This window comes from Cajanus cajan, chromosome 8, assembly GCF_000230855.2.
Source record: "Cajanus cajan strain Asha chromosome 8, NIPB_CcT2T_4, whole genome shotgun sequence".
Lineage (NCBI taxonomy): Eukaryota > Viridiplantae > Streptophyta > Magnoliopsida > Fabales > Fabaceae > Cajanus > Cajanus cajan.
Window position 1 is genome coordinate 15,395,941 of NC_138524.1, and position 134,543 is coordinate 15,530,483.

The window sequence follows — 134,543 nt, forward strand, 5'->3', positions numbered from 1 at the left end:
ATAATAATATAAGTTTGTTTGGTTCATTTACATCATATATTTTTTTGTCTGCCGGCACAAGATGGAAACATATCGTTGTCACATTCAAAGGCAATACATCAATACATTTCTGAGGATTTAATTAAAATCATCAAAACTAATATGATATGAACGTGCAATGTAATGTTAGAATTATTTTATTGTATTTGTTTGAGAGAATAAGATAATTAGGACTTTATTATTTTTACGAGGTTATTTTACTGACAACTTCATAATGACGTGTGATCTTATTTGTCTATTTTGAATATAAGCCCTCACAATTTTACTTTTAATTATCATTTTAAAGGTCTCTCAATTATTAGATTATATATGTGTTTTATAATTTTTTTTTTATCAATGTAAAACCTTATTTATATTCCAACATATAAAACTTAAATGAAATCAAGGGACTATCAGACCTAGGAAAAATGAAATTCATTATAGATCTACCACCTTTGTTGTCGACATCATGGATCTTTGATATTTAGCAAGTTCCTCACTGCTTCTGATACTCAAGTTTAAGTTAAGAGTGAAATAAAAATAAATTAAAAAAAGTAGAGTAGAAAAATGGTATTGAGATGAATAAAAAATCTCTACTTATTATTTAAATGATTAAAAAGATAAAGTACATATAAAAATATTTTAATATTAATTAAAATGTAATTGTTTAATCTATTTTTTAAAACTTAGAATTTTTTTTCTAAAAATATTTATATCATAAACATTAAAACAAGAAAAAGAGAAAAATCCTTTCTCTCGTATTCTATTACAAATTAAAAAAAAAAGTGGTTTTTTTTTTTTTTTTGTATATCCTTGTTGAGCTTACTCGAAGGTTTGGGTTGACTCGAAGAGCAAACAACTCGAAAAGCACACTCATGAGGTATACTCATGAGGTTCAAGGAAAGCGTCAGACTTAAGTTATCTGGACTCGAGGTATACTCGAATCAAGGAACTAAGTCGAATCGAAAAGTGCTCGAAAAGGTAGGAGTTGCTGAAGTTACATACGGAGGAGTTACACAAGTCATACCCATGTCAACCATAATGGACAGCGGTTACATATAACACTCAAAATTAGATTTTAACCACTATCGAGCCAGTCTATAAATAAGAGAATCAACCTCATACGCAGGGTCGGAAAAACTCATACTTGAATAGAGCTCTGAAGCACTATCTGCCTGCGCATATGACTTTCGTGCATGGAATCGTGTTTGGATATGGTTGCTTCTGGACCAATTTTCTTTTTCCTTTCTAGATTAGGATTAGTTTAGTCTTAGTCGTTTCTCGTAGTCACCTGACTTTCATTCATGTAATCTGATAATGTCATAATGCTAGAAGATTATGAATCATGATTTGTCTAAGAATTATATCTGTTGTTCATTCTGTTTATTTAAGCGTCTACGTGCATGAACACTGTTTTGTGATAATCGTTGATGAATATCTGGAAATCAGTAATTATTGAAGTTAGTTACTCCATTCCCTATTCTTAAATCAAAAAGCCTAAATTGAAACGCTTTCGTGCTAGTCTAAATAAAAAGAATCCATAAAACGAATTCCACCGTAAACAATCCTAAAGAAATATTTTCCTTAAACTTTATTTCTATGCAAAGAATGGTTGTTATTCTTAAGAATGGTTGTTATTCTTAATTTTCATGGCTCTCCGAAAGCACATTATTGACACAGTTCTTTTAAGTAGTCAACAGAAAAGAAGACAATTGTAATTCAATTATTCTACTACATACACGTCATTCATTCGAGTGTTCATATTATATATGAGTTGGATCGAAAACACTTCAAATAAGGAGTTGAAGACGTTCACCGCACTTTCTTTTGAGACATCTATGGAAACACCACACTCGCAGTTGCACATATCTTCATCATATCTTCACTTAGCCAACAAATTAGCAGAAAGAAGAAACAAAATCTCCTTTTTCATACCCAAACGAAGAAAGGCCAAGGTGAAACATTAGGACCTCTACCCACTTTTAATAAATTAAAAAAAAAACATATATAATATGACACCCTTAATAGTTTGCTATTACTCTTTTTTTTTATATGTAATCCAACAAAGTATAGTGATTATTTACTACCTATTTATATAATACTATATGATATTATTTTTTCAATATCGATATAAATAAATAGCAACAAATCAAAAAAAATTGACAATGAAACCTCACTTACTAAATTTTATGATCCTATTAATTATCAATTTTGATATTATTAAATTTTATAATATATTTTATAGTATTGTATAAATAGACAGTAAATAATCATTCTACACTTTGTTGGACTATACATAAAAGGGAGAGCAATCCAAGACTCGAGAGTGTCATTTTATATACATTCATTTTTCATCCTGATTACCATTCCCATTCCCCACGTTGATGGCCTCCTCCAGAGGCTGAGATCACTTTTGATGTTCCCCTTTCTTCAAGCTCAATTCTATATTGAGAAGGACTTTGAACTGCTTTTACTTAAGTTCAAACCCCACATTGTTTTCTTTGATTTGGCATCTTGGATATTAGGCATCAGGTCTTTCAGTATAATATCAAGAGCTTATGTTGAATCCATGGAGAAACAGTGTCAAGAAAATAACTTAGAGAGATGCTGAATTTTGATGCATGCATCAGATGCGTTCCAATTCAATCAAGCTTCATGAATGGGAGTTATATGTTTAATTCAATCCGACAAAATCCATTTGTAAAGTAAATTGCTCTCAATTTATATATTTTTTAATTATATTATTTTTAATTTGTGTAGAATTTAAATTTTTTTCAATATACTTTTTTACATCTAACACTATTGAATTTAATTCGTGAACAAATAGTAGTGATATTTGTTTCATGGGTTGAATCAGCACAAGTGCCACATTGTCAGATGTAGTCGGATTTAAAGATTGTAGAGAAATTGAGGGACAATGTGCTTACTTTTAGGGCTATCCTAGCATAGCCACCTACCTAACTCTCCACTTTGGAAGAAAAATGGGCTTAATGGCTTTCACGATTCAAGCCTGATTTAGTCATAAATGAATGGAGGCTACACTAGAATCAGTTCAAGGAGTTGTTGTTAGGTCTTGAGTTAACAGGTCTTCCGTTTCATGCAAGTACTTAAAGTGTTTAATTCACATATTATACATTTTATAGAAATTTGAGAGAATAGAGTGAATAGTATATTAGTTATGATGGATTTGAAATCTCTTTATTTTTGTGATTTTATTAGTCATGAATGACTAATTCACTTATTGTTAGGATTTGATGTTGTTGAATCTACTTATGTATTTCTTTCTATTCTTATTCAATTGAGTTTTTATTCAACTAATTGTTGGAGTTAAGTATGAATGATTGTACTTAAATATACAAAATTAGTTTGAATTTGTTAAGAATATGTAAGATAGGAATATTAAAGAAATAAAAAAAATATTATAATTCCACCATGAATTTTAAATAATATATTTTAATATAATAGTTAAAAAAAGGCAAAACATAATTCACATATACAAGAGATCATACATATATCTGACTCACACTTCACACTGGACAAGAGAGTGGATTGATGAGATGAGATGAGAGTGGATTAAAGCAGTGAAGTAATTAATAGGGGCTGAGGAAGTGAGAAAAATGCAAAGGAAAGACATCACAACATTTTTTTTCTCTCGCTTCCCTGAAAGTTATAACCAGGCTGACCTCTGGAAAGTGTTTCAACGATGGGGCAAGGTGTGGGACGTGTTTATTGCAGCAAGAAGAAACAGACATGGACAACGTTATGGATTTGTGAGATTCTTAGAGGTTGAGAATGTTAAAAGGCTGGAAAAACAACTGGATGAGATATATATTGGAGGAACCAAATTGTACGCCAACATCCCTCGATACAGAAGAAATGAAGACGTGATGGTAGAAAGCCAACATACAAAAAAACGAACAGAAGGTCAGTACAAAGGAGCAAAGGAGAATAAACAAAATCAAGAAGGATACTGGAGGGTGAGAGGGCAAGGACAAATGAATAGAAACCAGCAACAAGAGTCACACCGTCAGACATATGCACAAATTCTGAAAGGAAAACAAGTATGGAAACCAAAGTCACGGAAATGGAGGATAAAGACATATGAACATAAACAAGGATGGAATGGGATAAGTTTTACCATGCCGGAGGTGAACAGAGCATGGCTAGAAGGCAGCTGGATTGGCTATCTAAAAGATGTCACGATGTTCAACAAAATGAAAGAAGCCATGCTACTCAATGAACCAGAAGAAGTAAAATTGAGATATTTAGGTGATGACATGGTATTAATAACAGGATTGGAAGAGTGTAAAATGCAACAGAAGATCAAAGATGAAGAAGACATGTTTTCGACGTGGTTCCACTCAGTTCAAAAGTGGAATACAAATCTGCGACCAGGTAACAAATTAGTTTGGGTGAAGATTATAGGGATACCTTTACAAGTGTGGAATGATGAATGCTTTGCAAAGGCAGTGGCGGTATTGGGAGAGCATGTCGCAACAGCAAAAGAAACAAGTAGTTTTAGTAAACTGGATGCAGCAAAAGTGTTTATACGTACAGGATTAAATGAACATGTAAACTAGTGTAAGGATATAAGAATCAATGGACAAATTTGTCGAATCAGGATTATGGAAGATGTCGACAACCAACCATATCATTGTAGCTGCTGGAGATGGAAGCCAAGCACACCATGGGGATCAACATCGGAGAGTAACATTGGAATGGAGGTTAATTCTTCATGGTCTGAGTGTACTGAGAAGGACGACTGGTTGGATATAGTAGTGGAGAAGAATCAATCCAAGGGAAGAATCAAGAACACTGTCGAGATACGGTGGTCGGCGAAACACAAGATACAACACACTGTTAAGGTGTGAAGATTGCATAATAGAAGACTTAGGAAGAAAGCAATAACAAATTGAGGAGTGTACTCCATGCAAGGGAGTCTTGCAAGTTTGGAGATGCCAAAACCTAGTGTAGACTCAAAGCAATCCCAATGGGGTTGAACAAGTTTGGGACATTGGCTTGGCTATATATACCATTGTAGGCAAACCTCATTTTGTGTGCAGAAATTCCAAGTGAGAAATAAGAAAGGAGTTGAGTTGAGAGAGTGAGTGTTTCATACAAGTGTGTGAGTTGTACTCCTCGGTTTATCCTCCTCTTTTGAGTGATTTCTCCTGGCTTGGTATCGCCCCCAGACATAGGATTTTTATCCGAACTGGGTTAACAAATTCGTGTCTTTTATTGCTTTATCGCTTTCACATTCGTTATTGTGTTGTTGTTGGCCATCTTGACTTGATCCATTTCATAACAACTGGTATCAGAGCCAGGTCATAGTATCAAGATGGAGGGCAAAATTCCAGTCGAACGATTCAATGGTTCCGACTTTGGATTCTGGCGCATGCAGATGGAGGCCTACCTGTATGGGAAGGACCTGCACGCACCACTTGCAGAGAAGCCCGAGAGGATGAGTGATGAAGAATGGAAGGTGCTCGATCGGAAGGCGATGAGCGCTATAATTCTATCGCTCTCTCGGAATGTCGCCTACCATGTGAAGGGAGCGAAAAGCACGAAGGAAGTCCTGCAGACACTTGCCGATATGTACGAGAAACCCTCAGCAATGAACAAGGTTATGCTGATGAAGAAGCTGTTCAAGTTGCAGATGGAGGAGAGGAAGTCGGTGGCCGATCATCTCAACGACTTCAACCAACTCACGACGCAGCTGGCGTCTGTGAACATTGAGTTTGATGATGAGGTAAAGGCCTTAATCCTGCTCTCATCGTTGCCCGACAGCTGGGATGTGGTTGTTACTTCGGTGAGCACTTCGTCTGGCAAGGAGAAGATGAAGTTCGACAACATCAGGGACATGATGTTGAACGAAGAGACCCGCAGAAATCAGGCGGGAGGGTCGTCTGGATCTGTACTACATACAGAGTCTAGAGGGAGACCCGACACACGGGGTAAATTCCGTGGAAGGTCAAAATCCAAGGGGAGAAACAAAGGCAAGAAGGAGATGGTGTGCTGGAACTGTGAGAAGCCCGGGCACATGAAAAGTGAATGACGGGCGTCAAAGAAGGAGAAGGAGGGCCGGACAGCAAATGCCGCAATAGAGGAAACGGTGGATGCACTCTTGTTGAGTGTGAGCAGCTCGTCCGATGACTGGGTCATGGACTCAGGGGCCTCATTCCACTCATGCAGTAGAAGAGACATCATGGAGCCATACACTACAGGTGATTTTGGCATGGTATATCTTGCAGACAACAAACCCCTGAAGATTGTAGGGAAGGGTGATGTACGGATCAAGTATGCAAATGGGTCATGCTGGACCTTACGAGATGTAAGGCACATACCAGGACTGAAGAGGAATTTGATTTCAGTCGGACAACTGGATAGTGACGGCTTCCACATAATGTTCGGAGACGGTAAGTGGAAGGTCAGCAAAGGAGCTATGACATTGGCACGAGGGCTGAAGTCAGGAACGCTCTACATGGCAGGAGGATCCAACCCAAACATCCCCTTTGCAGGAGCAGTCTCGCAGGCTGATTTGTGGCACAATCGCTTGGGCCACATGAGCGAGAAAGGCATGAGCGTGCTGAAGTCAATCGGACGGTTGCCCGAATTAAAGTCGGTGGACGTAGGTCTATGTGAGCATTGTGTGCTTGGAAAGCAGAAGCGGGTGAGCTTTATGACCACGGGGAGAACTCCAAAGATGAAAAAACTAGAGCTCGTACACACTGACTTATGGGGGCCAGCACCGGTGATATCTCTTGGAGGATCGACATACTACATGACGTTCGTCGATGACTGCACAAGAAAGGTATGGGTGTACTTCCTGAAAAGAAAATCCGATGCCTTTGATACCTTCAGGAGATGGAGAGCACTTGTGGAGAATGAAACTGGTCTACAAGTGAAGTGTCTGAGATCAGACAACGGTGGTGAGTACAACAGTGAAGCCATCAAGGAATATTGTGCCGACCGTGGGATCCGGATGCAGAAGACAATCCCGGGCACACCTCAGCAGAATGGCATTGCTGAGAGGATGAACAGAACACTGAACGAGCGTGCGAGATGCATGCGATTGAAGAGCGGACTGCCCAATATGTTCTGGGCAGAAGCAGTCAGCACGGCTGCTTTCTTGATCAATCGTGGGCCTTCTGTCCCGCTGAACAACAGGATTCCAGAGGAAGTCTGGAGTGGTAAGGAAGTTGATCTCTCTTTCTTACGCACCTTTGGTTGTTTAGCCTATGTTTTGAACGATGATCGGACTAAGCTGGATGCTAAGTCGATTAAGTGTACATTCATTGGATATGGGACTGACGAATTTGGGTATAAGTTCTGGGATGATCTTAACCGGAAGATAATTCGTAGTCGTAATGTGGTGTTCGATGAAGGCATGATGTACAAGGACAAGAAGGAGAGCCTGAACGATGGCAAGATGGAAAAGGAAGTGGTTGGTCTTGACATATCAAACACCAGGATCCCGAGACCAGCAGACAATGATTCAGTGGGAGTTCAGATGGAGGAAACCGATCAAACAGAGGAGGAGTCAGAGCCCGAACCACTGCCGCCCTTTGAATTCCGGGCGACAAGGGAAACAGAAAGCAGGACACCCCTGGCACTGGGCCGAGTTACAAGGAAGAGAAGGGCCCCGGAGCGGTATTCACCCTCCCTCTACTATTTGCTTTTGACTGATTGTGGGGAACCCGAATGCTATGCAGAGGCGGTCAATGATGACCACAAGAGCAAGTGGGAGCTTGCGATGGACGACGAAATGTGCTCGTTGAAGAAGAATGACACATGGGAATTGTGTCAACTCCCACAAGGAAAGAAGGCTCTTCAGAACAGATGGGTCTATCGAGTCAAAGAAGAATCAGACGGAAAAAAGCGATACAAGGCCAGACTTGTAGTGAAGGGATTCCAGCAGAGATACGGTATTGATTTTACCGATGTTTTTACACCTGTTGTTAAGATAACCACTATTCGCCTAGTGTTAAGCATGGTAGCGGCGGAGAACTTGGAGTTACAGCAGATGGATGTGAAGACGGCCTTTCTGCACGGGGATCTCGAAGAGGAAATCTACATGGTACAGCCGGAGGGGTACAAGGGAGATGATCAGCAGGTCTGTCGCCTGAAGAAGAGCTTGTATGGATTGAAACAGGCTCCGCGACAGTGGTACCGGAAGTTCGATAACTTCATGCTGGAGATAGGGTACTCCAGGTGTAGTGCTGATCATTGCTGTTATGTGAAGAGGTTCGGTGACTCTTTCATTATTCTACTCCTGTATGTGGATGACATGTTGATAGCAGGATCAAATGTCATGGAGATCAACAGGCTCAAGGATCAGTTGTCAAGGAGATTTGACATGAAGGATCTAGGCGAAGCAAGGCAGATATTGGGCATGAAAATCACGAGGGACAGGAATACTGGTAAATTATGGCTTTCTCAATCTGAGTATATTGAGAAGGTGTTGTGCAGATTCAAGATGGAAGCTGCAAAGCCGGTTGGAGTGCCACTGGGAAGCCAGTTTAAGTTGTCCAACAAAGATTCGCCCAAGGATGACTCTGAATGAGAAAGGATGAGGGGTACGCCGTATGCTTCGGCCATTGGGAGCTTGATGTACGCTATGGTCTGCACCCGGCCAGACATAGCACATGCAGTGGGAGTTGTCAGCCGATTCATGAGCAATCCTGGAGTAATGCACTGGGAGGCAGTAAAGTGGATCCTTAGGTACCTGAGGGGTACTAAGGACCGGGTATTGATGTTTGGCAGGGGTAACCTTACCCTGTCTGGGTTTGTCGATGCTGATTTTGCAGGAAGTGACCTCGATAAGAGGAGGAGCACTACTGGGTACGTGTTTACTTACGGCGGAACAGCCATATCCTGGATATCAAAGTTGCAGAAGATTGTTGCACTGTCAACGACGGAAGCTGAGTACGTGGCAGTGACGGAGGCAGCCAAGGAGCTCGTTTGGCTGCAGAATTTCCTGAATGAACTTGGGAGACCTCGGGAGTATGTGGCTCTATATAGTGATAGCCAGAGTGCGATCCATCTGGCAAAGAACCCCGCGTTTCACTCACGAACGAAGCACATCGAGGTCAAGTATCATTTCATCAGGCATCTTCTGGAGAAGAAGGCACTGCAGCTCGAGAAGATCCAGGGGGACAAGAACCCTGCAGACATGCTGACCAAGGCGGTGACTTTGGAGAAGTTGAAGCTGTGTGCAGCTTCGACCGGCCTTGACAACTAAGCAGACAGACCCGGTAGTACCAAGAAGGAAGAGGAGAAAAGCTGATCAATCTTCAAGTGGGAGATTGTTAAGGTGTGAAGATTGCATAATAGAAGACTTAGGAAGAAAGCAATAACAAATTGAGGAGTGTACTCCATGCAAGGGAGTCTTGCAAGTTTGGAGATGCCAAAACCTAGTGTAGACTCAAAGCAATCCCAATGGGGTTGAACAAGTTTGGGACATTGGCTTGGCTATATATACCATTGTAGGCAAACCTCATTTTGTGTGCAGAAATTCCAAGTGAGAAATAAGAAAGGAGTTGAGTTGAGAGAGTGAGTGTTTCATACAAGTGTGTGTGAGTTGTACTCCTCGGTTTATCCTCCTCTTTTGAGTGATTTCTCCTGGCTTGGTATCGCCCCCAGACATAGGATTTTTATCCGAACTGGGTTAACAAATTCGTGTCTTTTATTGCTTTATCGCTTTCACATTCGTTATTGTGTTGTTGTTGGCCATCTTGACTTGATCCATTTCATAACACACACCACGACAAAAATGATGGCACAAAACCCAATGACGAGATAATAAATGTGGCAGAAGATGAAGCAGGGAAATCCCATACAAACCGGGATCGCATGGATGCTGAGATGGGAACAATACAGGAAAAAGTCCAATCCTAGGCCAATGGATAGCTACAACCTCATATAAGAGAGGAAATGGGCAATTCCCAAATTCAAAAAGGAGTCTGAATTAGAATCAGGAGGGGGGCGAGGAGATCATTGTTACAAATGAGGAAGAACGATCTAGAATAGGGGTTAATGGGGAATCTAATACTAATGATGTGACGCTACATACCTGTAACAGTGGGGTCAATAACACAAAACAAGGACTAAATGAGCTAGCAAACATTGGGCCTGTTGGACCTACTAGCCCAATAAAAGATAGTGGTAATTTACAAGTAAGCCTTGTTGGGCCAGCACAAGAAAACTCTCAACCTAATTAGAAGAATAGGGAGGGCAATGGGAGGCAACAAATACGGGCTAAAAAAAAGGTCATTACGGAAATCTTGCAGCAGAAACCGAATGAAGAAAATCAAAAGCAACAAAGGGAAGTAACTGGACCAAAGATGGAGTTAACACAACAAAGGAAAAACAAAATGAAAGTGCAGAAGAGGAAACCGGTAAGGATCCATCTCAAGTCTCTTAGCAATTCGTTGTCTGATGGTAACATAAAGAAATGTAACAACACCTTTTGGCTACGAAACAACAAAATAGAGGCTAGAAAGATTTGGGAACTGGGGTTGGCTTTGGGTGTAACATGTGAAGAAAAACAAGAGGAGATTATACAAAGATTAAAAAAAATGGAAGACAGAGATCAAAAAGGAATTGAACAAGGGGAAGGGGAACATGTGGTGAACAGATGATAATAGCATCGTATAACGTGAGGGGTTTGGGGCAGAGGTTCAAATGGAGGGTAATAAAGAATTTTATTAACAAAGAAGAAATCCAATTCTTGTGTGTTCAGGAAATGAAGTTAGAGGAATTTACTGACATCCAAAGCCAACAATTATGGGGAAACTCGGAGGTCGCTTTTGCAGTTCAGCACGCACAAAATTCAGCAGGAGGATTACTAAGTCTATGGGATACCAACAAATTTGAGATTACAAACCAGTTCACAGGAGTAGGATTCTTGGGGGTAAAAGGTCTATGGAGGGAGGGAGGCATACAGGTGATAATTGTCAACATATATTCCCCATGCAATTTGGCAGAAAAGAGAAGACTATGGGATGATTTTGTTGTGCCCAAAGAGTGGGTATCCTCCAAAGTCCCACATTGGGTAGTTTTGAAGGGAGGAATGTTGTGCCCAAAGTGTGTGGGTATCCTCCAAAGTCCCACATCGGATAGTTTGTGTTGTGCCAAAGTGTGTGGGTATCTTCCAAAGTCCCACATTGGGTAGTTTGAAGAAGGGTAGTGGTAGATTACTACTATAAATAAAGGGTGAGGGTTTGTGTTTACTCACCACAACAACATAGGTTCCAATGGGTGTATTGGGGACTTGGGTAGTTGTGTGTCATGAGAGGGTTTTCAAGTTTTTCCAGAAAACTTGTGTATGAAGGTTTCCAAGTTTTTCCAGAAAACTTGTGAGTGAGAGGGTTTGCAATTTTGTCCTTGTAAAAATTGTAAGTAGAGAGAAATAAAATGAGTTTGTTTTTGTTTCTCTATTTTTGTGTGTATGCTTCCGCTGTCGCTGTTTGAAGGCTGCTTCTTTTCCCAACAGTGGTATCAGAGCCGCTGGTTTGATCGGGTGACCGGCTCGATGATGGAGCAGTGTACCAGGGAGGAAGAGAAGCAGTGTACCGAGGAGGTCATATGGAGGAGGGTTTCCAAGTTTAGCCAGAAAACTTGTGGGAAGGGGTTTTCAAGTTTTACCCATAAAACTTGTGAAGAGAAAGAGGGTTTCCAAGTTTCGCCGGAAAACTTGTGGGAAGGGGTTTTCAAGTTTTACCCATAAAACTTATGAAGAGAAAGTGGGTTTCCAAGTTTCGCCAGAAAAAACTTGTGAAGGAGGGGTTTTCAAGTTTCGCCAGAAAAACTTGTGAAGGAGGGTTTCCAAGCTTTGTCAGAAAACTTGTGAATGATGATGGGTTAATGTGAGACTTTGGATGAAGGGAGGAATGTTGTGCCCAAAGAGTGGGTATCCTCCAAAGTCCCACATTGGGTAGTTTTGAAGGGAGGAATGTTGTGCCCAAAGTGTGTGGGTATCCTCCAAAGTCCCACATCGGATAGTTTGTGTTGTGCCAAAGTGTGTGGGTATCTTCCAAAGTCCCACATTGGGTAGTTTGAAGAAGGGTAGTGGTAGATTACTACTATAAATAAAGGGTGAGGGTTTGTGTTTACTCACCACAACAACATAGGTTCCAATGGGTGTATTGGGGACTTGGGTAGTTGTGTGTCATGAGAGGGTTTTCAAGTTTTTCCAGAAAACTTGTGTATGAAGGTTTCCAGGTTTTTCCAGAAAACTTGTGAGTGAGAGGGTTTGCAATTTTGTCCTTGTAAAAATTGTAAGTAGAGAGAAATAAAATGAGTTTGTTTTTGTTTCTCTATTTTTGTGTGTATGCTTCCGCTGTCGCTGTTTGAAGGCTGCTTCTTTTCCCAACAGATTTGAGAGCAATCAAGGCATCAACTCAAGGAAATTTTTGGTGTCTAGTTGGGAATTTCAATTCTGTCTGAAGCAGAAGTGAGCGACAAGGAGCAGGTACGAATATTGCCGCAACAGGGGACATGGACAAATTTAATCAATTTATCCTAGACATGGACTGAATGATACTGCTGTAGCAGGGAGAGCTTATACATGGTTTAGACCAAATGGATCAGCATGTAGCAGGTTGGATAGATTTTTGTTATCAACAGATTGGTTGCTTAAGTGGCCAGAGAGTATTCAATTCATTAGGGATAGAAATATCTCTGATCATTGCCCGATAGTGCTAAAGAATAACAACAGTGATTGGGGACCTAAACCCTTTAGATCACTGGACTGTTGGCTCGAAGATAGAAGACTTGATAGTATAGTGCAGGAATCATGGACAGAATCAGGGATGGTTGGATGGGGAGCGTTTGTCGTAAAAGAAAAGCTAAAGAGGTTAAAAGGTGTATTAAAGAAATGGAATGCAGAACAATTTGGTGAAGTCAAACGAAGGCTTAAAGAAGCGGAAGAAAATTTAAACAGTTTGGATAAAAAGGCAGAGCAGTTGGGGCTGGATGACATCGAGCAAGAAATAAGGAGGAAAAATCAACAAGACTTTAGGGACTTGGCCAAAATAAATGAATCTATTCTCAAGCAGCGGTCTAGAATTAGATGGCTTAAGGAGGGCGATTCAAATACTAAATATTTTCATACGATACTAAATTGGAGAAGGAGAAAAAACTATATAACAGGTGTTAGAATATCAGGAGAGTGGGTTCAAGAGCCAGAAAGGGTGAAGCAGGAAATAAATGTATTTTTTAAAGGGAAATTCCAAGAGGAAATATGGTCAAGACCAAGACTTGATGGGGTAGAGTTCAAACAAATCACTACTAGAAAAATTAAAATTAGAGAGGGAAAAAATCCGTCACTAAACTTCAAAAAATACGTCACAAATCAGTTAGTGACGGAATTTGTGACAGAAATGATTCCGTCACAAAATTTGGCGTCACAAAATATTTAGTGACGGATTATTTTCTCCGTCACAATTAGTGACGGGATTAAGGCGTCACAAACAATATAATTTCCGTCACTAATTTGTAACAATAAATGTTTAGAAATTAATAAAAATCCGTCGCAATTTGTGAGGGATTAAATCCCTCGCAATTTGTGAGGGATTAAATCCGTCACAAACTGTGATGACTCTAATTAAGTAGAATCCGTCACAATTTGCGAGGGATTAAATCCCTCGCAATTTGTGAGGGATTAAATCCGTCACAAACTGTGATGACTTTAATTAAGTAGAATCCGTCACAATTTGCGAGGGATTAAATCCCTCGCAATTTGTGAGGGATTAAATCCGTCACAAACTGGGATGAATCCCTCACTAACTGTTGATGCCTAAATCTGAGGAAACCATTGTTTTTAAGAGTCTGGTAATCGATTACCTATACATGTAATCGATTACCAGACATCATATGTTCGAAATTTACTTATTAAAAGGTTCTCTGGTAATCGATTACCCATTTCTTGTAATCGATTACCAGAGCCTATTATTGAAAAAATTTCAATCAAAACAAAAATATGAAGTCTTTTTTATGAAAATGCATGATATCATTTAAAATGAAGATAAAAGAACAATACAGACATCAAGAAGAGTTCCCAAGATTAATGATGTGCTTAATCGGCAAGACAACACATGAAAAATAATGAATGACCTCTATCAGTGTAACTATGACAATAAAGCTTCATTGGAGTATATCCATAGCCATGATACTTTTCATCATTTAGAGATCAAAATCCACAAGGCACACATTTAGGCAAAGAAACCCCTTCAAACAATACACATGAAACAACCTAATTTTACTAATCTAGATTGCTTATATAGTGATGACCTTATACCTATCTACCAAACATACAATTAATGCACAGTTTGATCCTAACAGGGACTATTTGATCCTAACAGGTGGATGGGGTCTTTTTTTTTTATCAATAAATTCTAATTATATAGGTAATGAGAATCAAAATGAAATAAAAGTTGAACAAATTTTAGTGAAACAGGCCAAATTTCAGACTGATTTGATCTGAAATCTATACAATACACAATCCTCAAATTTAGAGCAAGGTGCAAGAGGATGTATGTTCTACTAGGCAGTAGACAATAAAAAATAAATGTAGAGATAGTGCTGCATGAATGTTAAAAATAATGATATAATGCACAGTTTAAACCTGTCGCCACCGGCCCGAAACGGGCTTTCGGCAATCGCGAAGGATGGTTGGACTCTTTTATTTGTTTAAAAATATGGATTGCTAGAATGACTTATTCTCGAACTGAGACCTTGTCAAACGAGCAATTTTATTAAAAGGCTCACCAATCCATGTTTTTCCCAAGCGGGACCCTCCATGGATTATCGGTTTTCATAAAAAAGAAGGGTTCATGGAGTCGCCACCAATGTTTTACTCAAAACATTAGAAAAAGAAGTTTAAGGCAATCGATTCAAAAATCGACTTCGGCCATGACAACCAGAGTCGGGTAAGGGAGTCGGTTACGCGTGGGGAAGGTGTTAGCACCCCACAGCGCCCCTTTCGGGTTCCCTATGACAGATTATTTCTAAAAATAATAGTGCGAAATTACTAAATTACCCCTATTTATTCTAAACAATTATAACTTAACTATCTACATGATGACAGTTAAATATACACACAGAAAGCAGTAAAAGGAAGGACTTAAGAAGAAACCTTTGAAGCGTGCTTTTATATTCAAGTAAAACTGGGAAGCTTTTTGGCGTTCCCTCGCTCTACAAGCCTGCTCGCTTCCTCCTAGAAAATTTTAACTATGGAAATCCGGAGGATTTCCCTTCTACTAAGTTCGAATCTCCAAGCTAAATGCTCGGAATTCCAGAACTTCGTCGGATCGACTCCCAGAGAGATTTCTAGGGCAGAACACTGCTCAAAAACCCCAGAATACTCAAGGAGGGAGTCAAAACCGTGTGTAGAAGTGTGGAAGGACATCCAAATGACCTCCTATTTATAGGAATGGGGCTCAATACGGCCCCTGGGTTCAATACGGCCCGTATTGCATTTTTGCACTTCAATACGGCCGTATTGAATTCAGTACGGCCATATTGAAGCACCGACACTTCAATACGGCCGTATTGATTCAATACGGCCCGTATTGTAGTGCAAAACATGCAATACGGCCGTATTGAACTCAAGGGAGGCCGTATTGAGCTTCAATACGGCCGTATTGGTTTCAGTACGGCCGTATTGTAGTACAAAATGTGCAGTACGGCCGTACTGAACTCCAAGGAGGCCGTATTGAGCTCTAGACCTCCCACTTTCTTATTTTTTGCTACTCTAAGACCTCTAAACCTACAGATAGTCATCCTATGGTCTTCTGGGAGTCCTTCTGGCTGACTTTCCTTTGATCTTCGAGAGTCTTCGAGTCTTATTTCCGTCCCGGACAATTTTAGGGGTCTACAGCTGCCCCCCCTTTACTTAGTCGGATGGCCTTTTGGTGTACCGGCTGACAAGTAAAGGAGTTGACCCAATTGTCCGGGTGATGTGCCGACCTTCTGACTTGTAATGTCTTCCGGTGGAAAATTGTTGAGTAGCCTCTCCAGGTGAGTGCATACCTCGGCGCTTCTGACATCCTCGGTAGCTGAGTTTACCCTCTCCAGGGTCAACTTCACTCGACGCCCGAGCCGGAAGTTGAACACCGACGTGCCTCTGGCGATGCTGGTGATTGAGTACCGTCTCTCCAGACCTAGCCTCACTCGACGCCCGAGCCGGAAGCTAGACACCAATGTGTTAACATCACACTGATGATTAAGTATTGCCTCTCCAGGCCTAACCTCACTCGCCGCCCGAGCCGGAAGTTGGACACCAACGCACCTCTGATGACGCTGATGGTTGAGTACCGTCTCTCCAGACCTAGCCTCACTCGACGCCCGAGCCGGAAGCTAGACACCAGTGTGTTAACATCACCCTGATGATTGAGTACCGCCTCTCCAAGCTCTGCCGCTTAACATTTGGCAGTTGAGTTTGCCCTCTCCAGGGTCTGCGTCTTAACATCGGCAGGTGAGTTTACCCTCTCCAGGGTCTGCGTCTTAACATCGGCAGGTGAGTTTACCCTCTCTAGGGACTGCGTCTTAACATCGGCAGGTGAGTTTACCCTCTCCAGGGTCTGCGTCTTAACATCAGCAGGTGAGTTTATCCTCTCCAGGGACTGCGTCTTAACATCGGCAGCTGAGTTTGTCCTCTTCAGGGTCTGCGTCTTAACATCAGCAGGTGAGTTTACCCTCTCCAGGGTCTTGAGATGATTTTTGTCTCCACAGTCCACTATACTGCTTCGACAGTTTTTTCTGATTTTGTGCCGCTGAGGGCTGGATAACGCAGGGATCCGTCTAGGGGATGTGCAGTCATTCATAGGTTCATGTGCCCCAACTTGCATTGCATTGTTGGTACCCATGGGGAATTTCTGAATCCTTGGGGTGTGGACACAGATGCTCTCTCTTTGAGTTGAGCGATGCCTTATGTTTGGCTGACGTCCTTTGACGTTGGTGGAGTATCCCGGTTGTCCTTATTCGGGTATCTCTTTTTGATTTTCTGATTTTTGCTGCCTCTGTGTAGGCTGTTATCCGCTGGGGATTCTGGATGTTGATTTTGTCTCCACAGTCCACGATGCTGCTTCGACGATTGTTTTTGATTTTTGTGCCACTGAGGGCTGGATAACGCAGGGATCCGTCTAGGGGATGTGCAGTTACTCATAGGTTCTTGTGTCCCAACTTTCCATTGAGTAGTTGGCGCCCATTGAGGAATTTCTGTTTCCTTGGGATGTAGACACGAAGATGCTCTTTCTGAGATGAGCAGTGCCTTATGATTGGCTGACGTCCTTTGGACGTTGGTGGAGTATCCCGGTTATCCTTATTCGGGTGACTCTTTTCAATTTTATGATTTTGTAGCCTCTGTGTAGGCTGTTATCCACTAGGGAATTCTGTCATTCATTTCTTGACTGGCCTCTTCTGTTAGGCAGATAATCTTGATGTTCAGTGCTTGGCTGGATGCCGCATTCCGCTTGGGGAATATTTATTGAGATTTTATTTTTTATTTTTTTATTTTTTTTTTTATTTTTTCTCCTTTTGTAGGGATGCCTCTTGAGTAGGCGATTGGGGATTTGGGGATCTTATGTATCCCAGAGTATTATTTAGGAAGCCTCTACAGGCTTAGTCTCACTCAACGCTTGAGTCGGAGAGTTATCTTCCACTGAAGAAGTTTTAAAGTCCTTTGACTTGAATATACTGCTTGGATGATCATACTTCCATTGGAGATTTTGACGATCTTGCTTGGTAGCTCTTGCTGGGGATTTTGAATCCAAGAGCATGAGTTGAGGTTCCCTCTGGGGAGTATTATTTCTGCGAGCCTCTCCAGGCTCAATTATTCTGTTGAGAGTATTATTTCGGCAAGCCTCTCCAGGCTCAGTTATTCTGAGAGAGTATTATTTCGGCGAGCCTCTCCAGGCTCAATTATTCTGTGGGAGTATTATTTCAGCAAGCCTCTCCAGGCTCAATTATTCTGAGAGAGTATTATTTCGGCGAGCCTCTCCAGGCTCAATTATTCTGAGAGAGTATTATTTCGGCGAGCCTCTCCAGGCTCAATTATTCTGTACGAGGCGATTGATTTTTCTAAATCTTTTGCCTTTTTGTCATTTTTTTGGCTTTTTCTGTATTTTTTTGCCTTTTTTGTCATTTTTTGGCTTTTCTGTTGATTTGCGGCTTTTTCTGTTGACCGCTGCCATATACAAGCAATTTTTCCTATTTTTGTATTTTATGCAATTGCCTCATGAAGAGGTCTTTGAAAATTTCTTTATGGCCAATACGGCCGTATCCATTTCAGTATGCCCGTATTGAATTGAAAATTTGTTCATAACCCTAATTTTGGTACGGGCGTACTGAACATGATACGGGCGTATTGTTTTTCTGAAGTTTATATTTTTTGTTTTTTTCAATAAATAGAGAATAAGTGATCTTCCATTACACCTATCATCTGTATGCATGTATGCAGTATGATGCACCTAATTCTATTTGATTCACTTTTCAAAAGAATTAACCGATGCGTTTCTCTGTTTGGATTTTGCCATTCCTCTAGACGGGCTGTGTGCTGCTGATTTCTGTAACCGAGGAATGATGCATGTTATATTGAGATTTGGTGTCATCATCCAAATGATTTTCCTTTCCTTTAGAAGATGTGTCAACCCTCCTATTGACTACTATATCTCCATGTTTCCACTAGATTATTCAAAAATCGTTGGGACAAGAGAGAAAAGAAGGAAAGGGTATATTTTTCAAAAGTTTGTGTTTTAGAGGGGATTATTTTATTTTTTGAAAAATGGATTTTGTAAGAATGGCTGGCCAATGGTAGGCTTAAATGTTTAGGTTTGTTCGATTAAACACTTATGAGGTTAAGCACATCTTTGTTATTAATGATTGTGCTTTGACAACTTGGATAACTTTTCTTGAGCCCCTTGTTGAATTCAATTGATGGTACCATCATGGATTTATTTTGTTTTTTCTTTTTTTGACAGCCCTAACTTTTGCCTAAAACACCCATTTGTGATGTCTTAGCGGGCTTTTGTCTTTGTTCATTTTTTTCAACCCTAACTTTTGCCTAGGTCACCCTTTTCGTGGGATTCCTAGCGGGTTTTTGTCTTCATTTTGTAACCCTAACTTTTGCCTAGGTCACCCTTTTGTGGGATTCCTAGCGGGTCTTTTGCTCTTATTTTTGCGCAGTCCCCTTTTTGGGTTTCCTGCCGAGCTTATTATCTTTAGGATTTCTTTATCCATGATGGCACTTATTGAGGCCAAGAAAAGGTGCTCCAAGCTGTCATGCACATTTCCACATAAAAAATGATGCGGGTTTATTGATTATTAAGACGATTTTAACCTCACTTATGTTCATTCAAACAGGGTTAAATAATGTGGTTTAGAATTTTATTGCAAGCAAGAAAAGAAGCAATAAGAAATGATGAAGAATGATTTTATTATAATCGTAGCGGAAACATGTGCCCTATCGAGGCTCGGGGGTCGGGCTGTCCCCGAGGAGTAATCTTTAATAGTCATCGGGTCTATACATCCCTATCAGAAGGAGAAGAACATTTGATGACGACGACCGGCCTTGATGCTTGTGAACCGGCCTTTCTAAAGATCTGGCTTAAAGAACGTCGAGAAGAATCTTGATTCCTCTTCGTTCTTTGATCTTTAACAGGGTTGTATCCTAACCCTTGTTTCCCCGGATTATCCTTGATGATGGATAGCTCGGGAATTCCTTGGGAATCCTTGCCAAGTCCTTGTCCAGGAAAGTATCCGTGCTTCGTGAGCATGTAAGCTACCTTCTTCGTTTCTCGGGGAAATGTTTCAACATTGGCAATTTCCAATGCTTGGAAGGCGGTTTCTAAAGCTTCCTCTGCTGCATCCACGTAAGGTATAGCAGCTGGCTTGCTGATGAGTATGTCATCTTCAGCTTGTACAGTCACCAGTTTGTCACCCACTATGAACTTGACTTTCTGGTGGAGCGTAGAGGGTACAGCTTTTGCATCATGAATCCAAGGTCGGCCAAGGAGACAGCTGTATGCCGGAGTAATGTCCATCACTTGGAATTCGACATTAAAGATAGTGGGTCCAATTTGGATTGGAAGATTGATCTCTCCAACCACTCCTCTTTTAGAACCGTCGAAGGCTCGAACGATCATGTTGCTCGGGCGCATTTGGACTCCCTTGATTGCCACTTGATCGAGAGTTCTTTTAGGCATCACATTCAAGGAAGATCCATTATCCACCAAGACTTTTGCGATGTGATATTCCTTGCACTTTACAGAGATGTGCAAGGGTTTGTTGTGATTTGGTCCCTCAGCGGGGATCTCTTCATCGGTGAAAGTGAGGTGATCATTAGCCGTGATGTGACTAACAATCCCCTCAAACTTGTCTTGGGAGATAGTGTGCGACACATATGCCTCGTTCAAGACTTTCAACATAGCTTGCCGATGCGGTTCGGAGCTTAGGATCAACGACAACAACGTAATCTTTGCTGGTGTCCTATGAAGTTGATCCACGATGGAGTACTCGCTCTGTCGGATATACTTTAACAGCTCATCAGTCTCCTCCTCGGATTCTTTTTCCTCGGTTTTCTTTTCTTCTTTTTCTTTATTCTTGGGGGTTTTATCATGAAGATCTTTGGGAGTGTAGATCCTGCCACTCCTAGTCATGCCCCCAAGTCCAGCGATGTTGGAAATATCGCTGTCGGCAGAAGAATGGATGTCGTATATCCATGGCACAGCCTTATTTGATTCGTAGGGAAAAGGCCTTGGAACGATGATCCTTAACGGCGTTGGACCTTCCCCTTTGTTTGTCTTGATTACCAACAACGGAGTTGACATGTGCTCGCTTGGCGCGGTTGTTGGTTTGCATTTAATTACCAATGGCGTGCGATCCATTCTGAACATACGCATTGATTAATTCTTTTTTTTTTTTAATGTTTATTAATAAATTACTTGGAGAGATGTATGCGAATGAATGACTATGAAATGCAAGGGCAATTGAGAGATTTCATAAATCAAAGCTCGATTTTATTGATCATAGAAAGTGTACAACTTATCATACAACGCTTTGAAGCAATCTTTTACAATATGAGAAAAGCCGATAAAAACCCACAGGCGGGTTCATATGTCTTTGCCATTCATTTTCGGCTTCCTCCACATGGCGGCCCCTTGCTTCAATCTGAGTATGGACCGCTTGGCTCATATTATTACTTATTTTCTGAGCATCTTTCGCTTTTTGTATATGATAGTTGATCATGGCCTGGAGCTCATTAAGCTCATCTTCGGTCCGATCCTTCTCCTCTTGGAGTTTGGCCATTTGTGCCAACCCTTCCCTTTCCTTTTTGCGGAAGTCGGAAAGGTTTGCGGCTTGTCGTTGAACAACTTCCCGCCATTGTTGCGCATCGGATCGAGTCAAAAGCAGATCGTCTTGCATATCCTTGATCAACTGTGCCTGCCTTGAATACTCGGCCTCAAGATGTGTTATCTTCATGTTGACTTCTAGGAGTTGACTACTCGGTTCAATCTTTGGCATTTTGGATGCCCGAGTAGCCTCCTCATTGAGGTTAGCACACTCATCCTTGAGCCGCTCTATCTCGTGGTCTTTCTTCTTGCATTGCCTTTGTAGACCATCGATGACGAAACTGGATTCTTCATTTTTCTCTTCAAGAACTCTCATTTGAGCTCCCATAATTTCCAGCTTCTTGGTCAAGACGTCGACTTGTTCTTGCATTAACCTCCTTGTGGTTGCGGTTGCGCAAGAGGTGGATGGTTGAGACACTCCCCTCTCGCTCCTCCATATCTCGTAATCGGTGGAGGCGGATACCCGAGGCTTTCCAAGCTCTCGATCTCCCTCATAGATTGGTTTCTACCACGCTCTGATGACAGCGTGCATATCCCTCTGATGCTCGGAATCAAAGGAGAAACACAACCCTCCAAGCTCCTCTTTAGTAGGAACAATCTGAGTCCTCATAAGTTGTCTCATAACCAATCTAGGTGAGTAGGCTATGCAACCTCTGAGGCCCATCAATGGTATGCTTGGATAACTACCGCATCTTGTCAATACATTGTTCGGACGGAACCAAGGGCAAACCCTCGTGAAGTGCTCAATACTCCACTGTTCCATCTCCTCCTTCCATTCGGAAGCATATCGGCGGCATACGGGGATCTTTGAAAAACTCCTTAATGGATCGGGCAAGGCCCCCATGTGACTAGAGGCATAGAAGTGTGTGATGCCCCACACATACAACAAGGAGGTGCAGCATCAGATAGTTTTCCCTTGCTTCTGCTGAGATAGGTTGACAGAAAACAAGGTATCGGCAAGAATGGCAGGCACGGGACTCTTCATATGTACGTCCCAAGCGAAGAAGGCGTCCATAGCAGCATGGTCCACTGTGTTAGCGTGAAAGGGAAATAAGATTGTCCCAAACACGGCTAACGCTAGAGTCTTGTTGAAAGCTAACCAATCTCCCTCATCAGCCAAGGAAGAAAGGTGGTCTTCAATCATAGCAAGCTTCCAACCCCTGATACTGCCGTTCCCCACTAAAGCAGATAATCGTGATGGCAGTTTGACTTGAGTTGCGACCCTCTCTACGGCCACATGATTTTCATGGAAGATATAGACCCCTGCTGATTTGGGCCATCGTAGCATGAGCTCATACTCCTCGAGAGTAGGAACTAAGTCAAACTGGGGGAACTCGAAACAATGCAGATCGAGACTCCAAAAATGGACCAAGGCTCTCAGAAAAGCTGGATCCACACAAATCTTCATCAAATCGAGAACTCGTCCATAAGATTTTTCAAATTCCAAACGAGCCTCTCGTGGCATCAAGGAACATAGGTGATCCAACCTCTCAGCACGGTACAATAAGAAGTTCACTTTCTTCAATTGCCCTTGTATTCCCCTAGATCCCTCCATAATCTACAATAAAATGCATGATATGAGATGGTGATGTTGAATATGCATGCATAGTGTTTAACTAAGCATTATCATGTTTTCGGGATATTCCTAAAATGATGCATGATATTGCTTGGTTTGGATAAATAACCCCTTTTTTTTTTTTGAATATATATTTTTTTTTGTATTTTTGGGTGAAAAGGGAAACTACCTATATGAATGTGATGAAGGTAGATGTTAACACCATGCAAAGGAAGATTCTTATTCCTATTTATTTTTTATTTTTTTAAAAAGGAATGTTGTATGTTTAAAGAATGCAATGTATGCTCATACAATGTCACATAAACAATGCACACACAATTCACTCATCCACGAACAGTCACGAGCGAATCACGAGGTAGGGGTATCCTGCAGAAAAGTGCATATTCAAGGTGGTTCTAACTGTTCTCACCAGTCTGAGGCCCCCAAGGTGCCCCCATTATAGGGACCCAATTCCTCTCGTCGTAAGTCGATGGAAAATTCCACCGCACTATCGGACTTAAGTTCATGGTTATCACCTTGAGTGACGTTTTAAGACAACGGTCTGCGGGCACCTATAGACCCATTCGACAACCGGCCGTACTAACATCCACTCCCTATGGCTTACCACTCATGCCCCCGGATATAGAGGGAACTGTTGTGTGCAAAGGTTTGTGTGCAGTTTGTATTTCAAACAATTGCGAAAATTTAAACATACAACAGTTATTAAAGCCGAATAAATAAAGCATGTTATCATACAAACAAGGGGTAATAGAGTAATTTTAACTATTATTTGTTAAAAATAATCTGTCACTAAATGGGACTGACTCTCGAGGCTTCCCCAGTGGAGTCGCCATCTGTCGCCACCGGCCCGAAACGGGCTTTCGGCAATCGCGAAGGATGGTTGGACTCTTTTATTTGTTTAAAAATATGGATTGCTAGAATGACTTATTCTCGAACTGAGACCTTGTCAAACGAGCAATTTTATTAAAAGGCTCACCAATCCATGTGTTTCCCAAGCGGGACCCTCCATGGATTAGCGATTTTCATAAAAAAGAAGGGTTCATGGAGTCGCCACCAATGTTTTACTCAAAACATTAGAAAAAGAAGTTTAAGGCAATCGATTCAAAAATCGACTTCGGCCATGACAACCAGAGTCGGGTAAGGGAGTCGGTTACGCGTGGGGAAGGTGTTAGCACCCCACAGCGCCCCTTTCGGGTTCCCTATGACAGATTATTTCTAAAAATAATAGTGCGAAATTACTAAATTAAGCCTATTTATTCTAAACAATTATAACTTAACTATCTACATGATGACAGTTAAATATACACACAGAAAGCAGTAAAAGGAAGGACTTAAGAAGAAACCTTTGAAGCGTGCTTTTATATTCAAGTAAAACTGGGAAGCTTTTTGGCGTTCCCTCGCTCTACAAGCCTGCTCGCTCCCTCCTAGAAAATTTTAACTATGGAAATCCGGAGGATTTCCCTTCTACTAAGTTCGAATCTCCAAGCTAAATGCTCGGAATTCCAGAACTTCGTCGGATCGACTCCCAGAGAGATTTCTAGGGCAGAACACTGCTCAAAAACCCCAGAATACTCAAGGAGGGAGTCAAAACCGTGTGTAGAAGTGTGGAAGGACGTCCAAATGACCTCCTATTTATATGAATGGGGCTCAATACGGCCCCTGGGTTCAATACGGCCCATATTGCATTTTTGCACTTCAATACGGCCGTATTGAATTCAGTACGGCCGTATTGAAGCACCGACACTTCAATACGGCCGTATTGATTCAATACGGCCCGTATTGTAGTGCAAAACATGCAATACGGCCGTATTGAACTCAAGGGAGGCCGTATTGAGCTTCAATACGGCCGTATTGGTTTCAGTACGGCCGTATTGTAGTACAAAATGTGCAGTACGGCCGTACTGAACTCCAAGGAGGCCGTATTGAGCTCTAGACCTCCCACTTTCTTATTTTTTGCTACTCTAAGACCTCTAAACCTATAGATAGTCATCCTATGGTCTTCTGGGAGTCCTTCTGGCTGACTTTCCTTTGATCTTCGAGAGTCTTCGAGTCTTATTTCCGTCCCGGACAATTTTAGGGGTCTACAAAACCAAAAAATGACATGTACTGAAATAATAAAAGGTTTACAAAGTATGCAGCTTGGATGAGACTGAGAAGCAAACGAGTTTCATTTATATTTTGGTAACCCATGCAAGCTGTCAATACAAGCTGACTGCTATCAAATGTGGACCCAGCCAATGACTGAAGTAAAGTAACTGCATCTCCAGCATCCTTTGTTGTTACCAATGCTGGACCTACAAGACACAGTGAAGTGAAATTAAGTTCTGTGAAGATATGTAAGGCTAAAGCATTGCTAGTTTACTTTTTCAAGAACTACTATATATAGTTTGAAACAAAAAATAGTTTTAGCCAGTACCATATAGCTCCATTAAAGCAATTGCAGTTCTAAAGAGCATGACTCGGTTTCCTTCAAAAAGGAGCACATCCCACACTTGAAGAACTGAAATCCAAATAATTACAATAGATCAGAAGAAAGCTCCAACAATAGTGTACAGATGCACATTTGACATTGGCTGTAATATTCAAAATTTTATTAAATAAAACAGGTTATTTTGATTTTAAATATTTATTGAGATTATTAGAAAGTTTATCATATTTTTATACGTATTTTTACTATTCATGTATACGTATTTTTACTATTCACATATACATATTTTTACTATTCATGTATACGTATTTTTACTATTCACATATACGTATTTTACTATTCACGTATACGTATACGTGAATAGTAAATGGCTGTTAAGGGTGGCACGAGGGAAGAAAGGTTCAATTTTATAATTAATTTGAATATTTTAATGAATAGTGCATAGTAACTTATAATATTATTTTAATGAATAGTGCATAGTGCATAGTAACTTCAAAATTTCTATAAATAGGGGCCTAAGGTTTTGAAAATTCAGAATTCTAGAGAGAAGGAAATTCTGGAGAAATAGAGAGAGAAAGTAAGAGAGAGAGAAGGAGAAAGAAAAGGAGGTTCTGCTCTAGTGCCTTGTTTAAGGAGAAAGAGGAAGAGATTCTGCCCAAGTTTTTAGAGAGATATTGCACTAGTTTCAACTCCTACTTATCTAGGTAAGGGGGAGGAGAACCTTATCTTTTTAAAATGTTATATACTATTATGTATAATTATTTATGCATTTATTTGATTATATTTATTTAGTGGGGTGCCCCTAACCTCACTATATTTATATATTTATTCAGTAAGGTGTTTCTAACTGCACTATATTTATATATTTATTCAGTGAAGTGTTTTTAACCTCATCTAACTACTTAACTTTTATTTACTATGTTATTGTTATATTTATTCAGTGAGGTGTTCCTAACCTCATCTAACTACTTAACTTTTAATTACTATGTTATTGTTATATTTATTCAGTGAGGTGTTCCTAACCTCATCTAACTACTTAACTTTTAATTACTATGTTATTGTTATATTTATTCAGTGAGGTGTTCTTAACCTCATTTAACTACTTAACTTTTAATTACAATGTTTATTTATGTTATTGTTATATTTATTCAGTGAGGTGTTCCTAACCTCATCTAACTACTTAACTTTTATTTACTATGTTATTGTTATATTTATTCAGTGAGGTGTTCCTAACCTCATCTAACTATTTAACTTTTAATTATTATGTTTATTTATTTACGTTATTATTTAGTGGGGTGTTTCTAACCTCATATATTTGTTTAACCTTTAATTACTATTACTTATTCTATGATTATTCTTAAAATCTATTTTGAGTAATTTTTTTTTATGATTAATATAATTTGTTAAAATGTCTTTTACTCATTTTAAAGATAATTAATACTCTATGGCCATAGACGATAAAGTTTGAATTATTTGTAGCTGGAGGTTTAACCTTGGGGATTTAAATGAGTAAGAAATGGAGGTGGAATAATTTTTGGTTGGTATTATAATGATGCTCATTTATCCTGACTAGTCACTACAAGTATAATTCAAATTTTATTGTATCAAGAAAATCTAATATTTAATCTGTATAAATATATATTTATATATATATATATGTTAAAATTTTATACATAAATAATTATGTTTATTCGTTCGAATTATTGTATTTATTGGATATTGTTCTTACTCCTTTCTTTTCTTTGTTTTTTTTTAATTAAATATATTATAAATAGATGGATCAACTTGAGATTCCAGATCATTTTGCTGTTATTGTTACTGCTATCCTACATGGAAGGAAATTGGAATACGGAGGCTATTTGATGGATCTGTTATAACTTTACTTGTCAATCATATTATTTTAATTGTAATTTTCTTTCCGTTATGAATATATATATATTGTATTAATAGAGTAAGGAAAAGGAATAATGTGTAAAATAATACGTTATTCTAAATATTTTAGAACGATATGTTATGTATTAAATTCACAAGATATTCTTTTCTTTACTTTTATTTTTATTAAATAAATATATAGATATTGTTAATGATATAATTATAAAATATTATAAAATTTTATAATTTTATATTGTATAATTTGGGTATTAGAATTAGGCGTTACATTTAATGGTATCAGAGCAACGTTCCATGTGTAACTTGGGGAAATGTGCTAACCATGTTTCTATTATAAGCTAATCTATAAAATTACAGATGGCAGGAAGAAGGAATACCGAACTAACAGAGGCTGTACAAGCTATTAGGGACATGGCTGCCGCCTTGTTAAGGAATCAACCACCAGGAAGAACAGGAGAGTCACAAGGACTTGTAGAATTCAGAAGCAATAACCCTTCCCAATTTGATGGAGGATACAATCCTGAAAAAGCTGAATTATGGATTAAAGAAATAGAAAAAATATTTCGAGCTATGAACTGTCCTGACAACCAAAAAGTAAATTATGCAGTATTTATGTTAGTAGGAGAAGCAGAATATTGGTGGGATAGTACCAGGAGATTATTAGAAGGAGGGGGAATAATCATTACATGGGAAGTATTTAAAACCAAATTTTTTGAAAAATATTTTCCTAATGATGTTAGGAGGGCTAAAGAAATAGAATTTATGCAGTTAAAACAAGGGAATATGACAGTGGGAGAATATGCTTCTAAGTTTGAGGAATTGGGAAAATACTCTACTTTCTTTTATCACCCTGATGAGAGGATGAAGTGTATTAAATTCGAGGATGGACTTAGATCAGAATTAAGAAAGGCAGTAGGGATATTGGAAATCTCTGATTTTCCCACATTAATACACAAGTGTCGATTTTTGGAAGGTTTTGATCATAATAAGGATAATAGACCAAAATCTTTTGGCCCTCAATTTAGTAAGAAAAGGGATAATGAAAGAAAACCTTATGTTCGACCACAATAGAAACCCCAATCTTCTCAATTTGCAGGAAATTCCAGTAGGTCCATTAATAATCAAGCCAAGTGTTTTAAGTGTGGACAGGGTCATTATACTAAAGATTGTCATCTCAAAGGACCTGTTTGTTTCAAGTGTGGAAAGCCTGGTCATGTATTTTCTGAGTGTGGACAACCAAAGACGCACGTGAATATTTCCGGATCCAAACCAAGACCTTCTACAACTGGAAGAGTTTACACCATGACCGGAACTGAAGCTGCTCAAAACAATGATCTAATACAAGGTAAATGTTTCATTAAAGGCAAAACTTTAAATGTACTGTATGATTCAGGCGCAACTCATTCTTTTATCTCCAATAATTGTGTTCAATACCTCCAATTACCAATTTCTTCTTTAGAGAATAATTTGATTGTTTCAACCCCTACAAACAAATCTGTAATTGCCAATAAGGTTTGTTCAGACTGTCCTATTTTTATTGGTGTAACGACCCACCTTAGGTCATCACATCAATAACCAACCAAAATAAAAGAGCATTTATAATAAAAAAAATAGAGCAAAAGCCAGCTACGCTAGAGTGTAAAAATTGTTTTCATAATAGCAAACATAAGTATATTAGTCATTCTCAGTAAAATCATACAGTCATCCAAAATATATTAACATTAACCATTAACAGAAACACCCTAGGTGCTGGTCAAGCTCTAAGCCTAGCCACTTCTCAAAGCAGCTACCCAGAAGACTCCTTGTTATCCTATGGCTTCACACCTGATCTGCTCCCCCACATAGTGAGATCATCACAGTTCCACCACATGGAAACATAAGGGTTAGCACGTATAAAACCAACCATAGTATAAATATCATTTAACAATTATTTGTTCAAACCAACATGTATTTCCAAGATAGATATAAACCAATAGCATACATATTAATTAAAGAAATCCATAACCCTAGTATACAATCCATACCATATGTATACATAATCCACATCCAAAGCAAAGTCACACCACCGTATAATCCATGATGTAACCAACACATCCAAACCAAATGTTGGCCTCAACACCTATCCAAACCAAGTGTTGATACGGTGAAACATGTCAGCAACCCATGTCTCACGCCTAACCTCTCATGGAAAGTATACAGTTGGATTACGTCGTCACGTAACCCTGGTGGGGTCACCTCATCCATCGGTATGACTCGACCCAGACCCATACCGGTAGCAAATAGATACTTAGAGGAGTACTTCAGAATCCACCTAACATCTGAAGTGGTTTACTATATAATCCTTGGAAAAATTCCAAATTGGAAATCCTCACAATGGGATTCCGAAATTCCATATTTTCTCCAAAGATTATATCCCTGATCTCACCAAGAGATCTCCCATCCATAACCTTACTCCTCTCAGTCCTATTTACTTTTCCAAACCACATACACATAACATACTTCATAATTATATATATATAAATATAATCATAACCATGCCAAATTAAATATCCAAAACAACCACCAACTTGAATAAATAACAACCATCAACTTAAATAAATAACAACCTTCATACAAACAAAATAGCATATTAAAAGTTATACTACTCCTATCATGCTCATGTATACTAGATTAAGTCTTATAAGTACTACCCTTACTTAGCATACTAGATTAATTTTATAAATGCCACCCTTACTTGGATAAACTTGAATTGAAACTCGGGCAGAAACTGAGACTATAGCACAGCTGCCTCCCCAAGGCTCCTTCCGTCTAAAACAGGGACCGGAGCTAAAATTAGGACAGAACCTCTTCCTCTGGATTTCCCTTGGTCTTCAAAGAGAAGAAGAGGGAAAGAAGAGAGTATAAGAGAAGATAATGAGAAGTGTTTCTTGGGATGGTTTGCAATGGAGAAGTGAAGGCCTATTTATAGCCTTCATGACACATTAAAATAATGGAAAATAATGAAAAAATCTTAGACAAAACGAAATGGGATGAGTTGGATGCCATATTCTTTTCCGCACCGATTTTTGACCACCGAATTTGAATTTCTAGAAGGCCGAATGTGTGAATGGTTACTTCATGAAAGTTGTAGAGGTTTCTCTTATCTTTCCATAGACACCGACTTTACATCATTTGGACAATCACAGCCCAAGTTATGCTCCAAAAACCGAGACTTGCCAATCAGCCCAGCGAGAAACAATTGTATCAAAAAAATTCCAATTTTGTCCTTCTATACGACCAAATTTGAAAATGGCTATTTCTGTAAAAGTTGTGCGTTTTTCTCTTAGATTTCTATTGAGACCAATGTTTCATCATTTGGACTACTACAACCCAAGTTATGCCCCAAAAACCGAGACTTGTCAGTCAGTCCAGCGAGAAATGATTCTTAAAAAAATTTCACAGCTATCTAATTAGATCCAACAACACACATATCTTTCTAAGCATAAATGGAGTGTGAATTATCTATATTTAAAGTAAAATATAACCACCAAATTATGACCAGATACCACATAATAATAATGACAATAATAATAATAATAGTAATAATCATGTTGGAAACTGAGATGTTACAATTCTCCCCAACAACAAAAATTTTCGTCCCCGAAAATTCACTTACTCAAAAGAGATATGGGTATTGATCCTTCATATTGTCTTCCAACTCCCAAGTGGCTTCATTAGTGTCTGCATCCCAAATAACCTTCACCAAATTGATAGATTTACCTCGCAACTTCTTAACTCTCTTGTCTGCCACTGAAACTGGTTGTTTCTCAAAAGTTAAATTCTCCTTCACTTGCACTGCCTCTGATTCCAAGACATGACTCGGATCGTGAATATACTTCCTCAGTTGTGACACATGGAATACATCATGCAGATTAGATAGAAATGGAGGTAATGCAATCTGATATGCCACTGGTCCAATCCTCTTGAGAATTTGATACGGTCCAATAAACTTAGGATTCAACTTCTTCGCTTTGATAGCTCTTCCCACACCTGTGGTAGGAGTTACCTTCAAAAATACATGTTCTCCCTCTGAAAATTCCAAAGGTTTCCTCCTCTTGTCCGCATAAGACTTTTGTCGACTCTGAGTAGCTCTCATTCTTCCCTGAATTTGTTTCACCTTTTCAGTAGTTTGCAAGATAATCTCTGGTCCCACCATCATTGATTCTCCTTCTTTAAACCAACACAAAGGTGTTCGACACTTCCTCCCATACAGAGCCTCAAATGGTGCCATTTCTATACTTGCGTGAAAACTGTTATTATAAGTGAACTCAACCAAAGGCAACATCTCTTCCCAACTCCCTAGATGATCCAAAATACAAGCCCTCAACAAGTCCTCCAAAGATTGAATAGTCCTCTCAGACTGCCCATCAGTTTGTGGGTGATAAGCAGAACTGAGTCTTAACTTAGTTCCTAACGCCTGATGCAAACTCTGCCAAAATCGGGATGTAAAACGAGGATCCCTATCAGAGATGATACTAGAGGGCACACCATGTAATCTAACAATCTCCTTAATATACAATTGAGTTAACCTTTCTAAGGACCACTTTATATTCACCGGAAGAAAATGAGCACACTTAGTTAATCTATCCACGATCACCCAAATAGAATTACAATTCTTAGCAGACCTTGGTAATCCAACAACAAAATCCATGGTTATACTATCCCATTTCCATTCAGGGATCTCCATCATTTGTAACAAACCTCCTGGTTTTTGATGTTCCACTTTAGCTTTTTGACACACAATGCAAGATGCAACATACTCAGCTATCTCCCTTTTCATCCCATTCCACCAAAACATTTTCTTCAAATCTTGATACATTTTTGTCATACCTGGATGTACACTCAATTTGCTTTTATGAGCTTCCTCAAATATCAATTTCTTCAACTCCTCATCCTGTGGAATACAAATTCTACTCTTGTACCTCAAAATTCCATCTGTACCTTGTTCAAATCCTTCAGCTTTCCCAGAACTCATCAACTCCTTAACCTTGTTCAAACTCGCATCCTGAACTTGTTTTTGTTTCACCATCTCTAAGAAATCACTAGTAATGGTAGTCATACCACAACTAATGAAATTTGGGGCAACCACCACGTTAAGATTCATATCCCTGAATTTCTCTACCAACTCCATCTCTTTAACCATCATGTAAGACATATGGAGAGATTTTCTACTCAAAGCATCTGCCACCACATTTGCTTTACCTGGATGGTACATTAACTGAAAATCATAATCTTTCAAAAATTCAATCCACCTCCTTTGCCTCATATTTAACTCTTTCTGATCAAACAAATATTTCAGACTCTTATGATCACTGAACACATCAAACTTTGCCCCATAGAGATAATGCCTCCAAATCTTCAAAGCAAAAACTACCGCCGCCAACTCTAGATCATGCGTAGGATAATTCCGTTCATGAGTCTTTAACTGCCTAGATGCATAGGCCACAACCTGCCTATCTTGCATAAGAACACATCCTAAACCTTGATGAGATGCATCACAATAAACCTCAAAAGATTTATTAGGATCTGGCAAAATCAACACTGGAGACGACGTCAGCTTTTCCTTTAACTCTTGAAAACTCCTTTCACACTCCTCCGTCCATACAAAGGGATGATCCTTCCTGGTTAGCTGTGTTAAAGGCATAACTATTTTAGAAAATCCTTCTATGAATCTTCTATAATAGCCAGCCAATCCCACAAAACCTCTAACTTCAGTAACTGATTTCGGACGCTCCCACCTCAAAACTGCTTCCACCTTAGTAGGATCAACTGCGATTCCTTGTCCAGATATTACATGGCCCAAGAACTTAACTTCAGATAGCCAAAACTCACATTTTGATAATTTTGCAAATAATTGTTTCTCCTTCAATACTTGCAAAACTATCCTCAAATGTTCTCTATGTTCTTCTACAGATCTAGAGTAAACTAGAATATCATCAATGAATACTACAACAAACTTATCCAAAAAAGGTCTGAAAATCCTATTCATATAATCCATGAAAATAGCTGGAGCATTCGTCACTCCAAAAGGCATGACAATATACTCATAATGACCATACCGAGTCCTGAAAGCAGTCTTTGGTATGTCCTCCTCCTTTACCCGTATCTGGTGATACCCAGACCTCAAATCAATCTTGGAGAAAACAGAAGCTCCTTTTAACTGATCCATCAAATCATCGATCCTTGGCAATGGGTACTTATTCTTGATTGTCAGTTTATTTAACTGCCTATAATCTACACATAACCTCATACTACCATCCTTCTTCTTTACTAATAACACGGGTGCTCCCCACGGAGAGACACTAGGTCTGATCATCTGCTTCTCCAAAAGTTCTTCAATCTGCTTTTTCAATTCTGACAACTCTGCTGGTGCCATTCTATAAGGAGAAATGGATACTGGTCCCGCCCCTGGTATAAGATCAATACTAAACTCCAACTCTCGCTTTGGTGGTAATCCAGGAATATCATCTGGAAAAACTTCTGGAAACTCTCTAACAACCTCAATACTATTCAACAATTTTTCATTCTCTACACTAATAAAGGATAGGATCATAAACCCTAGAGCTCCATCCTTCAACAACCCATCCACCTGTCTATTAGAAATAAACCTTTCCTGTTTAACAGCAGGAAAGATTAATCTCTTCTCTGAACAATCTATCAAAATCTTATTGATAGAAAGCCAGTCCATCCCTAAAATCACATCCAAATCCGATAAAGGTAAACAAAACAAGTTCACCTTATAACAACGCCCTTCTACTTCTATTGTACATCCTAAACAAACCTCAGAAGTCAAAACAGACCCTGAAGCTGGGGTAGAAACAACTAGATCCACACTCAAGGAATTCACAACTAATTTTAATCTCCTCACACATTCGTAAGAAATAAAAGAATGTGATGCACCAGAATCAAATAGAATAGAAATATCATTACCATCAATTTTGCCCTTCCCCTTTACTAGCTCAGATGATGTTTCAGCTTCAACACTTGTTAAGGCAAAAACACGTCCTGCTGCAGTAGGTCGATCCACCTTTTGGTTCTCTCTAGCTGGAGCATTTCTGATATTGCAATCTTTAGCCATGTGACCCACCTTGCCACATTTAAAACACGCATAATTCTTTGTAGGACAGTCCCTCATCATATGTGGGCCTCCACACGTATAACATCTAACAGCTCCTGTAGTAGTAGTCCCCATGGGTTTCTTATTAGCATTCCCAATCTGAAATTGGGATGGTCTCTTTTGAGATTGTTTCCCTCTTCCAGATGATCCTTCTGGTCCTTTCACCATTTTATTCCCTCCCTCAAATCTTTCAACCGTTTTTGCCTTTTCAACCAGCATTGGGAATTCCATAATTCCCATAGGAACAATGGTTTTCTTCAGCTCAAATCTTAGACCTTCACTGAACTTCCTGCATCTCCATGCTTCAGTGATAGCTTGAGAATAGTATCTAGCCAAGTGTTCAAACTTGACCACGTACTCCTGTACTGACATGTTCCCTTGTTGCAGTCTCAAAAACTCGGCTTCCTTAGCATATCTGGCGCTATCTGGAAAATATTTCTCCAGAAATACCTTTTTAAAATTCTCCCAATTCACCGCCTCCCCTCTGGCCTTCATCATAACCTGAGCACCTTTCCACCAGCAGCTAGCCTCACCCACCAACATATAAGTAGCATAAACAAGCTTCCTCTCCTCGGGGCATTGCATCACCATGAAAATTTTCTCTATTTCTTCAATCCATTGGTCAGCAACTTCTGGTCCATCAACACCTGTGAATTGAGGAGGATTCCCTTTTCTAAACTCTGACAAGCCTCTATACTCATCAGGTACGTTAGTCCTAGCTGTCTCAGCTGCAGCCCGATTGGCCTCCATCTGAGCCAACAAAGTATTCTGTTGTCCAATAGCAGCAGCAATTAACTCCATAGCTTGAGCAATTTGCCGCTCATCCATGCTTGAAGAAGAATTAGAATGATTTCCCCTACCAACCATCCTAAAAAAAATCAAGGAATTTTATGAGTTTAAACTAAAACTCATAAGAAATTCCTAATCAAGATCAAGAAACTCATGAAGTTCCTTTCATTTCCACACAACGGAAATGCAACAAGACCATTTCCCACAAACCCTAAAGAGACTTGACCAGCTCTGATACCAAAATTGTAACGACCCACCTTAGGTCATCACATCAATAACCAACCAAAATAAAAGAGCATTTATAATAAAAAAAATAGAGCAAAAGCCAGCTACGCTAGAGTGTAAAAATTGTTTTCATAATAGCAAACATAAGTATATTAGTCATTCTCAGTAAAATCATACAGTCATCCAAAATATATTAACATTAACCATTAACAGAAACACCCTAGGTGCTGGTCAAGCTCTAAGCCTAGCCACTTCTCAAAGCAGCTACCCAGAAGACTCCTTGTTATCCTATGGCTTCACACCTGATCTGCTCCCCCACATAGTGAGATCATCACAGTTCCACCACATGGAAACATAAGGGTTAGCACGTATAAAACCAACCATAGTATAAATATCATTTAACAATTATTTGTTCAAACCAACATGTATTTCCAAGATAGATATAAACCAATAGCATACATATTAATTAAAGAAATCCATAACCCTAGTATACAATCCATACCATATGTATACATAATCCACATCCAAAGCAAAGTCACACCACCGTATAATCCATGATGTAACCAACACATCCAAACCAAATGTTGGCCTCAACACCTATCCAAACCAAGTGTTGATACGGTGAAACATGTCAGCAACCCATGTCTCACGCCTAACCTCTCATGGAAAGTATACAGTTGGATTACGTCGTCACGTAACCCTGGTGGGGTCACCTCATCCATCGGTATGACTCGACCCAGACCCATACCGGTAGCAAATAGATACTTAGAGGAGTACTTCAGAATCCACCTAACATCTGAAGTGGTTTACTATATAATCCTTGGAAAAATTCCAAATTGGAAATCCTCACAATGGGATTCCGAAATTCCATATTTTCTCCAAAGATTATATCCCTGATCTCACCAAGAGATCTCCCATCCATAACCTTACTCCTCTCAGTCCTATTTACTTTTCCAAACCACATACACATAACATACTTCATAATTATATATATATAAATATAATCATAACCATGCCAAATTAAATATCCAAAACAACCACCAACTTGAATAAATAACAACCATCAACTTAAATAAATAACAACCTTCATACAAACAAAATAGCATATTAAAAGTTATACTACTCCTATCATGCTCATGTATACTAGATTAAGTCTTATAAGTACTACCCTTACTTAGCATACTAGATTAATTTTATAAATGCCACCCTTACTTGGATAAACTTGAATTGAAACTCGGGCAGAAACTGAGACTATAGCACAGCTGCCTCCCCAAGGCTCCTTCCGTCTAAAACAGGGACCGGAGCTAAAATTAGGACAGAACCTCTTCCTCTGGATTTCCCTTGGTCTTCAAAGAGAAGAAGAGGGAAAGAAGAGAGTATAAGAGAAGATAATGAGAAGTGTTTCTTGGGATGGTTTGCAATGGAGAAGTGAAGGCCTATTTATAGCCTTCATGACACATTAAAATAATGGAAAATAATGAAAAAATCTTAGACAAAACGAAATGGGATGAGTTGGATGCCATATTCTTTTCCGCACCGATTTTTGACCACCGAATTTGAATTTCTAGAAGGCCGAATGTGTGAATGGTTACTTCATGAAAGTTGTAGAGGTTTCTCTTATCTTTCCATAGACACCGACTTTACATCATTTGGACAATCACAGCCCAAGTTATGCTCCAAAAACCGAGACTTGCCAATCAGCCCAGCGAGAAACAATTGTATCAAAAAAATTCCAATTTTGTCCTTCTATACGACCAAATTTGAAAATGGCTATTTCTGTAAAAGTTGTGCGTTTTTCTCTTAGATTTCTATTGAGACCAATGTTTCATCATTTGGACCACTACAACCCAAGTTATGCCCCAAAAACCGAGACTTGTCAGTCAGTCCAGCGAGAAATGATTCTTAAAAAAATTTCACAGCTATCTAATTAGATCCAACAACACACATATCTTTCTAAGCATAAATGGAGTGTGAATTATCTATATTTAAAGTAAAATATAACCACCAAATTATGACCAGATACCACATAATAATAATGACAATAATAATAATAATAGTAATAATCATGTTGGAAACTGAGATGTTACAATTGGCGATAAAAAATTTCTTGTAAATTTGATCTGCTTACCTTTATCACAATTAGATGTGATTTTAGGTATGAACTGGTTATCTTCCAACCACGTTCTTCTTAATTGTGCAGAAAAGTCTATAATATTTTCTGATCCTAAGGACCTATCGATTTCATTATCTAAACCAATAAACAAGTTTCCTTGGGGTAAAGTTCAAGGATATTTAATCTTATCCTCTATGGAAGCTAAAGAGGAAGTCAACTTGAAAGATATAGCTGTCGTTCAAAATTTTCCTGAAGTCTTTCCTAATGATATTCCTGGTTTGCCACCTGACAGAGAGATTGAATTTTCGATTGATTTAATACCTGGAACTGGACCAATTTCAATGGCACCCTATAGGATGTCACCTTCTGAATTAGCTAAGTTGAAGAAACAATTAGAGGAGTTACTTGAAAAATAATTCATACGCCCTAGTGTATCACCTTGGGGGGCTCCTATTTTGTTAGTCAAAAAGAAAGATGGAAGCTTTAGACTGTGTGTGGACTATCGGCAATTAAATAAGTTTACCATAAAGAATAAATACCCTCTTCCTAGGATAGATGATTTGATGGATCAATTAAAAGGAGCCACTGTATTTTCTAAGATAGATCTAAGATCAGGATACCATCAAATCAAAGTGAAAGCTGAAGACATACAGAAAACTGCATTTAGAACAAGGTATGGTCATTATGAATATCAAGTAATGCCTTTTGGAGTAACCAATGCACCTGCAGTGTTCATGGATTATATGAATAGGATTTTTCGTCCGTATTTAGACCATTTTGTGGTGGTCTTTATAGATGATATCCTCATATATTCTCGAACTCATGAAGAGCATGAAGAACACCTTCAAACTGTTCTCCAAATCCTGAAAGACAAACAACTGTATGCCAAACTTTCTAAGTGTGAATTTTGGTTAGAGGAGGTTAAGTTTTTAGGACATGTGATTTCCAAAGATGGAGTGTCTGTGGATCCATCTAAGGTAGAAGCAGTTCTACTATGGGAACCTCCAAAGACGGTAACAGAAATCCGTAGTTTTTTGGGTTTGGCAGGATATTACAGGAGATTCATTGAGGGATTTTCTAAAATAGCTATGCCTTTAACTCAACTCACCAAGAAAGGACAACCCTTTGAGTGGACCGAAAAATGTGAGAATAGTTTTCAGGAGCTTAAGAAAAGATTAACTACTGCACCAGTCTTAGCCTTACCCAATCCTAATGGACAATTTGTCATATTTTGTGATGCCTCAAAAATGGGATTAGGGTGTGTTCTTATGCAAGATAGAAGGGTAGTAGCATATGCTTCTAGACAGTTAAGAGCTCATGAAAGGAATTACCCAACCCATGATCTAGAACTAGCTGCCATTGTTTTTGCACTCAAAATATGGAGACATTATGTGTATGGTGGTAAGTTTGATGTTTTTAGTGATCATAAGAGTTTGAAATATTTGTTTGATCAAAAGGAACTGAATATGAGACAAAGAAGGTGGATGGAATTTTTGAAAGATTATGATTTTGAATTACATTACCATCCAGGGAAAGCCAATGTTGTGGCTGATGCACTGAGTAGAAAATCCTTACATGTCTCCTCATTAATGATTCAAAAGATGAATTTGATAGAAAAATTTAGAGACATGAGTTTATCAACTACGGTAAGTCAAGATAAAATACAATTGCATGCGGTTCAAATTACTAGTGACTTACATGAACAAATTGGTGAGGCTCAGGTAGTTGATAAATTCATTCAGAAGAAAAAGAGGTTGATAGGTCAAAAGGATGGTGAAAAGTTCGATTTAGATCAAAGAGGAGTTTTGAGATTTAATAATAGGATATGTGTACCAAATGATTCAGAAATTAAGAAAATAATTTTAGGTGAGGCACATAAGAGCAAGTTGAGCATACACCCTGGGGCAACAAAGATGTATCAAGATCTCAAAAGGATGTTTTGGTGGCCCAAAATGAAAAAGGAAATAGCACAATATGTGGCTACATGTTTGATTTGTCAAAAAGCTAAGATAGAACACCAAAAGCCAGCAGGAATGTTACAACCCTTAGATATACCTGAATGGAAATGGGACAGTATAGCAATGGATTTTGTAGTTGGTTTACCACGAACAATTCATAAGTTTGATTCCATATGGGTTATTGTGGATAGACTAACAAAATCTGCTCATTTCTTACCCATCAACATTAGGTATTCTCTAGAAAAATTGACTGAACTGTATATAAGAGAGATTGTAAGATTGCATGGGGTACCATCTAGCATAATATCTGATAGGGATCCTAGATTCACTTCTAGATTTTGGGGAAGTTTACATCAAGCATTAGGAACTAAGCTTCGTCTTAGCTCTGCATATCATCCTCAAACAGATGGACAATCAGAAAGAACCATACAATCCCTAGAAGATTTATTGAGAGCTTGTGTGCTAGAGAATTCTGGTAGTTGGGACAAATACTTGCCTCTGATTGAATTCACTTATAACAACAGTTTCCATTCTAGCATAGGTATGGCACCCTATGAAGCTTTATATGGAAGAAGGTGTAGAACTCCTTTGTGCTGGTTTGAGACAGGAGAGAATTTAATCTTGGGTCCTGAATTGGTGCAACAAACCACGGAAAAGATCAAAATGATTCAAGAAAAATTGAGAATGACTCAAAGCAGACAAAAAAGTTATGCTGATAAAAGAAGACGACCTCTTGAATTCCAGGAAGGTGATCATGTATTTTTGAAAGTTACACCAACAGCTGGTATTGGTAGGGTAATGAAATCAAAGAAACTCACTCCTCGATTTATTGGTCCTTATCAAATCCTTAGAAAAATAGGTCCTGTTGCTTACCAAATTTCTCTACCACCTTTTCTTTCTAATCTCCATAATGTCTTCCATGTGTCTCAGTTAAGAAAATATATTTCTGACCCTTCTCATATAATAATGCCTGATACAGTACAATTAAAGGATAACCTTACATTTGAAACAATGCATGTACAGATCGCAGACAGGAGGATCAAGCAGTTGAGAGGCAAACTGATTACACTGGTAAAGGTAATCTGGAATGATGTTACTGGAGATGCTACTTGGGAACTCGAAGAAGAAGTTAAGAAAAATTATCCTTACTTATTCTAAACAATTATAACTTAACTATCTACATGATGACAGTTAAATATACACACAGAAAGCAGTAAAAGGAAGGACTTAAGAAGAAACCTTTGAAGCGTGCTTTTATATTCAAGTAAAACTGGGAAGCTTTTTGGCGTTCCCTCGCTCTACAAGCCTGCTCGCTCCCTCCTAGAAAATTTTAACTATGGAAATCCGGAGGATTTCCCTTCTACTAAGTTCGAATCTCCAAGCTAAATGCTCGGAATTCCAGAACTTCGTCGGATCGACTCCCAGAGAGATTTCTAGGGCAGAACACTGCTCAAAAACCCCAGAATACTCAAGGAGGGAGTCAAAACCGTGTGTAGAAGTGTAGAAGGACGTCCAAATGACCTCCTATTTATAGGAATGGGGCTCAATACGGCCCCTGGGTTCAATACGGCCCGTATTGCATTTTTGCACTTCAATACGGCCGTATTGAATTCAGTACGGCCGTATTGAAGCACCGACACTTCAATACGGCCGTATTGATTCAATACGGCCCGTATTGTAGTGCAAAACATGCAATACGGCCGTATTGAACTCAAGGGAGGCCGTATTGAGCTTCAATACGGCCGTATTGGTTTCAGTACGGCCGTATTGTAGTACAAAATGTGCAGTACGGCCGTACTGAACTCCAAGGAGGCCGTATTGAGCTCTAGACCTCCCACTTTCTTATTTTTTGCTACTCTAAGACCTCTAAACCTACAGATAGTCATCCTATGGTCTTCTGGGAGTCCTTCTGGCTGACTTTCCTTTGATCTTCGAGAGTCTTCGAGTCTTATTTCCGTCCCGGACAATTTTAGGGGTCTACAAAACCAAAAAATGACATGTACTGAAATAATAAAAGGTTTACAAAGTATGCAGCTTGGATGAGACTGAGAAGCAAACGAGTTTCATTTATATTTTGGTAACCCATGCAAGCTGTCAATACAAGCTGACTGCTATCAAATGTGGACCCAGCCAATGACTGAAGTAAAGTAACTGCATCTCCAGCATCCTTTGTTGTTACCAATGCTGGACCTACAAGACACAGTGAAGTGAAATTAAGTTCTGTGAAGATATGTAAGGCTAAAGCATTGCTAGTTTACTTTTTCAAGAACTACTATATATAGTTTGAAACAAAAAATAGTTTTAGCCAGTACCATATAGCTCCATTAAAGCAATTGCAGTTCTAAAGAGCATGACTCGGTTTCCTTCAAAAAGGAGCACATCCCACACTTGAAGAACTGAAATCCAAATAATTACAATAGATCAGAAGAAAGCTCCAACAATAGTGTACAGATGCACATTTGACATTGGCTGTAATATTCAAAATTTTATTAAATAAAACAGGTTATTTTGATTTTAAATATTTATTGAGATTATTAGAAAGTTTATCATATTTTTATACGTATTTTTACTATTCATGTATACGTATTTTTACTATTCACATATACATATTTTTACTATTCATGTATACGTATTTTTACTATTCACATATACGTATTTTACTATTCACATATACGTATACGTGAATAGTAAATGGCTGCTAAGGGTGGCACGAGGGAAGAAAGGTTCAATTTTATAATTAATTTGAATATTTTAATGAATAGTGCATAGTAACTTATAATATTATTTTAATGAATAGTGCATAGTGCATAGTAACTTCAAAATTTCTATAAATAGGGGCCTAAGGTTTTGAAAATTCAGAATTCTAGAGAGAAGGAAATTCTGGAGAAATAGAGAGAGAAAGTAAGAGAGAGAGAAGGAGAAAGAAAAGGAGGTTCTGCTCTAGTGCCTTGTTTAAGGAGAAAGAGGAAGAGATTCTGCCCAAGTTTTTAGAGAGATATTGCACTAGTTTCAACTCCTACTTATCTAGGTAAGGGGGAGGAGAACCTTATCTTTTTAAAATGTTATATACTATTATGTATAATTATTTATGCATTTATTTGATTATATTTATTTAGTGGGGTGCCCCTAACCTCACTATATTTATATATTTATTCAGTAAGGTGTTTCTAACTGCACTATATTTATATATTTATTCAGTGAAGTGTTTTTAACCTCATCTAACTACTTAACTTTTATTTACTATGTTATTGTTATATTTATTCAGTGAGGTGTTCCTAACCTCATCTAACTACTTAACTTTTAATTACTATGTTATTGTTATATTTATTCAGTGAGGTGTTCCTAACCTCATCTAACTACTTAACTTTTAATTACTATGTTATTGTTATATTTATTCAGTGAGGTGTTCTTAACCTCATTTAACTACTTAACTTTTAATTACAATGTTTATTTATGTTATTGTTATATTTATTCAGTGAGGTGTTCCTAACCTCATCTAACTACTTAACTTTTATTTACTATGTTATTGTTATATTTATTCAGTGAGGTGTTCCTAACCTCATCTAACTATTTAACTTTTAATTATTATGTTTATTTATTTACGTTATTATTTAGTGGGGTGTTTCTAACCTCATATATTTGTTTAACCTTTAATTACTATTACTTATTCTATGATTATTCTTAAAATCTATTTTGAGTAATTTTTTTTTATGATTAATATAATTTGTTAAAATGTCTTTTACTCATTTTAAAGATAATTAATACTCTATGGCCATAGACGATAAAGTTTGAATTATTTGTAGCTGGAGGTTTAACCTTGGGGATTTAAATGAGTAAGAAATGGAGGTAGAATAATTTTTGGTTGGTATTATAATGATGCTCATTTATCCTGACTAGTCACTACAAGTATAATTCAAATTTTATTGTATCAAGAAAATCTAATATTTAATCTGTATAAATATATATTTATATATATATATATATGTTAAAATTTTATACATAAATAATTATGTTTATTCGTTCGAATTATTGTATTTATTGGATATTGTTCTTACTCCTTTCTTTTCTTTGTTTTTTTTTTTAATTAAATATATTATAAATAGATGGATCAACTTGAGATTCCAGATCATTTTGCTGTTATTGTTACTGCTGTCCTACATGGAAGGAAATTGGAATACGGAGGCTATTTGATGGATCTGTTATAACTTTACTTGTCAATCATATTATTTTAATTGTAATTTTCTTTCCGTTATGAATATATATATATTGTATTAATAGAGTAAGGAAAAGGAATAATGTGTAAAATAATACGTTATTCTAAATATTTTAGAACGATATGTTATGTATTAAATTCACAAGATATTCTTTTCTTTACTTTTATTTTTATTAAATAAATATATAGATATTGTTAATGATATAATTATAAAATATTATAAAATTTTATAATTTTATATTGTATAATTTGGGTATTAGAATTAGGCGTTACATTGGCACTTTTGTGAAATAAGTCTAAGCTATTCAACTCAATAGATAGAACATTAAACCTGACCACTTTCCCAAGGAAGCATGTTCACAAAAATGGACAGGAACCATGGTCCAGTAACCCATGCTACCTGCACTCCCAGATAATCAAGATGATTGGCTGCAAAAGAAGTACACACAAGAATATAGCAAGAAATGGAACATTAGAAACAAAATTCACTTGGTGAGTTCAAAGGCAAAAATGAATTAAAATAGTTTACAAACCCAATTTGGGAAACCTCTCCCTCACCAGCTCCTCAAAAACAAGTTGATCCACCTGATACAATGAAAATGTATTTGAATGAATATGAATACAGGTCAAAATGTCTATAATATGTACATTGTTTAATTTAATCAAGAATATAGAGTAAAGAAACAATACCTGGGATTCTATCATTTCCTCTGAATAATAGCCATCAAAATAATCATCTAAAATGCCCATCAAGGTCCTGGGGAAAACCATAGTTAATGATGAAACAAAAAATTAGTTCACATTTGTAATGTAAAGCAGCTAAAGATGGTGCATAAGCATAAAGCAAGCAGTGAGGCATTCCTTCAGCGCAACAGTGCTCATCAAACACCGCACCAGTATAATAATGATGCTATATTCATAATTTATTTTGAAAAGTGCACATTCTGTGCATATATATACTCTAGAAATCTACTCATGTAGTTATCTAAGGACATACCAAAAGACATTTTCTTCAGGCATCAAAAGTAGCAATAAGCCAACAAAAAAATTCATGGCCTGCAATATAAATTATTTCAACAAGCTAAATCAGTGGGTTATAGATGCCATCAACAAATATCATGTCATGTGAGAAGGCATATAATAAATGACAGACATAAATTATTTAGTTATCCATTTTATAGGACAGATTAATACTATTCATGAATCATACACATCACACGTGTGAAGGGTGCCTGTGTGGCATTAGAGCCCTTTGTTGCTTCAGTTGAGCATGCTATCTTAAAACAGCTCTTGCCTGGTTGAGGTAAGCCACAATGTAGTTCCTAATTCTTCTAATCAATTACAACTTCAACAAAATGTTTGAGAGGATGTGCATACACAAACCTTCTATTAGACTTGGTACGCATTTCAAGCCCAAAGGTCTTTCACAATAGAAGGTCTGTTTTGGATATCAAGTATACTATTTCTATACCACAATGACGCAGATCATCTTCAATTCATTCTCGTTTGCATTAGAGAAACAATCACTGCCACAATAATGAAAAATAAAATCAAACATGGTGCCAAGAAAAGCCATCTGGAGAACTAAGATAAACATAAATTTATTTTCACCAAACTAAACAGTTAACCAAGAAGAATTTAAACTCACCTAAACCCCACTGTCTTAAGCAACATCTTGAGAAGCTCAATGGCCGAGCACTGTTTCTTATAACTATCAGCAAGCACTCTCAGATTCGTTCCTATTTTACAAATGCGTTCTCTCAGCACCTCAGAGAAGTCCTCAACAGAAGCTTCTATGGCACCTTCAAACCCCACGCCCAACAAGATTCGCGCCACCGCCTTCTGTGCCAGCTTCGCCGCTTGCTCAGGCCCAACCACTCTCCCACTCCCCTCACTTCCAAGTTTCCCACGGCCCAAGCTTATCAATAACCTGATTGTACCAGGTTTCAGGGAGTTTAGATTCGACGTACCTGGATTCGGTGGCTTTGGATTGATTCTGCGTGAAATTAGAAGAAAAAGAAAAGAATGTAAGTGAAATAGGAAGAAACAAATTAACGGCGAAAGCGAAAGTGAAAGCGAAGAGGTAGGGTTTTTGTTTGGAGGACCTTAGAGTCATGTTGCGCGTTGTCGAGGGTGAAGTAGACGTCGTCGGCGTGCAATTGAAGGTAGGTAGGGTTGAGGAGGTGGAAGGAGGGGTTAGGGTTGAGGGAGAGAGAGGCGAAGGCTTTGTCGAAGAGGAGGGCGCGGACACGGAATTGGAGAGGGATGTGAGTGGTGGAGCTGATGAAGGAGTCCCAGGCGGAGGGGGAAGAGAGGAAGGGGGCGAAGTTCGCGTTGGTGGAGTCGCCCAGCCATGTTCGCCACACGTCGCACGGAGTTTGGGTGATTGTTGATGATGAGTCTTTGGACCAGTTGGGGTTGGGGTCGTTGAGGGAGGAGGTGGTGGCGCGTGTGGAGAGGGCGCGGAGGGAGGGGGTGGCGGGGAGGAGGAGGCAGCGGAGGGAGGGGGAGTCCGCGAGGGAGATGCGGCGGAGGAACGAGAGGGCGGAGAGGGAGGGGGTGGCGGGGAGGAGGAGGCAGTGGAGGGAGGGGGAGGCCGCGAGGGAGATTTGGCGGAGGAACGAGAGGGCTGAGAGGGAGTGAGGAGCAGTGGCTGAGAGGGAGAGGGAGCGGGAGAGGAAGGGGGTTAGGGTTCGGGTTTTGGGGAAGACTGAGTGGCGGAGAGGGAGAGGGAGAGGGATAATGGAAATGCAAAAATATATTTTTAGGGAGAGGGAGCGGGAAAAGTAAAAGAGGGAAAATGATTAAAAAAATTTCAAGAAAGAGTGGTGCCTCTCTTTAGGGTTTAAACCCGTTCCTCTCCTCTCTGTGCGTTTTAAAAATATATTTTTTATTTTGAAAAAAAAACTACCATTTTAACTCCTATAAATAATATGAAATAAATATCTTTAAAATACAATTTTTTTTAAAATTACTACCTTATATTTTTATTAATTAAATTAATATATAAATAATATTTTGAATTTAAACTTGAAAATAATGATTAATATAATTTAATTTAAATGCAAAATCGTAGTATTTCAAATTTAAAATAATAATATATTTATAATAACAATAATAATAGTTCAATTTTGAAATTTTAACAAAATTTTAAAGTTTTATGTACAACACTTTTTCTTTGGATATAAAAAAATGATATTCTCTCTAAATAACTACATAAAATCTTCTAACAAAAACAGAAGATCGAGTAATACCTGTCATATTAATATTCTCTCTAAATGATTTAACACAGCTGGAGGTGTGGTGGCCGGGGAGAGACTGTTGGAACGGTTTAACACAAAAAAAGGTGTGGTGGCCGGGTGAGGGACTGTTAGAATGGTTAAAATTAATTAAATATTTTTATCAAACAAACTCATTCAGATTTTAAATTTATTTACTATCTTTCATAATCAAAAGAAATCCAATATTAATTCAAGAGATAATAAAAATTATAACTAAAATCTTTATAAATTTTCTAATATTACATTTAGTATATATTTAAATTAATTAATTAAATATTTGTATTTAAGAAATTGTTAAAGATTTTAGATTTTTATTTTAAAGTTTTTATTTTATTAAATTAATTAAATTTTATCACTTTTTAATAAAGTGAGTGAATGATAATGAATTAACTAAAATTCAAAAATATATTTTAATTAAAATATTTTTTTGGTTAATACAGTAACTAAAAAGTATTATAATAAATAATTAAACTAAAAAAATAAATTTTATAATGGTTATTTTTTTAATGATGTTAAATTAAATATTTTAATTATTTTACAATAAATTAAATTATAATAATAATAAAATATGTTAATTGATATTTTAAATAAAATATATTAAAATATCATAACCAAAAGAAATCAAGTATTATATCGAAAGATGAATAATTGATTTAGTATGTATATACCTAATTTTATTTAAATTATATATTGAATTTAATTTTTATGTATGAATTTTTTATTACCGAAACAATTAAATTCTTTGTTTAAATATATTTATATTATAAAAAATATAAATTGTTAAGATAATTCTATAAGATACAGTTTAGATATACTAGTTTATACTCTCTTAATTTATTATTTAGTTTCCTTAGTCAGTTTTATCTAAATTCCTAAACTTTAGGGATTGATTATGTTTTATGTCTATTTATTTTATTGTATCCATCAATTCAATAACATGAAAATCATTCAGATTCAAGTACTAAGGAAACTAAACTAGAAATTAGGAGAGGATAAACTAGTATATCTAAACTATATCTTATAGAATTATCTTAACATAAATATATAACAAAAAACACAATATTTTTTTAAAAATAATGTAATTTACTCTACTCACATACAAAAATTAATAAACGTACAAAGTAATCAAATATAAAGATAATAAAATAATTTAATTATTTTACTATAAATTAAATATAAAGATAATAAAATAATTAATATTATAATTACTAGCAAGAAAAAGACACTTCGTGTCCGCATTGTATTAAAAACAATTAAAAGAAAAAAAAATAAAAAATTACTCATAAAAAAGTAGTTATTAAAAAATAAATAAAGGATAAAATAATTCATGTAAAAATAAAAAGTAAAAGTAATTATTGTAAAAATGATTTATTAGTTTCAAATTCTTAAATTTGATTAAAAAAAAATTTCTAACTTTTTAACATAAAAGGGTATAATGGTCCAAAAAAAATGGAGACCAAAGTAGTTACTGAAAATTATATTCCCTTTATATATTAGTATAGATATTAAATTTACAATAATATATTGAAATTATATATACTTTTATTTATCTTTTTAAATATTAAACTTGTTGATTTATATAATAAAGTGAAATTTATAAGTCTAAAAATTTGTATACTTTTATTTATCTTTTAATCAATATTAAACTTGTTCCAGACATAGCTGTTGTACCTTAAAATGTGATTCCAGAACGGGCCGTTCTGGATATACATGCTTCTTTTGTTATTTTTCTTATATTTAAATATAAATGTATAATTTTAATATCTCTATGGTTCCTATGAGAAACCTAAGAGAATGCATTTGTAATTGTAAGAGACAATTATATGAGTCAGATGTTTATTGTATGGATTAAAGTGCTCTGTGGGTTCTTAAGAGAACCATGAGAGAAACAAACAAACTATACAAGTTTATATTTTGCTTTTTGATTGTTCTGTTGTATTCTTTGTTGCATGAGATGTATGAATATCTATTTAATTTCACAAATAGATGAGTTTTGATTTGAATTAAACATGTTTGATCTCTTATTTCATTTCAACTTTTGAAATATATATATATTATTTATTTTATATTTTTCAATAAATAAGTAAATTAATACTTTTGAAATATATAAAATTAAAAATTATGAAATTAGAAAGATATTTTTTAATAAATAAATAAATTAGTTAATTATTATTTATTTTATATGAATTAACTGAAATTTTGAAATATATTTTTTAAAAAATTAATTTTTTAGTCAATACGGTAATTAAAAAGTATTATAATAAATAATTTTAATTATATTTTCTCATGTTTTAATCAAGTGAGTGAATGATAATAAATCAACTAAAATTCTAAAATATATTTTAATTAAAAATAATTTTTTGGTAAATACGGTAAGTAAAAAGTATTATCATAAATAATTAAATTAAAAAAGAATACATTTTATAATGATTATTTTTTAATGATATTAAATTAAATATTCTAATTATTTCATAATAAATTAAAATAAAAATATAATAAAATATGTTAACTGATATTTTAAATAAAATATATTAAAATATTATAATGAAAAGAAATTTAATATTAAATGAAAATATTATATAAATCATAACTAAAATTATAATAAATATTTTGATATTAAAGAAATATGTTTTAAAGTTTTATAATAATTATTAGTATTTTAATAATGAATATTTATGAAAATTAATTTTTGTAATATTTTGATTTTTAAGTAGCTAGAACGGGTCGTTCTCAAACTGTAACGGGTCGTTCTAGACTACTAAAATAGCCTATTAAAACTAAAGCAGAACAGGTCGTTCTAACACATAAATTTATGATCAATACGCAAATACAGAATGGCCCGTTCCCATAGTGGAACGGGCCGTTCTAATCTAAACTACTAAAATAGTCAGATGTTTATTGTATGGATTATGATGGGTCAAAAAATGTGACCCGGCCCACTTTTGACCCGGCCCACCCGGGTTGAACCCGTGGTGGGCCGGGTGACCCACTTGACCCACTTACCAACCCATCCCCTAAACCCACTAACAACTCACTTAACTATTTATTATTATATATGCATTATTTTAATAAGATATCATTTTTTTTATCGATAAAGATATATAAAATCAATGTTAAATAATATGACATTACTATAAATTTATCTATCCAAACCTCTAATAAAATTTAATATTCATGAATAATCACTCTTATGAAAGATTTTTTATTTTTTATTTTTTTAATTTTTTAAAGTTGCACACTTATTAATTTAATTTTAATGTTGTACCCATGATACTTAGTTTAAAAATTTTTACTTTACATTAAATATTATTTTATATTAGAATTTATTTTAAATTATAATTTTTTTAAATAAATAAGGCGGGTTGGTGGGCTGCCCGTTTAGGCCACCAACCCGTCGTGGACCGGGCCGGGCTACAAAATTTTAGATAATAAACTTGGTGGGCTGGGCCGGGTTGCCCCATTTAAAACATGGGTTGAGGTGGGCTGGGCCAAACGGGCCGGGCTAGCCCGTTTTGACAGCTCTTGTTCAGGTATATAAAATTAGAAACATATTTTGCAATAAATAACTAAATTAGTTAATTATTATTTATTTTATATTTGTGGATATTATCTTCTTATAGTTATTTTAATGACTTTTATAGAATGTTTTAAAGTATCAGTTATTGGTCATGTAATCGATTACCAGTGCATGTTTGCTAGTCCTGATATATGTAATCGATTACGGAGAAGTGTAATCGATTACCAGTGCTTATCCACTTATCTGGGCATAGTGTAATCGATTATCGGCTACTGTAATCGATTACCAGTGCCAAAATGCAAAAGAACTCAAAAGGGTGTAATCGATTACCATAGTTATGTAATCGATTACCAGTGCCAAAAATGTAAAGGATCTGAAAAGGGTGTAATCGATTACCATAGTCAGGTAATCGATTACGCGACTCCTCTGCACTTAAAAAAGTGCAGTTCGTCTTCTTCCTCATGAAAGAAAAAGATTATGTTATTCAATTTTTGTTATTTGTGTTATGGTATGTGGGGTAGAGGGTGTCACACAAATGATATATATTTATTATTAATAAATACATAAAATATATATATATATATATATATATATATTTATAATATTATTCATAAATTAATATCAATAATATTCTTAGTATATTTGTATATAAACTAATAATTTGATAAATATAACTTATTATATATTAATATAGTTTTACAAAAATATAAATATACATATCTTATCTACTATATTTATATTTTTGTAAAAGTATATTAATATATACTAAGTTATATTTATCAAATTATCAATTTATCTATAAATATACTAAAAATATTATTGATATTAATTTATTAGCAATATTAAATTATTAATAATATATAAGTTTTATTTATTTAGTAATAATAAATATATATCATTTGTTACATTAATAAAAATTATAGTATATGTTAACTTAAATAAGCAAATAATGGTATAATTTTAAATTATTATTATTATATATATATATATATATATATATATATATATATATTAAAATTTTAAATTTTTAATGAGAGAGATTCAAATTGCACAATTATGATTTTTGAGAGACTAAAATTGTTCAATTAAAAATTAAAGGACTAAAATTGGACAATTACAATTCTTTAGGGACTAAAATTATCCAATTAAAATCTTAGGGATCAAAATTGCACAATTACAATACTTGAGGGATCAAAAATGTAATTAAGGAAAACTTAAATTAATATATTTTTTTATTATTTTCACAAGTTTTTTTTTAAAAATATTTTTAATGAATGTCTTAGTTTCTTATGTTCAAAATTGACAATTTTTTATTTAATTAAATGAATTTCATAATTTTTTCAGTCCTTTAATGAAATAAAATATTTTTAATTTTATTATTTTTAAAAAAAAAATTAACATATTTTCTTTAATTATGCATAATTCTTAAATATAAAAGTTTCATAAATAAAATTTAATATTTTGAGAGGGAATAATTTGTCACAAATTTTTTCACAAAATATTTTAACCTATTTGTGACGGAATTTTGAGAGGGAAAAATCCGTCACTAAATTTTTTCATTTTAGTGACGAAATCTGTGACGGATTTTTTAGACACGAAGCTCATTCCGTCACAAAATCCGTCACAAACATTTTTTTTTAATTTAGTGATGAAATTTGTGACGGATTTTTAGAGACGGAAATTTTTCCGTCACAAAATCCGTCACAAATCTTTTTTTTTTTGATTCAGTGAAGTAATTTGTGACGGATTTTTAGAGACGGGATATATTCCGTCACAAAATCCGTCACAAAAGTCATTAAATTCTTGTCCGTCACAAAACTTAAAAATCCCTCACAAAATCCGTCACTATTTGCGATGCTATTTTTTCTGTCACAAAATTCGTCACAAATATTAATTTTTCTAGTAGTGAATCACGGCTGAACAAGATGCCTACTTGTCCTCACCATTTGATGAGAAGGAAGTCAAGGAAGCATTAAGGGATTGTGAAGGATCAAAAAGTCCAGGGCCAGAAGGGTTTAATTTTAATTTTGTGAAGAAGTATTAGAGTATAATGAAAGAGGACATAATGAAGTTCTTGGAGGAATTTCACCTCAATGGAAGACTACCTAGAGGCACAAACTCCTCCTTTATTACACTCATACCAAAGGTGAATAACCCACAGGAGTTGGGAGAGTTTCGACCAATATCTTTGGTGGGATGCCTGTACAAGATTTTAGCAAAAGTCCTGTCAAGAAGGCTAAAGATCGTGTTACCAGATGTAATAGATATAATCCAGAGTGCATTTTTGGAGGGTAGAAATATGCTACACAGCACCTTATGTGCTAATGAGGTGTTAGACGAAGCAAGGAGGAAAAAGAAAGGATGTGTGTTTTTCAAGGCCGATTTTGAGAAAGCTTATGATACAGTAAATTGGGATTTCATACTGTACATGCTGTGAAGTCCCACATCGGTTAGGAAGGAGAACGAAGCATGCCATATATATGGGTGTGGATACCTTCCTTGTGTGGAGGCCCTTAGGGATGCCATGAGGGCATTGCCTAGGACAAAACCCTGAGGCCTGAGGGCAAAGGGGACAATATCTGGCCATGTGGGGTCGCTGCGCTACTCTGATGGGGAAGGCAGGACTTGCCTTGGTGGAGGCCTTTTGGGGTGGTATGCGTGCCATTGCCAGAAGCAAAACCGTGAGGGCTGCGGCCAAAGCGGACAATATCCACATGCGGGTTGCTGGGCTGTTACATTTGGTATCAGAGCCGGGACCCGGGCCGGTGTGCCAGCGAGGGCGCTGGACTCCCTTGAGGGGGGGTGGATTGTGAAGTCCCACATCGGTTAGGAAGGAGAACGAAGCATGCCATATATATGGGTGTGGATACCTTCCTTGTGTGGAGGCCCTTAGGGATGCCATGAGGGCATTGCCTAGGACAAAACCCTGAGGCCTGAGGGCAAAGGGGACAATATCTGGCCATGTGGGGTCGCTGCGCTACTCTGATGGGGAAGGCAGGACTTGCCTTGGTGGAGGCCTTTTGGGGTGGTATGCGTGCCATTGCCAGAAGCAAAACCGTGAGGGCTGCGGCCAAAGCGGACAATATCCACATGCGGGTTGCTGGGCTGTTACATTTGGTATCAGAGCCGGGACCCGGGCCGGTGTGCCAGCGAGGGCGCTGGACTCCCTTGAGGGGGGGTGGATTGTGAAGTCCCACATCGGTTAGGAAGGAGAACGAAGCATGCCATATATATGGGTGTGGATACCTTCCTTGTGTGGAGGCCTTTTGGGGTGGCATGCGTGCCATTGCCAGAAGCAAAACCGTGAGGGCTGCGGCCAAAGCGGACAATATCCACATGCGGGTTGCTGGGCTGTTACATTTGGTATCAGAGCCGGGACCCGGGCCGGTGTGCCAGCGAGGGCGCTGGACTCCCTTGAGGGGGGGTGGATTGTGAAGTCCCACATCGGTTAGGAAGGAGAACGAAGCATGCCATATATATGGGTGTGGATACCTTCCTTGTGTGGAGGCCTTTTGGGGTGGCATGCGTGCCATTGCCAGAAGCAAAACCGTGAGGCCGTGGGCCAAAGCGGACAATATCCACATGCGGGTTGCTTGGGCTGTTACATGTAACATTCCAAAATTTTATTTTTTTTATGTATTGGAATTAATAGAAGAGTTACCATATTTTTATACGTATTTTACTATTTACATATACGTATTTTACTATTTACGTATATGTATTTTACTATTCATGTATACGTATGTATGAATAGTATTCTACTATGCATGCATTGTGACACCCTTACTACCCCAACACATATATCGAAATATAATAAAAAAAAATTAAGGAAAATAAACTTTTTAAGTTGGTAAAAGGGTTCACATAATACTTCATAACTGTTCTGACTGAAAAATAAAACTTGAAAGATAAAATTCAAGAGTTTACACATTTTTCAAAGAAAATAACATTTATTACAATACCAAATATTCTATCCTAGAGATCCTCTTGCCCCGATGTCACACTATCAGAGCATTTCCCAAATTAACGGATGGCATTCTATATACCACTTGCAGTTGGATCCTCTCCACCTAAAATATCAACAATTTATACGGTGAGAAAAGAAAAATTATCTATATGCAAAATACATTCAATCATATCACAGTATAATTTCATCATAACTCATTATATAGTGTATATATATATATATATATCAATTACTCATCATATTCACATACAACATTCGTGCCAATCAAACAATTAACACTATGCCAAGGCCTCGCCACATCTGACACAAGTGATACAGGTTAATTGCCTCACTCAACCCACACCAGACCAGGGTCACGCCCTCCCTGTAGCATCACTTACCCAGGGGTCGTGCCGTCCCTCGCCATTTTGGTGTGAGGAAACACAATCACATTACAATCAATACAATCTCTTGCAATTAACCCTATGCCAGGGCTGCCATAAGCGACATAAGTGGTGGTGTTAACTGTCCTACTCATCCCACATCATACTAGGGTCACGCCTTCCCTATAGCACCACTTACCCAGGGGTCGTGCCATCCTAGTCATCAATGTGAGACATCACAATCATAATCATACAATATCTCAACTCATAATTCAAATTCACATCCATATCATCCATCAAATAACGTAACAATAACTAATATAATAATCAATAGAATAATTAGTATAAACTATAAACAGCGTATCAGGGGTTATACTACTCCTACCATGCTCATCCTTATTTCATATGAAAGATAAGAAAATGTCCTATAACTCTCATGAAGACATCAAGTCCTAATTCCATCATCTACTTTGTGAAAAAATGATAAAAACCGCAACAGCTATAGATAAAGCTGACAGCTTGATCCCTCTTCACTAAAACATCCATATCTGGAGTTCTAGACCTCCTTTTTGGGTGATTCCAACGCCATTGGAAAGCTAAAATCCAAGGCTACAACTTTCATTAAGACCTCAAAATCAAAATATTCACGCTCAGCGCCCAGACTTGCACTCAGCGCGCCCAGCGCATTCTGCAACCAGCAACCCGTACTACCCTTACAATATAGTAAAAAAATAGGAATACATATATATATAGATAATAATAAAGAAAATATAAATTAACTCCAGTAAAGGTGGCAGTGCCTCCTAGTTAGGAATCCATTTATATTTTCCAAATCATAAAAATATAACAAAGATGTAAATTTTAGTCTTTTATCAAGAACATTTAAATTACAAAATAATAGGAGGCTCAGCCTTCCATTCAGATAAATTCCAAATTATAAATTAATAGGAGGCTCGGCCTTCCATTCAGATAAATTAAACGTGATTTTAAGAAATTATTCCTCTACCCAATTCCCTCATGTACTCTACATATAAATAATCCCCTTTTCCCCCGTACCTGGATGAATAGGAACTTGGGCAGAACCTCCTCCTCTTTTTCTTAAATCGGGACCGGAATTAGAGCAGAACCTCCTCTCTTATTCTCTCTTTTTATTTCTCTAGAATTTCTTCTCTCTAGAATTCTAAATTTTCAAAACCTTAGGCCCCTATTTATAGAAATTTTGAAGTTACTATGCACTATGCACTATTCATTAAAATAATATTATAAGTTACTATGCACTATTCATAATTAATTAAAAAATTGAAACTTGCTTCCCTCGTGGTTTCCTTAGCAGCCATTTACTATTCACGTATACGTATACGTGAATAGTAAAATACGTATATGTAAATAGTAAAAATACGTATACATAAATAGTAAAATACGTATACGTAAATAGTAAAATACGTATAAAAATATGATAATCCTTCTAATAATCCCAATACATAAGAATAAAATTTTTGGGATGTTACATTACTCCCCTCCTTTTAGAAATTTCGTCCTCGAAATTTTTGCAATGATAAACTCTTCGCTTCTTACTTCTAATTCTTATGCAACCTCATTACCTTACTTATACAACTCTATCAATTTCATCAAATGATTTCTAAGGGTAAGACAAATAACCTTGACAAGCCTATCCATATAAACAAAATCAATCTCTTAAGTGTCTCAGACAAATCTATCACTAAAGTCTTATCCATTCACCATTTTACTTCCAACATGGAGCGTCCAAGTGCTACAAAATTCTTAAAGACTTATAGTATGCTAATCACAAGTATACAATTGCTTCACTCCTCTCTTCATCATAGGTCACAATACTTCCGCTGCGCTACTCTGATACATCGTAGTAGTTCTTAAATAAAAGAGTACTCTTATATTCTTCCTCTAAAAATCATTTTTCTTAATTCAAAATTACTAAGCGCCCAAATTTATTCTTGCATCTCAAAACAACATCAATTTCTATTTAGAAAAGTTTAATCATATTCCTACTAATATTTTCCACTTGGTTCACTAGGAAAGGCTCTAACCCCTGAGCTTCTATAATCTTATTCACTAATTCACTAGTTATTTTCAATCATACTCAATTCAATATTCCTAGAGGTAATCTCACACATCAATCATAAGTCTCTAAATTCTTCAATCAAATCCAATTCTTAAATAATCAAAAATAATATATTAGTGATCATCGTAATCAAGGGATCTATCACAATATTGATATTACTTCTATAATCATCTATAAAGATCAAACACCTAAGCATGTTAACTAGATACACATATCAAATCACTAATTTTACTATTCCATCTACAACCAAGTCAAACCTCTATCCATCACCTTATTCTATATCCTCATATCTTGTTACCAATATGAATCAACTAATTGTATTTCTCCAATTTCTCTCAATGATCCACTTGTTATTCGAGTCATACCTAATTTTTCACCACTAGGAGTAATCTCACAAGTCAGACTTAAATTCTTAAAAAGATCCATCTTTCTAATCATAAGGAAAATATAAAGGTTTTCTAATCAAAACATCAATTACCACAATGGCTTTGGCCAAATAACTAATAAGATCAAAATCTTATTTCTTAAGAAGTTTCTAACTATCTCTTTTGGTCAATAGATATTTAAAACTGAATACCTCAAGCTTAGAATCATATAGGTAATGTCTCCAATTCAAGGTCATGGGTAAGGTAATTCCTCTCATGAATTCTCAATTTTCTAGAAGTATAAGCTATTATTTGATCCATTTTGCATTCACATTCTATCCAAACCTACCTTAGGAATATAAATATATACCACAAAAGACTTACTAAAATCTAGTAGTATTAACATTAGTCAATCTTGCCTTAAGAGTTGGAACTACTCTCATACCTACTATCCCACATAAAGACAATACCCCTCTTAGTGAATATAGTTAAGGGCAATGCTATCTTAAAAATTCCTTTAATAAATCTCCAATAATAATAAACTAATATCATAAAACTCTTATCTTCACTAACTGGATTAGATATCTCCCCACTTAAACACAACTTCTACAAGAGTCATATCCATGTTTACCTCAACTGGAACTTATAGGGACAAGAAAACTTATCTCATACAATAAAAATAAATTAATCAATTAAACAAGCAATCACTCAATCAATAAAAATAAAATAAAATAAAATAATAATACTTTGATAACTCAACATACATCCGTCTTGAATATATCTCCACCCTTAACTACAATATGATCATATCATACCCTAAGATCACTTTTACTAACCACACTACATTCACCAATTGATCCCTAAGGTCATCTATCCACATATCAACCTACCTGCATATTAAATCATATTCGAATACCTACTTTAAACCTTCATATATACCATCCATATGAACAACCTTTACCACATAGCATCATACAACCTTAAACAACCTCTTAATCCATATGATAACGCACCGAAATATTTTAACAAAGTCAATTCTTATCCTTGCATTGCCTACTAACCCAAAAACATTATTATACAGCCTAACTTCTCTTTTAAACAACTACCAAAGAAAACAACACATCCCACGTGATCTCAACCTATCACCAAAGAAAGCTAAGTGATTAAACTACAACTCTTATGAAGACATCAGAATTTAAAAGGATCATCTTCTTAGCTAAAAATTCAAAAATCACCACAGATATATTCAATGCTTACAACTAGACCTTTGCTCATCAAAGTAACTATAACGGGAGTGCAAACATCCCCTACACACTAATGCATCAACATCTAAGCCACAAAATACCTCAATCCTTCCAAACTTACTTCTTACCACCTCAAATTTAAATCAAATTTTCTCTCCACAAATTTAAACCAAACGATTCACATATTCGTATAAAAAGACTTAGAAAATATGCGGCTATCAAATTCTAGAAATCATCAATTCTTCAATTTCTCCTTAAAAAAAAAAATACCAAAACCCCATTTCTCGACATATGTCATCCTTGAATTCAATCGCTACAACTATAGCTTTCAAAAATTTCACTAATCGTAAACTCTTAGTACACTTAAAATAAATCCATGTCTTATTCAAATCTAAGGCCTCAATAATTCCTATAATATTAGCACAGTATCTCGTCTATTATTCACACATATGCTTTCAACACAAGCGATATCACTAAACCACTACCTCTTACGTAAGCAAGAAATATCAAACAAATAAGCGATTATCAAAGAAGCAATCAAAAATAGCATTCATCAAAATCTATCATACAAATCCTGAGAACACATTGCACACAAATAACAACATAATCAATCATCACATTAGCACATCAATCAACTCATCGCATTATTAATCTACCAAACAAGCATAGTAGACTCATAACTCACGGCCGATTGGATCGGCCTGCTCTGATACCACTAAATGTGACACCCTTACTACCCCAACACATATATCGAAATATAATAAAAAAAAATTAAGGAAAATAAACTTTTTAAGTTGGTAAAAGGGTTCACATAATACTTCATAACTGTTCTGACTGAAAAATAAAACTTGAAAGATAAAATTCAAGAGTTTACACATTTTTCAAAGAAAATAACATTTATTACAATACCAAATATTCTATCCTAGAGATCCTCTTGCCCCGATGTCACACTATCAGAGCATTTCCCAAATTAACGGATGGCATTCTATATACCACTTGCAGTTGGATCCTCTCCACCTAAAATATCAACAATTTATACGGTGAGAAAAGAAAAATTATCTATATGCAAAATACATTCAATCATATCACAGTATAATTTCATCATAACTCATTATATAGTGTATATATATATATATATATCAATTACTCATCATATTCACATACAACATTCGTGCCAATCAAACAATTAACACTATGCCAAGGCCTCGCCACATCTGACACAAGTGATACAGGTTAATTGCCTCACTCAACCCACACCAGACCAGGGTCACGCCCTCCCTGTAGCATCACTTACCCAGGGGTCGTGCCGTCCCTCGCCATTTTGGTGTGAGGAAACACAATCACATTACAATCAATACAATCTCTTGCAATTAACCCTATGCCAGGGCTGCCATAAGCGACATAAGTGGTGGTGTTAACTGTCCTACTCATCCCACATCATACTAGGGTCACGCCTTCCCTATAGCACCACTTACCCAGGGGTCGTGCCATCCTAGTCATCAATGTGAGACATCACAATCATAATCATACAATATCTCAACTCATAATTCAAATTCACATCCATATCATCCATCAAATAACGTAACAATAACTAATATAATAATCAATAGAATAATTAGTATAAACTATAAACAGCGTATCAGGGGTTATACTACTCCTACCATGCTCATCCTTATTTCATATGAAAGATAAGAAAATTTCCTATAACTCTCATGAAGACATCAAGTCCTAATTCCATCATCTACTTTGTGAAAAAATGATAAAAACCGCAACAGCTATAGATAAAGCTGACAGCTTGATCCCTCTTCACTAAAACATCCATATCTGGAGTTCTAGACCTCCTTTTTGGGTGATTCCAACGCCATTGGAAAGCTAAAATCCAAGGCTACAACTTTCATTAAGACCTCAAAATCAAAATATTCACGCTCAGCGCCCAGACTTGCACTCAGCGCGCCCAGCGCATTCTGCAACCAGCAACCCGTACTACCCTTACAATATAGTAAAAAAATAGGAATACATATATATATAGATAATAATAAAGAAAATATAAATTAACTCCAGTAAAGGTGGCAGTGCCTCCTAGTTAGGAATCCATTTATATTTTCCAAATCATAAAAATATAACAAAGATGTAAATTTTAGTCTTTTATCAAGAACATTTAAATTACAAAATAATAGGAGGCTCAGCCTTCCATTCAGATAAATTCCAAATTATAAATTAATAGGAGGCTCGGCCTTCCATTCAGATAAATTAAACGTGATTTTAAGAAATTATTCCTCTACCCAATTCCCTCATGTACTCTACATATAAATAATCCCCTTTTCCCCCGTACCTGGATGAATAGGAACTTGGGCAGAACCTCCTCCTCTTTTTCTTAAATCGGGACCGGAATTAGAGCAGAACCTCCTCTCTTATTCTCTCTTTTTATTTCTCTAGAATTTCTTCTCTCTAGAATTCTAAATTTTCAAAACCTTAGGCCCCTATTTATAGAAATTTTGAAGTTACTATGCACTATGCACTATTCATTAAAATAATATTATAAGTTACTATGCACTATTCATAATTAATTAAAAAATTGAAACTTGCTTCCCTCGTGGTTTCCTTAGCAGCCATTTACTATTCACGTATACGTATACGTGAATAGTAAAATACGTATATGTAAATAGTAAAAATACGTATACATAAATAGTAAAATACGTATACGTAAATAGTAAAATACGTATAAAAATATGATAATCCTTCTAATAATCCCAATACATAAGAATAAAATTTTTGGGATGTTACATGCATAGTGAATGGCTGCGCATGAGGGGCGGCTACGAGGGGCTGCGGAATTCAGAATTCTAAAAATTTAATTAATTCTAATATTTTAATGAATAGTGCATAGTAACTTTAATATTATAATAATGAAATAATATTATTTTAATGAATAGTGCATAGTGCATAGTAATTTCAAAATTTCTATAAATAGGGGCCTAGGGTTTTGAAAATTCATAATTCTAGAGAGAAGGAAATTCTAGAGAGATAGAAAGGGAGAAAGAAAGAGAGGAGATTCTGCCCTAGTTCCGGTTCCGATTTAAGAGGAGGAGGTTCTGCCCAAGTTACTATTTATCCAGGTACGGGAGAAAAGAGGGTTATTTATATGTAGAGTACATGAGGGTATTGGGTAGAATTTCTCAGAAGCATGTTTAATTTATCTGAATGGAAGGCTGAGCCTCCTATTAATTTATAATTTAAACGTTTTTGATAAAAGACTAAAATGTACATCTTTGTTATATTTTTATTACATGATTTGGAAAATATAAATGGATTCCTAACTAGGAGGCACTGCCACCTTTACTGGAATTAATTTATATTTCTTTATTATTATCTGTATATATATAATTTATAATTTAGAATAATTATTCTATTGAAGATATAAATTGATTCCTAACCAGGAGGCACTGCCACCTTTACTGGAGTTAATTTATATTTTCTCTATTATCATCTGTATATATATTATAATTAAGCGACCCATGAACGGTTGGACCATTGAAATATTAAACATTGAATTATTGACCCTTGGAATATTGAACTTTTGGATTATTGGACTAATGAACTGCATTAATGGACAATTTAGATTATAATTAAGGGAATATAATGTGATGTATTAAGTATGTAATAAGTCGAGTGTTGAATCAATAAATATATGACATGTATCATTAATAATCTTGCTATATTTTGTTGGAATTATTAAGAATGATTGAGGAGTATGTAAACTCTATTTTGTTGTCTTAATTGTTATGCATATGAAATTGCATATGTGATAGAAATTGAATTATGAGTTGAAATGTTGTATGGTTGTGATATAGATGTGATTGTGATGTTTCACATCAATGACTAGGATGGCACGGTCCTGTATAAGTGGTGCTACAGGGAAGGCGTGACCTAGCATGGTGTGTGATGAGTAAGACAGTTAACACCACCACTTATGTCATTTATGGCTGCCCTGACATAGGGTTAATTGCAAGAGATTGTATTGATTGTAATGTGATTGTGGATACTCACACTAAAGGATTAAGGATGATACGAACCCTGGGTGGTGGATACTTTAGGGATGAGCGTATTCCTCGTAAGATCAGGGATGATACGAACCTTGGGTAGGTGATGCTTCAGGGACGAGCGTACCCCTGGTATGGTGTGAGTTGAGTGAGGCAATTAACCCGTATCACTTGTGTCAGATATGGCGAGATCTGGGCATAATGTTAACTGTGATATTGACGTGTTTGATGGATTATGAAAATGTTGAATAATTGATATTTAAACTCTATATATGCTTGTAGATATTATACTGTGATGTGTTTGTATGTACTTTGCATATAGATATTTTCTTTTCTCACCGTATAAATTGTGGATATTTTAGGTGGAGAGGATCCAGCTGCAAGTGGCATATAAGATGCTAGCATTTTATTTTGGGAAATGCTCTGATATTGTGACATCGGGGCAGAGGATTTTTAGGACGAAATATTTATATGCATTTGGTATTGTAATATTATTTTGAAAACAATTTGTAAAACTCTTAAGTTTTATGTTTTATATTTATATTATTGTGATGTGAACCCTGTTACCATAATTGAAATATTTATTACAATATAAGTTGGGGTAGTAAGGGTGTCACATTACACATGCTACAAAGAATGGGATTTAGCAACAAGTGGAGGCTATGGATCAAGGAATGTTTGTCATCAACCAAAATCTCGGTGCTTGTTAATGGAAGTGCTACAAAGGAATTTGACAGTCAAAGGGGGCTGAGACAGGGAGACCCGCTAGCCCCGTTTCTGTTTCTTATTGTAGCAGAGGGGTTAAGTGTAGGGATGGCAAAACGGGCCAGCCCGGCCCGTTTTAGCCTGGCCCGCCATTGGCCCGCCAAAAACGGGGCGGGCCGGCCCGGCCCGCCAATGTAAAACGGGCTGGAGATGCTGGCCTGCCCCGCCTAAGGGTGGGCTGGCGCCAGCCCGCTTACAAAAATAAAAAATAAAAAAAATGGAAAAAAAATTATTTTATGGTTAAATAAAATTTTTTTTGCTACAAATAAATAAATATAATCATATGAAAAAATGCATACATATTGTACTTAATATATGTTCAACAAAAATAAATTACAAACTTAAAACAAAATCAAATAGAAATTAGTCCATTTACACCAAAATCAAAACTAAATTATAAACTTACAAATTATTTATACACTAAATTTTTTGATAGTCCACAAACAAGTTTAAATACAATTAATTAACTTTAAATTTTTATTTTAAGAATATTAGAAGCTCTTTTGAAAGAAGATGTCTCTACTTTTTTTCTTAATCATCTTCATCCTCATCTTCTACATCAAAATAAAATAAACATAAAAATAATTAAATTAAAAAATATATATATATGTGGGCCGGCGGGTTGTGGCGGGCCGGCCCGCTATTTGGCCCGGCGGGTTGGCGGGCTTGGCGGGGACGGGCTTGGCGGGTTGGCGGGTTGAAATGCTTGGCCCGGCCCGCCAATTTTTGACGGGCCAACGGGCCGGCCCGCGGGCCATGGCCCACTTTGCCATCTCTAGTTAAGTGGTTTGATGAGGGAGGCAGTCAAAAAAGGATTTTTCACTAGTTACAAAGTGGGACACCAACAAATACAGGTCAACATATTCCAGTTTGCTGATGACACCCTATTCATTGGTGAGGCAACTAACAGTAACATTTTCACCATAAAATGTATCTTAAGATGCTTTGAACTGGTGTCGGGATTGAAGGTAAATTTTAATAAAAGCTCTTTTGGAGCTGTTGGGATACAACAGGTGGAGGTGGAAAGATTTGCATACACATTGAATTGTCATAGTACGACACTTCCATTTCTATATTTAGGAATACCTATAGGGGCTAATCCTAGAAAGACAGAGATGTGGAAGCCAATAATACTCAAATTCTCCAAGAAGTTAGCAATATAGAAATCAAGATTCTTATCAATGGCAGCACGGGTATGTTTAATAAACTCAGTCTTATCTTCATTACCTCTTTATTACATGTCATTTTACAAGATGCCCAATCAAGTAGTTGCAAAATTGAAAAGTATACAGAGAAATTTCCTTTGGGGTTCAAAGAATGGTGAGCAAAAAATTTCATGGGTGAGTTGGGAGAAAATATGCAAACAAAAGAATCAAGGTGGATTGGGAATCAAGGACCTACACAAATTTAATGATGCTTTGCTAGGCAAGTTGTAACATCCCAATTTTCAAAATGGTAATTACTATTATTATTATTATTATTACATAGTATTTGGTCATAATTTGAGGATTATCTTTTACTTCAATTGTAGCTAATTCACATTTCATTTATGCTTAATTGTAGGCTTTAGAAATATATGTATATTGTTGGGCTTAATTAGATAGTTGTAAACTTTCTTTTCAATAAAATCGTTTTCGCTGGGCTGACTGGCAAACCTCGGTGTTTAGGGCATAACTTGGGCTGTGATGGTCCAAATGATGCAAAATTGGTGTCAATGGAAATCTAAGAGAAAAACGCACAACTTTTACAGAAATAGCCATTTGCAAACTCGGTCGTTTAGGAGGTCAAAATTGGAATTTGATTGATACAATTGGTTCTCGCTGGACTGATTGGCAAGCCTCGGTTTGTGGGGTATAACTTGGTCGGTGGTTGTTCAAATGATACAAACGTGGTGGATATGGAAAGATAAGAGAAAATAGTATAACTGTTATGAAGAAACCATTTTCAAATTCCTTCATCTACCATGTTAAATATTCTAAACACCGCAACAGCTTTGACTCACTCTGGCAGCCTGACTCCTATTCACTAAAACGGTCATATCTGGAGTTATAAACCTCCTTTTTAGGTGATTCCAAAACGACTGCAAAGATAACAGCCACGTCTAAAACTTTCATGAAGACCACCTGACCAAAGTCGGCCATCTAGAAGGTCTAAATCATCGTGCTTAAGAACGTGTCCACTAAATCATCCACCAGCACCACTAACTCATCCAATAACTCCACTAATTCTTCTACCAACTCCACCAACTCCACTAATTCATTTCATATTACTCCACTAAGCCCATTTTACTTATATTTTAATGTGTTATGAAGGCTATAAATAGCCCTTCACTTCTCCATTGCAAACCATCCCTCAATTCTCATTCTCTCTTCTCTTCTACTCTCTCTCATTTCCTCTTCTTCTCTTTGAAGACCAAGAGGAATCCATAGGAGGAAGCTCTGGTCTATTTACAGTTCTGGTCCCTATCTAAGAAGAGGAGGTTCTAGCCTAATTTCTAGTTAACCAGGTACGGGGGAAAAGGGGATTATTTATATGTAGAGTACATGAGGGAATTGGGTAAAGGAAGAATTTCTTAGGATTATGATTTTATAATTATTTTATTTAAAGAATCATTAGTTCTATTGAAATTATGTGTTGAGGTCTATAGATATGCCAAATTGTAGGAATAATGATCTGGGAAGAAAGAAGAAATCATAAATGCTGTGAACTAGAATTTGGAATAATTATGAGTTTCACTGTTATATTAAATTGATTATCTTATTGATTATTATAATTTATGAATATTATTGCTATATTACTCGTTAAGAATGGATGATCTTGATGTGAATTGCTTGAGGGGTGTGTAAACCCTCATTTTGTTGGGCTTATCTGTTGTGTATGTGATGTATATGTGATGTGGAATTATGTACGTGATGTGAATTTGAGTTATGAAATGAGAAGTGTGGAATGTGATTGAGATGTGAATGAGATGTGATTATGGTACTGATGACCAGGGGTGAGCACGACCCTAAGCTGATGGGTAGCGTGACCTTGGCACAGTATTATGTCAGGGGTGAGCACGACCCTAGGCTACTAAAAAGGGTAGCGTGACCTTGGCACAGTGTTATGTCAGGGGTGAGCACGGCCCTAGGTTGGAAAAAGGGTAGCGTGACCTTGACATAGTGAAATTTGTGTGGATTATGAATGAATTGTAATGTTCAAGTGGATTGTGATGGATTGATGTAATTGTGAATTGAGTTGTGAATATGATGAATGATTGATAAATTATGATACACACACACATATATATATATATATATATAGATAAATGCTTATGAATATTTTATTAAATAATGAGTTATTATGAGATTATATTGTGATGTGTTTGTATGTACTTTGCATATAGATATTTTCTTTTCTCACCGTATAAACTGTGGATATTTTAGGAGAAGAAGATCCAGCTACGAGTGGCTTCTAGGATGCCAACAGTTAAAATTCTGGGAATGCTCTGATAGTGTGACATCGGGGCAGAGGATTTCTAGGATGAAATATTTATGTGTATTTGGCACTGTAATATTGTTTTGAAAACAATTTGTAAAACTCTTGTGTTTTATGTTTTATATCTCTATTAATGTGATTGTCGAATTTTTATGTGAACCCTTTTACCAACTTAGAAAATTTAACCTTCTTAAATGTATTATAATTTTTTTTATATATGTGTTGGGGTAGTAAGGGTGTCACATTTAGTGGTATCAGAGCAGGCCGATCCAATCGGCCGTGAGTTATGAGTCTACTATGCTTGTTTGGTAGATTAATAATGTGATGAGATGATTGATGTGCTAATGTGATGATTAATTATGTTCTTATTTATTTATTTGTATTGTATTCTCAGGATTTGTCTGATAGACATGATATAAATTGATGATGCTATTTTTGATTGATCTTTTCATAATTGCTTATTTGTTTGATACTTTTTGCTTACGTAAGAAGTAGTGATTGAGTAGTATCACTCGTATGGTGAGCTTATGTACCAATAGTACGGACAAAGCCTTGATAATCAACTAGAAATTATTGAGACCTTAGATTTGGATGATTTTTCAATAGTTTACGGTTAATGGAAGTTAGGAATCTATAGTAGTAGTGGTTGAATCCAAGGAGGTTGTATTTGAGAATTGGAGTTTTGATATTTTGATGAGAGATTGGTACGTTCCTTGAGTGTTGGTGCTTGCATGTTAACTTTTATGGTTAAGGTAGTATGTGAATTTTATTCTCTAAGTCCTTTGTGAGCTGTTTTGGTCTAGGATTTGTAATGAAAAACTTGAATATGAGTTAAGGTGGGAAGGAGTGAATTTGAAATGGTTGAGGTATTTTGTGAAATGTTAGTACACTACTGCTTTATGATATGGGGATTATTTTCGTTGAAATTCTGTTGTGCTAGTATGAGTATCATATGACAGACTCAGATTTTGTGGTCTTCATGAGAATTGTGGCTTGGGATATTATTTTTCCAATGGAACTAGAATAAGATAAAACAGAGGTCTAGAACCTTAGTTATGACTACTTTGGTGATCAGAAGTTTAGTTATAAGAGCTGAATATACTTGAAATGATTTCTGAATTTTTAGTTAGGAAGGTGATCTTTTTGAAATCTTATGCCTTCATAAGAATTGTAGCTTATTCATTTACCTTTCGTTTGAGATAGGTTTGAGATCATTTGGATGAGTATAACTCTGTGTGTCAGGTAGATATATGCTATCATGATATTTTTGAGATTTTAGGCATAACAAGGATAAAAATGGATTTGATGATGTTTTAAGGTCTGGTCACTGAAAGGTTGATTCAAATGATATGATTGGTTCATGGTGATAAATTCATACATATTTAGGGATGATATATGTGAAAGAGGTATTCTAATATGAATTGATATGCAAGTATGTGACCTTATGGATCAATTAGTGGATATTTGTGTGTTAATGAGAGGTTTTGACCTTAGGATGTGATACCATCATATTAGAGTTAAGTGTGAAGATATATCTAAGATAAACTTAGCTAGATTATGATTTTGATTGTATGAGGTGAGTGTTCTAGGCTATGTAATTTCTTGCGAAGGTATAACATAGAGCTATCTAAGGTAGAAGTTGTTCTTAAGTGAGAGATACCTAATTCAATTAGTAAAATTAAGAATTTTCTTAGGATAATTTATAGGAGATTTATTAAGTAAATGTCTAAGGTAGCAGTTAGAGGTTTAGGCTACTCTCATTTCACTCGCCTCTACTACAGGAATCGCTTTTGCTTTCTTTTCCTCTAGCTACTAAGACGTTTCAGTTCACTAAGTTGTCGTTTGCCTACCCATGAATTCAACAGTAGTTTGAAAGGCTAACCCATATTAGGAATTTCTGGACCTATGTTTATTTTAAGTACCTAAAACATTTTATCGCTTACTTCTCTAGGTCGCTTAGTATTACCTTTGACTGGATTGACTAAGAAAAAGTTGCCTTTGTGTGCATAACAAAGGAGAAGGTAGTTTTCAAACTATTAAGGAAGAATTGGCTAGTGTTAATACTACTAGATGTTAACAAAGACTTTTGTGGTATATAGTTATGCTTCTAAAGATAGGATCAGGAAGAGTGTTGTGGCAAGAAGAAAGGTAGAAGCTTATGATTCTAGGCAACTGAAAATTCATGAGAGGAATTACTTTACCCATAACTTTGAGTTAGCAGTTTTAATATGAATACTAAGATTTGAAAACACTACGTATATGATTCTAAGCTTGAGGTATTTAGCGATCATAATAGCTTTAAATATCTATTAACCAAAAGAAATAGTTAGAATTCGTTGAGAAATAAGATTTTGATCTTATTGATTATTCGGCCAAGCCATTATGGCAACCGATGTTTTGAGTAGTAAACCTTTATATTTATCTTCCTTTATGATTAGAGAAATGGATTTTTTTAGATTACTCCTAGTAGTGTGAAACTAGGTATGACTTGAGTAACAAGTGAATTCTTGAAAGAAATTGGAAAAGCATAATTAGTTGATTCATTTGGTGATAAGATATGAGGCTATAAGATAAAGTGATGAATAAGAGTTTAACTTGGGTGTAAATGGAGTGGTGAAATTAGAGATCTGATATGTACATGTAGTGAACTTACGCTTAGGTGGTTAATCTTTAGAAATAATCTTAATATTGTGACAGACGCCTTAATTATGTTGATCTTTGATATATCACTTTTGATGATTTAAGGGTTGGATTTGATTGAAGAATTTAAGACTTATGATTGGTGTTTGAGATTATCCTTAGGAGCATTGAATTGATTATATTTAAAGTGACTAGTAAATTAATGGATAAGATTAGAGAAGCCTAGGAGTCAGATCCTTTCTTAGGGAATCAAATAGAGAAGATTGGTAGTAGTACGTATAATCATTTCTGAGTAGAATCAATATTGTTTTAAGGAGCAAATTTGAATGCTAAGTAAACTTGAAAGGACATAAGAACTCTTCACATTTATTTAGGAGTTACTAAAATGTATCAGAGTGGCGCAGCAGAAGCGTGATGGTCTAAGATGAGAATAGAAGTAGAGAAGTTGAATTAAGGTATGGAGAGTGAGTTTAAATTTGGAGTGGATGGAATTTTAAGATTTAAGGATAGGTTGTACATTCATAGTGTGCTAGAGTTTAATAAAGCAATCCTAGAAGAAGGACATAAGAGTATTCTTAGTATCCATCCAGAAATCACTAAGATGTACCAAAATCTTAAAAAGATATTTTGGTGGCCTTAAGTGTAGAGAGGAATAGAGGATGGTGTGTACTCATATTTAGTATAGTATAAGTCTGAGACAAAACATCAGAAGCCTTTAGGACTTTTGTAGCCTTTAGATGTTCCTATTTGGAAATGAGATAATGTGTCTAGACCTTGTTGTGGGTTTTCCTAGGAAGTTTAGAAAGAATCTTGAACAAGTCATAGTCAAACCTCTTCGTTGCGGAAATTCGAGGACGAATTTCTTAAAAGGGGGGAAGTATTGTAACATCCCAATTTTCAAAATGGTAATTACTATTATTATTATTATTATTACATAGTATTTGGTCATAATTTGAGGATTATCTTTTACTTCAATTGTAGCTAATTCACATTTCATTTATGCTTAATTGTAGGCTTTAGAAATATATGTATATTGTTGGGCTTAATTAGATAGTTGTAAACTTTCTTTTCAATAAAATCGTTTTCGCTGGGCTGACTGGCAAACCTCGGTGTTTAGGGCATAACTTGGGCTGTGATGGTCCAAATGATGCAAAATTGGTGTCAATGGAAATCTAAGAGAAAAACGCACAACTTTTACAGAAATAGCCATTTGCAAAATCGGTCGTTTAGGAGGTCAAAATTGGAATTTGATTGATACAATTGGTTCTCGCTGGACTGATTGGCAAGCCTCGGTTTATGGGGTATAACTTGGTCGGTGGTTGTTCAAATGATACAAACTTGGTGGCTTTGGAAAGATAAGAGAAAATCCTACAACTTTCATGAAGGAAATATTTTCAGATTCGGCTGTCTATAAGGTCCAAATCAGTAGCTAAAGTCGATGAGGAAAAGAACATGGCACCAACTCCATTAATTCATCCCACCAACTTTAATAATTCATCTCACTAATTCATTCCACTTAGTTTTGTCTAAGATTTTTTCATTATTTTCCATTTTTTTAATGTGTCTTGAAGGCTATAAATAGCCCTTCACTTCTCCATTGCAAACCATCCCTCAATTCTCATTCTCTCTTCTCTTATACTCTCTTCTTCTCCTCTTCTTCTCTTTGAAGACCTAGAGGAATCCATAGGAGGTGGTTCTATCCTAGTAGAAGGATCCTAGAGGAGGAAGCTCTTCTTTAGTTTCAGCGCTTGTCATCCAGGTAAGGGGGGGAGTGAGAAATCTCGCTCTGGGTGTGGGATTGTATGCTGGGTAGTGGGATTGGCCCCCAATCCTGTGTTTGTTGTATGTTATATTGTTTGTATGTTCTAATTGCTTGGTTAATATGTGTGTATGAATAGAAATTCTGTTGAGATTATGATTGTGAAAGTTATGAATATGATATGATAATGTGAATGTGATGTTTCTAATGATATGATGTGATGATGAAATATGATGTGAAATGACCATGAGATATGATTGACCATGAGATAGATAATGTGATAATGTGACAATGAGATATGAAATGTGATAAAGAGAAATGACCATGGAAAGTGATAAAGTGATATGAGAATGCATAGAGTCTTGTTTGACATGCATCATTTGCATAAAGTGATAAGGGTACGATATGGAATACGCCGCCAGAGAAGGCCCCCTAGTGTAAAAGCTGTGGGGATCAGTCCTTGGGGATGGCTCGGTTTGGAAGTCCCAGTCTCGCCCATTGTGTGCATGGGATGTATCTTGCGCGGCTTAGCTATCCCGACGAGACTCTGGTAGTATGTCCTTCTAGTGAGAGTGCGCAGAGGTTGTGTCCCGGCATGTACTCCTAGACTACTCTTTGTGTATTGCTAGCGGCAATATACTACGTGATAAGTGACTGGCGCCACATGCATGATAAAATGTAGTCCGTGTCCATACATGTGTCTTTTGATGTTATATGACAAATGAATATGCCTTGAATGAGTAAGATGTGATATTGTTATTAATCTATGATATATATATGTTTTGTTTGTGTTTGGCTATCTAGTATATATATTCCTACACTGTGAGCCGAGTGAGATGTTTTCTCACTCCCTTTTTCTTTGTGTTGTTTTTCTTTAACCGTTATACAGGTGATTATCAGCATGAGGCTGAGGATGTTGGTGGTGAAGCTTAGGCTTCTTTATGGGCTATGCTCTGATAGGACATGTGACATCGGGGTATAGATAAGATTAGATTAGGTTGTTAATGTTATTTTAAATTACTTTGAAAACTTTGAGATTTATTTCTTTGTAATTTCTGCTGATTATGTTTGTTAAAAATGTGATACTCTTTAAACATGTTTGATTATTAAAGTTATATTATTTAAATTTATTGATTTATGATATGCGGGGTAGAGGGTGTCACACAAGTGGAGATGAAGATTATTTCACCAAACAGATTCTATGTGGTGTAAAGTTTTGACATCAAGATATGAAGGATGGAAAGATTTACAAGAAGAAAGGATCCTATCAACATCGTCCGTATGGTGGAAGGATTTAAAAAAGGCATGTGGAGGACCTAATCAAAATCACTGGTTCAATTCAGGATATCAATGGTTCATCGGCCAAGGGGATAAGGGTCGTTTCTGGATGGATAAGTGGATAGGGGATCAATCATTGATGGAAAGATTTCCAAGGCTATACTTAAACTCGGAACAAAAAAATGGGAGGTTAGAAAAAATGGGAAGATGGATAGATAATAAATGGCATTGGGAACTCAAATGGAGAAGAGCATGGATTGGTAGAGAATCATATCAGTGGGAAACACTACAAACATTGTTACAAGGACAAAGTTTAAGACACGTACAAACAGATACATGGAAGTGGTTGTATGAAACTCATGGTAGTTATTATGTCAAATCAGCATATGAAGCAATCCAAGCAATAACAACAATCCAAAGTAACAATGTTAGTCCATTTATCAATGTTCTGTGGAAGCTGAAAATCCCATCGAAAGTGGCAATATTCTGTTGGAAGATGCAACACAATAGCTTGGCAACTATGGACAACCTAAGGAGAAGAAACATACAAGTACAAGAAATAAATGCAACATGTATTTTTTGTGGGTAAGTAGAAGAAACTACAAAGCATATAATGTTCTCATGTGTAGTCACAGACAGAATCTGGAAGGATATATACGGTTGGGTAGCTGAAGCAATAGTTTTGCCACAAGATTTGGTTCAACATTTTCTTCAACAACCTTATCAAGTGAATTCAAGCAAAGAAAGGAACAGATGGCAGGTGATATGGTGTGCAGTTACTTGGAATATATGGAAGGCAAGAAACAATTCTAGATTTAGAGGAGTACAATTCTTAAAGGAAAAGACATATCAAGACATAATTTATTTTTCTTGGCTATGGTTATCAATGGACAGCTCATTCCAATATAGCTATCAGCAGTGGATTGTTAATCCAGGAGCTTGTCTATATACTTAGATGTAAAAGAATGAGGGTGTGCGAGGAAGTTCAATTATTTTTCTAAACCAATGAGATTATATGTAAACTATACCCACCAAGAATAGGGAATTAAGAACATATTATTTTAATAAGCCAAAACTCTCTTGTAAATATGGGTGGCACCCTTAGTGTCCAAATATTAATATATTTTATTTGCTGTTTCAAAAAAAAAAATTCACATATACAAAATATATATTTTGTTAACATATCACTAATTATTTGTTCCAACGTATGATTTTTCAAAAATTAAATATAATTAAAATATATGAAATAATTGATTTTTAGGTTAAATAGTACAGTTTTTTTTTGTTACATAGAATAAAAAAAGAAGGAAAAGGAAATAGGAACAGAAAAAACTAAGTGCGGAAAAACACGATCCTCATAGCATCAGCATGAAGCGCAAAACTGAGGCTAAGAGCAAGAGCAAGGTTAAATAGTACAACGATATAATTTAATTTAGGTTAAAATCTTTATTTGGTCTCTTATAATATTTTTTTTATTTTAATTTATTTTCACTTTAATTTTTTGTTTCAATTTAATCTCTAATAATTTAAATTATTGTAATTTGGGACTTCCGTCAAATGATTTAAACAGAATTAACTATTTACCACGTGGATGTCAGGTAGATGTCATATAGATGCGTAGGTGGATGCCAAATTTAATTTTTTTTTTGTCTCATCTTTTTTGTTTCTCTCTTTTTTCACATCTTCTCTTTTTCTTTGTGTCTCTTTCCTATCTTATCTTTTTTTTTTCTCTCTCCTTTCTCATATATATTTTTTTTATCTCATATTCTTTTTTCTTTCATCTCTCATTTATTTATTTATTTGCTTCTTGTTCTCTATTTTTTTTTTCTTATCTTTCTTTTTTATCTATCAACATTTTTTTTGTTATATTTTAATCCTATCTTATATGTTACAGGATCTTTTATTTTATTCTCCCGCCATATTTTTTACAACAATTTCTATATGTATAGAAATTATATTATTTTTTAAAAAATTTATATTGTCCTTTGAAATATAATAAAATCATTTCAAATCTTATAAATTCTTAAACTACAAATTCATTAAAATTCATATTACGAAATCTTGATTAAATTTTTTTTTAAAAAAATCTTAAAAATAATTACATTCCTACAAAGTATTTAGAAAAAAAATCTTTAAAATAATTAAATTTTCACAAAAAATTTTATAATTCCCAATACTAAAAAAGTCTTATATAAAATCTTAATTCAATACACCCCTAAACTCTCAACTGTGCTTATAAATTGGTACATGCAAGAAGGAACTGCACAACACATTTGTATAGTTTGGTTCTTTGGAAATACTAAAATTAAAGAATGGCCCATGTTAGGCTTGCTCCTTTGGTCGTCTTCTTGCTTGCCACTTCTTGTATGTAGCTTACATTATTTTTTATTTCTTCTTGATTTCAATTATATATTTCAGGACTATGAGATATTAGAATATGTATATATATACAAACGTGTGCATTTGTTGTAATTTTTGATATATGTATGTTGTCAGTAATGTTTTCCATGAAGAAGATAGAAGCAGTTGTTTGTTGAGGTTATTGTTGGCTGCATGAATCATGCGACAATGATGGTAATTGTATTTGTCACCCTACGCGTGTGGGAGGTATATCGTTGTTGGTACCTGCATTATAAAAACCATATTCCAACTCTTGCAAGGATCATCAACAAACTTCCCAACTTATGCAGATCTAAGGATGAGTGCATGAACAAAGCAAGTGGAAACTTTAATTTGCACTCCTTACCATAATCCTCATATCAAGCATATATCATTCAGAATCTCCAAAAGCCTTCTCCAAGATGCCTTCAACAACATAACAGTTTATTTCATGTTAATTTAAATCATTATACATAAATGAATAAAATTAATGTCAAATAATAAATACAATAAATTATGCATAAAATTATTTAAATTATAAATCAAATCATAAAAACTTATTTGATCTTCTGTTTTAGAAAATATTAGGCATAATAAAAATTGATATAAAAAAGAATAATTTTTGTCAACGCTAAAAATATTTTTTTTATATATAATATGCTTATTTGATTGTATTCTAACTTTATTATTTAAATTAAGTTTCTCTACAATTAGACTAATTTCTACAAAATTTAATAAAAAAAAACATACTACAACATAATTAATCTAATTATTTATGTAGGTATCATACATTAAAGCTCAGACGAAAATAAAATTAAAGTTTGTAATAACTATTTAATTAATAAAATTAATTTAGACAATAATATATATTGAGTGACTGCTATTAAAATAATTGACTTACAATTAACAGATCCAATTTCATCAAAGAGAATAACTTCCTCACTATAGATCGTTAAAATGATCTATTTTAATAGTTCCTTACTTGTGTTTTCTTCCTTTTTAAAATTCTTCTAATTTAAAATGACATATATTAATTAGTTCTTTATTCCTCTTATTATTTATGTGTATTTGTTGGACCTTCTGCTAGAGAAAAAATTGGATAAATAATAATAATAATAATAATAATAATAATAATAATAATAATAATAATAATAATAATAATAATAATAATCGACAATTGTGTATCTTTTACTATTATACTTCTGTAAAATCAAGAAATATATAACTCTAAAAAGAGCATAGGGATATTGCATAAAGTTATGAGAAAGAATTAGAAAAGTAAAAAAGTTAACTTATAAAAAAAAGTTAACTTATAAAAAAAATTTATCTTTTAAATTATTTACTAAATTGAGTTAGAATCAATAATATTCCTTAATTATCCAGTAATCATTAGTAATAATTTTTAATTAATTATAATTTAAAATTATTTGTTCCTAATTATAAAATTATAACAACATTTCATTATCATTAAAATTTTAACAGTCACTAAATACAATTAATATTCATTATCAGGCTTCAATGTTTCATTAATTGACATAATTATCTAAGTTAATATTTGTAATTAAAATAGTTGGTATAAACATTAATTTCATCATTAAATCTCTATCCCAACCCATTAATAAACAATAAATACAAAAGATATTTTTTGAGTAAAGTCACACAAGATACATCCCATCCCATGCACACAAGCAGGCAAGACCAGACTTTCTGAACCACGTTATCTCCTAGGACTTCTTCGAGATGTTTCAACCGAAGGACCTTCCCTAATGGTGTACTCCATATCGTACTCCGTCACATAAATGCATATGATGCATGTCACACATTCACATGTTCATGGACTTAACATTTCAATTTTCATATCTCATCATCATCTCACTTGTTCTCATATCTCATTATCATACTCATAGTCACAAGGTCAAATATAAAAGATTCACATCCTCATAGAAACACATCACTTGCATTAATTAGCACCTTCAAACAAAGCTTAAAACTTATATGTTTTCAAATTAAACATACATTCACACTCAACAAATATCAAGGAACACAATAAAATACTCAAACATGAAAATAAAAAACATTCATATTTTATCTATTTCTCGTAGGGTTTCTCGTAGGAACTCATAGAACATTCTATATAATCCCTATCAAAATATATAAAAACTCAAAATTAAACATACATTTATGCTAAATAATCATTAGGGAATACAATAGAAAACACAATTCAAAACAGAAAACATTCAAAATAATAATAATAATAATAATAATAAACATACCTTCTCTCTTTTATAAAAAAAACTTAAACATAATTATTAATAATAAAACATATTTCATAAAATATCAAAATAATTTCAAAAATATTATTTATATAAAGTATAAAAAATCAGGATGTTACAATATATATTTAAATTAATTATTAAATTAAAAATATTTAAATTTATATTTTTAAAACATATTTAAATTTAAAAACATATTTTACTATTATACTTCAATTTCAAATAACTCCTTAATCATGTAATTGAATTATATAATAACTCCATACCCTTGAATCATTTTTTAATTAAAAAGGATTATTTTTAATTGTACATTATTATTAGATTTTATTTTATTTTTATTTTTCCATACACTTGAATCATTTTTTCAAGTTACGTGGTATATTGTTAATGATCACATAATAAATGTATGACTTTTTATTATTTGAAAATTACACCTAGAATCATAGTATATCAAATATTTCAATAAAATAATTTAACCTTTTTAATTTTTAGAATTTTCATATTATTTTATAAAATAAAATTTGTGACACCCTCTACCCCAACATAAATACAAAAGATATAAACCATCTATATATAAATTCTTTCTTAGTCTAATATAAAATAATTATCTCAAGTATCATTGGATAAAAGATGCACATTCATAATTTTCAACTATAAGTATCAAATTGTCAAGAAATAATAAAATAAAGATTATAGATTAATCCCAGTAAAGGTGGCAGGGCCTCCTAGTTAGAAATTAACTTATAATCTTTTAGAAAAATTATAATATGACAAAAATACACACTTTCAACATAAATAACATAAAAATTACAAAAGAAAAATAATAATAATTTAACAATAAGTCTAGCTAATCCCGATGTCACATCCTATCAGAGCAAAACCCAAACAGAAGCCTAAGCTTCACCACCAACATCCTCAGCCTCATGCTAATTATCTGCATCATAATTTAAATATACACAAAAATGACAAGGGAGTGAGAAACTTCTCACTCAGTTGCAGATATAGAAATAAAAGTTAAATAGCACACACACACGCAATATAATTCACATATATAATCAATCTCACATATATGCTTATGTATAATGATTTTCTTGACTTGACTCACTATTGTATGCATGTGGCGCCATACGGAAGTTTCAGAATTTATCACTGGTGACCCAAAGGTACACCTATCACTGGTGTTCATACACCTCGTTAGCATGTTACATCACTGGTGTCCCGAAGGCACACCTATCACTGGTGATCATACACCTTGTTAGCATCACTGGTATGCGGCCTCAGCGGCACACATGGAGTAGTATGTGCATATGATGCATGTCATACATTCACAGACTCAACCTTTAGCATGTTACACATATCATATTCATATTTCATAATTAAGAATTATTTCAATAATCCAATTTAATAGTCCAATAGTCCAACAGTCCAAACAGTCCAACAGTCCAATAGTCTAACAGTCCAACAATCCAACAGTCCAACAATCCAACAGTCCAGAGGTTGCTTAGGTATCATATTTTTCAATAATAATATATTAAGATCTTTTAAGTAAAGTAGGAAGCTTAAAAGGTAATATAAGATAATAAGGAGGCTCAGCCTTCCATTTAAATAATAGATTACAAATTTATAAATACTTAGGAGGCTTAGCCTTCCATTCAAATAACAGATTCTAATATGTAAATAAATAAGATATAAAATGTAACATCCCAAATTTTATTCAATGAAAAAGGGTTATTTTTTATGTATTTTAAATATTTATGAAATTATTAAAGGGTTTAAAAATGTAATATCCCAAATTTTAATAAATAAAACAAGTTATTTTGATTTTAAATATTTATTGAGATTATTAGAAGGTTTGTCATATTTTTATTTAAGTATTTTACTATTTACGTATTTTACTATTCATGTATTTTACTATTCACGTATACGTTTTTCACTATTCATAAATACGTATTTACGTATTTGTAAATAGTATTTTACTGTGCATGTGCACAGTAACTGGCGGCTACAGAGGGGGCTGCGGATCTGAAGTTTATAAATTTTAATAAATTTTATTATTTTAATGAATAGTGCATAGTGCATAGTAATTTATAATATTATTTTAATGAATAGTGCATAGTGCATAGTAATTTATAATATTATTTTAATGAATAGTGCATAGTGCATAGTATTTTCAAAATTTCTATAAATAGGGGCCTAAGGTTTTGAAAATTTAGAATTCTAGAGAGAAGGAAATTCTGGAGAAATAGAGAGAGAAAGTAAGAGAGAGAGAAGGAGAAAGAAAAGGAGGTTCTGCTCTAGTGCCTTGTTTAAGGAGAAAGAGGAAGAGATTCTGCCCTAATTTCGATTCCTTTTAAAGAAAGAAGAGAGGAGATTCTGCCCAAATTTCTGTAAACCCAGGTAAGGGGGGGAGTGGGAAACCTCGCTTGGGGGTGTGGGAATAATTGTTAAATAGTTTGTTTGTTGGATTGGCTCCCGATCCCTTACCTGTTGTTTATTTCTTTGAATATGTATTATTGATGTGTTTTGTTTTATATCTTATTTATTTACATATTAGAATCTGTTATTTGAATGGAAGGCTAAGCCTCCTAAGTATTTATAAATTTGTAATCTATTATTTAAATGGAAGGCTGAGCCTCCTTATTATCTTATATTACCTTTTAAGCTTCCTACTTTACTTAAAAGATCTTAATATATTATTATTGAAAAATATGATACCTAAGCAACCTCTGGACTGTTGGATTGTTGGACTGTTGGACTGTTGGACTGTTTGGACTGTTGGACTGTTTGGACTGTTGGACTATTGGACTATTAAATTGGATTATTGAAATAATTCTTAATTATGAAATATGAATATGATATGTGTAACATGCTAAAGGTTGAGTCTGTGAATGTATGACATGCATCATATGCACATATTACTCCAGGTGTGCCGCTGAGGCCGCATACCCACGACTAACAAGGTGTACCTTTGAGTCACCCACGATATGCTAACGAGGTGTATGAACACCAGTGATAGGTGTGCCTTCGGGACACCAGTGATGTAACATGCTAACGAGGTGTATGAACACCAGTGATAGGTGTACCTTTGGGTCACCAGTGATAAATTCTGCAACTTCTGTATGGCGCCACATGCATACATTAGTGAGTCAAGTCAAGGAAATCATTATACATAAGCATATATGTGAGATTGATTATATATGTGAATTATATTGCGTGTGTGTGTGCTATTTAACTTTTATTTCTATATCTGCAACTGAGTGAGAAGTTTCTCACTCCCTTGTCATTTTTGTGTATATTTAAATTATGATGCAGATAATTAGCATGAGGCTAAGGATGTTGGTGGTGAAGCTTAGGCTTCTGTTTGGGTTTCGCTCTGATAAGATGTGACATCGGGATTAGCTAGACTTATTGTTAAATTATTATTATTTTTCTTTTGTAATTTTTATGTTATTTATGTTGAAAGTGTGTATTTTTGTCATATTATAATTTTACTAAAAGATTATAAGTTAATTCCTAACTAGGAGGCCCTGCCACCTTTACTGGGATTAATTTATAATCTTTGTTTTATAATAACTTCTTGAGTGTAATATTTATGTGTATGTATTATGAATGTGCATCTTCTACCTTATGATACTTATTGTTTTATATCATTCTATAAAAATCTTTTATAAATATAGTTTATGTTTATTAATGATATTGGGGTAGAGGGTGTCACATTTAGTGGTATCAGAGCAGGTCGATTTAATCGAACGTGTGTGTTATGTGCTTATCATGACTCTGTTGTGTACTCTGACTATGTTTTATTTGTTGTGTATTATGATGATGATGTTTGTTTTGTGTTGATATTGTTGATTTTGATATTGCTATGTAATTAGAGGAAAGATAGTCATGATAGTGTTAGCCAACTAGAGCTATTAGAACCTTGGATGTGAGTGATACATTGAGTGTACTAAGAGTTTATGATTGGTGGAGTTTTTGACATCTATAGTTGTAGCAGGTTCAATCTAAGGGTGGTTGTCTCCTTGGTGAGAGATCGAAATGATGATAATTCCCTTAAGTGTTATTATTGACAAGTTAATTATTTATGGTTTAGGTAGCATGTGAGTTATTGCGGTTGAGGATAGTATTGAGAAGCTTGAACGAGAAATTGAAGAGTGAATTTGGAAAGAGTTGAGGTACTTTGTGACATTAGATATATTGATACACTAATGTTGTTTGGTGTAGAAAATATTTTCGCTACAGTTTTGACAGTTTGAGTATCATATTGACAGAATTAGATTTTTTTTTTTTTTTTTTTTTTTTTGCGGTCTTTATGAAGATTATGGCTTTGGATATTATTTTCCCAATGGAATTGGAAAAAGATAAAACAGAGGTTTGAAACTTTAGTTATGACTGCTTCGATGATCAGAAGTTTAGTTGTAAGCGCTGAATATACTTGAAGTGATTTTTGAATCTTTAGCTAAGGAGATGATCTTTTTGGAATCTTATGTCTTTCTAAGAGTTGTAGTTTAATCAATTAGTTTTCTTTGATGATAGGATAAGATCAAATGGAAGAATTGAACTCTCTATGTGTTGTTTTCTTTGATAGTTATTAAAAAAAAAGAAATTAGGCTGTATAATAATATTTTTGGGTTAGTAGGCAATGCAATGATAAGAATTGACTTTGTTAAGATATTTGGGATGTTATCATGTGGATTAAGAGGTTGTTTAAGGTTGCATGATGCTATGTGGTAAAGGTTGTTCATGTACATACTTATGAATGGTATATAAACAGGTTTAAAGTAGGTATTCTAATATGATTTAATATGCATGCATGTTGATTTGTGGATAGATGACCTTAGGGATCAATTGGTGAATGTCGTGTAGTTAGTGAAAGTGATTTTAGGGTGTGATATGATCATATTATAGTTGAAGATGAAGATATATCTAAGATGGGTATATGTTAAATTGTCTAAGTATTACTATTATATTTATTTTATTTTATTATATGAGGTAAGTTTTCTAGTTCCTGTAAATTCCATTTGAGGTAAATATGGATCTGTTTAGGTAGAAGTTGTGTTTAAAATGAGGAAATATCTAAGCCAGTTAGGAAGGATAAGAGTTTTATTAGGTTAGCCTATTATTATTAAAGAATTATTAAAGGAAGTTCTAGGATAGTATTGCCCTTAACTACATTCACTAGGAGGAAGTATTATCTTTATGTGGAATAGTAGGTTTGAGAGTAGTTTCAACTCTTATGGAAACATTGACTAGTGATAACGTTACCGGACTTTAGTGAGTTTTATGTGGTATAGAGTGATGTTTTGAAGACAAGTTTGATGGATTATTTCCATGACCTTGAGTTAGGGGTTGTAATGTTTACACTTGAGATTTTGGAGACATTACTGGTATAATACTAAGCTTGAGGTATTTAGCGATCATAAGAGCCTTAAATATCTTTTGACCGAAAGAGATAGTTGAAAATCTTTAAGGAATAAGATTTTAATTTTGAAAGTTATTGAGCCAAAGTTATTGTGGTAACCGATGTTTTGTGTAGGAAACCTTTATATTTTCCCTTATGGATCTTTGGACTCAAATTAGAAATTTAAGTCTGCCTTGTGAGATTACTCCTAGTAATGTAAAACTAGGTATGACTCGAGTAACAAGTGGATCATTGAAAGAAATTTGAGAAAATATAATTAGTTGATTCATTTTGGTGACAAGATACGAGGCTATAAGATAAGGTGATGGATAAAAATTTGAATTGGTTGTAGATGGAGTAGTAAAATTAGTAATATGATATATGTAACATATGCTTAGGAGCTTGATCTTTATAGATAATCGTAGAAGTAAAAACAATATTCTGGCAGATATTTTGATTACGATGATCACTAATTTATTATTTTGATGATTTAAGGAGTGAATTTGATTGCAGAATTTAGAAACTTATGCTTGATGTGTAAGATTATCTCTAGTAGCATTGACTTATTAATGGGTGAGATTAGAGGAACCAGGAGTTAGATCCTTTATTAGTGACCCAAGTAAGCAAGATATTAGAAAGGACACATTTGGATGCTTAGTAAACTTGAAAGGACATAAGAGTACTCTTAATATTTATTTAGGAGTTGCTAAAATGTATCAGAGTGGCGCAGCAGAAGCGTGATGGTCTAAGATGAAAGAGAAGTAGAGAAATTGAATCAAGGTATGGAGAGTGAGTTTAAATTTGGAGTGGATGAAGTTTTGAGATTTAAGGATAAGTTGTGCATTTCTAGTATGTCAGAGCTTAAAGCAATCCTAGAAGGAGGTCATAAGAGTATCCTTAGATATCTTTTGAGTTGTACATCAATAAGGTAGTAAGGTTGCATAGGATTTAAAAAGCAAGATACGTGAAGTTTATTCATTCATATTTTCAAGCAAATTTCGGGGACGAAATTTCTAAAAGGAGGGGAGTAAATGTAACATCCCAAATTTTATTCAATGAAAAAGGGTTATTTTTTATGTATTTTAAATATTTATGAAATTATTAAAGGGTTTAAAAATGTAATATCCCAAATTTTAATAAATAAAACAAGTTATTTTGATTTTAAATATTTATTGAGATTATTAGAAGGTTTGTCATATTTTTATTTAAGTATTTTACTATTTACGTATTTTACTATTCATGTATTTTACTATTCACGTATACGTTTTTCACTATTCATAAATACGTATTTACGTATTTGTAAATAGTATTTTACTGTGCATGTGCACAGTAACTGGCGGCTACAGAGGGGGCTGCGGATCTGAAGTTTATAAATTTTAATAAATTTTATTATTTTAATGAATAGTGCATAGTGCATAGTAATTTATAATATTATTTTAATGAATAGTGCATAGTGCATAGTAATTTATAATATTATTTTAATAAATAGTGCATAGTGCATAGTATTTTCAAAATTTCTATAAATAGGGGCCTAAGGTTTTGAAAATTTAGAATTCTAGAGAGAAGGAAATTCTGGAGAAATAGAGAGAGAAAGTAAGAGAGAGAGAAGGAGAAAGAAAAGGAGGTTCTGCTCTAGTGCCTTGTTTAAGGAGAAAGAGGAAGAGATTCTGCCCTAATTCCGATTCCTTTTAAAGAAAGAAGAGAGGAGATTCTGCCCAAATTTCTGTAAACCCAGGTAAGGGGGGGAGTGGGAAACCTCGCTTGGGGGTGTGGGAATAATTGTTAAATAGTTTGTTTGTTGGATTGGCTCCCGATCCCTTACCTGTTGTTTATTTCTTTGAATATGTATTATTGATGTGTTTTGTTTTATATCTTATTTATTTACATATTAGAATCTGTTATTTGAATGGAAGGCTAAGCCTCCTAAGTATTTATAAATTTGTAATCTATTATTTAAATGGAAGGCTGAGCCTCCTTATTATCTTATATTACCTTTTAAGCTTCCTACTTTACTTAAAAGATCTTAATATATTATTATTGAAAAATATGATACCTAAGCAACCTCTGGACTGTTGGATTGTTGGACTGTTGGACTGTTGGACTGTTTGGACTGTTGGACTGTTTGGACTGTTGGACTATTGGACTATTAAATTGGATTATTGAAATAATTCTTAATTATGAAATATGAATATGATATGTGTAACATGCTAAAGGTTGAGTCTGTGAATGTATGACATGCATCATATGCACATATTACTCCAGGTGTGCCGCTGAGGCCGCATACCCACGACTAACAAGGTGTACCTTTGAGTCACCCACGATATGCTAACGAGGTGTATGAACACCAGTGATAGGTGTGCCTTCGGGACACCAGTGATGTGACATGCTAACGAGGTGTATGAACACCAGTGATAGGTGTACCTTTGGGTCACCAGTGATAAATTCTGCAACTTCTGTATGGCGCCACATGCATACATTAGTGAGTCAAGTCAAGGAAATCATTATACATAAGCATATATGTGAGATTGATTATATATGTGAATTATATTGCGTGTGTGTGTGCTATTTAACTTTTATTTCTATATCTGCAACTGAGTGAGAAGTTTCTCACTCCCTTGTCATTTTTGTGTATATTTAAATTATGATGCAGATAATTAGCATGAGGCTAAGGATGTTGGTGGTGAAGCTTAGGCTTCTGTTTGGGTTTCGCTCTGATAAGATGTGACATCGGGATTAGCTAGACTTATTGTTAAATTATTATTATTTTTCTTTTGTAATTTTTATGTTATTTATGTTGAAAGTGTGTATTTTTGTCATATTATAATTTTACTAAAAGATTATAAGTTAATTCCTAACTAGGAGGCCCTGCCACCTTTACTGGGATTAATTTATAATCTTTGTTTTATAATAACTTCTTGAGTGTAATATTTATGTGTATGTATTATGAATGTGCATCTTCTACCTTATGATACTTATTGTTTTATATCATTCTATAAAAATCTTTTATAAATATAGTTTATGTTTATTAATGATATTGGGGTAGAGGGTGTCACATAAAACAAAACACATCAATAATACATATTCAAAGAAATAAACAACAGGCAAGGGATCGGGAGCCAATCCAACAAACAAACTATTTAACAATTATTCCCACACCCCCAAGCGAGGTTTCCCACTCCCCCCTTACCTGGGTTTACAGAAATTTGGGCAGAATCTCCTCCTCTCTATCTTTCCTTAAAAGGAATCGGAATTAGGGCAGAATCTCTTCCTCTTTCTCCTTAAACAAGACACTAGAGCAGAACCTCCTTTTCTTTCTCCTTCTCTCTCTTACTTTCTCTCTCTATTTCTCCAGAATTTCCTTCTCTCTAGAATTCTAAATTTTCAAAACCTTAAGTCCCTATTTATAGAATTTTTGAAGTTACTATGCACTATGCACTATTCATTAAAATAATATTATAAATTACTATGCACTATGCACTATTCATTAAAATAATATTCAAATTTATTATAAAATTTGAACCCGCGTCCCTCGTGCAGCCGCCCTTCACTGTGCAATTGCATAGTGAAATACTATTCATACATACGTATTCGTAAATAGTAAAATACGTATACATAAATAGTAAAAAATATGTATACATAAATAGTAAAATACGTATACGTAAATAGTAAAATATATAAATAAAATACTTATTCACATAATAAATACATAAAAAATATTTCTTTTCATTGAATAAAATTTGGGATGTTACAATTCTCCCCTCCTTTTAGAAATTTCGTCCCCGAAATTTTTGCAATGGTAAACTCTTCGCATTCTTACTTCTAATTCTTATGCAACATCACTACCTTGTTGATGTACAACTTTTATCAATTTCCTCAAAAGATTTGCTTAGGGAAAGATCTTGACGAATTTATCCACTTAAACACAAACAAAATCAATTTCTTAAGCGTCTTAGACAAATCTTCCACTAGGGTCTATCTATTCATCATCTTACTTCCAAAATGGAGCATCTAAGTGCTACAAGATTCTTAAAAACTTCTAGTATGCTAACCATAAATATACAATTGCTTTACTCCTCTCTTCATCTTAGGTCACAAAATATCTTCTTAGATTTTGGTACATCTTAGTAGTTTCTGAATGGATACTAAAGATACTCTTATGACCTTCTTCTAGGATTGCTTTATTAAATTCTAGCACACTAGGAATGCACAACTTATCCTTAAATCTCAAAACTCCATCCACTCCAAATTTAAACTCACTCTCCATATCTTGATTCAAGTTCTCTACTTCTCTTTCCATATTAGACCATCACGCTTCCCTTGCGCCACTCTGATACATTTTAGTAACTCCTAAATAAATGATAAGAGTACTCTTATGTCCTTTCAAGTTTTATAACTAAACATCCAACTGTGTCCTTTCTAATCTCTTGCTTATTTGGGTCACTAATAAAGGATCTAACTCCTAGTTCCTCTAATCTCATCTATTAATCTGATAGTTACTTCCAACATAAATAATTCAATGCTACTAGGGTAATCTTACACATCAAGCATAAGTTTCTAAATTCTGCAATCAAATTCAATCCTTAAATCATCAAAATAATAATTTGGTTATCATTGTAATCCAGATATTTGCCACAACATCAACACCTAAGCATTAGATACACATATCAGATCACTAATTTTACTACTCTATCTACAACCAATTCAAACTCTTCTATGATCAATTCTAAAGATCAGGTACCTAAGCATAATGTACACTCGGTATCCATATCAGTTCTCTAGTTTCACCATTTCATCTTCACCCAAGTCATAATCATATCCATCACCTTAACCTATAGCCTTATAACTTGTTACCAAAATAAATCAACTAATTATGCTCCTATAATTTTCTTCAACAATCCATTCGTTATTCATACTTAATCTCACAATACTAGAAGTAACCTTATAATCCAAACTTAAATTTCTAATTTGAGCCAAAAAGATTCATCTCTCTAATCATAATGAAAGATAAAGATTTCCTCAAAACATCAATCACCACAATGGCTTTAGCCAAATAATAAGATCAAAATTTTACTCCTTAAGAAATTTCAACTATTTCTTTTATCTCGTATTCAACCCCTTTGGTCAAAAGATATTTAAGGTTCTTATGATCACTAAATACCTCAACCATAGAATCATATAGTTAGTGTCTCCAAATCTTAGTATAAATGACAAAGTCGCTAACAAGGTTATGGGTAAGGTAATTTCTCTCATGAATTTTCAATTTCTTAGAAACATAAGCTACTATCTTTTCTTCTTGCCACAATATTCTTCCTAAACCTATTTTCAGAGACATATTTATATATCACAATAATCTTACTAAAATCTAGTAATATTAACACTAGTCAATCTTTCCTTAAGAGTTTGAAAACTACTTCCTCAATTGTTATCCCATACTAATGTAACTCCTTTCTAGTCAATTCAGTCAAAGGTAATAGTAAGTAATTCAAAGAAGTAAGCAACGAAATGATTTGGGTAGTTAAAAATATACATAGGTTCAAGAATTCCTGATATAGATTATCCTTACGGTTGATTCCAAGGGTAGGCAAGAAACAACCTAGTGAACTGAAACATCTTAATAACCAAAGAAACGAAGGCAAAAGCAATTTTTATAGTGAGAGCAGTTTAAACCATGAACAGCTGTTAAAAAAAAAATTACTCACTGAATTTTCATATAAACTATCAAACAAGACTCCTGATTTTACTAATTGACTCAAGTATCTCTCACTTAAGCACAACTTAGGTAGATCTTCCTCCGCAAGAAATTTCATGGTCTAAAATACTCACCTCATACAATCCAAATTCATACTTAGACAATCTAGTTTAAATCTATTTTTATGCCTAACAACTCAAAATATCATGATAGCATATATCTACCTGACACACAGAGTTGTATTCGTCCAAATGATTTCAAACCTATCTCAAACGAAAGTTAAGTGAATAAGCTACAACTCTTTATGAAGACATAAGATTTCCAAGAGATCATCTCTTTAGCTAAAGATTCAAATATCACCACTAATAAATTCAATGCTTACTAAATTTCTAATCACCAAGGCAGTCATAACTTGAAGTTCTAGATTTTTGTTTCATCTTATCCTAGTTCTATTGAAAAGATAATATCTAAAGCCATATTCTTCATAAAGACCTCAAAATATAAATTTTGTCGATATAATACTCATACTATCATAACAAACTATAATGAAAATATTTTCGACACCAAATAGCAATAATGTATCAATATATCTAATGCCACAAAATACCTCAACTTTTTCCAAATTCACTACTTAATTTCTCATTCAAGTCTCTCCTTACTTTTCTCAATCAAAACAACTCACATGCTACCTAAACCATAAATAATTAACATACCAATAATAACACTTAAGGGAATTAACATCATTTCGATCTCTCACCAAAGAGACAACCACCTTTAGATTCAACCTGCTACAACTATAGATGTCAGAAACTTCACTAATCATAAACTCTTAGTACACTCAATATATCACCTCCCATCCAAGGTTCTAATAATTCGAGTTGGCTAACATTATCATGATTATCATTCCTCTGATTACAAACTAACTTAACAATCTCAAACTCAACAATATCAACACAGGACGAACATCATCATCATAATACACAACAAACAAGACATAGTCAGAGTACACAACAGAGTCATGATAAGCACATAACACACACGGTTGATAAAATCAACCTGGCTCTGATACCACTAAATGTGACACCCTCTACCCCAACATAAATACAAAAGATATAAACCATCTATATATAAATTCTTTCTTAGTCTAATATAAAATAATTATCTCAAGTATCATTGGGTAAAAGATGCACATTCATAATTTTCAACTATAAGTATCAAATTGTCAAGAAATAATAAAATAAAGATTATAGATTAATCCCAGTAAAGGTGGCAGGGCCTCCTAGTTAGAAATTAACTTATAATCTTTTAGAAAAATTATAATATGACAAAAATACACACTTTCAACATAAATAACATAAAAATTACAAAAGAAAAATAATAATAATTTAACAATAAGTCTAGCTAATCCCGATGTCACATCCTATCAGAGCGAAACCCAAACAGAAGCCTAAGCTTCACCACCAACATCCTCAGCCTCATGCTAATTATCTGCATCATAATTTAAATATACACAAAAATGACAAGGGAGTGAGAAACTTCTCACTCAGTTGCAGATATAGAAATAAAAGTTAAATAGCACACACACACGCAATATAATTCACATATATAATCAATCTCACATATATGCTTATGTATAATGATTTTCTTGACTTGACTCACTATTGTATGCATGTGGCGCCATACGGAAGTTTCAGAATTTATCACTGGTGACCCAAAGGTACACCTATCACTGGTGTTCATACACCTCGTTAGCATGTTACATCACTGGTGTCCCGAAGGCACACCTATCACTGGTGATCATACACCTTGTTAGCATCACTGGTATGCGGCCTCAGCGGCACACCTGGAGTAGTATGTGCATATGATGCATGTCATACATTCACACACTCAACCTTTAGCATGTTACACATATCATATTCATATTTCATAATTAAGAATTATTTCAATAATCCAATTTAATAGTCCAATAGTCCAACAGTCCAAACAGTCCAACAGTCCAAACAGTCCAACAGTCTAACAGTCCAACAATCCAACAGTCCAACAATCCAACAGTCCAGAGGTTGCTTAAGTATCATATTTTTCAATAATAATATATTAAGATCTTTTAAGTAAAGTAGGAAGCTTAAAAGGTAATATAAGATAATAAGGAGGCTCAGCCTTCCATTTAAATAATAGATTACAAATTTATAAATACTTAGGAGGCTTAGCCTTCCATTCAAATAACAGATTCTAATATGTAAATAAATAAGATATAAAACAAAACACATCAATAATACATATTCAAAGAAATAAACAACAGGCAAGGGATCGGGAGCCAATCCAACAAACAAACTATTTAACAATTATTCCCACACCCCCAAGCGAGGTTTCCCACTCCCCCCTTACCTGGGTTTACAGAAATTTGGGCAGAATCTCCTCCTCTCTATCTTTCCTTAAAAGGAATCGGAATTAGGGCAGAATCTCTTCCTCTTTCTCCTTAAACAAGACACTAGAGCAGAACCTCCTTTTCTTTCTCCTTCTCTCTCTTACTTTCTCTCTCTATTTCTCCAGAATTTCCTTCTCTCTATTCATTAAAATAATATTCAAATTTATTATAAAATTTGAACCCGCGTCCCTCGTGCAGCCGCCCTTCACTGTGCAATTGCATAGTGAAATACTATTCATACATACGTATTCGTAAATAGTAAAATACGTATACATAAATAGTAAAAATATGTATACATAAATAGTAAAATACGTATACGTAAATAGTAAAATACATAAATAAAATACTTATTCACATAATAAATACATAAAAAATATTTCTTTTCATTGAATAAAATTTGGGATGTTACAAAATTAATCTATCTTGTAATAGATAAATTAAGTATATTTTTAAATTAATGCGACATGTAAGTTGATATTCAAAAAATTAGAATATTTGATATTTTTCAATTTAATTAAGTGTTATAATATATTTTTTTAAGTTCAAATGTTATAATGACTTTTGAAATATTATTTGTTATTTTTAATTGAACTATATTTATTTCTTTGACAAATGAATTTTGTAACGACCCCATGGTCTCTACATTTAGTGGAATCGCATTACATACAAGTAGACTAAGAAATGATGTTAAACTGGATAACCCAAACCTACAGATAAATATATATGTACAGAAAATAATAATTATAAGAAAATACAGCAACATATATGTACAGTCATCCCAGAATAATACCTCCCTAGTACCGGTCAAGCAAAGACAAAACCGTTACCCAAAATATAGTAACTCTAACACGAGGACCAAACCCCCCGTCCTGCAGCGGTCACATCAACTAGCTCCAACCTAACCTAACCTGCTCCCATACACAGTATGATCATCGCAGTCCATCAACATGGAAACAGAAGGAAAAGCTAGAGTTTAAAAAACAACAATACAAGTACAAAATAAAATCTATACTACATATGCATTCAAATCAAGTCCCAAAGGAACTTCCATCTCAATCAATCACCCATTCATCAAACATGAAGTCAAACACCATACACTTCATCATCATAACAATCATGCAATACATGCAACTCATGACAGATATTAATGTATATCAATCATCTAATGCATCATCATGCATACATCTTGGAGATCTCCCTAACAGCAGAGCAATATAAGTGACATCCTAATCCTACCGAAACCACCCCAACTGTTTTCACGCCCAATGCACCCGCTTGGTCACAACTAAACAAGATATAAATCCTCACCCGACTTTACTCGGATGATGTCACCTACACAATTGGAAATCCAGATCCACCGTTAGGTATAACACAACTGATACAGGCTTACCACGACCTTGACATGCATTACCAAGCCACTTGTGGAGTTCGTCCACCAATTATTCGTAAGGAACCATGCACCTTCCCCAGTACTTGGTTAAGGGAATAACCCTTGACCTCATACTCTGCTCCAACACTAGCTAGGGACTTAGAAGACTCACGCAAACCAATGGCCTACCTGAGCACCACTCTCATATATCGATGACCTATCCAAGCACCACTCTGAAGAGACTCTATGTGAGCTCTTTCAGTTTAAAAATATTTCCCTCTCCTCAAGTCCTAAGCTAGACACATGCCATAAGGAATCACATGCATTAATGCATCATACATCATACATGGTCTACCCACCATCATGATCAATAATCATACTCATGCCATAAGGAATCACATGCATTAATGCATCATACATCATACATGGTCTACCCACCATCATGATCAATAATCATACTCATGCCATAAGACATCACATGCACTAATGTATCATACATCATATATGGTCTACCCACCATCATGATCAATAATCATACTCTTGCCATAAGGCATCACATGCAATAATGCATCATACATCATACATGGTCTACCCACCATCATGATCAATATCATTCTCATATGAACATATACACGTCATATCATATTTAAACATTCATATATATATATATATATATATATATATATATATATATATATCTACATATATATGTCATTACAAAATATACATATGAATCAAGTGCCAATTTACATCATATATAATACATATATGAACCAATATACAACATAGTATCAAGCAACTTTTTAATCCACATGCAATGGAAGAAATAATATCCATGCACCAACAATAGTTCAATCCAAGTCCTAAAAATAACATGTACCCATCTCATTCATCAAGACCGACCAAAACCCCATTTCACCTCAAAATCTCCGAAAATGAAAAAGACCCCTTAGACCAGCAAATAAATCTCCAATTCATGCATCAATTGAGTTTCTAAACTCACATGCAACCAATCCATGAAAATCCTAATTTCCCTTACCTAAAAGTTGGCTCAGAATAGCCAAGAACAAAGAAGAAGAAGAAGAATCCTCCAAAGCTCGACTCCTGAACTTCAATACTCCAAAAACAAGTTTTTTAGTCTAAAATTCAAGAGAAGACAAAAAACATTAGTGATCTAGAAGAGAAGAAGAATCATACAAAGAAATTTAGGAGAGAAAGGAGCTCACAAACCCAAAGTCCTTCTCTCTAAAACTTCTCTCTAAAATCTCTCTCTAAGTTCCTTTTTTTTTCTCCTCAATTGCATGCATGTGACCTATTTATAGAAGTCTGGAGTGGTCAGAATGACCCATTTCGGATCTGGAATGGCCTGTTCTACACTCCTTCATCATGTGTAAAACTCACATCTAGAACGGTCCGTTCTTAAACCAAAACAACCCGTTCTAGAGTTGAGTTTAACTCACAACGATCATATTTGCAACGACCTGTTCCAATTTGGGAATGCCGCATTCCAGTTTGGGAACCCCTTCCAATCTACTAATTACATTACAAATTTGAACTATATTAAATGATTATCTAGAGTCTTTTAGTTTGAGTATATTTTTAAAAAATATGAATTTGAATGTCAAAGAGAATTATGATGAAATTATTTTATTTATTAATAAAAATTAGTATTCACACACACATTCTACGTATGATTCACAAAATATTTAAATTTTAAATTTAAATTTTTTAGCAAACATTAATTTACAATTTGTATAATTCATATAAACTTAAAAAATATAAGTTTTCTATGTATAATTTCGACAAAAAAAAATTACAATTATTTATTTTATGATTTTATATGATATTACATTTTTCTAATTTTTGAATATCTCTAAATGATATTGTATATAAATATTAATTTAAAAACATTTTTATAATTAATATAATACAAATAAATATTATATTTTCCCATAAATTCAATAACTACTTTTAATTATTTAATTTTATATTATTTTTAAATATTTCTAAGCATTTTCAAATTATAGTATATACATTTATTTATAAATCTGCACAACTTACGGGTCAATATTCTGTGTTTTTTAATTGGACATGTACTTAGAAGTGTAGATGTAACAGCCCAAGCAACCCGCATGTGGATATTGTCCGCTTTGGCCCACGGCCTCACGGTTTTGCTTCTGGCAATGGCACGCATGCCACCCCAAAAGGCCTCCACCAAGGCAAGTCCTGCCAACCCATCAGAGTAGCGCAGCGACCCCACATGGCCAGATATTGTCCCCTTTGCCCTCAGGCCTCAAGGTTTTGTCCTAGGCAATGCCCTCATGGCATCCCTAAGGGCCTCCACACAAGGAAGGTATCCACACCCATATATATGGCATGCTTCGTTCTCCTTCCTAACCGATGTGGGACTTCACAATCCACCCCCCCTCAAGGGAGTCTAGCGCCCTCGCTGGCACACTGGCCCGGGTCCCGGCTCTGATACCAAATGTAACAGCCCAAGCAACCCGCATGTGGATATTGTCCGCTTTGGACCACGGCCTCACAGTTTTGTCCTAGGCAATGCCCTCATGGCATCCCTAAGGGCCTCCACACAAGGAAGGTATCCACACCCATATATATGGCATGCTTCGTTCTCCTTCCTAACCGATGTGGGACTTCACAGTAGATATGTGAGACAAGTGTGAGGAAGTGTTGGTGTTAAGAACATCTCCAACACTACTACACTTCAAACAAGATGTTCGTGCTTTATAACTCTTAAGAGTGGTAATGGAGTGCTCTAGTCGAGTATGGATTTTAGTATCTCCGTCTTATACTCCTCTTCGTTTTCATACTCAATTATTAATATAAAATTTACTTTATTGGATATAGAATATATTTATACTTATTTCGTTTGTTCAAAAATTAATTAATTTTTATAAAAAAAAATAAAATACAGATCAAATATATATATTTATATATATATATATATATTTATTTATTTTTATCCTTATTTAATAAATTGAATATTACTTGTATTATTCGGTGAAATCGAATATTTTTTCATCAAATTCTAAACGGATTCAAACATTATTATGAATACTAATTTATTTGTGAATCATAGTGCTCAGTAATAGCATATTTGAATCATGAATGAGTAAAACTAAAAGATGCGAACAATCACCTTACTGACATAGGTAATCATGAAAGTAATAATTGAATGCGAAACATTAGTGTTCATTTTTTTTTTATCAATAATATATATTAACAATTCCCTCTAGCTAAATACCCATACCCACAATGGCTAATGAGTAATGAAGCACATTATAGATTGGAGCTGCAGAATTAACGTTTACTATACTCGCTGCCATAAACTTCATCACCTCATTCTTGGACATTCTCTATTGACTCCTCTGGCAGAGCAGCTCCAATTCACTACAATCCAATATATATTAGCTTTTGTCTAAAAAATGTAAATGAAATATCATATAGTTCACTCTAGTAAATTTACTTTAAGCTAAAAATGGATCATGGTTACTACTTTAAGATAGCTACATCCAAGATGATTCTGTGCTTTTTCCTTGAAATATTCAAAACTAGCTAAGGCTAATAAATCAAGAGAATCGAAAAGCAAATATTCTCAAGGAATATTGACTTTTAGTCTAGAAATTTAACAGATAAAATCATCATTATATCAGTAATAAAAGATATAAAAAAAAAGACAGCATTTATAAATGATTATAAAATTTATAACAACATTTGTGGCGTCTGTATAAAATCTTACTCTTACCTCAAAGGGATTAGAATTTCTTTGATGGAATTGTGGTTGAAAAACAAACTTCAACCCACTTTCTGTGAATAAGATCATTGATGCAATGATGCGTGGTTAATCACTTGTTAAAAGGTTTTGCATCTCTGATGAAGAATTTCTGCTGAACATCATGTTTGGGTTTCATTGATGAACATCCTCCTTAAATACCCAACGATGCCCACAATTCTGAACCTCCAAACTAAAGTACCGAACACCTTGAGCACATAAAGCCAATCATTTCGATAGTTTTGGAAAGGGAGAGAAGTTTTCCTTCTATTCATTTTATTTCATTCTCAGTTTCTATACTTTCTATAAATTTCCTTGTAATCATAGAGCCCTGTTGTCCGAGTAATGTTTTATTGACTCTTAGTCAACATTATTAAATATTAATTATTTTTAGTTTAGTTTGTTGTTGGTATATACAGTTTTATGATGGTTATATTTCTCAAACAGGAAACTTGAACAAGAGTCTGATTTGGGAGAATAGTGTAAGATTTTAAAATGTCCCAGATTTATACATTAACAAACACTGTTAAACTCTCCAGTTTCTCCGGCTAATTCCTTTATTCCTTAGCATAAAAAGTTGTATTGGTTTTCTGCAACATGAAATTGAATAGCATACCTTATAAAAAATTGATTTACTTGCAGAGAATAATTGCAGAAGTTGCACTCCTTCATGAATTGTTCCAGGAATCCTCACACCCCAATCTGATTTAAACCCTATTTTTACCTGTAAATTTGGGTGCAAGACAATTTGTACTTTGAGAATCTTCAAATTGTACTCCATGAGCTATAGAAAGCTTCAACAATTACCCTTTGTTGCATTTACCTTATAATATTTTTGTTTTGCTGTTAATTCAATCTTTTTATCATTCAATGCATGTTTTATCATCTTCATTCCAATTTTTATAATTCACTATGGATTATACCGAATATTTTCTTAGGAAGAATAAAAAATCAGTTACAAAATACCAAATGAGATAGCTTTAGAATGGAACATTTATTTAAAATAATCTTTAACTAGGAATTAGCTAAAGATTATTATAATCTCAACCTTCTGCATATACTGATTTTTATTTTTGGAACTCTATTAAGCTTTTAGATTATGCCTGTTAGAAGTTAAGATTTTTCTAGATACTTTAAGAAAATATTAAATATTTATGTCTGTTTGTATCTTAGTTGCATTTGGTGTGGTTAGGTATAATTAAGTGGAAATCCATATTTCAAGAGATTTGTTTGTTGCTTGGACAAATGTTTAGGTAAAAAGGAGTGTTTATCTTTATTTTGTGGAGATTTACTGTAGCATATGATATGCATATCAGAAATCTCTCTTGTCATATATTTGATGTAATGCAACTCTACGGAGAGTGTGGAAATGAATAATGAAATTGTGTAACCACTTTTCTTCCTTTCATTGAAACAAAAAAAAAAACCAGAAACTCAACTTCTCTGTTCCAGTTTTTTCTGTTTCAACTTCTCTGTTCTGGTTTTTCTTAACATGGTATCAAGAGCTCCATTGATCTTTTAGGGTCTGTGAGGGAGAACGAAAAAAAAATCTGAAAAACAGAGGGCCTGTGAGTGAGTGAAAACCAACCAGAAAACCTGTATCAGAACACCCACCAAAACCAGAATGGCTTCCGGTAGCAGCTCTTTACCTCCACCTCCAGTTTTTGCTGGAGAAAATTATGATTTGTGGGCTGCAAAGATGAGAACTTATCTCAGAGCTCAAAGTTTGTGGGAAGTGGTGGAAAATGGAAGCAATCCAGCTCCTTTACCAGACAACCCAACTATGGCTCAGATAAGATTTCACAATGATGAAGTGGCTAAAGAAGGCAGAGCACTTGCCATCATACAAGCAGCTGTTCATGACGATGTTTTTATCAAGATTTTGAATCTTGATACAGCAAAAGAGGCTTGGGACAAACTCAAGGAGGAGTTCCAAGGCAGTGAAAGAACAAGGAGGATGAAGGTGCTGAATCTGAGAAGAGAATTTGAAGCAATCAAAATGAAGGAGTCTGAAACAGTGAAGGAGTTTTCTGATAGGCTCTCTAAGGTGGTTACACAAATCAGATTGCTAGGTGAAGAACTTAGTGATCAAAGAGTTGTGGAGAAAGTCTTGGTTTGTCTTCCTGAGAGGTTTGAATCAAAAATCTCATCTCTTGAAGAAAACAAGGATTTTTCTCAAATATCACTTGCAGAACTTGTGAATGCTCTGCAAGCTACTGAACAGAGAATGTCTTTAAGAATGGAAGAAAATGTTGAAGGTGCTTTTGCAGCTAACACCAAAGGCAAAGATCAAGGCAGCAATTGTGACACCCTCTACCCCAACATAATTACAATAGATATAAACCATCTATATATAAATTCTTTCTTAGTCTAATATAAAATAATTATCTCAAGTATCATTGGGTAAAAGATGCACATTCATAATTTTCAACTGTAAGTATCAAATTGTCAAGAAATAATAAAATAAAGATTATAGATTAATCCCAGTAAAGGTGGCAGGGCCTCCTAGTTAGGAATTAACTTATAATCTTTTAGTAAAATTATAATATGACAAAAATACACACTTTCAACATAAATAACATAAAAATTACAAAAGAAAAATAATAATAATTTAACAATAAGTCTAGCTAATCCCGATGTCACATCTTATCAGAGCGAAACCCAAACAGAAGCCTAAGCTTCACCACCAACATCCTTAGCCTCATGCTAATTATCTGCATCATAATTTAAATATACACAAAAATGACAAGGGAGTGAGAAACTTCTCACTCAGTTGCAGATATAGAAATAAAAGTTAAATAGCACACACACACGCAATATAATTCACATATATAATCAATCTCACATATATGCTTATGTATAATGATTTCCTTGACTTGACTCACTAATGTATGCATGTGGCGCCATACGGAAGTTGCAGAATTCATCACTGGTGACCCGAAGGCACACCTATACAATTGTCGGTGACCCTAAGGTACACCTATCATTGGTGTTCATACACCTCGTTAGCATATCGTGGGTGACCCAAAGGTACACCTTGTTAGTCGTGGGTATGCGGCCTCAGCGGCACACCTGGAGTAATATGTGCATATGATGCATGTCATACATTCACAGACTCAACCTTTAGCATGTTACACATATCATATTCATATTTCATAATTAAGAATTATTTCAATAATCCAATTTAATAGTCCAATAGTCCAACAGTCCAAACAGTCCAACAGTCCCAACAGTCCAACAATCCAACAATCCAACAATCCAACAGTCCAGAGGTTGCTTAGGTATCATATTTTTCAATAATAATATATTAAGATCTTTTAAGTAAAGTAGGAAGCTTAAAAGGTAATATAAGATAATAAGGAGGCTCAGCCTTCCATTTAAATAATAGATTACAAATTTATAAATACTTAGGAGGCTTAGCCTTCCATTCAAATAACAGATTCTAATATGTAAATAAATAAGATATAAAACAAAACACATCAATAATACATATTCAAAGAAATAAACAACAGGCAAGGGATCGGGAGCCAATCCAACAAACAGACTATTTAACAATTATTTCTACACCCCCAAGCAAGGTTTCCCACTCCCCCCCTTACCTGGGTTTACAGAAATTTGGGCAGAAACTCCTCTCTTCTTTCCTTAAAAGGAATCGGAATTAGGGCAGAATTTCTTCCTCTTTCTCCTTAAACAAGGCACTAGAGCAGAACCTCCTTTTCTTTCTCCTTCTCTCTCTCTTACTTTCTCTCTCTATTTCTCCAGAATTTCCTTCTCTCTAGAATTCTGAATTTTCAAAACCTTAGGCCCCTATTTATAGAAATTTTGAAAATACTATGCACTATGCACTATTCATTAAAATAATATTATAAATTACTATGCACTATGCACTATTCATTAAAATAATAAAATTTATTAAAATTTATAAACTTCAGATCCGCAGCCCCCTCCGTAGCCGCCAGTTACTGTGCACATGCACAGTAAAATACTATTTACAAATACGTAAATAGTAAAATACTTAAATAAAAATATGACAAACCTTCTAATAATCTCAATAAATATTTAAAATCAAAATAACTTGTTTTATTTATTAAAATTTGGGATATTACATTTTTAAACCCTTTAATAATTTCATAAATATTTAAAATACATAAAAAATAACCCTTTTTCATTGAATAAAATTTGGGATGTTACAGCAATAGCTTTGGTAAAAAGCCATTTGGTGGGAAAAAAGGCAAAGGGAAAAAGGAAGAAGACAGAAACAAAGGAGGAGCTTGGAAGGAAAAGTATCCACCTTGCCCTCATTGTAAAAAGAAAAATCATACAGAAAATTTTTGCTGGTTGAGACCTGGAGTCAAATGTAGGGCATGCAACCAACTTGGCCATGTGGAGAAGGTCTGCAAAAACAAAGTAAAGCTCCAAGGACAGCAAGCTCAAGTTGCTGAGCATCAAGAACTAATTGAGGAGCAATTATTTGTTGCTTCTTGTTATTCTGTAAGCAATAACAAAGAAGCTTGGCTCATAGACAGTGGATGTACAAATCATATGACTCATGATGCTAGCATTTTCAAGGAACTTGATCTGTCATACCTCTCCAAAGTCACCATTGGCAATGGAGAATGTGTTGATGTCAAAGGCAAAGGAGTTGTTGCTATTAAAACTCCCTCAGGTACCAAGTATATTTATGATGTTTTGTTTGTACCGGAGATAAATCTAAACCTTTTAAGTGTGGGGCAAATGCTTGAAAAGAATTATGTTTTGCATTTTGAAGATATGAAGTGCAAAATAATTGATCCTTCTGGATGTGAATTAATGACTATTAGAATGAGAGATAAAAGTTTTCCAATAGAATGGAAACAAACAGCCATGCATGCTTTTCCAAGTGCAGTAAATGATTCTTTCTTATGGCATAAAAGACTTGGACATTTTAGCTACTCTACTTTAAAGCGTATGAGTTCAAATGACTTAGTTAAAAATCTGCCTGCAATCCAAGATAATGCTAATTTGTGTGATGTATGCCAATATGGAAAGCAAAGGAAACTACCATTTCCAAAAGAAGCTAGCTGGAGAGCCACTGAAAAATTACAACTTGTACATACTGATGTGTGTGGTCCAATGAGCACAACATCTTTAAATGGCAGCAAATACTTTCTGCTATTTATAGATGACTATACAAGAATGAGTTGGGTGTTTTTCTTAAAGAAAAAGTCAGATGTATTTGCCAATTTTCTGAAGTTCAAGTTTATGGTTGAAAATGAGACTGGACTTCAAGTTAAAAGACTAAGATCCGATAATGGAACTGAATACACAGCAGGAGAGTTCAAAAAATTCTATGAGCAGGTTGGAATTCAGCATCAATTAACTGTTCCTTACACTCCTCAACAAAATGGAGTGAGTGAAAGGAAGAACAGAACAGTTATGGAAATGGCAAGGTGTTTGCTCTTTGAAAAGGGCCTTCCTAAAACTTTTTGGGCTGAGGCTGTTAATACTTCAGTATACTTACTGAATTTGTTGCCCACTAAAGCCTTGAAGGGTAACACACCATTTGAGGCATGGCATGGAAGAACGCCTTCAGTAGAGCATCTCAAAGTTTTTGGTTGTGTGTGTTATGCTCTTGTTCCAGAAGTGAAAAGAGATAAATTGGATCAGAAATCTGAAGTTGGTATTTTCTTGGGGTACAGCAGTTACTCTAAAGGTTATAGAATTTATAATCCAGCAACAAAGAAGATTCTTGTCAGCAGAAATGTCAAGTTTGATGAGCTATCTAGATGGAATTGGGAGAAATCCAAAGCAGAAGCCTCAAACAAAAGGCAACTTGAAGTTGACAATCTCCAAGAACAAAATTCAGAAAGTGAAGAACAAAATTTGGATGATGATGATTTTCCAGTTAGAGGCACAAGAGATCTAGCTGAAATTTACGAAAGGTGTAATGTTGCTGCACTGGAACCAAAAGAATATGCTGAAGCTGCTGAACTTGAAGGTTGGAGAGTTGCTATGCAGGAGGAGATGAATATGATCGAGAAAAATAATACCTGGCAGCTTGTGGACAGGCCAATTAATCAAAAGGTAATTGGTCTTAAGTGGGTTTATAGAACCAAACTTAATTATGATGGTTCTGTAAACAAACTTAAGGCTAGATTGGTTGTTAAAGGCTATCATCAACAATATGGAGTTGATTTCTTAGATACATTTGCTCCTGTGGCAAGACATGATACAATCAGAATGCTAGTGGCATTGGCAGCAAAATTTGGTTGGAAGATCTATCATTTTGATGTGAAGTCAGCCTTTTTAAATGGTTTTCTTGAAGAAGACATCTATGTTGATCAACCTGAAGGTTTTCAAGTTAAGGGAAGTGAAAATAAAGTCTACAAACTCCATAAAGCTCTTTATGGGTTGAAACAGGCACCAAGGGCTTGGTATACCAGAATTGATAATTACCTTTTGCAAAAAGGCTTTGAAAGAAGTGAAAATGAAGCTACTCTGTATGTAAAAAGGTCCCAGAATGAAGTGAAGCTCATTATATCATTATATGTTGATGATATGCTGGTCATAGGGAGTGATTTTGATTCCCTTAGACAATTCAAGCATGATATGGAGAATGAATTTGAAATGTCAGATTTGGGACAAATGAATTATTTTCTTGGAATGGAGATATACCAATGTGATGCAGGAATCTTCATTTCCCAAAGAAAATATGTCTTGGAGATATTGAAAAAGTTTCATATGGAGAAATGTAAACCAGTGGACACTCCACTTGTTATAAATGAAAAGCTATCACTTAATGATGCTATTGCTAAAGTTGATGCTTCTTTATATAGAAGCTTAATTGGAAGTTTGTTGTATCTCTCAGCCACCAGACCTGACATAATGTTTGCTGCTAGTTTGCTGTCCAGGTTTATGCATTCCCCTAGTCAAGCTCATTATGGTGCAGCAAAACGAGTTTTGAGGTATTTAAAGGGTACAACTGATTATGGTTTGTGGTTTCTACAAAATGAGAGTGGAGAGCTTCAAGGATATGCTGATAGTGACTGGGCAGGTAGCATAGATGATTCCAAGAGCACCTCTGGCTATGTTTTCTCATTTTGGAGTGGTGTCTTCACATGGAATTCAAAGAAACAAGAAGTAGTGGCTCAATCCTCTGCTGAAGCTGAGTATATTTCAGCTGCAGCAGCTGCAAATCATGCTATTTGGCTTAGAAAAATTTTGTGTGATGTGAAACAACATCAAAATGAGGCTACTATCATATGGGTTGATAATAAATCAGCCATTGCAATTGCAAAAAATCCTGTCCAGTATGGTAGAACCAAACACATCAAAGTGAAATATCATGCCATCAGAGAAGCAGAAAAATCAAAGGAAGTCAGCTTGAAGCATTGCAGCTCTGAGAATCAAATTGCAGACATTATGACCAAAGCTCTCTCAAAGAGCAAGTTTGAAATGCTAAGATCTAAGCTTGGAGTATGTAAGAAAAATCTCAAGGAGGAGTGTTAGAAGTTAAGATTTTTCTAGATACTTTAAGAAAATATTAAATATTTATGTCTGTTTGTATCTTAGTTGCATTTGGTGTGGTTAGGTATAATTAAGTGGAAATCCATATTTCAAGAGATTTGTTTGTTGCTTGGACAAATGTTTAGGTAAAAAGGAGTGTTTATCTTTATTTTGTGGAGATTTACTGTAGCATATGATATGCATATCAGAAATCTCTCTTGTCATATATTTGATGTAATGCAACTCTACGGAGAGTGTGGAAATGAATAATGAAATTGTGTAACCACTTTTCTTCCTTTCATTGAAACAAAAAAAAACCAGAAACTCAACTTCTCTGTTCCAGTTTTTTCTGTTTCAACTTCTCTGTTCTGGTTTTTCTTAACAATGCCAAAGCGTTGCTTCAGATTATGACCGAGAAAAGTATTAAATTGTGCTTAACATGTCCTCCATTGGATAACTTATGACAATTATTCAACAATTAAAACAATATAATTTAATTATTAATAATATAAGAATAAATAAGAAAGATTGGTTAGTTGATGGCTGAGGTGCTTTGTCAGGCTTTTAAAAAAGACAGTTTTATGCATTGCAGGTTGGAGGCAGTTATGTTTGATTCTATAAGCATCGAATAATTGGCAAAAAACACTTATTAGGATACAAGTTGGTAATCTCCTAACTGTTTATTTATTTACCAGTGTTTGAGGCCTTTTTGAGTACTGTTGAAATTGTTAAATTATGATGCAAATTCTAGAAAAGAAAAGAGTATTCTAGAAACATAAGATAATTTGTATAAGAAAGAAGAAGAAAAATCTAGAAACATAAAGATAAGATGTATAAATTGTAACATCCCAAATTTTATTTAATGAAAAGAAATATTTTTTTATGTATTTATTATGTGAATAAGTATTTTATTTATGTATTTTACTATTTACATATACGTATTTTACTATTTACGAATACGTATTTATGAATAGTATTTTACTATTCATATGAATAGTAATTTTGAAAAAAACGTAAGCACTTACGTCAAAACTCAAATTATTTGGATGAATAGTATTTTACTATTCATGAATAGTAATTATATAATTATTTTAATGAATAGTGCATAGTGCATAGTAACTTCAAAATTTCTATAAATAGGGACCTAAGGATTTTGAAAATTCATAACTAGAGAGAAGAAAAGTTTAGAGAGAAGGAATTCTAGAGAGATAGAAAGAGAAAATAAGAGAGAAGGTTCTGCCTAGGTTGTGAAAAGAGGAGGAGAATAGAGAAGGTTCTGCTCTAGTTCCGGTTCCGGTTTAAGGAGAAAGAGAGGAGATTCTGCCCAAATTCCTATTTATCCAGGTAAGGGGGGAGTGGGAAACCTTGCTTGGGGGTGTAGAAATAATTGTTAAATAGTCTGTTTGTTGGATTGGCTCCCGATCCCTTGCCTGTTGTTTATTTCTTTGAATATGTATTATTGATGTGTTTTGTTTTATATCTTATTTATTTACATATTAAAATCTGTTATTTGAATGGAAGGCTAAGCCTCCTAAGTATTTATAAATTTGTAATCTATTATTTAAATGGAAGGCTGAGCCTCCTTATTATCTTATATTACCTTTTAAGCTTCCTACTTTACTTAAAAGATCTTAATATATTATTATTGAAAAATATGATACCTAAGCAACCTCTGGACTGTTGGATTGTTGGACTGTTGGACTGTTTGGACTGTTGGACTGTTTGGACTGTTGGACTATTAAATTGGATTATTGAAATAATTCTTAATTATGAAATATGAATATGATATGTGTAACATGCTAAAGGTTGAGTCTGTGAATGTATGACATGCATCATATGCACATATTACTCCAGGTGTGCCGCTGAGGCCGCATACCCACGACTAACAAGGTGTACCTTTGGGTCACCCACGATATGCTAACGAGGTGTATGAACACCAATGATAGGTGTACCTTAGGGTCACCGACAATTGTATAGGTGTGCCTTCGGGTCACCAGTGATGAATTCTGCAACTTCCGTATGGCGCCACATGCATACATTAGTGATTCAAGTCAAGAAAATCATTATACATAAGCATATATGTGAGATTGATTATATATGTGAATTATATTGCGTGTGTGTGTGCTATTTAACTTTTATTTCTATATCTGCAACTGAGTGAGAAGTTTCTCACTCCCTTGTCATTTTTGTGTATATTTAAATTATGATGCAGATAATTAGCATGAGGCTGAGGATGTTGGTGGTGAAGCTTAGGCTTCTGTTTGGGTTTCGCTCTGATAGGATGTGACATCGGGATTAGCTAGACTTATTGTTAAATTATTATTATTTTTCTTTTGTAATTTTTATGTTATTTATGTTGAAAGTGTGTATTTTTGTCATATTATAATTTTACTAAAAGATTATAAGTTAATTCCTAACTAGGAGGCTCTGCCACCTTTACTGGGATTAATCTATAATCTTTATTTTATTATTTCTTGACAATTTGATACTTACAGTTGAAAATTATGAATGTGCATCTTTTACCCAATGATACTTGAGATAATTATTTTATATTAGACTAAGAAAGAATTTATATATAGATGGTTTATATCTATTGTAATTATGTTGGGGTAGAGGGTGTCACATTTAGTGGTATCAGAGCAAGTCGATTTTATCAACCGTGTGTGTTATGTGCTTATCATGACTCTGTTGTGTACTCTGACTATGTCTTGTTTGTTGTGTACTATGATGATGATGTTCGTCCTGTGTTGATATTGTTGAGTTTGAGATTGTTAAGTTAGTTTGTAATCAGAGGAATGATAATCATGATAGTGTTAGCCAACTCGAATTATTAGAACCTTGGATGGGAGGTGATATATTGAGTGTACTAAGAGTTTATGATTGGTGAAGTTTCTGACATCTATAGTTATAGCAGGTTGAATCTAAAGGTGGTTGTCTCTTTGGTGAGAGATCGAAATGATGTTAATTCCCTTAAGTGTTATTATTGGTATGTTAATTATTTATGGTTTAGGCAGCATGTGAGTTGTTTTGATTGAGAAAAGTAAGGAGAGACTTGAATGAGAAATTAAGTAGTGAATTTGGAAAAAGTTGAGGTATTTTGTGGCATTAGATATATTGATACATTATTGCTATTTGGTGTCGAAAATATTTTCATTATAGTTTGTTATGATAGTATGAGTATTATATCGACAAAATTTATATTTTGAGGTCTTTATGAAGAATATGGCTTTAGATATTATCTTTTCAATTAGGATAAGATGAAACAAAAATCTAGAACTTCAAGTTATGACTGCCTTGGTGATTAGAAATTTAGTAAGCACTGAATTTATTAGTGGTGATATTTGAATCTTTAGCTAAAGAGATGATCTCTTGGAAATCTTATGTCTTCATAAAGAGTTGTAGCTTATTCACTTAACTTTCGTTTGAGATAGGTTTGAAATCACTTGGATGAATACAACTCGGTTTGTCAGGTAGATATATGCTATCATGATATTTTGAGTTGTTAGGCATAAAAATAGATTTAAACTAGATTGTCTAAGTATGAATTTGGATTGTATGAGGTGAGTATTTTAGACCATGAAATTTCTTGCGGAGGAAGATCTACTTAAGTTGTGCTTAAGTGAGAGATACTTGAGTCAATTAGTAAAATCAGGAGTCTTGTTTGATAGTTTATATGAAAATTCAGTGAGTAATTTTTTTTTAACAGCTGTTCATGGTTTAAACTGCTCTCACTATAAAAATTGCTTTTGCCTTCGTTTCTTTGGTTATTAAGATGTTTCAGTTCACTAGGTTGTTTCTTGCCTACCCTTGGAATCAACCGTAAGGATAATCTATATGAGGAATTCTTGAACCTGTGTATATTTTTAACTACCCAAATCATTTCGTTGCTTACTTCTTTGAATTACTTACTATTACCTTTGACTGAATTGACTAGAAAGGAGTTACATTAGTATGGGATAACAATTGAGGAAGTAGTTTTCAAACTCTTAAGGAAAGATTGACTAGTGTTAATATTACTAGATTTTAGTAAGATTATTGTAATATATAAATATGTCTCTGAAAATAGGTTTAGGAAGAATATTGTGGCAAGAAGAAAAGATAGTAGCTTATGTTTCTAAGAAATTGAAAATTCATGAGAGAAATTACCTTACCCATAACCTTGTTAGCGACTTTGTCATTTATATTAAGATTTGGAGACACTAACTATATGATTCTATGGTTGAGGTATTTAGTGATCATAAGAACCTTAAATATATTTTGACCAAAGGGGTTGAATACGAGATAAAAGAAATAGTTGAAATTTCTTAAGGAGTAAAATTTTGATCTTATTAATTTGGTTAAAGCCATTGTGGTGATTGATGTTTTGAGGAAATCTTTATCTTTCATTATGATTAGAGAGATGAATCTTTTTGGCTTAAATTAGAAATTTAAGTTTGGATTATAAGGTTACTTCTAGTATTGTGAGATTAAGTATGAATAGCGAATGGATTGTTGAAGAAAATTATAGGAGCATAATTAGTTGATTTATTTTGGTAACAAGTTATAAGGCTATAGGTTAAGGTGATGGATATGATTATGACTTGGGTGAAGATGAAATGGTGAAACTTGAGAACTGATATGGATACCGAGTGTACATTATGCTTAGGTACCTGATCTTTAGAATTGATCATAGAAGAGTTTGAATTGGTTGTAGATAGAGTAGTAAAATTAGTGATCTGATATGTGTATCTAATGCTTAGGTGTTGATGTTGTGGCAAATATCTGGATTACAATGATAACCAAATTATTATTTTGATGATTTAAGGATTGAATTTGATTGCAGAATTTAGAAACTTATGCTTGATGTGTAAGATTACCATAGTAGCATTGAATTATTTATGTTGGAAGTAACTAATAGATGAGATTAGAGGAACTAGGAGTTAGATCCTTTATTAGTGACCCAAATAAGCAAGAGATTAGAAAGGACACAGTTGGATGTTTAGTTATAAAACTTGAAAGGACATAAGAGTACTCTTAACATTTATTTAGGAGTTACTAAAATGTATCAGAGTGGCGCAAGGGAAGCGTGATGGTCTAATATGGAAAGCGAAGTAAAGAACTTGAATCAAGGTATGGAGAGTGAGTTTAAATTTGGAGTGGATGGAGTTTTGAGATTTAAGGATAAGTTGTGCATTCCTAGTGTGCTAGAATTTAATAAAGCAATCCTAGAAGAAGGTCATAAGAGTATCTTTAGTATCCATTCAGAAACTACTAAGATGTACCAAAATCTTAAGAAGATATTTTGTGACCTAAGATGAAGAGAGGAGTAAAGCAATTGTATATTTATGGTTAGCATACTAGAAGTTTTTAAGAATCTTGTAGCATTTAGATGCTCCATTTTGGAAGTAAGATGGTGAATAGATAGACCCTAGTGGAAGATTTGTCTAAGACGCTTAAGAAATTGATTTTGTTTGTGTTTAAGTGGATAAATTCGTCAATGTAATACCTTATTTTTTTATTATTATTATTATTTATTATTAAAATGGCATTTTCGTGAATTTTATAAAGGTATAGGGGTATTATTGTAATTATTGATGGCATTTTCGCAATTTTCAAAAAGTTTGAAGGGTGTTTTGGTAACTTGGAACGGGCCGTTCCAAAAGCAAAACGGGCCGTTCCAAACTTTAAAATTTAACTAAAAATCTTGAGTGAGAACGGGCTCAGAACGGCCGTTCCGACAAGGAGAACGGGCCGTTCTGATTGTGAAACGGGCCGTTCTAAAGGGAGAACAGGCCGTTTCAAAAGGAGTACGGGCCGTTCTGCTGGAAATTGGGAACGGGCCGTTCCGGATTTGGAACGGGCCGTTCCAGTTCAAAAATTTGCGTAGCTTTTTCGAGCCCAGAACGGGCGTTCCGATTTTTGGAACGGCCGTACCGGGTAGGTGAGCCAGAATTGCTATAAATAGGGGCTTGGGGAGTTACGAAAATTCATACCTTGGGAAGAGAAAATCCTTAGAGAAAGAGGGAGGAAAGGAAAGGAGGAGAAAGAGGAAGAGGAATCCGGTAGAGGTGATTCTGTCAGAATAAAGAAAAGAGGAGAAAGAGGAGGAGGTTCTGCTCAAATTTCGGTTCCTATCTAAGGAAGAGAGAGGAGGAGGTTCTGCCCGAGTTTTGGTTCAGGATTATCCAAGTAAGGGAAGTTAGTTTTTGAAATTATTAATTGTTTGATGATTAATAATAAATGAATATTTTTGAACTGTGTCAAATTTTGTTGAGTCGAGCTGAATTATATGTTGATTTTTAACAGTATTGTACTATAAGGATGTTGAACTGAGTTATGAGTAGTAAGTTGTGTTGAATACTACTTAGCTGTGTTGTATGCTGATTTGCTGTACTATATAATGCTGAGCTGTATGCTGATTATACCCACTTGAGGTGGTGTTGTTGCTGCTGTTATAGCCGCTATGTCGGTGCTGTTAGCCACTATTGTGGTGCTGTTATAGCCGCTATGTCGGTGCTGTTAGCCACTATTGTAGTGCTGTTGTTGCCGCTAAGTCGGTGTTGTTATAGCCACTAGAGTGGTGCTGTTGTTGCCGCTAAGTCGGTGTTGTTATAGCCACTAGAGTGGTGCTGTTGTTGCCGCTAAGTCGGTGTTGTTATAGCCACTAGAGTGGTGCTGTTGTTGCCGCTAAGTCGGTGTTGTTATAGCCACTAGAGTGGTGCTGTTGTTGCCGCTAAGTCGGTGTTGTTATAGCCACTAGAGTGGTGTTGTTGTTGCCGCTAAGTCGGTGTTGTTATAGCCACTAGAGTGGTGCTGTTGCTGCTACTAAGCAGTGTTGATATAACCGCATTACGATGCTGATGTTGTTGAGCAATATAAGCTGTGCAGATGTGTTGATAATTATAACGATGAATTTATTTACATTGCTAATCCTTTACTAGTATGTTTTGATTTTTAAAGAATACTAGCTTACCCTTGCATGTTTTCCATGTGGTTGGAACTGCGATGATCATACTATGTATGGGAGCAGAGCAGAAATAGGTGGGCGTTTTGGGATGAGTCTCCGGCGGACTTTGGAGCTAATTTGCTTGTGTGGATATTTTGCTTGTAGCTACTTGGGATAGTAGCATTTGGTTGTAATTTTCCTTGGTACACTTTAACTCTAGTCAGACTGGAATCTTGTATATTTATATATTCTAGATCCTGTATTTATATACTTGTTCTATCTGTCTGGTGTTTTAGTGTGCTATACCGTGTGTAGTGACCAGCCGGGTCGTTACAGTCAAGATCTTTTCCTAAGCAAATCCTTTGAGGAAATTGATAAAAGTTGTACATCAACAAGGTAGTGATGTTGCATAAGAATTAGAAGTAAGAATGCAAAGAGTTTACCATTGCAAAAATTTCGGGGACGAAATTTCTAAAAGGAGGGGAGAATTGTAACATCCCAAATTTTATTTAATGAAAAGAAATATTTTTTTATGTATTTATTATGTGAATAAGTATTTTATTTATGTATTTTACTATTTACATATACGTATTTTACTATTTACGAATACGTATTTATGAATAGTATTTTACTATTCATATGAATAGTAATTTTGAAAAAAACGTAAGCACTTACGTCAAAACTCAAATTATTTGGATGAATAGTATTTTACTATTCATGAATAGTACTTATATAATTATTTTAATGAATAGTGCATAGTGCATAGTGCATAGTAACTTCAAAATTTTTATAAATAGGGACCTAAGGATTTTGAAAATTCATAACTAGAGAGAAGAAAAGTTTAGAGAGAAGGAATTCTAGAGAGATAGAAAGAGAAAATAAGAGAGAAGGTTCTGCCTAGGTTGTGAAAAGAGGAGGAGAATAGAGAAGGTTCTGCTCTAGTTCCGGTTCCGGTTTAAGGAGAAAGAGAGGAGATTCTGCCCAAATTCCTATTTATCCAGGTAAGGGGGGAGTGGGAAACCTTGCTTGGGGGTGTAGAAATAATTGTTAAATAGTCTGTTTGTTGGATTGGCTCCCGATCCCTTGCCTGTTGTTTATTTCTTTGAATATGTATTATTGATGTGTTTTGTTTTATATCTTATTTATTTACATATTAGAATCTGTTATTTGAATGGAAGGCTAAGCCTCCTAAGTATTTATAAATTTGTAATCTATTATTTAAATGGAAGGCTGAGCCTCCTTATTATCTTATATTACCTTTTAAGCTTCCTACTTTACTTAAAAGATCTTAATATATTATTATTGAAAAATATGATACCTAAGCAACCTCTGGACTGTTGGATTGTTGGACTGTTGGACTATTGGACTGTTTGGACTGTTAGACTGTTTGGACTGTTGGACTATTGGACTATTAAATTGGATTATTGAAATAATTCTTAATTATGAAATATGAATATGATATGTGTAACATGCTAAAGGTTGAGTCTGTGAATGTATGACATGCATCATATGCACATATTACTCCAGGTGTGCCGCTGAGGCCGCATACCCACGACTAACAAGGTGTACCTTTGGGTCACCCACGATATGCTAACGAGGTGTATGAACACCAATGATAGGTGTACCTTAGGGTCACCGACAATTGTATAGGTGTGCCTTCGGGTCACCAGTGATGAATTCTGCAACTTCCGTATGGCGCCACATGCATACATTAGTGAGTCAAGTCAAGAAAATCATTATACATAAGCATATATGTGAGATTGATTATATATGTGAATTTTATTGCGTGTGTGTGTGCTATTTAACTTTTATTTCTATATCTGCAACTGAGTGAGAAGTTTCTCACTCCCTTGTCATTTTTGTGTATATTTAAATTATGATGCAGATAATTAGCATGAGGCTGAGGATGTTGGTGGTGAAGCTTAGGCTTCTGTTTGGGTTTCGCTCTGATAGGATGTGACATCGGGATTAGCTAGACTTATTGTTAAATTATTATTATTTTTCTTTTGTAATTTTTATGTTATTTGTGACACCCTTACTACCCCAATACATATATCGAAATATAATAAAAAAAAATTAAGGAAAATAAACTTTTTAAGTTGGTAAAAGGGTTCACATAATACTTCATAACTGTTCTGAGTGAAAAATAAAACTTGAAAGATAAAATTCAAGAGTTTACACATTTTTCAAAGAAAATAACATTTATTACAATACCAAATATTCTATCCTAGAGATCCTCTTGCCCCGATGTCACACTATCAGAGCATTTCCCAAATTAACGGATGACATTCTATATACCACTTGCAGTTGGATCCTCTCCACCTAAAATATCAACAATTTATACGGTGAGAAAAGAAAAATTATCTATATGCAAAATACATTCAATCATATCACAGTATAATTTCATCATAACTCATTATATAGTGTATATATATATATATATATATATATATATATATATATATATATATATATCAATTACTCATCATATTCACATACAACATTCATGCCAATCCAACAATTAACACTATGCTAAGGCCTCGCCACATCTGACACAAGTGATACAGGTTAATTGCCTCACTCAACCCACACGAGACCAGGGGTCACGCCCTCCCTGTAGCATCACTTACCCAGGGGCCGTGCCGTCCCTCGCCATTTTGGTGTGAGGAAACACAATCACATTACAATCAATACAATCTCTTGCAATTAACCCTATGCCAGGGCTGCCATAAGCGACATAAGTGGTGGTGTTAACTGTCTTTCTCATCCCACACCATGCTAGGGTCATGCCTTCCCTGTAGCACCACTTATACAGGGCCGTGCCATCCTAGTCATTGATGTGAGACATCACAATCACATCCATATCACAACCATACAACATCTCAACTCATAATTCAATTTCTATCACTTACGCAATTTCATATGCATAACAAATAAGACAACAAAATAGAGTTTACATACTCCTCAATCATTCTTAATAATTCCAACAAAATAAAGCAAGTTCATTAATATATAAATATGATACATGTCATATATTTATTGATTCAACACTCGACTTATTACATACTTAATACATCATATTATATTCCCTTAATTATAATTTATCTAAATTGTCCGTTAATGCAGTTCATTAATCCAATAATCCAAAAGTTCAATATTCCAAGGGTCAATAATTCAATGTTTAATAGTTCAATGGTCCAACCGTTCATGAGTCGCTTAGTTATAATATATATACAGATGATAATAGAGAAAATATAAATTAACTCCAGTAAAGGTGGCAGTGCCTCCTAGTTAGGAATCCATTTATATTTTCCAAATCATGTAATAAAAATATAACAAAGATGTACATTTTAGTCTTTTATCAAAAACGTTTAAATTATAAATTAATAGGAGGCTCGGCCTTCCATTCAGATAAATTAAACGTGATTTTAAGAAATTATTCCTCTACCCAATTCCCTCATGTACTCTACATATAAATAATCCCCTTTTCCCCCGTACCTGGATAAATAGTAACTTGGGCAGAACCTTCTCCTCTTTTTCTTAAATCGGAACCGGAACTAGGGCAGAATCTCCTCTCTTTCTTTCTCCCTTTCTATCTCTCTAGAATTTCCTTCTCTCTAGAATTATGAATTTTCAAAACCCTAGGCCCCTATTTATAGAAATTTTGAAATTACTATGCACTATGCACTATTCATTAAAATAATATTATTTCATTATTATAATATTAAAGTTACTATGCACTATTCATTAAAATATTAGAATTAATTAAATTTTTAGAATTCTGAATTCCGCAGCCCCTCGTAGCCGCCCCTCATGCGCAGCCATTCACTATGCATGCATAGTAGAATACTATTCATACATATGTATACATGAATAGTAAAATACATATACGTAAATAGTAAAATACGTATATGTAAATAGTAAAATACGTATAAAAATATGGTAACTCTTCTATTAATTCCAATACATAAAAAAATAAAATTTTGGAATGTTACACTACTTCCCTCCTTTTAGAAATTTCGTCCCCGAAATTACCTGATGCAAATAAAAATGGATATGAAGCTTTCATCTTCTCCTCTAATTCCCAAGTAGCACCTTCTGGTATAGCTCCTCCCCAAATAACTTTTACCAAAGGAATTTCTTTACCCCTAAGTTGCTTTACCATTCGATCCTCGACTCTCACCGGGGTAGCTTCCATCGTCAAGTTCTCCTTAACCTCAATATGATCCGACTCAATCACATGCGAAGGATCATGTATGTATTTTCGAAGTTGAGAAATGTGAAAAACATCATGAAGATTTGACAGATTAGGAGGCAAAGCAATTTTGTAGGCAACATTGCCGACTCTTTTAAGAATTTGAAAAGGACCAATAAATCGAGGAGTAAGTTTTCTGGATTTTAATGCCCTACCAACCCCAGTCCACGGAGTGACTTTCAAGAATACATGATCACTTTCTTGAAATTCTAAATCTTTTCTTCTCCTGTCAGCATAACTTTTCTGTCTACTCTGAGCTATCCTCATCCTATCCTGTATCAATTTAACTTTTTCAGTGGTTTGCTGCACAATTTCAGGTCCTAAGATGACATTGTCTCCAGGCTCACTCCAACACAAAGGAGTTCTACACTTCCTACCATACAAGGCTTCATAGGGTGCCATACCTATGCTAGAGTGGTAACTATTATTATAGGTAAACTCTATCAAAGGTAAAAGACTATCCCAACTACCCCCTTGATCCAACACACAAGCTCTAAGCAAGTCCTCCAAAGACTGAATAGTCCTCTCAGTTTGACCATCAGTTTGAGGGTGGTAAGCTGAACTAAGTCTCAGTTGGGTTCCCAAAGCTTGTTGTAGGCTCTCCCAAAATCTAGAGGTGAATCTAGGGTCTCTGTCTGAAATTATGCTAGATGGTATCCCATGTAATCTCACGATTTCATCAATATACAGTCTAGCCAATCTCTCCAGAGAAAACCTAATGTTAATAGGTAGGAAATGTGCACTCTTGGTCAACCTATCAACTATAACCCAAATGGAATCATGCCCTTTCCTAGTTTTAGGCAAAGCAACTATGAAGTCCATAGAGATGCTATCCCACTTCCACTCGGGTATACTCAAAGGCTGAAGTAATCCTGAAGGTTTTTGATGCTCTATCTTAGCCTTCTGACATACTAAACAGGCACTCACAAATTCAGCTATATCTTTCTTCATCCTAGGCCACCAGAATATCTTCCTGAGATCTTGATACATCTTCGTTGCTCCTGGATGAAAACTAAGCTTGCTCTTATGACCTTCCTCTAGTATCAATCGTTTAAGTGTAGGGTCACTAGGCACACATACTCGGTCTTTAAATCTTACCACTCCATCTGCACCCAAGGTAAATTCTCCTCCAATCCCTTGTCCTATAGCCTTACGTCTAGCCTCTAGAAATGAATCCACTAACTGAGCTTCTCCAATTTCCCTCAACAACTCACTAGTCACCCGAGTCATACCTAATCTCACACTATTATGAGTCACTTCACAAGTCAAACTTAAGTCTCTAAATTGGGTCAAAAGATCCATCTCCCTAATCATAAGAGAAGACAAATGCAAAGATTTCCTGCTCAAAGCATCAGCTACCACATTAGCTTTTCCTGGATGATAATTAAGATCAAAATCATAGTCCTTAAGAAATTCCAACCATCTCCTTTGCCTCATATTTAAATCTTTTTGGTCAAATAAATACTTAAGACTCTTATGATCACTAAACACCTCAAATTTTGAACCATACAAATAATGTCTCCAAATCTTAAGTGTGAACACTACTGCTGCTAATTCAAGATCATGGGTGGGGTAATTCCTCTCATGTACCTTCAATTGTCTGGATGCATAAGATACAACCTTTCCTTCTTGCATTAACACTCCACCCAAACCCATCTTAGAAGCGTCACAGTAAACCACAAAAGTCTTACTAAGATCAGGCAATACTAAAACAGGTGCACTGGTCAATTTTTCCTTAAGGGTTCGAAAACTATCTTCACATTTACTATCCCAAACAAACACAACCCCTTTCCTAGTCAAATTTGTCAAAGGTAATGCTAGCTTAGAGAATCCCTCTATGAATCTCCTATAGTATCCAGCTAAACCAAGGAAACTCCTAATCTCACTAACTGACTTAGGTGCCTCCCAATTCAGCACAGCCTCAACTTTAGATGGATCTACCGCTATACCCCTACTCGAAATTACATGTCCTAAGAAACTCACTTCCTCCAGCCAAAAGTCACACTTGGGCAATTTAGCATAAAGTTGATTCTCCCTGAGAGTTTGTAGTACTACCCTTAAGTGTTCCTCATGTTCCTCTTTAGTCTTGGAATAAACTAGTATGTCATCTATAAAGACAACTACAAATTTATCCAAGTACGGATGAAGAATCCGATTCATGTAGTCCATAAAAATTGCAGGAGCATTTGTCACACCAAAAGGCATTACTAGATACTCATAGTGTCCATAGCGAGTTCTAAAGGCTGTCTTAGGTACATCATCTTTCTTAACTCTAATCTGGTGGTACCCTGATCTAAGATCAATTTTGCTAAACACACAAGCACCTACCAACTGATCCATAAGATCATCTATCCTAGGCAATGGATATTTGTTCTTAATGGTCACCTTGTTCAACTGACGATAATCCACACACAATCTCATGCTACCATCTTTCTTTTTGACTAAGAGTACGGGTGCTCCCCAAGGTGATACACTAGGTCTCACAAACCCCTTCTCCAACAAGTCTTCTATTTGCTTTTTCAGTTCCACTAACTCTATGGGTGACATCCTATAAGGTGCAATAGAAATAGGTCCTGCTCCTGGAACTAAATCTATTGAAAATTCTACTTCTCTTCTAGGTGGTAAGCTAGACACTTCAGAAAAAACATCCGAAAAGTCACACACAACAGGCAGTTCATTTACCGGAATATTTTTCTCAGAATTTAAAGAAGCTAACAACATGTACACTTGGGCATCCTCTTCCATAGATACCTTAACTTGGTTGGCAGTCAAATAATCCTTACTCACTTTTTCAACAGATTCACCAAAAATAATAGATTTACAAGCACAATTCAAAAGGACATGATTGAAAGATAACCAGTCCATACCCAGAATTACATCTAGTTGTCTTAGAGGTAAACAAATTAAGTCAACCACGAAATCTCTACCTTCAATAGTTAGAGGACACTTTGGACAGACATCAGAAGTAATTACAGAACCATTAGTGGGTGTTTCGACAATTAACTCAAAAGACAAGGAAGAGACAGGTAATTTTAACTTAGACACACATGCATGTGATATGAAAGAGTGAGTCGCACCAGAATCATATAAAACGGTTAAAGGAGTTCCGTTAATGAAACACATACCCTGAATTAAGTCTTCGGATTGAGTAGCTTCAGCACCACTCAAAGTGAATACTCTTCCTGTGGTTCGAGGTTTGCTAGCGTTTCCTCCAGTCTCTATTGTTTCTTTCCTATTCTGGGGACATTCACTAGCCTTGTATCCTTCTGCTTTGCATTTGAAACATGTCATTACCTTTTGCATCCGACACTCAGCTGCTCTATGACCTGGCTTTCCACATTTGAAACAGTTGTTGTGTGGAACAAAACTCACACTTCCTCTTCCAGACGTTTGGCTAACCATTGGAACTTGGCTTCTTTGTTGGATAGAACCCTGATTATTCACCTTAGAACTTGAGTCCCCTGTAAACTTGGTATAAGGTTTACCCTTGGATGAACCAAACTTATTATTTCTCATTGGTCCTCCACTTTTATAATGAGTTACCCTAGCTCGGTTGTCCTCATCATAAACTCTGCACTTGTTCACCAATTCATGGTAGTGTGTGATCCCTTGATAATTGAATACTTGTTTGATTTCAGGGCACAGACCGCTCACAAACTTCACACATTTGTCCTCCTCATTGTCTACGCCATCATACATAGGACAAAATCTAACCAAGTCTTCAAATTTAGTCACATATTCAGCCACTGAATTCTCTCCTTGTTTTAATTCAAGGAATTCTACTTGTTTCTTATGTCTCACGTCTCGGGGAAAATATTTCTCCAAGAACAGTCGTTTGAAATTTTCCCAGTTTACTTGAGTTCCCGCAGCCATCATTCTTTGTAAAGCACCTTGCCACCAAATACCAGCCTCCCCAGAAAGCATAAAGACAGCTAAAGTCACTTTCTGTATCATAGGACATCCCATAGCTTGGAATATCTTTTCGACTTCAAATATCCAGTCAGCAGCTCCGTCAGGATTATAGCCTCCACGGAAACTTGGTGGATTATTTCGCTGAAATCTCTCTAGCCAATCAATGTCTGGTCGTTGGTTCAAATTACCAAGAGCCTGAGCCATTGCTTGCAAAGCATCAGCTATTGCACGATCGTTTCTACCTCCTGCCATTGTTTTCTGTGTTTCCCCAAAAAGTTAACAATCATACTCTAAAACAACAAACTCAATCAATCGTCATATTATCAATAAGTTCAACAATTAATTTTGCCACATCATCCATCTACCAAACAAGCACAATAGACTCATAACTCACGGCCGATTGAATCGACCTGCTCTGATACCACTAAATGTGACACCCTTACTACCCCAATACATATATCGAAATATAATAAAAAAAATTAAGGAAAATAAACTTTTTAAGTTGGTAAAAGGGTTCACATAATACTTCATAATTGTTCTGACTGAAAAATAAAACTTGAAAGATAAAATTCAAGAGTTTACACATTTTTCAAAGAAAATAACATTTATTACAATACCAAATATTCTATCCTAGAGATCCTCTTGCCCCGATGTCACACTATCAGAGCATTTCCCAAATTAACGGATGGCATTCTATATACCACTTGCAGTTGGATCCTCTCCACCTAAAATATCAACAATTTATACGGTGAGAAAAGAAAAATTATCTATATGCAAAATACATTCAATCATATCACAGTATAATTTCATCATAACTCATTATATAGTGTATATATATATATATATCAATTACTCATCATATTCACATACAACATTCATGCCAATCCAACAATTAACACTATGCCAAGGCCTCGCCACATCTGACACAAGTGATACAGGTTAATTGCCTCACTCAACCCACACGAGACCAGGGGTCACGCCCTCCCTGTAGCATCACTTACCCAGGGGCCGTGCCGTCCCTCGCCATTTTGGTGTGAGGAAACACAATCACATTACAATCAATACAATCTCTTGCAATTAACCCTATGCCAGGGCTGCCATAAGCGACATAAGTGGTGGTGTTAACTGTCTTTCTCATCCCACACCATGCTAGGGTCATGCCTTCCCTGTAGTACCACTTATACAGGGCCGTGTCATCCTAGTCATTGATGTGAGACATCACAATCACATCCATATCACAACCATACAACATCTCAACTCATAATTCAATTTCTATCACTTACGCAATTTCATATGCATAACAAATAAGACAACAAAATAGAGTTTACATACTCCTCAATCATTCTTAATAATTCCAACAAAATAAAGCAAGTTCATTAATATATAAATATGATACATGTCATATATTTATTGATTCAACACTCGACTTATTACATACTTAATACATCATATTATATTCCCTTAATTATAATTTATCTAAATTGTCCGTTAATGCAGTTCATTAATCCAATAATCCAAAAGTTCAATATTCCAAGGGTCAATAATTCAATGTTTAATAGTTCAATGGTCCAACCGTTCATGAGTCGCTTAGTTATAATATATATACAGATGATAATAGAGAAAATATAAATTAACTCCAGTAAAGGTGGCAGTGCCTCCTAGTTAGGAATCCATTTATATTTTCCAAATCATGTAATAAAAATATAACAAAGATGTACATTTTAGTCTTTTATCAAAAACGTTTAAATTATAAATTAATAGGAGGCTCGGCCTTCCATTCAGATAAATTAAACGTGATTTTAAGAAATTATTCCTCTACCCAATTCCCTCATGTACTCTACATATAAATAATCCCCTTTTCCCCCGTACCTAGATAAATAGTAACTTGGGCAGAACCTCCTCCTCTTTTTCTTAAATCGGAACCGGAACTAGGGCAGAATCTCCTCTCTTTCTTTCTCCCTTTCTATCTCTCTAGAATTTCCTTCTCTCTAGAATTATGAATTTTCAAAACCCTAGGCCCCTATTTATAGAAATTTTGAAATTACTATGCACTATGCACTATTCATTAAAATAATATTATTTCATTATTATAATATTAAAGTTACTATGCACTATTCATTAAGATATTAGAATTAATTAAATTTTTAGAATTCTGAATTCCGCAGCCCCTCGTAGCCGCCCCTCATGCGCAGCCATTCACTATGCATGCATAGTAGAATACTATTCATACATACGTATACATGAATAGTAAAATACATATACGTAAATAGTAAAATACGTATATGTAAATAGTAAAATACGTATAAAAATATGGTAACTCTTCTATTAATTCCAATACATAAAAAAATAAAATTTTGGAATGTTACATTATTTATGTTGAAAGTGTGTATTTTTGTCATATTATAATTTTACTAAAAGATTATAAGTTAATTCCTAACTAGGAGGCTCTGCCACCTTTACTGGGATTAATCTATAATCTTTATTTTATTATTTCTTGACAATTTGATACTTACAGTTGAAAATTATGAATGTGCATCTTTTACCCAATGATACTTGAGATAATTATTGTGAAGTCCCACATCGGCTAGTAAGGTGAACGAAGCATGCCATATATATGGGTGTGGATACCTTACTCTTGAGGACGCGTTTTGGGGTGGTGTTGGCCATTCCCGAGAACAAAGCCGTGAGGCCGTGGGCCAAAGCGGACAATATCCTCATGCGGGTTGCTTGGGCTGTTACATTTGGTATCAGAGCCGGGACCCGGGCAGGTGTGCCAGCGAGGGCGCTGGGTGTAACGCCTAATTCTAATACCCAAATTATACAATATAAAATTATAAAATTTTATAATATTTTATAATTTTATATTGTATAATTTGGGTATTAGAATTAGGCGTTACATTTAATGGTATCAGAGCCGGGACCCGGGCAGGTGTGCCAGCGAGGGCGCTGGGCTCCCCGAGGGGGGGTGGATTGTGAGGTCCCACATCGGCTAGTAAGGTGAACGAAGCATGCCATATATATGGGTGTGGATACCTTACTCTTGAGGACGCGTCTAGGGGTGCCGTGGGGCATTGCCTAGGACAAAACCCTGAGGCCTTAGGGCAAAGGGGACAATATCTGGCCATGTGGGGTCGCTGCGCTACTCTGATGGGGTTGGCAGGACTTGCCTTGGAGGACGCGTTTTGGGGTGGTGTTGGCCATTCCCGAGAACAAAGCTGTGAGGCCGTGGGCCAAAGCGGACAATATCCTCATGCGGGTTGCTTGGGCTGTTACACTGGGCTCCCCGAGGGGGGGTGGATTGTGAAGTCCCACATCGGCTAGTAAGGTGAACGAAGCATGCCATATATATGGGTGTGGATACCTTACTCTTGAGGACGCGTTTTGGGGTGGTGTTGGCCATTCCCGAGAACAAAGCCGTGAGGCCGTGGGCCAAAGCGGACAATATCCTCATGCGGGTTGCTTGGGCTGTTACATTTGGTATCAGAGCCGGGACCCGGGCAGGTGTGCCAGCGAGGGCGCTGGGCTCCCCGAGGGGGGGTGGATTGTGAAGTCCCACATCGGCTAGTAAGGTGAACGAAGCATGCCATATATATGGGTGTGGATACCTTACTCTTGAGGACGCGTTTTGGGGTGGTGTTGGCCATTCCCGAGAACAAAGCCGTGAGGCCGTGGGCCAAAGCGGACAATATCCTCATGCGGGTTGCTTGGGCTGTTACAATTATTTCATATTAGACTAAGAAAGAATTTATATATAGATGGTTTATATCTATTGTAATTATGTTGGGGTAGAGGGTGTCACATAAGTCTCTAGAAAAAACTAAAAGAGTGTAGAGACTTAAATATTATAGAAAATTCTAGATATTTCCACTATCATCTAGAGATGAGCACCATGCCTATAAATAAGCAAATTGGAACTTCATTGTAACATCAATAACATCAACAACAATTACCACAACTACTACTCTCTCAATACAAATAAGTTTCTATTATTCCTCCAACTATTCTCTTGACAACTATCATATATTAACAGTGGTACCAGAGCTACGTTCGGTCATCTACTGGGCGTAGAAAAATCACCCAACTACTTCCAAAATTCCCTTCTATACTTATAAACATTTTTCTTTGATCTATGGCCTCCAATACCGTTAATTTTTCATCTGTCCCTTTACTAGCTTTTACTGGTGAAAATTTTGATCTTTGGAAGCTTAAACTAAAGACATACTTTATCTCACAAAAACTGTGGGATATCGTTCAATCTGGTTATACAAAACCAGATAATACTATCACTCTGTCTAAGGAGGAGCAGAAGAAGTTAGAAGATTGTGAACAAAAGGATGCACAAGCACTATTTGTTCTTCAACAAGCTGTGGGAGAAACTATCGCTAGAAGGATTATGGACGCCGATACTGCAAAAAAGGCATGGGATATTTTGGAAGAAGAATTTGAAGGCAATGAACAGGTACGCTTCATCAAGCTACACTATCTAAGAAGAGAATTTGAGACCATTAAAATGAAGGAATGCGAGACCATTGAAGAATACTATGGAAGAATAAAAGAAATAGTTAATAAAATGAAATTATATGGAAAAAAAAATTAAAGAGAAGAGAGTGGTAGAAAAAATTCTTATCACTCTCACAGAAAAATATGATTCCATTGTAGCTTCCATAGAAACTTCCTCGGATCCATCTTCTCTATCGGTGAACACTACAAAAAAAAGTCATTTTAGCCACCGAAAATAGCGACCAAATATTTTTGGTCGCTAATAGCGACTTAATTAGTGACCGAATTTGAGTCGGTAGCAAATTTTATTTAGCGACCGATCTAGCGACCGAAAATTGTAGTGGCTAACAATCGGTCGCTAAGTCGGTCGCTAACTTAACAAATGTTTGTTAAATTAGCGACGGAACGGTTTCAGTCGCTAACAAAACTAAAATAATATTATTTATGATAATCTTAGCGACCAAATAGAGAATCGGTCGCTAAAAGAATAAAATAATATTATTTTATATCAATTTTAGCGACCACCTAAATTCGGTGGCTAAAAAATAAAAAAAAAATTATTATTTATAATATGATTAGCGACCGAAATATAATCGGTCGCTAAATAAGTAAAAAATAATTTTATTTATAATAATGTTAGCGACCACACTAAATTCGGTGGCTAAAAAATAAAAAAAAATTATTTAAAATACAGTTAGTGACCAACTCCCATTCGGTCGCTAAAAAATATATATTTATTATTTAGAGTAACTTTAGCGACCGAATCGTAATCAGTGGCTAAGAAATGTTAATATTTTTGAGATAATTTTAGCGACCGAATGCATATCGGTCGCAAATAAAATAAAAAATTATTATTTATAATAATGTTAGCGACGAAAATAGGATCGCTCGCTAAAAGAAAAGAATATTATTTTTTTACAATAATTTTAGCGACCACAGGTAAATCGGTCGCTAAGTGAATTAAAAAAATATAATATATATAGTAATTTTAGCGACCGAATTAGAATGGGTCGCTAAAAAGAATAAAAATATTATTATTTATAATAATTTATAAAAAATGTTTTCATTTTAATTTCTTGTAAAATAATTATAATATTTATATTTTCATCATTAAAAAATTACCATTATATGATTTAATTTTTTAAATTTAATCAGTTATTATAATACTCTTAGCCACCATATTGACACTACAACAAAATTTAGTATTACTGATAATTATTTAATTTTTTGATTTAATACTGGATTTCTTTTGATTATATTATTTTAATATATTTTATTTGAAATAGCAGTTAAAATATTTTATTATCTTTTTATTTTAATTTATTGTAAAATAATTGGAATATTTAATTTAGTATCAATAAAAAAATAACTATTATAAGATTTAATTTATTTAATTTAAATATTTATTATAATATTTTTAGTCACTGTATTGATAAAAAAATATTTGTAATTAAAATATATTTTAAAATTTTAATTAATTCATTATCATTCACTCACTTTATTAAAAGTTGATAAAATATAATTAATTTTCAATTAATTTAATATATAAAAAATTTAAAATACATATATAAAATTTGCAACAATTTCTTAAATACAAATATATAATTAATTTTAATATATACTAAATTTAATATTAGAAAATTTATTATGATTTTAGTTATCATTTTTATTATCTTGTAATCAAATATTGGATTTCTTTTGATTATAAAAATAGTAAATAAAATCTAAAATCTGTATTAGTTTCTTTGATAAATTTTTTTAATTAATTTTAATGTACAATAAATTGAATATCAATATATTTATCTGGATTTGAGTTATAATTATTATAATCATTTGATTTAATATTAGATACCTTTTGATTATTAAACATAATAAATAAAATCTAAAATGTGTAACAATTTCTTTGATACAAATATTTATTATAATTTTAGTTATGACTTTTATAATCTTTTGATTTAATACTAGATTTCTTTTGATTATAATATTTTAATATATTTTATTTGAAATATCAGTTAGAATATTTTATTATATTTTCATTTTAATTTATTGTAAAATAATTAGAATATTTAATTTAGTATCACTAAAAAATAACTATTATTGGATTTAATTTATTTAATTTTATTATTTATTATAATACTTTTAGTCACTATATTGATAAAAAAAATATTTCTAACTAAAATATATTTTTAAATTTTAATTAATTCATTATCATTCGCTCATTTTATTTAAAATTGATAAAATATAATTAATTTTCAATTAATTTAATATAATAAATAATTTAAAATACATATATAAAATTTGCAACAATTTCTTAAATACAAATATTTAATTAATTTTATTATATACTAAATTTAATATTAGAAAATTTATTATGATTTTAGTTATAATTTTTATTATCTTGGTAATTTAATATTGGATTTCTTTTGATTATAAAACATAGTAAATAAAATCTAAAATCTGTATTAGTTTCTTTGATAAAAATATTTAATTAATTTTATTATATAATAAATTTAATATCAAGATATTTATCTGGATTTGAGTTATAATTATTATAATCTTTTATTTAATATTAGATATCTTTTGATTATAAAACATAATAAATAAAATTTAAAATGTGTAGCAATTTCTTTGATACAAATATTTATTATAATTTTAGTTATCACTTTTATAATCTTTTGATTTAATACTAGATTTCTTTTGATTATAATATTTTCATGTATTTTATTTGGAATATCAGTTAGAATATTTTATTATATTTTCATTTTAATTTATTGTAAAATAATTAGAATATTTAATTTAGTATCACTAAAAAAATAACTATTATCAGATTTAATTTATTTAATTTTATTATTTAGTATAATACTTTTAGTCACTGTATTGATAAAAAAAATATTTATAATTAAAATATATTTTAAAATTTTAATTAATTCATTATCATTCACTCATTTTATTAAAAATTGATAAAATATAATTAATTTTCAATTAATTTAATATAATAAAAAATTTAAAATACATATATAAAATTTGCAACAATTTCTTAAATACAAATATTTAATTAATTTTAATATATACTAAATTTAATATTAGAAAATTTATTATGATTTTAGTTATAATTTTTATTATCTTGGTAATTTAATATTGGATTTCTTTTGATTATAAAACATAGTAAATAAAATCTAAAATCTGTATTAGTTTCTTTGATAAAAATATTTAATTAATTTTATTATATAATGAATTTAATATCAAGATATTTATCTGGATTTGAGTTATAATTATTATAATCTTTTATTTAATATTAGATATCTTTTGATTATAGAACATAATAAATAAAATCTAAAATGTGTAGCAATTTCTTTGATACAAATATTTATTATAATTTTAGTTATGACTTTTATAATCTTTTGATTTAATACTAAATTTATTTTGATCATAATATTTTAATATATTTTATTTGAAATATCAGTTCAAATATTTTATTATCTTTTCATTTTAATTTATACTAAAATAATTATAATATTTAATATAGTATCATTATTAAAATAATTATTATAAGATTTAATTTTATTTTTTATTATAATACTTTTAGTCACTGTATTATTAAAAAAATATTTTTAAATAAAATATGTTTTAAAATTTTAATTAATTCGTTATCATTCACTCACTTTATTAAAAAGTGATAAAATATAATTAATTTTCAGTATTATATTTTATTATGATTTTAGTTATAATTTTTATTATCTTTTGATATAATATTAAATTTTTTTATTATGAAACATAATAAATAAAATTTAAAATCTATAGTAATTTCTTTGATAAGAATATTTAATTATTTATTATAATACTTTATAGTTACCGTATGAACCAAAAAGTATTTTTAATTAAAATATATTTTAGAATTTTAGCTAATTCATTATCATGCACTCACTATATTAAAAAGTGATAAAAAAATAAGTAATTTTTAATTAATTTAATAAAATAAAAACTTTAAAATATATATCTAAATCTGTAACAATTTCTTAAATAGAAATATTTAATTAATTAATTTTAATATATAGTAAATTTAATATTAAAAAATTTATAAATATTTTAGTTATAATTTTTATTATCTTTTGATTTAATATTGGATTTCTTTTGATTATGAAAGATAGTAAATAAAATCTAAAATCTGTAAGAGTTTGTTTGATAAAAATGTTTAATTAATTTTAATATATAATAAATTTAATATCAAAATATTTACCTGGATTTGAGTTATAATTTTTATAATCTTTTGATTTAATGTTGGATTTTATTTATTATAAAACATAATAAATAAAATCTAAAATCTATAATAATTTCTTTGATACAAATATGGAGTTTTCTTGTAATCTTCAACTTTCATCAATAATATTGTAAGTAATTTTATGGCAATGCTTGGCTAAGTTTCTTTTGGTAGTTCTTAGAATACCTTAGTTATTTTATTTAACATATGCGAATATGATTTAGAACTCTGAACTCCTTTTGTGAAAACCTGGGATTTGTAAGCCTGAGAAATCGGGTGTGCCCTTGATATCTGTTTGAAAGAACTAAGAAGAATTTTTAAAAGGATTTGTCTGGAGGGTAAGATAAGGCCGTTGTAAGACCCAAGGTGTGGGCTGTTGGTAAGTCCTCTAAGTTCCCAGAAGATCCAGAAAATATTTTAAAGATAATTCTTAAAATTTTTCTTTCAAAATCTAGAATAATCTCAATTTCACGCTTATCTGAGTTCCGGTTGTTCATCATATTCTATATTATGTTAAATATTATAACTTACTGTGTATTTCTAAGGACTATCATATTTCTCTCATCTGCTTTCCGCCATTAGATCTTCTAATGCTAGAAAACCTACCCTAAACAAAGATAGGCATGTCCGCAAGATTAAAAACAACAAAACATACACTAAGCAATTAGAATGTTTTGCTTGTCACCAAACAGGACATTACTCTAGGGATTGCCCTAACAAAGCTAATTTGTTTACCAGAGAAGCGGAATTGATAAAAAATTGTAGGATGAACCTCATACCTATAGATGATACTGTCTCTACTGACTCAGAAATTTATTCTGTAGTTAGTTGGTCCGATTATACTTCTGAAGAAAAAGATATAACCAAAGACTACAAAATTATCAATGATTTTACAAAAAATGAGTATAATCACTTATACCCTGAGATAAGTGAAAAATATAACCATTTTGGTAAAATTATGGATGATCTAATTCATCTAGTGGATTCACAAGTTGTTCCTGGAATTTTTGTCTCTTCTCATACTTATTTTAATCAAAAATTTGTGTGTTTAGAAGAGTCTCCTTTGTGTAAGGATATAACAAACGGGAAGTGTCCTTGTAAAATAAAATTTTTGTTCAGAAAAGCAAAAATTGATTTAGAAAATTTCAAAGGAACTTCTTTTGAAGGTTTGAATATAAACCTAAAAACTTTGTTGGAATTTGGATGTTTAGACTCTGTCTTGATCCACCCAACAGAAAAATTTAATAGCTTCTTTTCCTCCATAAACGAAGCTATTACCACACTTCAAGCTATTTTTATGTGCCATATGGCCTTAAAATAGTAACTTGTCCAAAATGGTTTTAGGTCTCGACTTTATCATAGGTAGAATAAGTGATCAAATATCTCCCAGATATAGGATCAATACAAACCCTTTGATAACTTCTTTAGGATCAAACGGTATACAATTCCTTCCTCCCCAGATCTTTGAATCTAGGAGAAACCAAGGAATAGAATGGCAAACTCATCTGAATTCTGGATCTTCCAGAACTGCTATCACAGCTCCACAAACTGCCATTTTGACAAATAGGAGAAACAGCCTTTCAGTCAGATTTTCTGATTATGAGAGTGTTAGAAACCTTGACACAGAAGAGGAAGTTCCTGAAGAAGAGGAAGAACCTTCTAGAAGATCTTTTATGAACATATGGACTGGAGAAGTTTCATACGTTCATGAGTCTTGGAAGACAAAAGATTCTTCGACACAATCCCAACTTTCCCCTAAATTACTTTTAGCTGTTGAAAAATGGGAAAAACAAAAATCTTCAGAAAAGATTTTACAAAATTTTAAAAATGAGGACACTGATGACGATGATGAGGAAGACGGGTTTTATGGCTGATGCTTACACAGGAAGTAGTAGTTTTCCCCATGATTATCGTAATAATTATGAAATGGAAAATTACGACTTAGGATTTATTCCTAGAGAACAAATAGTTACTCCTTTTAATTATACCTTAGGAGATAACATAAAATCAAAAGGAAAGAGACTTCCTATCGAACCCAGTTTTGATATGTCCTCTCTTCTTTTAAACATAGGAAAAGTTGATCCCCAACTTTTGCCGAATTATATAGAACAATGGTCTGCCGTTGTTATAAGAAATTACAAAGTTCATCATGAGAACCATGTTTCAAGTGGTGAAGAAATGGTTGCGCGAGCTGAAACATATCTTGGAGATATTTCTAAGGCTTGCTGGGAATCCTTCAAAAAACAATTCCCTGAACAAATTAAAACAAATTTGATAGATCCCGGTCCAGTTTTCTGGGTTTTCTAACCTCTTTGTGGTATTGTTGGGGTGTATATATCTGCTTACAGATATCTGTGTCAGCCATTTTAATCTGTTTATTAATGGCTATATTAGTGCAGGTATCCTCCATAATTTTCATTATATGTTGGATACGAACAGCAAGATTGTTCATAACTGGATCAATCTGATCATCATTCCAGTTATCTCTTATTTTCTATCCTAATTTTCCAGGAAGTTTTAGGAACAATTTTTCACCTAGATTCCTATCTGTGAAACCTCCAGCTATGGAAGCATACATAAGATAATCCTGGATAAATTGTTTTATTTTACCAAAATTCTGGCCTCTAAGAGAGAAGTAGAAATACTCCTCGAACACATAGAGAGTATACAAAAAACCCAAAATCTTATTTTCAGTAAGATTAGGGATTTAGAAGACAAAATTGATAAAGCTTACGCTTTATTAAAACAAAAAAAACCTACAAAAGGAGATCTAGATAAGATTTCCAACCAACTTTCTAATCTTAGTCTAGGAAGAGACAAAGGTATAGTTTCCAAACCTATAACCAACAAATATATTCTAGCCAAGCCTAGAAAATGAGTTCAACCTCTAGGTTATAATCTAATGAATGTTGCATTAGATGACCCCATAACTTGTGATCACAATATACATTTCTTTGCAGGACCCGAACACGTTGAGTGTTTCTTTTGCAAACGATTTTTACACATTACATTTAGGGCTCATTGCCATGAATGTTATAAAAAATTTTGTAAAGAATGTTTTACAAAATTTTATAAAAAAGATTTTCCTAAACAAGATCAAGATGTTGATATTGATAAAGGGAAAGCTGATCTTTTAAATAAAAGAATATCTGTTTTAGAAACAAGACTAAATCAGATGGAAAAAACTGTCAATTTTCTTTATGAAAATTTCGAAAAACAAAACATGAATGCTATTACCAATTCTGGACCTAGTTCTTCGACTGGTTTAATGGCTTTACAAAACACACCTATAGCTGAAGCTATTAGTCACCAACCTGGTATTATAGGCTGGAAAATTCCGGATCTTCTGGTACAGAAGAGAGTTTATTATAAAACATAATAAATAAAATCTAAAATCTATAATAATTTCTTTGATACAAATATGTAATTAATTTTAATATATAATAAATTTAATATCATAATATTTATTATAATTTTAGTTATGATTTATATAACCTTTTGATTTAATATTAAATTTCTTTTGATTAGAATATTTTAATATATTTTATTTGAAATATCAATTAATATATTTTATTATATTTTTATTTTAATTTATTATAAAATAATTAGAATATTTAATTTAGCATTATGAAAAAAATAACTATTATAAGATTTAATTTATTTAATTTTATTATTTATTATAATACTTTTTAATCACCGTATTGACTAAAAAATTATTTTTAAAAAAAATATATTTCAAAATTTTAGTTAATTCATAAAAAAAATTATTATAAAAACTAAAATTAAATAACTTAGTTAAAAAATTACTATAGTTAATAAATTAATGTAGAATTTGTTTAAAAAAATGTTTTCAAAAAAATCTGAAAATAAATAATAAAACACAATTGTTTCCTCTTATTGTTTCCCTCTTGAGCGCGCCCCAATCTGAAAAATCTGAAGTCACCACTCTCCCTCCTCCTCCACCTGCTCTCGTATTCTTCTTACATTAGGGTTTTCATCTCACTTCAATCCCACGCTCTTTCTTCGCTTAACTCATCGTTTATTTTCGCTTTCAGCTGTTAGCCCCCAGGATAGGCTACTTGCCTTTGTTGATTTCGCTTTTGAAGCCTCACTTCAGCACCGCGCTTCCCCCTGGAGTTGACACCATTTGGTTTGAATACAAGGGCCTTCCTCTTAAGTGGTGCGTCTACAATGCTTTTTTCACTCTCGCATCGCGTTGCACTCACCAATTTGTTCATGATTCGTGCAGGTATATACCCACTGGTGTTCTTTTGATCTTCTATGCGTGGAGCCCGAGAGGCCGTGGAATTTGACGGTAAAGATTTTTATTTTGTTTTCATCTGCTGCTTATCAAATGAATATAGCTCCATGTGCTATGAGGTATTTTTTGATTTTGGGAGGGGAAGGGGAGTAGGGCTTAAAATTAAATAGTAAGATTGCTTAAAGAAATTAGGAGGGATTTATTACAACGTTTTTATGCTAGCTACAATCAATCTGTACTTAAAAATAACGAAAATTGTATTCAACATCAAGAGAGACTGTAGTCTGGGATTCTAATTTCTGTTGATTTTCCACATTAAGTTGGCATGTCTCTTCCTGAATCCTATATGTCAGTTTTAAAAAAAAAACTGTCAAAACATGAATGTAGCATATTCCGTGACAATAATTTTGTTTTTGTTTGTTAATTTACAGAAATGATTTACTTATGCAATTTAAAAGTTAAAGTTACTATCTGTTTTAGTTTTTCTAGTTTAGTTTCTTGTAGTCTGATCAGACCTCAGGAATGTCTTTTTCTGCATCAATTTCTTCTTGTGGTATCTGCTCCTCTATGGTATATGTCATTATTAATTGAGCTTCAGGCTGTATCTCTTTTTGACAATTCTTATTAATTGCATCGTTTGACATTGTAGTAGGCAATGTAACAGCCCAAACAACCCGCATGTAGATATTGTCCGCTTTGGCCCACGGCCTCACGGATTTGTTCTTGGCAATGGCACGCATGCCACCCCAAAACGCGTCTACACAAGGAAGGTGTCCACACCCATATATATGGCATGCTTCGTTCTCCTTCCTAACCGATGTGGGACTATATCCACCCCCCTCAAGGGAGTCCAGCGCCCTCGCTGGCACACCGGCCCGGGTCCCGGCTCTGATACCAATGTAACAGCCCAAGCAACCCGCATGTAGATATTGTCCGCTTTGGCCCACGGCCTCACGGATTTGTTCTTGGCAATGGCACGCATGCCACCCCAAAACGCGTCTACACAAGGAAGGTGTCCACACCCATATATATGGCATGCTTCGTTCTCCTTCCTAACCGATGTGGGACTATATCAAATCCGTGAGGCCGTGGGCCAAAGCGGACAATATCTACATGCGGGTTGCTTGGGCTGTTACATTGGTATCAGAGCCGGGACCCGGGCCGGTGTGCCAGCGAGGGCGCTGGACTCCCTTGAGGGGGGGTGGATATAGTCCCACATCGGTTAGGAAGGAGAACGAAGCATGCCATATATATGGGTGTGGACACCTTCCTTGTGTAGACGCGTTTTGGGGTGGCATGCGTGTCATTGCCAAGAACAAATCCGTGAGGCCGTGGGCCAAAGTGGACAATATCTACATGCGGGTTGCTTGGGCTGTTACATTTTATATAGTGTATACAAACGTATATATAAACATATTTCAATCCATCATTTAAGTCAATATCATAATTATTTAATATTTATAACTCATGTCAATCTCATAATCATTTCCACATACGTAATTCATGTCAATCCAACAATTAACACTATGCCAAGACCTCGCCACGTTTGACACAAGTGATACAGGTTAATTGCCTCACTCAACCCACACCAGACCAGGGGTCACGCCCTCCCTGTAGCATCACTTACCCAGGGGCCGTGTCGTCCCTCACCATTTTGGTGTGAGGAAACACAATCACATTACAATCAATACAATCTCTTGCAATTAACCCTATGCCAGGGCAGCCATGAACGACATAAGTGGTGGTGTTAACTGTCTTTCTCATCCCACACCATGCTAGGGTCACGCCTTCCCTGTAGCACCACTTATACAGGGCCGTGCCATCCTAGTCATTGATGTGAGACATCACAATCACATCCATATCACAACCATACAACATTTCAACTCATAATTCAACTTCTATCACTTACGCAATTTCATATGCATAACACATAAGACAACAAAATAGAGTTTACATACTCCTCAATCATTCTTAATAATTCCAACAAAATAAAGCAAGTTCATTAATATATAAATATGATACATGTCATATATTTATTGATTCAACACTCAACTTATTACATACTTAATACATCATATTATATTCCCTTAATTATAATTTATCTAAATTGTCCGTTAATGCAGTTCATTAATCCAATATTAAAGATAATATATACAGATGATAATAGAGAAAATATAAATTAACTCCAGTAAAGGTGGCAGTGCCTCCTAGTTAGGAATCCATTTATATTTTCCAAATCATGTAATAAAAATATAACAAAGATGTACATTTTAGTCTTTTATCAAAAACGTTTAAATTACAAATTAATAGGAGGCTCAGCCTTCCATTCAGATAAATTAAACATGCTTCTGAGAAATTCTACCCAATACCCTCATGTATTCTACATATAAATAACCCTCTTTTCTCCCGTACCTGGATGAATAGAAACTTGAGCAGAACCTCCTCTCTTTTTCTTAAACCGGGATCAAACTAGAGCAGAACCTCCTCTTTTTCTTTCTCTCTTTTTCTCTCTTCTTTCTCCCTCTCTATCTCTCTAGAATTTCCCTCTCTCTAAAATTGTGAATTTTCAAAACTCTAGGCCTCTATTTATAGAAATTTTGAAGTTACTATGCACAGGTTACTATTCATTAAAATAATATTATTTCATTATTATAATATTAAAGTTACTATGCACTATTCATTAAAATATTAGAATTAATTAAATTTTGAAACTCAATTCCGCAGCCCCCCTTCGGTTCCGCAGCATGTTTAATTTATCTGAATGGAAGGCTGAGCCTCCTATTAATTTATAATTTAAACGTTTTTGATAAAAGACTAAAATGTACATCTTTGTTATATTTTTATTACATGATTTGGAAAATATAAATGGATTCCTAACTAGGAGGCACTGCCACCTTTACTGGAGTTAATTTATATTTTCTCTATTATCATCTGTATATATATTATAACTAAGCGACTCATGAACGGTTGGATCATTGAACTATTAAACATTGAATTATTGACCCTTGGAATATTGAACTTTTGGATTATTGGATTAATGAACTGCATTAACGGACAATATCTACATGCGGGTTGCTTGGCCTGTTACATTGGTATCAGAGCCGGGACC

At 34.5% G+C, this 134,543-nt stretch overlaps 3 protein-coding genes and 7 long non-coding RNA genes across 10 annotated transcripts; 6 read left to right on the forward strand and 4 right to left on the reverse strand.

Annotated features, from left to right (window-relative positions):
• The first annotated feature begins 3,635 nt into the window (after positions 1-3,635).
• On the forward strand, positions 3,636-4,598 carry LOC109803325 (uncharacterized). The gene has a single exon (XM_020364847.1). It carries the CDS (start codon positions 3,636-3,638, stop codon positions 4,596-4,598), a length of 963 nt encoding a protein of 320 aa, XP_020220436.1.
• A 7,591-nt stretch (positions 4,599-12,189) lies between these two features.
• On the forward strand, positions 12,190-14,503 carry LOC145950264 (uncharacterized). Its single transcript, XM_083061334.1, has 4 exons — positions 12,190-12,257; positions 12,471-12,490; positions 12,574-13,286; positions 14,477-14,503. The coding sequence occupies exons 1-4, from the start codon at positions 12,190-12,192 to the stop codon at positions 14,501-14,503; spliced, it is 828 nt and encodes a 275-aa protein (XP_082917460.1).
• Positions 14,504-25,451: 10,948 nt separating this feature from the next.
• On the forward strand, positions 25,452-28,683 carry LOC145950950 (uncharacterized). Its single transcript, XR_014428777.1, has 2 exons — positions 25,452-26,076; positions 27,620-28,683. It is a non-coding gene; the product is annotated as an uncharacterized LOC145950950 (long non-coding RNA).
• Positions 28,684-54,313: 25,630 nt separating this feature from the next.
• LOC145950683 (uncharacterized) lies at positions 54,314-61,327 on the reverse strand. The gene is made up of 3 exons (XR_014428539.1): positions 60,883-61,327; positions 55,900-59,567; positions 54,314-54,584 (listed from the first exon to the last, which is right to left on the reverse strand). It is a non-coding gene; the product is annotated as an uncharacterized LOC145950683 (long non-coding RNA).
• Positions 61,328-65,420: 4,093 nt separating this feature from the next.
• LOC145950686 (uncharacterized) lies at positions 65,421-72,374 on the forward strand. The gene is made up of 3 exons (XR_014428542.1): positions 65,421-65,861; positions 66,781-71,231; positions 72,121-72,374. It is a non-coding gene; the product is annotated as an uncharacterized LOC145950686 (long non-coding RNA).
• A 5,431-nt stretch (positions 72,375-77,805) lies between these two features.
• Positions 77,806-86,232, reverse strand: LOC145950669 (uncharacterized). The gene is made up of 2 exons (XR_014428508.1): positions 85,750-86,232; positions 77,806-78,095 (listed from the first exon to the last, which is right to left on the reverse strand). It is a non-coding gene; the product is annotated as an uncharacterized LOC145950669 (long non-coding RNA).
• On the forward strand, positions 78,583-85,550 carry LOC145950667 (uncharacterized). Its single transcript, XR_014428506.1, has 2 exons — positions 78,583-84,297; positions 85,213-85,550. It is a non-coding gene; the product is annotated as an uncharacterized LOC145950667 (long non-coding RNA).
• A 3,189-nt stretch (positions 86,233-89,421) lies between the features above and the next one.
• LOC145950668 (uncharacterized) lies at positions 89,422-91,469 on the reverse strand. Its single transcript, XR_014428507.1, has 2 exons — positions 90,637-91,469; positions 89,422-89,739 (listed from the first exon to the last, which is right to left on the reverse strand). It is a non-coding gene; the product is annotated as an uncharacterized LOC145950668 (long non-coding RNA).
• A 12,794-nt stretch (positions 91,470-104,263) lies between these two features.
• LOC145950657 (uncharacterized) lies at positions 104,264-105,899 on the forward strand. The gene is made up of 2 exons (XR_014428470.1): positions 104,264-104,667; positions 105,536-105,899. It is a non-coding gene; the product is annotated as an uncharacterized LOC145950657 (long non-coding RNA).
• An 11,077-nt stretch (positions 105,900-116,976) lies between these two features.
• LOC145950265 (uncharacterized) lies at positions 116,977-118,667 on the reverse strand. Its single transcript, XM_083061335.1, has 2 exons — positions 117,798-118,667; positions 116,977-117,051 (listed from the first exon to the last, which is right to left on the reverse strand). Exons 1-2 carry the CDS (start codon positions 118,665-118,667, stop codon positions 116,977-116,979), a joined length of 945 nt encoding a protein of 314 aa, XP_082917461.1.
• Between the last annotated feature and the right edge of the window lie 15,876 nt (positions 118,668-134,543).

Bases quoted from the DNA above. Each gene is read 5' to 3' on its own strand.
- LOC145950265 (XM_083061335.1), bottom strand. From the start codon at position 118,667: ATGGCAGGAGGTAGAAACGATCGTGCAATAGCTGATGCTTTGCAAGCA. The intron at 117,052-117,797 runs GTAATGACATGT...TGCACCTTATAG, and splicing joins CTGAGTGTCGGATGCAAAAG to GATGTCACCCATAGAGTTAG.
- LOC109803325 (XM_020364847.1), top strand. From the start codon at position 3,636: ATGCAAAGGAAAGACATCACAACATTTTTTTTCTCTCGCTTCCCTGAA.
- LOC145950264 (XM_083061334.1), top strand. From the start codon at position 12,190: ATGAGAGGGTTTTCAAGTTTTTCCAGAAAACTTGTGTATGAAGGTTTC. The intron at 12,258-12,470 runs GTGAGTGAGAGG...TGTCTGAAGCAG, and splicing joins CAGGTTTTTCCAGAAAACTT to AAGTGAGCGACAAGGAGCAG. The intron at 12,491-12,573 runs GTACGAATATTG...CTGCTGTAGCAG, and splicing joins AAGTGAGCGACAAGGAGCAG to GGAGAGCTTATACATGGTTT.